The sequence below is a fragment of the Anomaloglossus baeobatrachus genome, unplaced genomic scaffold (genome assembly GCF_048569485.1).
Source record: "Anomaloglossus baeobatrachus isolate aAnoBae1 unplaced genomic scaffold, aAnoBae1.hap1 Scaffold_539, whole genome shotgun sequence".
In the NCBI taxonomy this organism is placed as follows: domain Eukaryota; kingdom Metazoa; phylum Chordata; class Amphibia; order Anura; family Aromobatidae; genus Anomaloglossus; species Anomaloglossus baeobatrachus.
In genome coordinates this window covers 66,030-205,510 of record NW_027444765.1, presented here as the reverse complement: position 1 = coordinate 205,510, position 139,481 = coordinate 66,030, and the positions used below count along the sequence as shown (strand labels likewise).

Genomic DNA, 139,481 nt, shown 5'->3' with positions numbered 1-139,481 from the left:
CACACACAGGCAGGGCCATCGGACCCTGACTAGGCTTGGAGTCGCCGTCAACAGTCAAATCCGAGTGTGACAGGAACCCAAGGGGTTTCCTAACAGCCAAAGACCCGTTAGAAGGCAACCGCCCACACCGTGAGGGTATACAGCTACCGCCTAAGGCTAGAGACCCAAGGGCCAGCGCCTAAGGGCAAACGGGCTCCTCCACCACACATACAGCGGGGAGCGGACTACCGTTGGGGATCCGTCGTAGTCAAACAAGTACACAAAGGTGCAGGGAAAGACAGCCGCCATCACTTGTCCGGGGAGAGACACTGCAGCCTGCTGCGGGACCCGTCCATCCAGCCGTTTGGCTTACCGAGGACTTTGTGCATCTCTTGCTGAATGAGTATGCCCGTGCCATTCAGCACTGCGCCACGCTGCCCCTGCAACCCTGCACCTCACCGACCCTGCCTCCCCGTCTCACCATCGGGCCCCGGGACCACCGACCCCTACCCACGGAGGGGGAACACAACATCCCAGCTGCTCCCCGCCATCGCTCCCGGGATCCCCGTCACCAGCAGCGGTGGTGCCCACCTTCACCACAACCCGTGGGTGGCGTCACGGACTAAACCCCCCAAACCAACCACCCCCTTTCACTCACGGGAGAGGAGCGCCGCTCGAGTCCCCGGCCCACCGCTCGAGCCACCAAGCAGCAGCCGCAGCAGCGCCGGACCCGAGCGTTAGCGAGTGAGCAGCAGCGGCGTCCTCCCCGCCCGCGACAACTTGCCTTCTGCGAACAGGATTTGGACCCATCTACTTACCAGTAGAAGTGCGGCTTGTAGTCCCCGCCAGCAGTGTCCGGCCGAAAATTTTGAAGCGCCGCCATCTTTGGCGCGAAAATCTCCCGCTCGAGTGTCTTCTCCGAGCAGGGAAGGCGCGAAAGCAAAGCCCCGCCCCCAACAAGCGGAAGTGCTGAAGAGAACCAAGGGGGGGCGGGTGTGTGTCTGCCTGATGTAGCTGAGGGCATAAAAAGCGGGGACGCCAGGACTCTGCAACATTTGGTTCCTGGAATACTGCTGCGCACGATGTCCCGTCCGTCCGGCACCGCTGAAATTCCAGAGCCCACGCTAGGAACAGCGGCTTGGGTGGAAGCCCGGACCGCACAAATGTGCTGCCGCCTTCAAACCCAAGTTCGGTTCTTGATGGAGTGCTGGGTGGCCGAGATGGAGGAAGTGGCGGCGGCCGAGCAGAGACGCGAGGTGGAGGCAGTGTTGGAGGAGCGACCCACGCCCCTGTGACGGGGAAGGACCGGCCGCTGCGGCAGAGGGGCCCGGCCTGCGCCCGCTCACGCTCCTGCCTCCCCCGCCATCCGTACCGGTTGCTGTTACCCCTCCGCTCGGACCGCTTCCCCCAACTATATGTATATTTCCCATATTTGTTCTGTATTGTATATTATCATAAATACTATTAGTGCAATTGTACTGGTGTGTATGTTATGTTTTGATGATATGTACATTATTATATGCCATGTACTATGATGCTATATCTTGATGACATATACACCTATTGCTCTTAGGAATCTAACCACTCCACATGTAGCTTCTTATATATTCTTATATATTTTCATTATATATTCTTGCATAATTGATCTACCAGACCAGTATATGGCAGGATGACGGCGCCTATGTTGAGGCGACTGCTGTACGCTCGCGCCTTCATGCCACGTTACTCAGCTAATTATCAGGTATGATAATCATCATGTGTTTACCCCTGCCATATGTTTGACTGCTGTGGCTTGTTTATTTACATGCGTTTATTCAGCTGGTTATCTGATATGGCGATTATTTTTAGGGTACCTTCACACTTAGCGATGCAGCAGCGATCCGACCAGCGATCTGACCTGGTCAGGATCGCTGCTGCATCGCTACATGGTCGCTGGTGAGCTGTCAAACAGGCAGATCTCACCAGCGACCAGTGAACAGCCCCCAGCCAGCAGCGACGTGCAAGCGACGCTGCGCTTGCACGGAGCTGCCGTCTGGAAGCTGCGGAGACTGGTAACTAAGGTAAACATCGGGTATGGTTACCCGATGTTTACATTAGTTACCAGCGCACAGCTGTGTGTGCAGGGAGCAGGGAGCCGCGCACACTGAGCGCTGGCTCCTTGCTCTCCTACCATAGCTACAGTACACATCGGGTTAATTAACCCGATGTGTAATGCAGCTACATGTTCAGAGAGCAGGGAGCCGCGCACACTGCTTAGCGCTGGCTCCTTGCTCTCCTAGCTGCTGTACACATCGGGTTAATTAACCCGATGTGTACAGCAGCTACATGTGCAGAGAGCCGGAGCCGGCAGCACAGGCAGCGTGAGAGCTGCAGAGGCTCGTAACTAAGGTAAATATCGGGTAACCACCTTGGTTACCCGATGTTTATCTTGGATACAGCTTACCTCAGCTGTGAGATGCCGGCTCCTGCTCGCTTCATTTGTCGCTCTCTCGCTGTCACACACAGCGATCTGTGTGTCACAGCGGGAGAGCGGCTTTGAAGAAAACGAACCAGGGCTGTGTGTAACGAGCAGCGATCTCGCAGCAGGGGCCAGATCGCTGCTCATTGTCACACACAGCGAGATCGCTAATGAGGTCACTGCTGCGTCACAAAAAGCGTGACTCAGCAGCGATCTCGGCAGCGAGCTCGCTGTGTGTGAAGCACCCCTTAGTCTGAGTGTATATAACAATAGGATCTATGGGATTAAGTGATCTAATACCCCTTAGTCTTTTAAGTCCCTTAGTACATAGCTTTTCTTGGCTTACAAATTGGTTACAGTTGGGGATTACCTACTAATGCAACTTAGCTACTGTAGCTGTGATCAACCTTGGGTGGCTGTCCTTATTGGCTAATACACCAGGTGGGGTAGGTGACTATCAGGTCTGATTTATTCATTGAATTACATTAATTGTGAGATATATATACCCCATATTGGTGGCTATGGGATTTTCCCTATACCTATGTGACCCTATGTCATCATTTGCATATTGAAGATGAGTTATATATGAGGTTTCTAGAATTGTTATGCCGCTGTGGCCTTAATAGTTTGTTTATCAGATTAATTAAACTACTTTGATCACATAAAATTGTGAGATATATGTATATATATTCCATCGTCTGTGATCATGGGAACCTCTGATGTATCCATGTAACCCCCTCTTCTCTTGCAACTATTGATATACTGAAGGTGAGCCATATGATGTTTTTGTGACTGTGATACCACTGGGCCAGTATTTTTGTAAATTGAGGATGTAATTTAACTTTGGTCTTTTTACATGCAAATTATGTACCTCTATCTTGTGCCAGGTATTACGTGCAGTGTTCAGCTGGATATATTTATTATTCACCGCTATTTTTTCTATACTATGTGTATCCATTCACTGTTCCGTTTGAAATCTATTTCGGACATATAAAATATTACTTAATAAATTATTCTTTGATGGTTGGACGTTGTTCGCCTCTTCTTTCTTCTTTTTACTTCTTGCTTTAGCGAATGTCCTTAATAAAATAATATATCCATGAATATCCTAATTAGGTATTAACTAATATGTATTTTTCACACTTTTCATTGCTATCTCTTTCCCTGTCTATCTATCTCTTTCCCTGTCTATCTATCTCGTTCCCTGTCTATCTCTTTCCAGGTCTATCTCTTTCCCTGCCTATCTATCTCTTTCCCTGTCTGTCTGTCACTTTCCCGGTCTGTCACTTTCCCTCTTTCCCTGTCTCTGTGTCTGTCTCTTTGTCTGTGTCTGTCTCTTTGTCTGTCTCTTTGTCTGTCTGTCTCTTTTTCTGTGTCTTTCCCTGGCTGCATTGTGACACGCCAACATTCCATATAAGGGCGTGGCTGCGCATTCTTCTGAAGTTCTGGCTGCACTGTAGCTCCCAGCTCCATTTGCTTTAATGGAGGCAGGTTTTTTGGCGAATAACTGTAAAGAGCGGGGTTAAAATTTCCCCTCGAAACATAGCCTATGACGCTCTTGGGGTCCAGAAGTGTGAGTGTCCAAATTTTGTGGCTGTAGCTGCGACAGTGCGGATGCCAATCCCGGACATACACACACACATACACACACACACATACACACACACATTCAGCTTTATATATTAGATTAATTTGACCATTAAATATGACAATGGATCCAACTAGGAATAATGCAAGTGATAAATGAGCCAAGAAGGGGGAAGAAAAACAAAAAAAACTGAAAAAGCAATGACTTTACAGATGCAGCGACAGCGGTTTAACTTCAGGTAAATGTTCCCCTTGGAAATGAAATGACAGGATAATACCACGGGGGAAGAAAGGGCGTCATAGGGATCAATAGAAGGCGGACATGACAACCCGAGGGACCCAATCAATAATCTATCCTGACAGAGTGGATACCAATTATTTTCAGGTTTTAAGGCTTAACATGGCAGTAACTAAGAATTACCGGTCATCACCCAGGAAAATCTGAGCAGGGGAGACTACTTATGCCAAATGGTAAAAAAAAATAAATTATATATTAGAATATATATATATATATATATATATATATATATATATATATAAAAAATAATATAAATATAGATATATCATAGATAAAATAATATATATAAAATTATATATATATATATATATATATATTATAGATAAAATTGTATATATATATATATATATATATATATATATATATATATATACACATATATATATATATATATATATTTTAATGGGATTGAATGGCAACTGTTGAAACAGCCCCTTCAGAATACGAGAAGTCTGTATTAGGATCCGATGACTCCATATCGGTGGATAAGAAACTAACTGTTGTTGTTGAATTTTCTTTGATTGTTCTTAAGCATGGTTTTTATTATGTAGAACCTGCAAGTTTTTAAGAATTTTTCAATAAACAGGAACTTTTAATATAATTTTGGCCTTGGATTATATTTGATAGAAATGTACTGTCACTCACCATAGCTGGGAAAAAAACATCCCTGGGTTGTCCCACATTGTGACTGCGATAGGGGATACATATCACAGCACAACAAATAAACACTTTTTGTCTGCTACTTGGCAAAAACCATGTGCGCTATACTAAATCGAATGCGCTGAATCCAAATCTGAAGTTAGTTTTTTTGTAGCACGTCAGGATATTAAGTTATTCCAATTTTTGTGAAAATTAAAATAAGCAATTAATAAAGATACAGAATCGTTATGTCCCACAGTTTCACAACATGTATTATCATTTTTATTGAAAAAGAAGTATAGGTAAATAAACCAAAAAACTTAAAAATCACTTATAGTAGCTTAAGAAATCGCCTTGAACTCAGCAGAGTACTTTTAAAAGTGCTTCAGGCACTTGCTTTTGCGCTTGTGAGTGGTCCTAGTGGCCCGTTGCAAAAACCAGCAGTAATCGCCCATCATGTTGGGGTTAAAGCGACCTGGGTATCTTTTTTCCATAGTAGAAATGTCCTGGTGGAATCTCTCACCATGTTCGTCACTGACATTACCCATATTTGGAGGAAAGAAGTCAAGATGTGAATGTAGGAAATGCATTTTCAATGACATTCGGGCACCATGCATTTCGTATGCTTGAAGCATATTGTCTATTAGTTCAGCATAGTTTTCTGCTCTTTCGTTTCCAAGGAAGTTTTGAACTACTAATATAAATGCATCCCATGCAGTTAGTTCAAGTGGGGTGAGTTCTTTCTTGAAGATTTCATCATGGATTAGTTGGTGGATTTCAGGACCAATAAAGATTCCTGCTTTGAGTTTGGCCTCAGTTTTCAATGCACTAAACTTTTCCTTCAGATACATTAAATCCATTCCCTTGACGATCCATTGCTACTACAAAATCTTTCATTAGTCCTAGTTTAATGTGAATAGGTGGAAGATAAACTTTAAGTGGATCGACAAGTGATTCGTGTTGAACATTGTGCTTACCAATCTTATGTTCATCTCTATTGGGCCACCGTTTAATTTTATAATGGTTGTTGTCATCTCGACTGTTCCATAGGCACAGAAAGCACATATGCTTAGTGTAACCTAACTGCAACAACTTTGAGGTCAGCACAAATGTTCCATTGATGTTCTGAATATTTAATCAATTTCAGAATGATCTGCATAGAAGCATAGGTCTCTTTCATTCCAACCGCATGTGCAATGGGGACAGATGGCTTTTCATTGCCATTGTGCAACAGAACAGCTTTCAAGCTTGCTTTACTAGAGTCTATGAACAGTCTCCATTGATCTGAAAATGTCTACAACCCAACTCTAGCATAAGCCCATTCACATCAGTACAGAAGCAGACACCATTTTGCCTGAATAGGCGTATGGCCTTTTCTAAGTATAACTCAAAATCTGGACGTGCTGTGCAAATTCTGAGTTCATATTTGGAATCAGCATGTTCAAATTAGTAAAGAACACATGTTTTACCCTCAGTAGCAAAAACATTGTTGTGCTGTGATTCGATACCAATTTACAATGACTGTTGATGAACCACTGATGGCCCTCTGAAAACTTGAATTGAGGGCTACAACTACGACAGTAGTCCTACGTAGATGTTTGTCATGGGAGGCCTTTGTCATGATGTCTTCCTGCAGCTATGACAGCCCCCCCAGAGAAATTTTTAGAAATCAAATGCACATTCTGCACTGGACCAAGTACTAGAGTATCAACCAATCTTCTCTTCCTCTATAATCTGGAGAATATTGCCAATAAATATCTCTGACCCATTTGAAGGAGCTTCTCCAACCCAACTGGAAGTGGGGCACCATATATCCTTTGTTTATTCACTTGCACAATTGATATATTTGAGCTAATCATCCAGTTGACTAGTGCAGCTTTATTTTTTCTGTTGGCAGAGTTCAGGCAAACCTGAGGCTCGCAAGCTGCAGTCACTGCTCCCTTTGTTGCTTCCCCTTCTTCTCTGTAGTCTATGTCCTTAAATGATTCAAATGAGCGAGTGAAGGCCCTATGATATGAATAAGCGAGGACACTCTCAAATGTACAGAAGAGGGCCCTGCAAAATTTATAGAGGAGGACCCTTCCAAACATATGTTGGAGGGCCAGCTGAGGGCTCTTACCAGCCAGGTTTCTTGACACCTGCAAGCCCTCTGAAACTTGAATTGAAGGCTGCAGAATGACATGGAGGAGGAGGAGGGTAAAGCCCAACGCTACAATGGGCACATTGTAAACTGCTATGCAATATGTATTTCACTATCTGGGTCTCAATGAGGGAGGGACCGCCCAAATGTACAAGTAACAGCAGTCTCTCCAATACATATGTTACAGGACCACTTGAGGCCCCTCTGGTCAAAGATCAACATACCAACAGGCACATTCTAGCTGGCCTTGTAAAGTGCTGGGGAATAGCTAACTATACTCTATATTTATATTTAAAAAAGTACAGTTTGGAATTTTTAGTGCAATGCACATCTTATAATACATGCCATTTTTGAGTTGAGCTGGCTGTTTTGTTTTTCTTCACTGAATTGGTTGGTGGCTGACCTCCACCTTACCGTGCACCTCAATTTGGTTTGTTTTTCCACCTGACGACAACCAGGGAGGAGGGGTCAGTCAGTAAGTGGAGTTGAAAGGGGACGGACACACGGTACTGACCGAGGGGGTGTAGCAGTGACCTGTCAGCTCAGGCGTAGGGTTGCCGAGGGAGTAGGGAGGAGTACTGGTGGAACCATAGAACCGGCGGGGTGCAGAGCCCTAAGTCAGGGAAACGCTCCAGGCAGACCTGATAAAATCTGCACGTTGAGGGGACTATCCAGGACCTCACCAACCATAGAGTCCAGGACACAGTAGCGACGGGAGAACCGGGGAATGGACACAGAGAACCGACCCAACAGGGTTCAAGCTACCTGTCGTACAGACTAAGACTGAAAGACAACCAAGAGGGGACCCCCAGACGCTCCAAGCCACGGTGACCCACCATCCAGAGACAGGTGCAGGGGAAGTAAGCCACCAGGTCACTATTCTGCCACTGGAACTAAGGGGACCAGTGGTGAGGACCACCCTCCTTCGGGTTGCAACCAACATATTCGTGAGTAAAGAACCAGTTGCACTGGATACCCCTGTGTGACCTGTTTTCTTTCCACACCCCAGTGTTACCAACGGACATAAACAACAACCACCATCATCCATCCCTGGGGCCTAGCCCTACTTGCGGAGGGCCGCAATATCCAAGCTGCCATTAACAGCGGCCCCAGCCTTGAAGGACTGTGCCGTGGCAGGTGCATCCATATAGCCGCTGCCCGCAAGTGGCGTCACGAGAAAAACCTTATTATTATCCCTGTAAAAATCCCTTTTTTAAAACAGTACCCCCAGAGTCACGGAACCGGGCACCGTCCATTACACCCGTGACACTTCCCACTGAAACCAGGCCTGGGAACAGGTACCTAATAGCCCTGGGGTGCGACATAAGCAGTTCTACTTTTTCATGTGAGGCCGTATGGCACATTTTAAATAAAAATATTTTAGAGTAGGACTGCCCCAAAGAGATTTGCCGTGACGTGGTGGGTAGCTCAAGAACTTGCAATTTTTTGCCAAAAATCTCAATTTTTTTTTTAAAATACTACAGTTTGGAATTTTTAGTGTAGTGCACATCTTCTAATACATGCCATTTTTTAGTTGAGCTGGCTGTTTTGTTTTTTCTACCTAGAAATTATGTATGACAGAGGGGTATATAAATAAGAGGTATTATACCACTTTGATCCTTGAAGGTGATACATCTAAGGAAGCCATTGTGCTGTTTGACAAAAATCTCCTGATGAACTCCATCCATAATCAGGGCGGAGAGAAACGCGTCGAGATAGAATAAGAATTAATGCCGACATGAAATTGACATGTTCCCAGAGCAAATTCTAGAATGACAGATAAGTGATTTGGAACTATTTATTCCATATTTTGATATTACTATCCCAGATGAATTGAGAGGGAGTTTTAGGGTACAGAAGGGATAGCCGCCGAGGAATGGGGGCACCAAAAAACTGAGGGTGTGCTCCATTGCCAGGTAGAGGAAAGCTTATTGGGGATATTTATTATACCCCCTGTACTATACAAGATATGGTTTATTATCACCATTGGAGTATCTGTCTCTAGGTTGGGAGAGAAAAATTTGTTAATACGATTTTTTGATCTGATTCATTTACTTAGTGCTTCCTATAACAGCAGCAAATCAGAAAGGGATCTTTATCAATGTATGCAGTTCCTTCTCTATGAGACATGATTTATGTGTTTATACAAATGTCTGCTATTTAGATTAGGAGGTTTCTAAGTATATCAAATTGATAAGTGGTGGTGGTTATATATTGTTGTCTATGAACCCTAAGTGATAATTTTTATGTGTGACCCCGGTGACATAACACGTATTTAGTGAGGGTCAGAGAAGGGAGAGTCGCCGAGGAATGGGGGCATCGCTCACATTAGGATGTACTCCATTGACAGGCAGTGATATATTGAAGTAGGGTGAGAGGAAAGGGAATATACTAAACCCCGCCCCTTCCATCTATACCTCCTAGTCTGACGAGACATCTGTTTTGACTTGGGTCTCAGGAATTATTATAAAAAGAGGTTCATGGTACTGTTTATGCTACTTTAAGATTTTTAGTCCACATTGGGTTTATGTTTTTGTTTTGGTTTTTAAATGCATATGAATAAAAAGAATTTTTTAATAAGTAGGTAATTTCTGTCACAATATTTGCTAATCCTTACCTATTGCTTATACATATTTTCTGAAAAAAATGTATGACAGAGGGACCTACAAAATGTATGTCAGGGCCCTCCCAATTGTAAAATAAAAAAAAAACAAAACACTACGTGTGAACAAACGCTAAATGGGATAATTATTTTTTTCTGGTTTATTTAGCCTTATATACAAGTAATAATGCAGGAAAAACTGTTTCTTAACCTTTTTGGCCTGTAAAATGCTATTTAGGTTAGGTGTGGAAGGTGTTCTTGTACATCTGTACTGATACTGTGATATCCTTATTCCCAGAAACCATATGTGAGTCAGAAATGCATGCAGTCGTATTCTCCAGGCTCTCCCCATTAAGTTTCATCACTTTCCAATCCATTTCAGCCTTTTTCTAAGGTCTCTTGGATCAAGCAGAAAATTACCTGCATTTTCCATTGACTTGTATTGTATTCGCTATATATGTGAGTCTTACAAAGTACTCGTTACAAGTATAGCGACTGCGTATATTTTGGTACTCGCTCATCTCTAATCATTAGTTCACCGATATCTTAGTTGATCCAGAAGAGAGCCTTACGAATAGCTGCAGATATTTGGACAACTCAGGCCACCTTAAGTAATGGGAAGAAAAAAAAGAGATTTTTTGACACCCTAGCTTTTTGGTGATTCCAAATAAACTAGTCAGGAGCGATTGGAGTTTTTTACATTTTTGTGTAGGTAGAGGAATGGGCAGGATACCAATGTAATATAATATTTTGGGAAGGAGCATTATATTGGCTACAGATATATGATCTATTCATGAGATGGGGAATTTGATATACAGTCATGGCCAAAAGTTTTGAGAATGCTACAAATATTAATTTTTACAAAGTCTACTGCTTCAGTTTTTCTAATGGCAATTTGCATATACTCCAGAATGTCATAAAGAGTGATCAGCTTAACAGCAATTACTTGCAAAGTCAATATTGGCTAAGAAAATGAACTTTAACCCCCAAAACACATTTCAACATCATTGCATTCCAGCCTAAAAAGGAGCAGCTAACATTGTTTTAGTGATTTTTCCATTAACACAGGTGTGGGTGTTGATGAGGACAGGGCTGGCGATCAATCAGTCATGATTAAGTAAGAATGACACCACTGGACACTTTAAAAGGAGGCTGGTGCTTGGTATCATTGTTTCTCTTCAGTTAACCATGGTTATCTCTAAAGAAACACGTGCAACCATCATTGCTCTGCACAAAAAATGGCCTAACAGGGAAGAGTATCGCAACTACAAAGATTGCACCTCAGTCAACAATCTATCGCATCATCAAGAACTTCAAGGAGAGAGCTTCCATTATTGCCAAAAAGGCTCCAGGGCGCCCAAGAAGGACCAGCAAACGCCAGGACCGTATCTTAAAACTGTTTCAGCTGCGGGATCGGACTGCCAGCAGTGCCGAGCTAGCTCAGCAATGGTAGCAGGCTGGTGTGAGTGCTTCTGCACGCACTGTGAGGTGGAGACTCTTTGAGCAAGGCTTGGTTTCAAGGAGGGCAGCAAAGAAGCCACTTCTCTCCAGAAAAAACATCAGGGACCGACTGATATTCTGCAAAAGGTACAGGAAGTGGACTGCTGAGGACTGGGGTCAAGTCATTTTCTCAGATGAATCCCCTTTTCGATTGTTTGGGACATCTGGAAAACAGCTTATTAGGAGAAGAAGAGGTGAGCGCTACCACCAGTCTTGTCTCATGCCAACTGTTAAGCATCCTGAAACGATTCATGTGTGGGGTTGCTTCTCAGCCAAGGGAAATCGGCTCACTCACAGTCTTGCCTAAAAACACAGCCATGAAAAAGAATGGTACCTGAATGTCCTCCAAGAGCAACTTCTCCCAACCATCCAAGAGCAGTTTGGCGCCCAACAATGCCTTTTCCAGCATGATGGAGCACCTTGCCATAAAGCAAAGGTGATCACTAAATGGCTCATGGAACAAAACAGAGATTTTGGGTCCATGGCCTGGAAACTCCCCAGATCTTAATCCCATTGAGAATTTGTGGGCAATCATCAAGAGACGGGTGGACAAACAAAAACCAACAAATTCTGGCAAAATGCAAGCATTGCATATGCAAGAATGGACAGCTAGCAGTCAGGATTTGGTCCAGAAGTTGATTGAGAGCATGCCAGGGAGAATTGCTGAGGTCTTGAAGAAGAAGGGTCAACACTGCAAATATTGACTTACTGCATTAACTCATTCTAACTGTCAATATAACCTTTTGGTACTCATAATATGATTGCAATTATATTTCTGTATGTGATGTAAACATCACACAAACACAAATAAAAACCAGAGGGCAACAGATCATGTGAAAATATAATTTTGGTGTCATTCTCAAAACTTTTGGCCATGACTGTACTGTATTTCTGAATATCATTGAGAGTAGTACAGTCGAAAAAATGAATTGCTTCTAAGTTCTTAATGGGAAAGGTTAACGATATACTGAAATATGGAATTGCTTTATATTCACTAAGTAAAGGGAGAATCCCTTTGTATCAAGAATTGGATATTAAGAGAAATAGCAATATTTAGAATTATTGATTTGGACGTATGTACGTTATAGTAACTAGAAGAGACAAAAGTAGTAATAACTTGAGAGATTTGGGTTACGGACTCATGAGGATTGGTAACACATAGAATTACATTATCCGCAAGTAGGCCAATACGCTGATCAGTAAACACAAAACCTTGTAAATAGGGTACATAGCCTGTCAAACTAGATAAATATGGCAACACATGAGAACACCAAAGTATTAGGCTAAAAAATAGTTTTATTAAATACAGTTTAAAAGACAAAAAGCAAAAAAGTAATTAATTATAAATAACACTGCATAAAATCCAGACCTAGTGCAAAACAGATATATATATCAAAATTGATCACAAATAACTTGATAGAGGATGGATCCAGATGGCAACAAAATACGCCCTAAAAACAGGCAAAAAAGGTCAAACATGCAAAAAAAGCTAAAAAAGACCTTAGTAAAGTGCCCAATGCTGAAAATATTGCACTATTTTAAGCCAAAAAGATTTGGTATCTTGTATATAGATCAAAAAACGAGAGTCCCACTCAGTACATAGTGTGAACAGGTGGGTCCCGATAGGGAAAAAAGGCCAGTGCCAATAAATGCAAGCAGTATATACAGAGAAAGGGCAGGATTAATCAAAAAGGATCCATTACCTCAGAGAGTGGAGCACCAGGACTGGCAACCTCAACATATGTTTCCAAATGGGTCTTCGTCAGGAGGTGTGGCTTATTAGTGTAACACAGGTTTATTTATACAATTGAGTAACCAATCCAAAATTCAAAGGGCCATCATGTGACCCAAATCATTAGAAACCATCTGGGGCAAACAAAGGGTGTTAGGAAAAAACCCAATCGCAGCAACTAATAAAGCCTGCGTTTCATTAACGGCGGGGGTGAGCCGCACACGTCATGTAGAAAAGGGAATCCCATTTGATCCGAAAACGTCACTGGCGCATGCGCACTGGACCGCAAACCATAAAACAGGAAGTGCCGTGCTTCGGGTAGTGCAGCCTCTGCGTCCCATGTCGCTAGGCGACCGGTGGGCGTGCACCTGTATAGAGCCGAAGCACAGACGATTCCATGGAAGGCAGGCCAGCTAGACGCGCTCTGTGATCGGACAAAAGGCATAGCCCAGTGGTAAAGACCAGGGAAACCCACATGGCTGTCCAAAGCACACAGTATTATATTGTGTGCACACCGGATCGCAGACAACTACATGTTAGAAAAATGCACCCAGAATATTCATGGATCATAAACATAGATGAAAAAAGGACAAGCATGTTATCCAAACAAAACGGCCCTGAGAGATATATTTAGTAAAATACAGCCACATATAAAGTATATAGAGAAAGAAGAAAGCAGAAGGACGAATAATTATGAACCGCTGGCAGAAAAGATTTTTTCTCTTTTTCTTCTTCTTTTTCTCTTTCTTTCTCACAACGAAAAGAGGCAAAGTACAATACAGAATATTCCTGCACGAGCCATAAGATGACATCATATGATCCAAAGGTCACAGATCAAGCACATTCAGTGATGGAAATGGTACTAGGAAAATAAACATAAAAAAATTAAAAATAATACAAAACAACATTAAAACCTGCAAAAAGAAAAGCAACCTAGCAGATCCCATGGAACCCAAAAATATAAACTACAAAAAGGACGCGAACCCAAAGTTTTCGTTAAGACCTTTCGGAGAAACTGTATCCAGCCTATAAATCCAACGACTTTCTACCTGGGATAGAGACCTAAACAAATCCCCACCCCTACATCTATGTTTATCATCTATGTTTATGATCCATGAATATTCTGGGTGCATTTTTCTAACATGTAGTTGTCTGCGATCCGGTGTGCACACAATATAATACTGTGTGCTTTGGACAGCCATGTGGGTTTCCCTGGTCTTTACCACTGGGCTATGCCTTTTGTCCGATCACAGAGCGCGTCTAGCTGGCCTGCCTTCCATGGAATCGTCTGTGCTTCGGCTCTATACAGGTGCACGCCCACCGGTCGCCTAGCGACATGGGACGCAGAGGCTGCACTACCCGAAGCACGGCACTTCCTGTTTTATGGTTTGCGGTCCAGTGCGCATGCGCCAGTGACGTTTTCGGATCAAATGGGATTCCCTTTTCTACATGACGTGTGCGGCTCACCCCCGCCGTTAATGAAACGCAGGCTTTATTAGTTGCTGCGATTGGGTTTTTTCCTAACACCCTTTGTTTGCCCCAGATGGTTTCTAATGATTTGGGTCACATGATGGCCCTTTGAATTTTGGATTGGTTACTCAATTGTATAAATAAACCTGTGTTACACTAATAAGCCACACCTCCTGACGAAGACCCATTTGGAAACATATGTTGAGGTTGCCAGTCCTGGTGCTCCACTCTCTGAGGTAATGGATCCTTTTTGATTAATCCTGCCCTTTCTCTGTATATACTGCTTGCATTTATTGGCACTGGCCTTTTTTCCCTATCGGGACCCACCTGTTCACACTATGTACTGAGTGGGACTCTCGTTTTTTGATCTATATACAAGATACCAAATCTTTTTGGCTTAAAATAGTGCAATATTTTCAGCATTGGGCACTTTACTAAGGTCTTTTTTAGCTTTTTTTGCATGTTTGACCTTTTTTGCCTGTTTTTAGGGCGTATTTTGTTGCCATCTGGATCCATCCTCTATCAAGTTATTTGTGATCAATTTTGATATATATATCTGTTTTGCACTAGGTCTGGATTTTATGCAGTGTTATTTATAATTAATTACTTTTTTGCTTTTTGTCTTTTAAACTGTATTTAATAAAACTATTTTTTAGCCTAATACTTTGGTGTTCTCATGTGTTGCAATACGCTGATCAGTCTGTTGGCAATGAATACAAATGATATTAATGTCAAACTTACTTACAGATGTGATTCGTTGAAGGTTGACTTTTTAGAAGTCAACCTTGAGATTGATACTTCTCGGGCATTAGGGTACCTTCACACTTAGCGATGCAGCAGCGATCCGACCAGCGATCTGACCTGGTCAGGATCGCTGCTGCATCGCTACATGGTCGCTGGTGAGCTGTCAAACAGGCAGATCTCACCAGCGACCAGTGAACAGCCCCCAGCCAGCAGCGACGTGCAAGCGACGCTGCGCTTGCACGGAGCCGCCGTCTGGAAGCTGCGGAGACTGGTAACTAAGGTAAACATCGGGTATGGTTACCCGATGTTTACATTAGTTACCAGCGCACAGCTGTGTGTGCAGGGAGCAGGGAGCCGCGCACACTGAGCGCTGGCTCCTTGCTCTCCTAGCTACAGTACACATCGGGTTAATTAACCCGATGTGTAATGCAGCTACATGTGCAGAGAGCAGGGAGCCGCGCACACTGCTTAGCGCTGGCTCTAAGCTCTCCTAGCTGCTGTACACATCGGGTTAATTAACCCGATTTGTACAGCAGCTACATGTGCAGAGAGCCGGAGCCGGCAGCACAGGCAGCGTGAGAGCTGCGGAGGCTGGTAACTAAGGTAAATATCGGGTAACCACCTTGGTTACCCGATGTTTATCTTAGATACCAGCCTCCGCAGCTGCCAGACGCCGGCTCCTGCTCCCTGCTTGCTTCATTTGTCGCTCTCTCGCTGTCACACTCAGCGATCTGTGTGTCACAGCGGGAGAGCGCCTTTGAAGAAAACGAACCAGGGCTGTGTGTAACGAGCAGCGATCTCGCAGCAGGGGCCAGATCGCTGCTCAGTGTCACACACAGCGAGATCGCTAATGAGGTCACTGCTGCGTCACAAAAAGCGTGACTCAGCAGCGATCTCGGCAGCGAGCTCGCTGTGTGTGAAGCACCCCTTAGAGACTGACGTCTGCAGGAAGTCAACAGCAGATAACTCCTTGTTACATTTCACGTCAGCGCATAATCATTCTACTCTTCAAGTGATCCCGATTGGCCAATTCCTCCGGATGAGGAGGATTTGCTCTACTGAAGACAAGTTTACAAAGCAGGCTGATGATTTAAAGAATAGATTCAAAGAAACGGAATACAGCAGGAGGTCCATTAAGAGGGGCTTTAATAGGGCTAAAAATACTAAATGTGATCAATTATTACAACCTTTACTTCCCAAGGTGAATTAATCCACCAAAATCAGGTTAATCTCTACCCATAACCAGCAATGGGGTCAAATGTGGTCAATATTAGGGAGACATTGGCCAATTTTGATCTCTAAAGGCCACTTCACACACAGAGATAAATCTTTGGCAGATCTGTGGTTGCAGTGAAATCATGGACATATTGTTCCATTTGTACACAGCCACAAACCTGGCACTGATTGTCCACAATTTCACTGCAACCACAGATCTGCCAAAGATTTATCTCTGTGTGTAAAGTGGCCTTAAAACTTCACTTAGGAATTGCCTCACTAATGCCTCATCTATGACCTTGAGGCGTTCCAGGAACTTGAGGGACCTATTGGTTTTTAGTCACTATATCCCTGCGACTCCCAATTTGTTTGGATCCATTAATCCATGTAAAGGCTGTTACATATGCGGATACTGTGTGGCTTGCAATAACATCGACAGAGGTACTACTTTTTCCTTGGCAGATGGCAGGCGACACTAACATCAGGGAGTATATCACATGCGGTACAACACATGTGATATACCATGCGACGTATGGGTGTCCGCAGGTGTATATCGTAATATCTTGGGAGTTACGGATCAGAACAAGGGACCACACGTCAGGGACATAGTTGCGACAAAAATGGTGTAAGATGTCTCGACACAAAACTTTGCAGCGACATTTTAGGACAACTCATAACTTCAACCCTAGTTCCCTCAGACCTGTTATACATGGAGTCTTCAGAGGGGGCAATCTCAAGAAACGCCTGGCCCAACGCTTACCAGGTGGATTGTTACCCTGGGGACTATGTCTCCGGATGGACTAAACAAATCCTTTAGTTTCTCCTCATTTTTATGATTGACCATCTGAGTTAAATATCTGAAATATCCTCTTCACGTGTGTTCTTTTCATTATATGTTTTTCTTACCTCCTTTTTATTACCCTATATTGGGGTGTCTTGCCTGTATTGATGTGCACCTTCCTTTCTATTAAGACCTCATGAAATCATTCCTCCTGGTCCTTTAATGTGCGTCTTTTTGGTCCAAACGATGAATGGTTTTTAGGAATTTCGACAACCTATCAGCACAATGGATGTATTTTTAGTATGATGCTGTTTTACATACATGCACATACTGCCTATACTGTAATTATGACATACATATTTATAGTATTATTACTATTACTTATCTTTACATTTTGAGGAATATGTGCATCTATTTAGATTGATTCTTATATTGTATATGTGTGTGCTGATTTGGCTGTGGCAATGTATTAAGCACATTTAGTCCCCGCGACACCACTATGAGCACTTTCCTTCTTGAGGTTGCCCCTGTGTGCGGAGGTGACGCGTTCCTCCTGTTATCAGGAGCAATCTCGATGATGTGCGATCACAGTGGTAATAAACCATGTGACCATGTGATTCTCATGTGACCTACACTGCTATGACGCCAACGCTGTGAAGCCAGGCCTCTACAACAGCATCCTCTGATATTATTAGAGTGGTGAGCGCATGCTCGGTGACGTGTGTTACGTAATTGATCACGTGGTCACTCACAGGTCCTTTTATAAGGTCTTGCAAGGCTATGGAGACTATCACAAACCTCTGAGAAGAAGCGGACAATCCGCCTGAGAAACGGCTGTCAGGCTCTTCCCTTCAGTCCACATGCCCTGCTTATACCCCTGAGACTACTGGGTAAGACAACTTTGCTGCAAACACATTATAATTAAGAGTGCAAGTTACCATGATATTCTCTACATGAGCACAATCTTTATATTCATTACTAACGCTGTGATTAGATGTTGCTACACAGGCGACCTCTTGTGGGAATTAAATGTATTTTCCCTTTACCACTGTACTTTATGTCTTTACCAATTTGAGCAGATGATTGAATCTATTATATATAATATTCTGTAGGTTTAGCTTGGGCACTGTGTCCAATTCCTGTCTTGTATTAAATCTTGTATTGTTTTAATAAATATTTTTGTAATTGTTTAATAAAGATTCATTAATTATACATGTAAAATCTCCATTGTTTTTTAGTTTGCAGCTGATCAGCCTTGCCTATTTTCATGCCAGAAATATTTGGAGAAACAAATTGACTTGGCAAAGGGCTCCATTAATAAAGCGAAAATTAAAGGGGATAATGGGCAACCTGGCGTGACCTATTTGTAGTAGGGACGGGTTAGAAAGTACAATTGATGAGTAAATTTGTGCAGTGGTCAATGTGTTAAGTACCATAATTGAGGACGAGATAGGACCAGAGATGCCAAATTTTATGAGCACTTCTTGGAGGTAACCCCAGTGTAATCGATTGAATGCTTTCACCGCATCCAAGGACAGAAGCAAATAAGGCATTCCACGAAACCCCACCTTAGAAATAATGTTGGTAACGTGACCTGTACCTTCAGCAGTTTGACTTTTTACAAAACCCACCTGATCCTGTTCTGTAAGTGATAAAATATTAAGATTAAGAGATATGGCTTTAGTGTATAGTTTAGATCTGAATTTTAAAGGGTTATTGTCTTTAACGTTGGCTGGCTTAGGTAGTGTAATAATGAAAGCCACAAGCATTTTTTTAGGATACAATTTAGTCTTAGCGGCTTTATTAAAGTCTCACTAAATAAGGAGCTTGCAGCAATTAATATTTCTTATCATATTCGTTTGTGACACCATCCAGTCCTGGGGCTTTGTTAAGCTTTAATAACTCTACAGCTTTTATTTCTTGAAAGGTAAATGGTTGGGAGACAGTTTGTATGTTCAGGATTCAATTGAGTTACCTTTATTTTATTCAGAAAGGAAGCTCTTGTAATCCGGATGGAGAGTTTTGGTATCTGTTTCCAAGATGTATAATTTGTGATAATTAGGAAACTCATTGGTAATGTTCTGAGGATCTATTAATTTACATTTGTCAGATGAGTAGAAGAAAGATATACGGGATGGAGCGGTTTAAGATTTTGTTTGCTAAAAAGGGAGCTTCTTACTGTGCCAATAATGACAGTACTTTTTTAGCGTTTGTTCATGTTGGTGAACTTTCCTCCCACCTCTCCTCTAACTCTCTCTTCGACAACCTCCAGTCCGCCTTCCGTCCACATCATTCCACTGAAACTGCCCTGACTAAAATTACAAATGACTTACTTACTGCCAAAGCTAACAACCACTTCTCTATACTCCTACTTCTAGACCTATCCTCAGCCTTTGACACTGTCGACTACTCCCTGCTACTACAGATCCTCTCTTCCCTTGGTGTCAGAGACCTCGCCCTATCCTGGATCTCTTCATACCTTTCCAACCGCACTTTTAGTGTCTCCCACTCCCACACAACCTCTTCATCCCGCCATCTCTCTGTTGGTGTCCCTCAAGGCTCTGTCCTGGGACCCTTACTCTTTTCCATCTATACGTTTGGACTGGGACAACTCATAAAGTCCCATGGCTTCCAGTACCACCTATATGCCGACGACACTCAAATCTACCTCTCTGGTCCAGATGTCACTTCTCTGCTGTCCAGAATCCCAGAGTGCCTATCGGCTATATCTTCCTTCTTTTCCTCTCGCTTCCTAAAGCTCAATGTGGCCAAAACTGAACTGATCATCTTTCCTCCGTCTCACCTACACTCCCTACCTGATCTAGCTATTACAATAAATAACATCACGCCTTTCCCAGCACCCAAAGTTCGGTGCCTCGGAGTGACCTTGGACTCTGCCTTGTCCTTCATACCACACATCCAATCCCTCACCGCCTCCTGCCGTCTTCAACTCAAAAATATTTCCAGAATCCGTCCTTTCCTCAATTCTTAATCTACAAAAATGCTAGTGCATGCTCTCAATCTCCCGCCTCGACTACTGCAACATCCTCCTGTGGTCTCCCTGCTTACACGCTCGCCCCTCTCCAGTCCATCCTTAATTCTGCTGCCCGAATGATCCACCTCTTTCCTCAATACCACCCCGCTTCTCATCTCTGCAAATCCCTCCATTGGCTCTTAATCTTCCATCGCATCCAATTCAAACTACTAACACTGACCTACAAAGCCATCAATAATCTGTCTCCTCCGTATATCTCTGAACTAATCTCTCGCTACACTCCAAAACGTAATCTTCGGTCCTCCCAAGATCTCCGTCTCTCATTCGCTCCTCATGCAACCGACTCCAAGACTTCTCCCGAGCATCCCCAGTCTCCTGGAACTCGCTGCCTCAACACGTCAGACTATATACTACACTTGCAAACTTTAAACGGAACCTGAAAACTCATCTGTTCAGAAATGCCTATAACCTTCAATGACCCCACTGCCCCACTACCGTGCGGAGCTGCCGGACCACCCCCGTGCGGGGCTGCCGCCACACCACCATGCGGAGCTGCCGGACCACCCCCATGCGGAGCTGCCGCCCAACCTACACCCCGCCTACTGTCTCCTCCCCAAAACCCTTTAGAATGTAAGCCCGAAAGGGCAGGGCCCTCTTCCCTCTGTACTAGTCTGTTTATTGAAACTTGTATATGTTTTCTGTATGTAACCCCCCTTCTCATGTACAGCACCATGGAATCAATGGTGCTCTATAAATAATAATAATAATAATAATAATAATGTTGGTAAAAATGTGCATGCAGTTGGTTTTAAAGCTGGGATATCTCTAATGCTCGATCATTGGAAAATTATAATTTATTGAGATTATGGAGGGTACAAAGTTTATTTTGTATATCTGTATAAAGTAACTGCTTATCATTATTGTGGAATGATTGTTTGATAAATTGACCTCTTAAGTATCTTTGTGCGCACACAAGAGAGTCGTATCCAAGACTTCACTATTATCATTTAGTTCAAAATAATCCAGGATGGATTGTTGAAAGTATGGGGAAGAGAACGGATGATTTAAAATGTAGTTGTTTGAACACCAAATTGGGTTGGGAAAAGGTTTGAATAGCTCTTTTATAGATAAATACAGGCACGATCTGACCACGTTATAGCAGCAAAACACGTTTGATTCAGTTGAAGTAATGCTGCTGTAACATTTAAAAGCTAAATAATCAGTAAAACCTAATCTCATGTTTCTTAAATTTCTACATGATACAGATTATCGGAATTTATACTTCTTAGCTCAAATGGGTTTATTATAATCACCTCACATTTTCAAGGAAACAAAACTTTCCTTTACTAAAGAGGCAGTCGCTTAGATAGCAAAGGAACTGCTCCTCTTTGGTGAAGTGTCAGAATACGGTTGCCAATTTCAAGAGAAGGTTCCACAATTGGGGCCACTTTAGGGAATTCATTCAATCAGGATTTAAATAAACACGCACTAAGATTGGATCCTTACACCTAAACCAACATCTGAACCTATCACACGGCTAAAAGGTACTTATGATGACCAAACTGATTGCATTACAAGTATCCTCAGAAAATATTGGGGGATTCTCAGGGCAGATCCCGATACTTCTGGTTTCATATTTGTATCCCCCTGTCATCTTAAGGAAGGGGAGATCTATCAAGGTCATGTGGTACACAACCATCTCTCTATATAAAAAATAAAAAAGCCGTTACCTGGTTGGACAACATATCACTGGGTGCCTTCAGGTTTGATAACTTTAGTTTTGCCAACATGTCACTCCTAATACTTTTAGAAGTGTTGTTACAAATTGGGTCTATAAAAACGACTTTGCCAATTGTAAAACCACTGGTGTAGTGTAGCTGTGCACCTACACTTGCCCCAAAGATTATGTAGGAAAAACGACACGACAACTTCAGGTTCATATTAGCGAAAACCTTGGGGATTTTAGACATGGCAGGGAGACCCCTTTGGCACATCATGTTAATGCCGTAGATGGTAGCGATATACTGTTTCATTTCAAAGTAAACTATCCCACAAAGTGATTGGGATGAAAGGATATTGCTAAGGGAAAGCAGGTGGATTTTTTGGCTTGAGTTAAGGCCCTGTCACACACAGAGATAAATCTGCGAAAGATCTGTGGTTGCAGTGAAATTGTGGACAATCAGTGCCAGGTTTGTGGCTGTGTACAAATGGAACAATATGTCCATGATTTCACTGCAACCACAGATCTGCCAAAGATTTATCTCTGTGTGTGTGACGGGGCCTTTATACTCAGCCCCAAGGACCTTAACCAGCAATTAAGCTTTGTTAGATTTATTAAGTCTGTCCAGCTCTAGTGGTATTTACACTTTAGCATACCTTTTACATACAACCTCCATTTCTGGTATAGGCCCTAGTGACCACTGGTATTTTTTATAAATTGATGATCATTTGGTCTTGTATATATTTTTTTTAAATTGTTCGTGCACTTATTGGGATCAAGATTGTATTATTGTCCTGTACATTTTTTGATAATATCCCCAACTAATGAAGAGTATAATCATGTCTGTCCCTTATTATTGCGCTATCTATAGTCCAGATCTACAGTGCTTCTTGTCCACATCAAATATCATGCTGCCTATTTGTGCCCATAACTCATAGGGGTATTTCTACATCTGCTATATCTGTAGTATTATGCGTTTACATACGGTTTTTCCATACAGCGTGCATGCGCAGCTAGCAGGCAGTTGTTGAAACGCATTTGCATCCCACCACTCTCTAGGGTGCGTGATTTCTCATCCCTACTATATGATAGACGTTTAATTCGGCTTCTGTTATTACGTCACATCCGGCGTGCTGCACTAAGTGGAATCCCACGATGCATTCCATTGCCCATCAGGTCACATCAGGTACGCTGTACTCAGTGAAGCCCAAGATGTGATCCACCGCCTATAACGTCACTTTCTACACTCCAGAAGCGATATTAATCCTGGCCATATATGGCGCAGTTTCCTCTAATGCCTGCATATGTTACGGCACAGCGGTGTCACATGCTGTATTTTCTGCATCCTGGTCTTCTTCTCCAATGCACCACACAAGTGGAACCCATTAACTCCAAAACCCTATCTCTCCTATGGATAATGACAAAACAAAGAAAAAATAGTGTCTTTTAGTCCCTAAAATAAAAGTATTTTAATATAAAGATCCAGAGTTCTGTGATCAGTAACCTGTAATGATCAATCTCAGCAGCAGGCGGAGGATGATAGAACTGACATCCTGATATCATTCAGAACTTGTGTTATATATTCTGGATTTTACTGTACTTTTGCATTCTTGGCCATCCATTAAAAAAAAAATGAAAATACCGAATATAAAAGTATCAAACACAGCAATAAATATATGAAGATGACCAAATGTGTAAAGTGAAAAAAAAATGCTAAAAAGGCTGTTACACTAGTGATGTGTCGGTCGGGAACAATCCGATCCAAAGATCCGGCTCCTTGCTGTGACTGACAGGAGCTGGATCCTCAGTGAGAGCCACTAAATTCTCTAAACGGCTCTCAGTGGGCGTAAAAAAAATGGGTGTTTGGTGGGCAAAACCCCGCCCACTTAGCAAAGTAATTGGTCAGTTGGGAGTGGGCAGGGTTTAGCAGCGGGTAGGCGGGGTTTCAGCATCGTCAACAAAAGATTAAATGTGTGTTTACCTGTGGTGAACACATAATTAATAGGGAGCCAGGAACGAGCCAAAAGAGTCGGCTCTTTTTGGTAAACGAGGCCATGGGAACCGGATCACCAAAAAGAGTTGGACTGCCCATGACTATGATACACCAATGAAGTGACAAAATTATTCATGAAAAAAATTCTACTAGAAATGAATGTGAAAAACTTGCAAAAATGTGAAGCGCTGAATAAATATATGGCCAGAATATACTGTATATACAGTATATCCATCACTGCCCACACTGTGGGTTGGGACTATCAATATACGGACAATTTGAATTTAGCAATTATAAGGCTCCTGTCAGGTCTGATAACGCTCTTAACCTGCATCTATCGGGTTAATCAGCAGTTTAATACTGTTTGAAAGGTCCTGGCCGATGTACTGGAAATGCGGCTTCGAGGAAAACGTTTACGTTACTTCTCTCAGTAGCCCCCGGTGCTAACACCGCTCACAACACGTGGACAGCCTGCTCTGCACTAATACACTGCACCGCAAGAAGTGAAGGTGCCAGAGCGGTGGCAACAATTTCTCCGGACACGCCTGTATGACTAAAAGCCTACTGGGGGAAAAGTTTATTTTCATTTTCAGTACTGCAGCTGGCATCATCCAAAAGGCCCCGTCACACACACAGATAAATCTTTGGCAGATCTGTGGTTGCAGTGAAATCATGGACATATTGTTCCATTTGTACAAAGCCACAAACCTGGCACTGATTGTCCACAATTTCACTGCAACCACAGATCTGCCGCAGATTTAGCTCTGTGTGTGACAGGGCCTAAACCATATTAACCTGCAGATATCCGCAGGGTCACTTGAAATATTTTTACCAGGCCTTTGTGGTTGTAAATTAAAAAGTGAGAAAAAAAAATACTTAAATATCTTAACAAGTAAAGTTAAAGAGCACATGTAGTATAAAACCCCAAAATAGCCTTAGTGAAAAAATAGTGGTATATGCTCTAGTCAGGAACTGGTAGAAATGGGGGTATATGTTCTAGTCATGAACTGGTTAATGGTGACTTGTTTTTGTAAAGATGGAGTCAGTACATTTCTAACGGCTCAGCCCTGGTGTCAGCCTCATTCAGACTTCAGCGATTTTTTTAACAAAAAAATTGGTCTGAGTTTCAGCAGTGGGTTTTTTTTGTCAGTTTGTTCAGTCAGATTTTATAATCAAAGTTTGTCCGATTTTTTTCATTTTTTTCTTGGATGAAAAAGCAAAAAAGAAGGGAATTTTGTTTACTTACCGTAAATTCCTTTTCTTCTAGCTCCAATTGGGAGACCCAGACAATTGGGTGTATAGGCTATGCCTCCGGAGGCCGCACAAAGTATTACACTAAAAGTGTAAAGCCCCTCCCCTTCTGCCTATACACCCCCCGTGGTCACACGGGCTGCTCAGTTTTGGTGCAAAAGCAAGAAGGAGGAAAAAACAATTATAAACTGGTTAAAGTATGCTCAATCCGAAGGAATAACGGAGAACTGAAACCATTCAACATGAACAACATGTGTACACAAAAAAACAGGGGCGGGTGCTGGGTCTCCCAATTGGAGCTAGAAGAAAAGGAATTTACGGTAAGTAAACAAAATTCCCTTCTTCTTTGTCGCTCCATTGGGAGACCCAGACAATTGGGACGTCTAAAAGCAGTCCCTGGGTGGGTAAATAATACCTCATAATAGAGCCGTAACGGCTCTGGCCTACAGGTGGCTAACCGCCGCCTGAAGGACTCGCCTACCTAGGCTGGCATCTGCCGAAGCATAGGTATGCACCTGATAGTGTTTTGTGAAAGTGTGCAGGCTCGACCAGGTAGCAGCCTGACACACCTGCTGAGCCGTAGCCTGGTGCCTCAAAGCCCAGGATGCACCCACGGCTCTGGTAGAATGGGCTTTCAGCCGTGAAGGAACCGGAAGCCCTGCAAAACGGTAAGCTTCGAGAATTGGTTCCTTGATCCACCTAGCTAGGGTTGATTTGGAAGCCTGTGACCCTTTACGCTGGCCAGCGATAAGGACAAAGAGTGCATCCGAGCGGCGCAGCGGCGCCGTACGAGAAATGTAGTACCTGAGTGCTCTCACTAGATCTAACAAGTGCAAATCCTTTTCACATTGGTGAACTGGATGAGGATAAAAAGAAGGTAAGGAGATATCCTGATTCAGATGAAAGGGGGATACTACTTTAGGGAGAAATTCCGGAACCGGACGCAGAACCACCTTATCTTGGTGAAACACCAGGAAGGGGGCTTTGCATGACAGAGCTGCGAGCTCCGACACTCTCCGAAGTGAAGTGATTGCTACTAGGAAAACCACTTTCTGTGAAAGGCGTGCGAGAGAAATATCTTTCATTGGCTCAAACGGTGGTTTCTGAAGAACCAGCAGTACCCTGTTCAGATCCCAGGGTTCCAACGGACGTTTGTAAGGAGGCACGATGTGACAAACCCCCTGCAGGAACGTCCGTACTTGAGGAAGCTTGGCTAGGCGCTTCTGAAAAAACACAGAGAGCGCAGAGACTTGTCCCTTAAGGGAGCCGAGTGACAAACCCTTTTCTAATCCGGACTGAAGAAAAGACAGGAAAATGGGCAAGGCAAATGGCCAGGGAGAAAAACTCCCAGCAGAGCACCATGACAGGAATATTTTCCACGTCCTGTGGTAGATCCTGGCGGACGTTGGTTTCCTAGCCTGTCTCATAGTGGCAATGACCTCCTGAGACAATCCTGAGGACGCTAAGATCCAGGACTCAATGGCCACACAGTCAGGTTCAGGGCCGCAGAATTCTGATGGAAAAACGGCCCTTGAGACAGTAAGTCTGGACGGTCTGGTAGTGCCCACGGTTGGCCGACCGTGAGATGCCACAGATCCGGGTACCACGACCTCCTCGGCCAGTCTGGAGCGACGAGGATGGCGCGGCGGCAGTCGGCCCTGATCTTGCGTAACACTCTGGGCAACAGTGCCAGAGGAGGAAACACATAAGGGAGTTGAAACTGCGACCAATCCTGAACTAAGGCGTCTGCCGCCAGAGCTCTGTGATCGTGAGATCGCGCCATGAATGCCGTGACTTTGTTGTTGTGCCGGGATGCCATTAGGTCGACGTCCGGCATCCCCCAGCGGCAACAGATCTCCTGAAACACGTCCGGGTGAAGAGACCATTCTCCTGCGTCCATGCCCTGGCGACTGAGAAAGTCTGCTTCCCAGTTTTCCACGCCTGGGATGTGAACTGCGGAGATGGTGGAGGCCGTGGCTTCCACCCACATCAAAATCCGTCGGACTTCCTGGAAGGCTTGCCGACTGCGTGTCCCGCCTTGGTGGTTGATGTAAGCCACCGCTGTGGAGTTGTCCGATTGAATTCGGATCTGCTTGCCTTCCAGCCACTGCTGGAAAGCCTTCAGGGCAAGATACACTGCTCTGATTTCCAGGACATTGATCTGGAGTGAGGACTCTTGCTGAGTCCACGTACCCTGGGCCCTGTGGTGGAGAAAAACTGCTCCCCACCCTGACAGACTCGCGTCCGTCGTGACCACTGCCCAGGATGGAGGTAGAAAAGATTTCCCCTTCGATAGTGAAGTGGGAAGAAGCCACCACCGAAGAGAAGCTTTGGTTGCTTGAGAAAGAGAGACGTTTCTGTCGAGAGACGTCGGATTCCTGTCCCATTTGCGTAGGATGTCCCATTGAAGAGGACGCAGATGAAACTGCGCAAAAGGAACTGCCTCCATCGCCGCTACCATCTTCCCTAGGAAGTGCATGAGGCGTCTCAGGGAGTGCGACTGGCCCTGCAGGAGAGATTGCACTCCTGTCTGTAGTGAACGCTGTTTGGTCAGCGGGAGTTTCACTATCGCTGCTAGAGTATGAAACTCCATGCCAAGATATGTTATCGATTGGGCCGGTGTCAGATTTGACTTTGGAAACTTGATAATCCACCCGAAACTCTGGAGAGTTTCTAGAGTAGCGTTGAGGCTGTGTTGGCATGCCTCTTGAGAGGGTGCCTTGACCAGCAGATCGTCCAAGTAAGGAATCACTGAGTGTCCCTGAGAGTGGAGTACCGCTACTACTGAAGCCATGACCTTGGTGAAGACCCGTGGGGCTGTCGCCAGGCCGAACGGCAGTGCCACGAACTGCAGGTGCTCGTGTCCTACGGCAAAGCGTAGGAAGCGCTGATGCTCTGCAGCAATCGGTACGTGGAGATAAGCATCTTTGATATCGATCGATGCGAGGAAATCTCCTTGGGACATTGAGGCGATGACGGAGCGGAGGGATTCCATCCGGAACCGCCTGGTCTTCACGTGTTTGTTGAGTAGTTTCAGGTCCAGGACAGGACGGAAAGACCCGTCCTTCTTTGGAACCACAAACAGGTTGGAGTAAAAACCGTGACCCTGTTGCTGAAGCGGCACAGGGACCACCACTCCTTCCGCCTTTAGAGTGCCTACCGCCTGCAAAAGAGCATCGGCTCGCTCGGGAGGCGGAGAAGTTTTGAAGAATCGAGCCGGAGGACGAGAGCTGAACTCTATCCTGTAACCGTAAGACAGAATGTCTCTCACCCACCGGTCTTGTACCTGTGGCAGCCAGATGTCGCAAAAGCGGGAGAGCCTGCCACCGACCGAGGATGCGGTGTGAAGTGGCTGCAAGTCATGAGGAAGCCGCCTTGGTAGCGGCACCTCCGGCGGTCTGTTTAGGACGTGAGTTAGACCGCCATGAGTCGGAGTTCCTCTGATTTTTCTGAGGCCTTTTGGACGAGGAGAATTGAGACTTGTCCGCGCCCCGAAAGGACCGAAACCTCGACTGTCCTTTCCTCTGTGGGGGTCTGTTCGGTTTGGGCTGGGGCAAGGATGTATCCTTTCCCTTGGATTGTTTGATGATTTCATCCAAACGCTCGCCAAACAATCTGTCGCCAGAAATTGGCAAACTGGTTAATCGCTTTTTGGAAGCAGAATCTGCCTTCCATTCCCGTAGCCACAAGGCCCTGCGGAGTACCACCGAATTGTCGGCTGCAACCGCCGTCCGGCTCGCAGAGTCCAGGACAGCATTAATAGCGTAAGACGCAAATGCCGAGGTCTGAGTGGTAATGGACGCCACTTGTGGTGCGGACGTGCGTGTGGCTGCTTCAATTTGCGCTTGACCTGCTGAGATAGCTTGCAGCGCCCAAACAGCTGCGAATGCTGGGGCAAAAGAAAGCGCCTATAGCTTCATAGATGGATTTCAACCAGAGCTCCATCTGCCTGTCAGTGGCATCTTTGAGTGAAGCCCCATCTTCCACTGCAAGTATGGATCTAGCCGCCAGTCTGGAGATTGGAGGATCCACTTTGGGACATTGAGTCCAACTTTTAACCACGTCAGGGGGAAAAGGATAACGTGTATCCTTAAGACGCTTAGAAAAACGCTTATCTGGACAAGCATGGTGATTCTGGACTGCCTCTCTGAAATCAGAGTGGTCCAGAAACATGCTCGGTGTACGCTTGGGGAACCTGAAACGGAATTTCTCCTGTTGAGAAGCCGCCTCCTCTGCCGGAGGAGCTGAGGGAGAAATATCCAGCATTTGATTGATGGACGCAATAAGATCATTCACTATGGCGTCCCCGTCTGCAGTATTAAGATTGAGAGCGCCCTCAGGATCAGAATCCTGATCAACTGTTTCCGCTTCATCAATCCGAGATTCCCCTCGCTGAGACCCTGAACAATATGATGATGTTGAGGGAAAATCTAAGCGAGCTCGCTTAGTCGGTCTGGGGCTGGGGTCTGTGTCAGAACCCTCAGCCCGGGATCTATGAGATACCCCGGGAGGACATTGTTGGTCCAACTGAGGGGGCCCAGGGAACACAGATTCAACAGAGTCCCTGTGCTGAGATATCGGCCTGGACTGCAAGGCTTCTAGTATCTTAGCCATAGTGTCAGAGAGTTTTGCAAACTCTGTCCCTGTCACCTGGACATTGTCAGCAGGTGGCTCCCCCTGGGCCCCTCTTAGCAGAGGCTCTGGCTGAGCAAGTGTCACAGGGCCCGAGCACTGTACACAATGAGGGTCAGTGGAACCTGCCGGTAGCGGGGTCGTACATGCGGCGCAGGCAGCATAATAAGCCTGTGTTTTGGCACCCCTGCCTTTTGTGGGCGCCATGCTATTATCTTCCCTAAGCAACACAATAGGGTATATAGCCAGAATGAACTGTGCACCATACAGTGTAAATTGTATAGTTACACTACTGCACAATGGGGCTGGCACCACAGGTGCTGCTTACCACCCGCTTAAAAGCGGTTGTGAGGCCACCGAAGTCCCTGCCTGGGTCCCCCAGACCTTGTCCCCCTCTGCTGCGTCCGAGGAGCTGACAGGAATGGCTGCCGGCGTCCTGAGGAGAGAGGGGAGTCGTGGGCGTGGCCTAGAAAGTGCGGGAACTGGTGCCTGCACTGTGCACAGTGAGAGGGATGGAGTATGCAAAGCATGCTCCAGCCCTCCGTGCTGCTCGTGCTGTGCAGCGTCCCGCCTTTCTCCTGCCTGTCAGGGGTGAGGGCGGGAGGAAAAGGAGACCAGGCCGCAAGTCAAGCCGGGGACTATAGTAATAAGCGCTGCCGCCGTATAAGCGCGGCCAGCGCGGAAGTCCCCGGCGCACTACAAGTCCCAGCCGCGCCACAGTGTTCTGTGGCAGCGGCGGTTAGCGCGGCGGTCCCTAAACATAAACACACTCAGTAACGCTGAGTGTGTAATGGCACATTAAACCCTGTCAGCGCCGCGGTCCCCGGCGTACTAGCACACCCAGCAAAGCTGCAGTGTTGCTGTGCGCGGACCCCACAGGGATACAGAGTACCTTACAGAAGCAGGGCCATATCCCTGAACGGTACCCGGCTCATATCCAGCAGGCTCCACAGGAGATGTGGATGAAGCACGGTCTCCTGTGCCTGGAGACCGATAGGATCCCACTTCACCCAGAGCCCTGAGGGGGATGGGGAAGGAAAACAGCATGTGGGCTCCAGCCTCCGTACCCGCAATGGATACCTCAACCTTAACAACACCGCCGACAAAAGTGGGGTGAGAAGGGAGCATGCTGGGGGCTCTATATGAGCCCACTTTTCTTCCATCCGACATAGTCAGCAGCTGCTGCTGACTAATCTGTGGAGCTGTGCGTGCATGTCTGCCTCCTTCGCACAAAGCAAAAAACTAACTGAGCAGCCCGTGTGACCACGGGGGGTGTATAGGCAGAAGGGGAGGGGCTTTACACTTTTAGTGTAATACTTTGTGCGGCCTCCGGAGGCATAGCCTATACACCCAATTGTCTGGGTCTCCCAATGGAGCGACAAAGAAAACAAGTTTGACTATGTTTCCCATTAGTGAAACAGATGTTACAGATGGTGGCAGAGTGCCGAGAGATTGTTCCTGGACCCATAGACCTGCACTGCTGATATAGGTCTGACGCATGGATCATTATCGGACGGCTCTACGTTTCTGTGCAATCAGTCCACGAAAAACCATGGACTTGTGAAAAGCCATATTCACTATCGCAGCTCTGAGAGTGATCCGTGAGAAACATGGATCTCACTCATCCGAGAAAAAATGAGGAATGAATGAGGCCGAAGGATTTAGGATCAGCACAGAGCTGCCAGATTGCCTGATATCCAGTACATACACCCGGGACGTGTGCGTGTGTGTGCGTGTGTGTGTAAATATATATATATATATATATATATATATATATATATATATATACACATATATATCTAGTATCAAGTGCCAATGATACACGATTGGCTGCGGTTTCTGGAGGATCATCTTCATGATATCAGTGGAGGTCAAAAAGATTTTATTATGTTCAGTTTCTCTCAGTTTTCTATTCTGCAATTTTTTTAAGTCAATCGGAGAAGGCAAAAATACCTATAAGAATTTTTGTTTTCTTTTTCCATCTTAACCCCTTTTCCCCTGGGGCAATCTTCTGGGTTTTTTCCGCCCCTTCTTCCAAAAGCCATAACTTTGTTACTTTTCCATATGAAGACTTGATTTTTGCAGGAAGAGTTGCACTTTTTAATGACACTATTCATTTTGCCACATATTCAACTGGAAAATGGGAAAAAAATTAAAGTGCGATGAAATTGCGAAAAAAAAGTGCAATTCACGATTGTTTTGGGGGCTTCTTTCTTTACCATGCTCACGCTATGCTAAATCTGACCTGGCAGTATCAGTCTCCAAATCAATACGAGTTTGTAGACACCAAACCCATATAGATTTACTGTTATCTAAGGGGTGAAAAATATTCAGAAGTTGGTAAAACATAAATATAAAACTGTTCTTTTGTCGCCAGGTTCCGTCACCCGCTCCGTTCTCATTTCTCGGATCTGGGGCTCAGTGACATCTTATTTTCTTACGTCTTGAGCTGGTGTTTTTAATGATACAATTTTTGGGTAGATATGATGTTTTGATCGCCCGCTATTACATTTTTATGCAATGTTGCAGTGACCAATAAAACGTAATTCTGGCGTTTTGCTTTTTTTTCTAGCTGCATCGTGTGCCAATCAGATTAATTGATTTTATGTTTTGATAGATTGGGCATTTCTGAACACGGCGATAACAAATGTGTAATTTTTTTTTACGTATTTTCAATGGAGCAAAATGGAGATGATTTTAACTTGTAGGTTTTTTCATTTTTTTATTTATATTTTTTAATGATTTTACTAGTCCCCTTAAAAGACTTTTTTTGCCTGCAGTGTTCGATCACTTCTGATGAGAGCGAAGCTTCAGCCTCATTAGCACCGCTCTGTACAGCAGAAACGCTGATCTCCTGAGTGCCGGCGTTTTATGTCACAGGAGAGTAAATGGAGGCGGCAAAAGGGAGCCTGCATTAAAGGGACAGACCTGGCCAAGGACGTATATATTGTGGCCATGAGGGGGTTAAAATGTGAATTTTTCGCACTATTTCCTATTATCACTATTACGCTTTTTTCTGGGTTTTGATGCTGTAAAATGATTTTCTCGTCTTTTGACCTCATTTATACGGATTCTGATGATTTTCGGACCCTCTTTTGCGCTCTGTGCGGTATTTTTCTCTCATCCCTATTATTGCTGTTATGTATAATTATTGCTGTATTTTTCGAGTTCGGTTTCGTCACTTTTGCGCTTCCGTTCCATCAGATTTTCCCCCTTTGATGTAATTACACAGGATTTGCTGATTTTTGGATTATTTTGCACATTTTCCTCAGTATTTTCTCTCTGATGATTTCTCTATTTCTGAGGTTCGGTCACTTTTTTCCTGCATTTTCCGATTTTGGGTTTATTTTCGGAATTTTTTTGCCCTCTGTGCGGCATTTTCTCTTTTTTACCTTCCTATTTATAATGGCACATGTAATATTTAGGGATTGTGTAACATTAATGGTGATTCTGAGCATTGCCGCCATGCTCGTCGTAATCTACCAATACTGCCAACATTACTATCTATAGAGGCCTCATCCGCTTCTCTGAGTGATCGTCTCTGCAGGAACCATCTTTTGTGAGGTGATTTTACCTCATGAAATCACTAAACCCTGCCCCATATTCACACTGGCGCCTTTACACTGAGCTGCGCCGTCTGCCCTATATCTATATCTAGCCTCTTTTCCCTGTATAATTGCTCCATAGACTGGTTGTGGCCGCACTATAGAGACAGCACAGCTCATTGTCACAGCTCTCCCCTGCACTGTGCGATAATAATGGCGCCGTCTGCCCTATAACTAGCCTCTTTTCCTGTGTAATTTCCCCATAGACTGGTTGTGGCAGCGCTATAGACACCGCACAGATCATTGTCAGTGCTTTCTGCGTTACTCGTGTGATCATAATGGCGCCGTCTTCCTCGCCGCGCTCCTTTTATAACATCGGTGGACAGAGCGCCGACACTGCGATCACTAGCGACACCTAGTGGTGGGAGGATGTAGATGCTAGAGTGTACTAGCTTCTGCCTGGTATGACGTCACTTGTCATGTGATGGGGCGTGTTCAAACTGCCGTCTGGTGTTTCTAGCGAGACGTTTCCAGAGGGAAAAAACATTCTTTCTCTAAGTCACGTGGGCATAGAGGTGATTATCATAGAAGCGGGGGGACGGGTGAGATGGGGGGTGTAGGAATATAGTGGACAGGAAGAAACATTGCCACGCCAACCATACAGCCGCCTACTACCCGGACAGGAGCCCGTACATTCTAGCTCAACAGTGGACTAGCGGGTAAATGATCTGGGTAGATGCTAGAGAATACAGGCTGCTTGCAGGTTATGACGTCACTTCCGGGGCGTATCCATCTACTGTTAGGGGCGTGTCCTTTATTCAGCGCGCCAGAGAAGCAGCCACGCACCATTGGCACGCAAAGCACTGTGGCGCATGGTCAACCGAAACCTAGGCACCGGAGACCCAAGCTCCATGGACACAGAACCAGGCACAGGACACCCAGGCCCCATAGACAGCAGACACCAGTGATTTAGGCACCGGAGACCTAAGCACCGGAGACACAGGCCTCATTGATACAGATACAGGTTAGTGAGGTTAGCAGGTTGCAGGCATGCAGTTGTGTGATGAGGATGATGATGATGTGAAGCTGCACGCTAGAGGGTTTGGGAGGCTCGGATGATGATGATAAAGATGGGAGGCTGCACAGTGGAGGCTAGGATGATGGGAGGCTGCACAGTGGAGGCTGGGATGATGGGAGGCTGCACAGTGGAGGCTGGGATGATGGGAGGCTGCACAGGGAAGGCTGGGATGATGGGAGGCTGCACAGTGGAGGCTGGGATGATGGGAGGCTGCACAGTGGAGGCTAGGATGATGGGAGGCTGCACAGTGGAGGCTGGGATGATGGGAGGCTGCACAGTGGAGGCTGGGATGATGGGAGACTGCACAGTGGAGGCTGGGATAATGGGAGGCTGCACAATGGAGGCTGGGATGATGGGAGGCTGCACAGTGGAGGCTGGTATGATGGGAAGCTGCACAGGGAAGGCTGGGATGATGGGAGGCTGCACAGTGGAGGCTGGGATGATGGGAGGCTGCACAGTGGAGACTGGGATGATGATGATAGGCTGCACAGTGGAGGCTGGGATGATGATAGGCTGCACAGTGGAGGCTGGGATGATGATGATGATAGGCTGCACAGTGGAGGCTGGGATGATGATGATGATAGGCTGCACAGTGGAGGCTGGGATGATGATGATAGGTTGCACAGTGGAGGCTGGGATGATGATGATGATGATAGGCTACACAGTGGAGGCTGGGATGATGATGATGATAGGCTGCACAGTGGAGGCTGGGATGATGATGATGATAGGCTGCACAGTGGAGGCTGGGATGATGATGATGATAGGCTACACAGTGGAGGCGGGGATGACGATGATGATGATAGGCTGCACACTGGAGGCTGGGATGATAATGATGATAGGCTGCACAGTTGAGGCTAAGATGATGATGATAGGCTTCAAAGTGGAGGCTGGGATGATGATGATGATAGGCTGCACAGTGGAGGCTGGGATGATGATGATGATAGGCTGCACAGTGGAGGCTGGGATGATGATGATGATAGGCTGCACAGTTGAGGCTAAGATGATGATGATGATAGGCTTCACAGTGGAGGCTGGGATGATGATGATGATGATAGGCTGCACAGTGGAGGCTGGGATGATGATGATAGGCTTCACACTGGAGGCTGGGATGATGATGATGATAGGCTGCACAGTGGAGGCTGGGATGATGATGATGATAGGCTACACAGTGGAGGCTGGGATGATGATGATGATAGGCTGCACAGTGGAGGCTGGGATGATGATGATGATAGGCTGCACAGTGGAGGCTGGGATGATGATGATGATGATAGGCTGCACAGTGGAGGCTGGGATGATGATGATGATAATAGGCTGCACAGTGGAGGCTGGGATGATGATGATGATAGGCTACACAGTGGAGGCGGGGATGATGATGATGATGATAGGCTGCACACTGGAGGCTGGGATGATAATGATGATAGGCTGCACAGTTGAGGCTAAGATGATGATGATAGGCTTCAAAGTGGAGGCTGGGATGATGATGATGATGATGATAGGCTGCACAGTGGAGGCTGGGATGATGATGATGATAGGCTGCACAGTGGAGGCTGGGATGATGATGATGATAGGCTGCACAGTTGAGGCTAAGATGATGATGATGATAGGCTTCACAGTGGAGGCTGGGATGATGATGATGATGATAGGCTGCACAGTGGAGGCTGGGATGATGATGATAGGCTTCACACTGGAGGCTGGGATGATGATGATGATAGGCTGCACAGTGGAGGCTGGGATGATGATGATGATAGGCTACACAGTGGAGGCTGGGATGATGATGATGATAGGCTGCACAGTGGAGGCTGGGATGATGATGATGATAGGCTGCACAGTGGAGGCTGGGATGATGATGATGATGATAGGCTGCACAGTGGAGGCTGGGATGATGATGATGATAATAGGCTGCACAGTGGAGGCTGGGATGATGATGATGATAGGCTGCACAGTGGAGGCTGGGATGATGATGATGATAGGCTGAACAGTGGAGGCTGGAATGATGCTGATGGTAGGCTGCACAGTAGAGGCTGGGATTATGATGATGATAGGCTGCAAAGTGGAGGCTGGAATGATGATGATAGGCTGCACAGTGGAGGCTGGGATGATGATGATGAAAGGCTGCACAGTGGAGGCTGGGATGATGATAGGTTGCACAGTGGAGGCTGGGATGATGATGATAGGCAGCACAGTAGAGGCTGGGATGATGATGATGATAGGCTGCACTGTAGAGGCTGGGAGGATGATGATGATGATAGGCTGCACAGTGGAGGCTGGGATGATGATAGGCTGCACAGTGGAGGCTGGGATGATGATGATGATAGGCTGCACAGTGGAGGCTGGGATGATGATGATGATAGGCTGCACAGTGGAGGCTGAGATGATGATGATGATAGGCTGCACAGTGGAGGCTGGTAAGATGATAGGCTGCACAGTGGAGGCTGAGATGATGATGATGATAGGCTGCACAGTGGAGGCTGGGATGATGATGATAGGCTGCACAGTGGAGGCTGGGATGATGATGATGATAGGCTACACAGTGGAGGCGGGGATGATGATGATGATGATAGGCTGCACACTGGAGGCTGGGATGATAATGATGATAGGCTGCACAGTTGAGGCTAAGATGATGATGATAGGCTTCAAAGTGGAGGCTGGGATGATGATGATGATGATGATAGGCTGCACATTGGAGGCTGGGATGATGATGATGATAGGCTGCACAGTGGAGGCTGGGATGATGATGATGATAGGCTGCACAGTTGAGGCTAAGATGATGATGATGATAGGCTTCACAGTGGAGGCTGGGATGATGATGATGATGATAGGCTGCACAGTGGAGGCTGGGATGATGATGATAGGCTTCACACTGGAGGCTGGGATGATGATGATGATAGGCTGCACAGTGGAGGCTGGGATGATGATGATGATAGGCTACACAGTGGAGGCTGGGATGATGATGATGATAGGCTGCACAGTGGAGGCTGGGATGATGATGATGATAGGCTGCACAGTGGAGGCTGGGATGATGATGATGATAGGCTGCACAGTGGAGGCTGGGATGATGATGATGATAGGCTGCACAGTGGAGGCTGGGATGATGATGATGATGATAGGCTGCACAGTGGAGGCTGGGATGATGATGATGATAATAGGCTGCACAGTGGAGGCTGGGATGATGATGATGATAGGCTGCACAGTGGAGGCTGGGATGATGATGATGATGATAGGCTGCACAGTGGAGGCTGGGATGATGATGATGATAATAGGCTGCACAGTGGAGGCTGGGATGATGATGATGATAGGCTGCACAGTGGAGGCTGGGATGATGATGATGATAGGCTGAACAGTGGAGGCTGGAATGATGCTGATGGTAGGCTGCACAGTAGAGGCTGGGATTATGATGATGATAGGCTGCACAGTGGAGGCTGGGATGATGATGATGATAGGCTGCACAGTGGAGGCTGGGATGATGATGATGATAGGCTGCACAGTGGAGGCTGGGATGATGATGATGATAGGCTGCACAGTGGAGGCTGGGATGATGATGATAGGCTGCACAGTGGAGGCTGGGATGATGATGATGATAGGCTGCACAGTGGAGGCTGGGATGATGATGATGATAGGCTGCACAGTGGAGGCTGGGATGATGATGATGATGATAGGCTGCACAGTGGAGGCTGGTATGATGATGATGATGATAGGCTGCAAAGTGGAGGCTGGAATGATGATGATAGGCTGCACAGTGGAGGCTGGGATGATGATGATGATGATGATGATGATGATGATGATGAAAGGCTGCACAGTGGAGGCTGGGATGATGATGATGATAGGTTGCACAGTGGAGGCTGGGATGATGATGATAGGCAGCACAGTAGAGGCTGGGATGATGATGATGATAGGCTGCACTGTAGAGGCTGGGATGATGATGATAGGCTGCACAGTGGAGGCTGGGATGATGATGATGATGATGATGATAGGCTGCACAGTGGAGGCTGGGATGATGATAGGCTGCACAGTGGAGGCTGGGATGATGATGATGATAGGCTGCACAGTGGAGGCTGGGATGATGATGATGATAGGCTGCACAGTGGAGGCTGAGATGATGATGATGATAGGCTGCACAGTGGAGGCTGGTAAGATGATAGGCTGCACAGTGGAGGCTGAGATGATGATGATGATAGGCTGCACAGTGGAGGCTGGGATGATGATGATAGGCTGCACAGTGGATGGGATGATAATGATAAGCTGCACAGTGGAGGCTGGGATGATGATGAGGACAGGCTGCACAGTGGAGGCTGGAATGATGATGATGATAGGCTGCACAGTGGAGGCTGGGATGATGATGATAGGCTGCACAGTGGAGGTTGGAATGATGATGATGATAGGCTGCACAGTGGAGGCTGGGATGATGATGATGATAGGCTACACAGTGGAGGCTGGGATGATGATGATGATAGGCTGCACAGTGGAGGCTGGGATGATGCTGATAATGATAGGCTGCACAGTGGAGGCTGGGATGATGATGATGATAGGCTGCACAGTGGAGGCTGGGATGATGATGATGATGATAATAGGCTGCACAGTGGAGGCTGGGATGATGATGATGATAGGCTGCACAGTGGAGGCTGGGATGATGATGATGATAGGCTGCTAGGCTGCACAGTGGAGGCTGGGATGATGATGATGATGATGATGGGCTGCACAGTGGAGGCTGGGATGATGATAGGCTACACAGTGGAGGCTGGGATGATGATGATGATGATGATAGGCTGCACAGTGGAGGCTGGGATGATGATGATGACAGGCTGCACAGTGGAGGCTGGGATGATGATGATGATGATAGGCTGCACAGTGGAGGCTGGGATGATGATGATGATAGGCTACACAGTGGAGGCTGGGATGATGATGATGATAGGCTGCACAGTGGAGGCTGGGATGATGATGATGATAGGCTGCACAGTGGAGGCTGGGATGATGATGATGATGATAATAGGCTGCACAGTGGAGGCTGGGATGATGATGATGATAGGCTGCACAGTGGAGGCTGGGATGATGATGATGATAGGCTGAACAGTGGAGGCTGGAATGATGCTGATGGTAGGCTGCACAGTAGAGGCTGGGATTATGATGATGATAGGCTGCACAGTGGAGGCTGGGATGATGATGATGATAGGCTGCACAGTGGAGGCTGGGATGATGATGATGATAGGTTGCACAGTGGAGGCTGGGATGATGATGATAGGCAGCACAGTAGAGGCTGGGATGATGATGATGATAGGCTGCACTGTAGAGGCTGGGATGATGATGATGATGATGATAGGCTGCACAGTGGAGGCTGGGATGATGATGATAGGCTGCACAGTGGAGGCTGGGATGATGATAGGCTGCACAGTGGAGGCTGGGATGATGATGATGATAGGCTGCACAGTGGAGGCTGGGATGATGATGATGATAGGCTGCACAGTGGAGGCTGAGATGATGATGATAGGCTGCACAGTGGAGGCTGGTAAGATGATAGGCTGCACAGTGGAGGCTGAGATGATGATGATGATAGGCTGCACAGTGGAGGCTGGGATGATGATGATAGGCTGCACAGTGGATGGGATGATAATGATAAGCTGCACAGTGGAGGCTGGGATGATGATGAGGACAGGCTGCACAGTGGAGGCTGGAATGATGATGATGATAGGCTGCACAGTGGAGGCTGGGATGATGATGATAGGCTGCACAGTGGAGGCTGGAATGATGATGATGATAGGCTGCACAGTGGAGGCTGGGATGATGATGATGATAGGCTACACAGTGGAGGCTGGGATGATGATGATGATAGGCTGCACAGTGGAGGCTGGGATGATGCTGATGATGATAGGCTGCACAGTGGAGGCTGGGATGATGATGATAGGCTGCACAGTGGAGGCTGGGATGATGATGATGATAGGCTGCTAGGCTGCACAGTGGAGGCTGGGATGATGATGATGGGCTGCACAGTGGAGGCTGGGATGATGATAGGCTACACAGTGGAGGCTGGGATGATGATGATGATGATAGGCTGCACAGTGGAGGCTGGGATGATGATGATGATAGGCTGCACAGTGGAGGCTGGGATGATGATGATGATAGGCTGCACAGTGGAGGCTGGGATGATGATAATGATAGGCTGCACAGTGGAGGCTGGGTTGATGATGATAGGCTGCACAGTGGAGGCTGGATTGATGATAATAGGCTGCAAAGTGGAGGCTGGGATGACGATGAAAGGCTGCACAGTGGAGGCTGGGATGATGATGATAGGCTGCACAGTGGAGGCTGGGATGATGATGATGACAGGCTGCACAGTGGAGGCTGGGATGATGATGATGATGATAGGCTGCACAGTGGAGGCTGGGATGATGATGATGATAGGCTGCACAGTGGAGGCTGGGATGATGATGATGATAGGCTGCACAGTGGAGGTTGGGATGATGATAATGATAGGCTGCACAGTGGAGGCTGGGTTGATGATGATAGGCTGCACAGTGGAGGCTGGATTGATGATACTAGGCTGCAAAGTGGAGGCTGGGATGACGATGAAAGGCTGCACAGTGGAGGCTGGGATGATGATGATAGGCTGCACAGTGGAGGCTGGGATGATGATGATAGGCTGCACAGTGGAGGCTGGGATGATGATAGGCTGCACAGTGGAGGCTGGGATGATGATAGGCTGCACAGTGGAGGCTGGAATGATGATGATGATGATAGGCTGCACAGTGGAGGCTGGGATGATGATAGGCTGCACAGTGGAGGCTGGAATGATGATGATGATGATGATGATGATAGGCTGCACAGTGGAGGCTGGGATGATGATGATAGGCTGCACAGTGGAGGCTGGGATGATGATGATGATAGGCTGCACACTGGAGGCTGGGATGATGATGATAGGCTGCACAGTGGAGCCTGGGATGATGATGATGATGATAGGCTGCACAGTGGAGGCTGGGATGATGATAGGCTACACAGTGGAGGCTGGGATGATGATGATGATGATGATGATAGGCTGCACAGTGGAGGCTGGGATGATGACGATGACAGGCTGCACAGTGGAGGCTGGGATGATGATGATGATGATAGGCTGCACAGTGGAGGCTGGGATGATGCTGATGATAGGCTGCACAGTGGAGGCTGGGATGATGATGATGATAGGCTGCACAGTGGAGGCTGGGATGATGATAATGATAGGCTGCACAGTGGAGGCTGGGTTGATGATGATAGGCTGCACAGTGGAGGCTGGATTGATGATAATAGGCTGCAAAGTGGAGGCTGGGATGACGATGAAAGGCTGCACAGTGGAGGCTGGGATGATGATGATAGGCTGCACAGTGGAGGCTGGGATGATGATGATAGGCTGCACAGTGGAGGCTGGGATGATGATAGGCTGCACAGTGGAGGCTGGAATGATGATGATGATGATAGGCTGCACAGTGGAGGCTGGGATGATGATAGGCTGCACAGTGGAGGCTGGAATGATGATGATGATGATAGGCTGCACAGTGGAGGCTGGGATGATGATGATAGGCTGCACAGTGGAGGCTGGGATGATGATGATAGGCTGCACAGTGGAGGCTGGGATGATGATGATGATAGGCTGCACAGTGGAGGCTGGGATGATGCTGATGATGATAGGCTGCACAGTGGAGGCTGGGATGATGATGATAGGCTGCACAGTGGAGGCTGGGATGATGATGATGATAGGCTGCTAGGCTGCACAGTGGAGGCTTGGATGATGATGATGATGATGGGCTGCACAGTGGAGGCTGGGATGATGATAGGCTACACAGTGGAGGCTGGGATGATGATGATGATGATGATAGGCTGCACAGTGGAGGCTGGGATGATGATGATGACAGGCTGCACAGTGGAGGCTGGGATGATGATGATGATGATAGGCTGCACAGTGGAGGCTGGGATAATGATGATGATAGGCTGCACAGTGGAGGCTGGGATGATGATGATGATAGGCTGCACAGTGGAGGCTGGGTTGATGATGATGACAGGCTGCACAGTGGAGGCTGGGATGATGATGATGATGATAGGCTGCACAGTGGAGGCTGTGATGATGATGATGATGATGATAGGCTGCACAGTGGAGGCTGGGATGATGATAATGATAGGCTGCACAGTGGAGGCTGGGATGATGATAATGATAGGCTGCACAGTGGAGGCTGGGTTGATGATGATAGGCTGCACAGTGGAGGCTGGATTGATGATAATAGGCTGCAAAGTGGAGGCTGGGATGATGATGAAAGGCTGCATAGTGGAGGCTGGGATGATGATGATGATGATAGGCTGCACAGTGGAGGCTGAGATGATGATGATAGGCTGCACAGTGGAGGCTGGGATGATGATAGGCTGCACAGTGGAGGCTGGGATGATGATAGGCTGCACAGTGGAGGCTGGAATGATGATGATGATGATGATAGGCTGCACAGTGGAGGCTGGGATGATGATAGGCTGCACAGTGGAGGCTGGAATGATGATGATGATGATAGGCTGCACAGTGGAGGCTGGGATGATGATGATAGGCTGCACAGTGGAGGCTGGGATGATGATGATGATAGGCTCCACAGTGGAGGCTGGGATGATGATAGGCTGCACAGTGGAGGCTGGGATGATGATGATAGGCTGCACAGTGGAGGCTGGGATGATGATGATGATAGGCTGCACACTGGAGGCTGGGATGATGATGATAGGCTGCACAGTGGAGCCTGGGATGATGATGATGATGATAGGCTGCACAGTGGAGGCTGGGATGATGATGATGATAGGCTCCACAGTGGAGGCTGGGATGATGATGATGATAGGCTCCACAGTGGAGGCTGGGATGATGATAGGCTGCACAGTGGAGGCTGGGATGATGATGATGATGATAGGCTGCACAGTGGAGGCTGGGATGATGATGATGATAGGCTGCACACTGGAGGCTGGGATGATGATGATAGGCTGCACAGTGGAGCCTGGGATGATGATGATGATGATAGGCTGCACAGTGGAGGCTGGGATGATGATGATAGGCTGCACAGTGGAGGTTGGGATGATGATGATGATGATACGCTGCACAGTGGAGGCTGGGATGATGATAGGCTGCACAGTGGAGGTTTCGCCTGTGTTATACTGTCTGTCTGAGCTGTGTATCTAATCCTATCCTGTGTGATACTTTCTGATGAGCTGTGTATCTAATCCTAACCTGTGTGATACTGTCTGATGAGCTGTGTATCTAATCCTATCCTGTGTGATACTGTCTGCTGAGCGGTGTAGCAAATCTTATCCTGTGCAATACTGTCTGCTGAGCTGTGTATCTAATCCTCTCCTGTGTGATCCTGTCTGCTGAGCCGTGTATCTAATCCTATCCTGTATGATACTGTCTGCTGAGCTGTGTATCTAATCCTCTCCTGGGTGATACTGTCTGCTGAGCTGTGTATCTAATCCTGTCCTGTGTGATACTGTCTGCTGAGCTGTGTATCTAATCCTCTCCTGGGTAATACTGTCTGCTGAGCTGTGTATCTAATCTTTTCCTGGGTGATACTGTCTGCTGAGCTTGTGTGATCCTGTCTGCTGATCCGTGTATCTATTCTTCTTCTGTGTGATACTATCTGCTGAGCTGTGTATCTAATCTTCTCCTGTGTGATACTTTCTGCTGAGCCGTGTATCTAATCCTGTCCTGTGTGATACTGTCTGCTGAGCTGTGTATCTAATCCTCTCCTGTGTGATACTGTCTGCTGAGCTACGTATCTAATCCTGTCCTGTGTGATACTGTCTGCTGAGCCGTGTATCTAATCCTGTCCTGTGTTGATACTGTCTGCTGAGCCGTGTATCTAATCCTGTCCTGTGTGATACTGTCTGCTGAGCTGTGTATCTAATCCTGTCCTGTGTGATACTGTCTGCTGAGCCGTGTATCTAATCCTGTCCTGTGTGATACTGTCTGCTGTGTTTCTAATCCTGTCCTGTGTGTTGCTGTCTGCTGAGCTGTGTATCTAATCCTGTCCTGTTTGATGCTGTCTGCTGAGCTATGTATCTAATCCTGTCCTGTGTGATACTGTCTGCTGAGCCGTGTATCTAATCCTGTCCTGTGTGATACTGTCTGCTGAGCTATGTATCTAATCCTGTCCTGTGTGATGCTGTCTGCTGAGCCGTGTATCTAATCCTGTCCTGTGTGATGCTGTCTGCTGAGCCGTGTATCTAATCCTGTCCTGTGTGATACTGTCTGCTGAGCCGTGTATCTAATCCTGTCCTGTGTGATACTGTCTGCTAAGCCGTGTATCTAATCCTGTCCTGTGTGATACTGTCTGCTGAGCTGTGTATCTAATCCTGTCCTGTGTGATACTGTCTGCTGAGCTGTGTATCTAATCCTGTCCTGTGTGATGCTGTCTGCTGAGATATGTATCTAATCCTGTCCTGTGTGATGCTGTCTGCTGAGCGGTGTATCTAATCCTGTCCTATGTGATACTATCTGCTGAGCCGTGTATCTAATCCTATTCTGTGTGATACTGTCTGCTGAGCTGTGTATCTAATCCTCTCCTGTGTGATACTGTCTTATGAGCTGAGTATCTAATCCTCTCCTGTGTGATACTGTCTGCTGAGCTGTGTATCTAATCCTATCCTTTGTAATACTGTCTACTGAGCGGTGTAGCAAATCTTATCCTGTGTAATACTGTCTGCTGAGCTGTGTACCTAATCCTCTCCTGTGTGATACTGTCTGCTGAGCCGTGTATCTAATCCTCTCCTCTGTGATACTGTCGGCTGAGCTGTGTATCTATTCCTATCCTGTGTGATGCTGTCTGCTGAGCCGTGTATCTAATCCTATTCTGTGTGACACTGTCTGCTGAGCCATGTATCTAATCCTATTCTGTGTGACACTGTCTGCTGAGCCGTGTATCTAATCCTATTCTGTGTGACACTGTCTGCTGAGCTGTGTATCTAATCCTATCCTGTCATATTGTCTGCTGAGCTGTATATCTAATCCTATCCTGTCATACTGTCTGCTGAGCTGTGTATCTAATCCTGTCCTGTATGATACTGTCTGCTGAGCAGTGTATCTAATCCTCTCCTGTGTGATACTGTCTGCTGAGCTGTGTATCTAATCTTATCCTGTGTGATACTGTCTGCTGAGCTGTGTATCTAATCCTATCCTGTGTGATACTGTCTGCTGAGCGGTGTATCTAATCCTATCCCTTTGCAGACTGAGTGCACCAATGACACGGGACTTAGAAAAAAAAGACTAATTTTTCAGACTTCCGAGATCTGACCGGCGTCGGCAGCCCCCGGCATCCAAAAAGGGCTCCAGGCAATCTGGCCCCGGGCACTCTCGCCTGACTGCCCTCGGCGCTTGGATAAAGACTGAAAATTTTCGGACCTCCGTAGCCTTGGAGAGGTGCCGGGGGCCCGAGCGGGGCCCCGAGCACTCTCGCCTGACTGCCCTCGGCGCTTGGATAAAGACTGAGAATTTTCGGACCTCCGTGGCCTCGGAGCGGTGGCGGGACCCCCGGTGGCCCAAGCGGGGCTCCAGACAATCTTGCCCAATCTTCCCCGGCAGTTGGGAAAAAATGGGAGAAAAAAAAAGATCCGTTCAGAATTTTCATACTTCCATTGCTTTCAAGGGGTGTCCGGGCCCTCGGGGGCCCGAGCGGGGCTCCAGACAATCTTGCCCAATCTTCCCCGGCAGTTGGGAAAAAATGGGAGAAAAAAAAGATTTGTTCAGAATTGTCATACTTACATGACTTTCAAGGGGTGTCCGGGTCCTCGGGGACCCGAGCAGGGCTCCAGACAATTTCGCCCAATCTTCCTCGGCAGTTGGGAAAAAATGGGAGAAAAAAAAAATACTATTATACTTCCGTCATCCGGGGGGGAGTTGGACAGCCTCGGAAGCCGAAAAGGGCTCCAGAGAATCACACGGGAGAGTCATTGGGACTTTGAAAATGTTTCTGAATTTTCAGACTTCCATGGTTTACACCTCTTAACTCGAATTCGACGGGCAGTTCCATGCGTTTTGGCAGATACTCGGTTGCAGTACCCCAAAGCGGCCAGAGAGGGAGCCAAAGGAGCAAAAAAATCAGTAGAACCGGGATGAGGTTGAATTTTCCTGCCGCGTACGCCTGGCAGTTCAAGGTGGGCGGGTAGTTTGCGGTACCGACCCGGATTATGCGGGGGCGTCTCCCAACCACCCGAAGACACCTCGTCCCATGCCTCCAGGAGATATATGTGAGAGAAGAGCGCCTCTCCAGACTTTGAACGGTCTGGTCGGAGAACCGGTACTCCGATTAATTTGCGAAGTGCGGTTCGGGGACCCCTTCCGGTAGCAGGTTTGCGCTCTGGCCTCTCTTGCAGCTCCTGGAGGGGAATTTGCCAGACGTGGGGCCTGGAGTCAGAGCGCCTCCGATGTACGCAGACATCCAGCGGGTCCGGGTGAAGGTTCCGGTCCGAGAGACCCCTTCTCTCTTCCACCCCTGGGTTGTCCTCTTCTGATCGATTTGACGAAGCGCACCCGGGTGGGGAGGTGGCGCTGCTTGCTCGGCCCGGGCTCTGGAGCCCACGCCGGTCACAGGCAAGCGGCCGCTTCCTCCTCCACCCCTGTGGTTTCCCCTTCCTTACGGTGGCGCGAATGCGCTGGCTGCCCCCATCTTGAGGCAGGTGGCCTCGCGGTGGTGAGTTTGAAATGACCAGAGCCTCGAAAGCGGTCTGATGACCTGCACAGGCGAACGGCGGGGACCTACCCTGCGACTTCCCGGCCAGCTTCCGGCGGAGGTTGCGCGAGGGGGCCCATCGTTCGAACGCTCCCCGTGCTGGTTAGCACAGGGATCTTCTCCAAGGGCGGCCTTTTGCGAGCTCCCAGCGGCGGCGGTTAGCGTTTCCACTCTGCTGCCGGGCTATCCTTTTTCTTACCCCCGGTCTGTCCCGAGCCCCTTACCCCTATGGGGAGGAGATGACAGAGGTGCGGAGGCTCATCCTCTTCCGATCGATTTGGTGAAGCGCTCCCGGGCGAGGAGGTGGCACTGCTCGCTCGGCCCGGGCTCTGGAGCCAGCGCCGGTCACAGGCGAGCGGCCCCTTCCTCCTCCACCCCTGGGATTTCACCTTCCTTACGGTGGCGTGAATGCGCTGGCCGCCCCCTCCTGCGGAGGTGGGCGGCCTCGCAGTGGCAAGTTTGAAATGACCTGAGCCTCGAAAGCGGTCCGAAGACCCGCATGGGCGAACGGCGGGGACCTACCCCGTGACTTTCCGGCCAGCTTCCGGCGGAGGTCGCGCGAGGGGGCCCGTCGTCCAAATCGCTCCCCGTGCCGGGAAGCACAACAATCTTCTCCAAGGGCGGCCTTTTGCGACCTCCCAGCGGGAAAGTGGTGGCGGCGGTTGGCGTTTCCACTCTGCCGCCGGGCTATCCTTTTTCTTACCCCTGATCTATCCTAAGCCCCTACCCATATGGGGAGGAGACGACGGAGGTGCGGAGAGTGCGGTGCGGGTCCCTCGTGAAGCAGGGTGTGGGGAAGCGTCCCCACCGGGCCTGCGTACACCTTCCACGCTACCTGAACGTCCTCCCCGAGGCGGCTCGGAAAAGGGGCAGAAGCGAGAGTCGGAACGAGAAGGGAACCGAGGGTCCGACAGAGAAAGCTGGTTTAAAAATAAAAGGGAGAGATGGCGCGAGAAACCCATGACGGAGGAAAAAGGGGAGGCCCCCTCGCGCTCTGCGCCCCTTTCCCCATCCCGTCGGCAGCTGGGCCCACCGCTGCAAAAGCCACGGGAGGCGAAAAGAAAAGCAGAAAAAAAGTCCGTTGAGGTATGGGCGCGAGGGCGGGGGGAGGACTACGCTGGTAGGGCGACGCCGACACGGCCAGGCCAAGCATCTGGGAGACCTCTGAGTCGCCTGGTCGCGGTGGACCCTGAAAGCCAGCCCCCTCTCCCGTCAACCCCGCGCCCTTCCGCCGGTCGGGTTGAGGACCCCCGCGGCGGAGGCGGGACTAAGCCAGATGGAAGAGCCGCATCAGGCGACCCCGGTGGCCAGTCTCCTCGCTTCTGCGTCTCGCCGGGTGGCTTCTGGATGCCCTTCCGCTCCGGGCCTGCCTGTGGACCGACGACCCCTTGCGCGTGTGGAGGTGGGACTAAGCCAGATGGAGGAGCCGCACCAGGTCGTCATTGCCTCAGCCCCGCCCGTTCCCCAAGCGGCCCATCGCGGGTCGCCCCGGGAGCGGCGGGCTTTTGGTGGGGTGTTGCCCGTGGCGTCCCCCTGAGGCCAGTCTCCTCGCCTTCGCGTTCCGCCCGGGGAGCTTCTGGTCGTCCGTGCGGCTTTTCCGTATGGGCTCCCTTCTGCGGTGCCCTCCCTTCTGCTGAGCGGGTCGGCCTTCCGCCGACCTCGCGTCCTCCTTGCCACCTCCCCGAACACACCGCGCATTCTCTGGGTGCTCCCCCGCGTCTCCCTCTCTCTGTCACGGTCTCTCTGCCGTCTCCCCGACCTCGACGCGTCCACCTCTTCGCCTCTCTGGAGCGTCGCTCAGGCGCCGACGGGCTACCTGGTTGATACTGCCAGTAGCATATGCTTGTCTCAAAGATTAAGCCATGCATGTGTAAGTACACACGGACGGTACAGTGAAACTGCGAATGGCTCATTAAATCAGTTATGGTTCCTTTGATCGCTCCAAGCCATTGACTCGGACAACTGTGGTAATTCTATAGCTAATACGTATAAACGAGCACTGACCGCCAGAGATGCGTGCATTTATCAGACCAAAACCAAGCCGGGGTCCCGGGCGTGGCGTCGGGACGGTCCTCCGTAAAAGTCGTAACAAGGTTTCCGTAGGTGAACCTGCGGAACGATCATTAACGAGAGAGCGAGGAGCGGCCCGCGCCGTCTCGCCCAGCGACCCCCCACTCCAAGGAGGTGTGGGGCCGGAAGCTCACGGTTCTCCTCTCGTCCCCTGATGCGGGAGCGGAGGGAACCCGACTTCCGCCCCGCTGGCGCTCCCTGCGCGGCAGGGGACGGCACGCGGAGGGGGTCCCTTCCCTCCCGTCGCCCACCCGCCGCAGGAAACGAAACAACCTGCGCGTCGAAGGCCGTCCCGGGTACCGCTCGCCCGCGTGAGCCCGCACCCCGCTCCGGGGTCGGGACCGGGCGGTAGGTCGAGAAGCCACGAGCCCTTCTCTGTTACCCTCCCCGTCAGAGGTAGGGGCGGCGGAGGCCGAGCGCCCGGGACAACAGAGCCCCCTTCCTGAGCGGAACACCCCCCGTCCCACGTCTGTTTTTTTACGCCTTTGCGGCCGACCAACGTTATCCAGAGAAAAAAAAAACGAGCGAGACTCTTAACGGTGGATCACTCGGCTCGTGCGTCGATGAAGAACGCAGCTAGCTGCGAGAATTAGTGTGAATTGCAGGACACATTGATCATCGACACTTCGAACGCACCTTGCGGCCCTGGGTTGCTCCCGGGGCTACGCCTGTCTGAGGGTCGCCCCTCCGTCGATCGCCTCCACGGCGCTGCTGGGATTCAGAAGGAAGAGGAAGGGGGGTCCCAGACCTCTCCCCCGTCTCCTTGCGTCCCGCTAAAGCCAGACCTGCCCCCGCCCCGGGAATCGGGAGAGCGCGGCGAGGCTGTCTGTGGCAACACAGGGCTACCTCCGGTCACTCCCCCCCGTAAGACGGCGAGGGCGGAATGGCGTGGTCCGTGGAGAAAAGAGGCTGAAGGGATAGAAAACGACCGCCCGACGTGACGCGTCGTTTCTCTTTCCCGCCCGGCCTCCGCCCTCTCCGGGACTCTGACTCGACTAAAGACCTCAGATCAGACGTGGCGACCCGCTGAATTTAAGCATATTACTAAGCGGAGGAAAATAAACTAACCAGGATTCCCTCAGTAACGGCGAGTGAAGAGGGAAGAGCCCAGCGCCGAATCCCCGTCTGCCCGGCGGGAAATGTGGCGTACGGGAGACCGGACCACCCCGGCGTCGCTCAAGAGCCCGAGTCCTTCTAATACTGGCCCCAGCCCGCGGACGGTGGTAGGCCGGTAGCGGCCCCTGGCACGGCGGGACCAGGTTTCCCCGGAGTCGGGTTGTTTATGAATGCAGCCCAAAGCGGGTGGTAAACTTCATCTAAGGCTAAATACCGGCGCGAGACCGATAGCGGACAAGTACCGTGAGGGAAAGTTGAAAAGAACATTGAAGAGAGAGTTCAAGAGGGCGTGAAACCACTAAGACGTAAACGGGTGGGGTCCGTGCGTTCCGCCCGGAGGATTCAGCCAGGCGGGCTCTGGTCGGCCGCCCCGGGTTCCCGCGCTACTTCCCACCCCGGCTCGCCTGGCGGGCCGCCTTCACCCGTCCCCTCTTGGGGGGGCGGGGTGGGCGCCGCCGGCCACAGGCGAAGGGGGCGGACTAGGCCCGGGCGGCTCCGGTCCCCGCAGAGTGCATTTCCTCCGCGACGGTGCACCGCGACCGGCTCCGGGCCGGCTGTGAAGGCCTCAGGGGCGGAAGGAGGCCGAAAGGTTGCGCTTGCGCTCTCGGGCACGGGGCTCACGCCCTCCCGGCGTTACATCCCCCTCTCGGCAGAAGCAGTCGCCCGGGGCTGAGGGAGACGACCGCCTCGGCGACCTCTTCTGGAACCGCTCTGCCCTCCCCATCCCCCCGTCGCCCGGACGGCGCGTCTCCCTCTCTGGGGGGAGGCTGTCGGTCGGAGGCAGTGGTTCCGCGGGGGGGAAGTGGGTCTCGGCGACGGAGGAAGGGGGCCCCCCGCTTCCGGCGCAGTGCCGCCGCTGCGGGAGGGCTTGCCGACTCCCCCCCTTAGGGGGGGAGGCGGTCGCCAGGGGTCCGCGGCGATGTCGGCGACCCACCCGGCCTGTCTTGAAACACGGACCAAGGAGATTAACACACGCGCGAGTCCGAGGGCTCGACACGAAACCCCGTGGCGCAATGAAAGTGAAGGCCGGGACGCCTAGGCCGAGGTGGGATCCCGCTGCCCGCTCCGGGGGGTTTACAAAGGCGGGCGCACCACCAGCCCACTTCGCCCGCTCCGTCGCAGGCACGCCCGGGCAGGACGAAGCCAGAGGAAACTCTGGTGGAGTTCCGCAGCGGCCCTGACGTGCAAATCGGTCATCTAACCTGGGTATAGGGGCGAAAGACTAATCGAACCATCTAGTAGCTGGTTCCTTCCGAAGTTTCCCTCAGGATAGCTGGCACGCTCCAGAGACCCAGTTTTATCCGGTAAAGCGAATGATTAGAGGTCTTGGGGCCGAAACGATCTCAACCTATTCTCAAACTTTAAATGGATAAGAAGCCCGGCTCGCTGGCCTGGAGCCGGGCGTGGAATGCGCGCGCCCAGTGGGCCACTTTTGGTAAGCAGAACTGGCGCTGCGGGATGAACCGAACGCCGGGTTAAGGCGCCCGATGCCGACGCTCATCAGACCCCAGAAAAGGTGTTGGTTGATATAGACAGTAGGACGGTGGCCATGGAAGTCGGAATCCGCTAAGGAGTGTGTAACAGCTCACCTGCCGAATCAACTAGCCCTGAAAATGGATGGGGCTGGAGCGTCGGGCCCATACCCGGCCGTCGCCGGCAGTCGACGCCCGAGGAGGCTAGGCTGCGACGAGTAGGAGGGCCAGCGTGGTGAGCGCTGAAGTCCCGGGCGAGGGCCCGGATGGAGCCGCCGCGGGTGCAGATCTTGGTGGTAGTAGCAAATATTCAAATGAGAACTTTGAAGGCCGAAGTGGAGAAGGGTTCCATGTGAACTGCAGTTGAACATGGGTCAGTCGGTCCTAAGCGATCGGCGAGCGCCGTTCCGAAGGGACGGGCGATGGCCTCCGTCGCCCTCGGCCGATCGAAAGGGAGTCTGGTTCAGATCCCTGAACCCAGAGCGGCGGAGACGGGCGCCCCGCCGCCTTCCCCCTCCCCACTAAACAAAGGGGGAGGGGGTAGCATGGGCGCCCAGAGCGGCAACACAAACGATCCCGGAGAAGCCGGCGGGAGCCCCGGGGAGAGTTCTCTTTCCTTTGTGAGAGGCAGGGCGCCCTGGAACGGGTTCGCCCCGAGAGAGGGGTCTGAGCCTTGGAAAGCGTCGCGGTTCCGGCGGCGTCTGGTGAGCTCTCGCTGGCCCTTGAAAATCCGGGGGAGTTGGTGTAAATCTCGCCCTGGGCCGTACCCATATCCGCAGCAGGTCTTCAAGGTGAAATACCTCTCGATGTTGGAACAATGTAGGTAAGGGAAGTCGGCAAGTCAGATCCGTAACTTCGGGATAAGGATTGGCTCTAAGGGCTGGGCCGGTCGGGCCCGTCCGCGCGACCTCCGGCCTGCCCTCAGCCGCCCGCTCCCCGTCCTCCGTGCTGGGCCTGCGAGGGCCCACGCGTGGGGCGTCGAGCGGGGACGGGCGGCCGGCTAGGCACAGTCGGGCGGGGGGGTCCAGGCGGGCGGCGGTGATGACTCTGACCCCGCCGACACATTGTAAGATATATTGTAGCGTGTAAAGCAGGCTTTACTGGTTGCTATGGGAATCTGAGTGGTATCTAGGGTCCATTGGTCGTCTTGTAAACAAACCAGCGCAGATGGTCAGTGAACACGTTATCCTCAGCGACCAATCACCTCACTGCTTTCACTTTCTCACCAGCCCTGTAGTTAAGGCAGTTGAAATCTGATCGGTTGCCATGGTACCTTCCTCCATATTCTCTATTATAGATGGAAAGAGGAGAGACCTGCTCCACCATGATATCGTAAGGGTGCACACAGAGTCGGGACCTACCCCAGAGACCACTGCACCCCAAATTCAGGACTATCCCGCTGGAGCTGGGCCCTTCCAAACCCCCTCTCTTGTTTACCTTATATCTTATGAACATCAAACACACAGGCCTCCGACCCGTCACAGTTGCCATAGCCATCGCTTCTTCTAGAAGTCGTCACCTCACCCCGCCGTCCACTGGAGTCGGGCACGCTCATTTTGTAACCCTCTTTTGCTCCTGTAGCAGAAGCTCTTAAGGGTCACCCATACTGGCGAAATAAAATCAAAAATTGCAAAAACGTGTTCCAAATTGGGCAAAAACATCCCGCCTCTTGTTATGTGGTGATATCGGTGATGACTGAGACAGTCCCCGACATATTACCTTACTGATGTGAGGGATACAGTGGCACAGAAATATCGGTGACCCACAGGTGCCGCCAAAATGGCTCCCATCCATCAAGGTCCTATTCAGATGCCAGTGCGCTTTCTCTGGCAGTTGATGCTCATTTTGGATGTAACCAATGCCACAAAAGTAGTAAATTGTCAAAAAATCTCTCAAAAAATGCAAAAAAGATGCAAATTACAAAATAAGTATGGTAATTTGCAGAAGACCGCACATTTGGCAAAACCTAGGACCTCCAATTATATGGTGACATTGGTGATGGCTGAGAGTCCCTGACATAACGCTTGCCATTAGTTTGGCAGGAGATGCAGATTTGGTGCTGAAATTTATACACCAAATTACTGCACAAAATCTGCACAGAAAAACATGTTTTGGCAGGAAAAAAGTAGCTGAAAAAAAACACTCTTTTTATTGCATTTGCACGTTTTTTCACATGCTTTTTTCCATGCGTTATTTAGTCATAGCGACTGCAGTGGTTCAGGCACTCGTGATCGCCGCCAGGTCTCCGAGTGAGTTTACAGCTGGGACCCGACTCTCGCTGCCAGGAGCAATGCCTGCGCCGCTCACAGCAGTATGATCGCAGCATTCAGGAGGCAGGGGGAGGAATTGCTTAACTCTCCCTGGCGATCAGGTCCCTGTAATGCGATCACAGGAACCCAATCGCTGCCATGGTAACCCTGGGTTGTCACCATGATGACCCCGGGTTACTGAGGTATGGATCGCCTCACAGACCAGGCTACCTATGTCACCGGAGTTCCCTGAAGCAAAGTCCCGCCGTAAAGACCGCAAGATGAGAAAATGTCTGCTAACACTGGCTCTGTGGACTAGATGCAGGGACCCTGGTGACATCACATGGTGACCCAAGTTCATGCCATTGGATTTGCAGGAAATCCCAGTGATACGCTGGCATGAACTCGATTCACCTTGTGACCTTACCGGACTTCCTTGGAACAAGGTCCTACAGTAAAGACCGGGAGATGAGGAAATGGCTGTAGGGAACCGCAGTGGCGTCAAAAAAGCACACAAAAACGCACAAAAAAGCATGCGTTTTTTCCTACATTTTTCACTGACTCCATTGAAGTCAATTGGTGATAAAAAGTAGGAAAAAACGCAGAAACAATTGACATGCTGCTTCTTTTTTCAACATCAAAAACGGCAAGGAAATAAAAAGCAACATGTGCACAGCAAGTCAGGATTCTCATAGACTTTGCTGGGATGATTTTATTTGCTTTTATTAATTAAAACAAGCAAGGAAAAAGCATGAAAAATGCAACGTAGGGTAGTTTCTCATATCCAGATGATGGATATCACAACCGTAACATGTGTATCCAGCACCAATCTCTACAGTACATTCATAGGCACCAGGACCCGGCTGCAGAAACGGATCTTCTCCCTTTACTTCACAGCACCAACTCACTGACCAAACGTGTGGCTTATTGTCCTCCCTCTCCTGGGTTCAGACCAATTGATGGGCAGAAGTGCTTATACCTGCCCCCTTAGACATTTGTTTTTCCTGTACCTTCAAGTATGAAGGAGGACAGTCTCTGGCCAGTTTGCAGGATTGTGTATTAGGGAGGCCCCTTGCAAAGGAACAATAGACACGCAAGCCCCCCAGACAATGAATCCTACTTCAAGCCTGATTACATTAAGGTCCATGGAGGCCAACTAGGAAAAACACATTTATTTACAACCCCTTCCCCCTTCAAATTGTGTACCTTGAACTGACGAGCAAGCAATCTCAAATAAAAATTCTATAACAACAAGAGTGATGTAACCGGCTCATCTGATTTCCTTTGTGTCTTTCAGACCAGCATCAGTATGCAAAAGCGGAATTTCAGAGTGAGGGGCTTAATAAGGTAATGTCCCCCACTATAATGTATGGGGTGTATGAATCTTCTGGGTATTCCCATATGTAAACATTGACTTTTTACATTTTAATAGTAACGGATTGTTAAACCCTGAATAGTCCAATCCTGTAGTGATTGTAGGGAGACGACGGAGGTGCGGAGGGTGCGGTGCGGGTCCCTCGTGAAGCAGGGTGTGGGGAAGCGTCCCCACCGGGCCTGCGTACACCTTCCACGGTACCTGAACGTCCTCCCCGAGGCGGCTCGGAAAAGGGGCAGAAGCGAGAGTCGGAACGAGAAGGGAACCGAGGGTCCGACAGAGAAAGCTGGTTAAAAATAAAAGGGAGAGATGGCGCGAGAAACCCATGACGGAGGAAAAAGGGGAGGCCCCCTCGCGCTCCGCGCCCCCTTCCCCATCCCGTCGGCAGCTGGGCCCACCGCTGGAAAAGCCACGGGAGGCGAAAAGAAAAGTAGAAAAAAAAAGGCCGTTGAGGTATGGGCGCGAGGGTGGGGGGAGGACTACGCTGGTAGGGCGACGCCGACACGGCCAGGCCAAGCATCTGGGAGACCTCTGAGTCGCCTGGTCGCGGTGGACCCTGAAAGCCAGCCCCCTCTCCCGTCAACCCCGCGCCCTTCCGCCGGTCGGGTTGAGGACCCCCGCGGCGGAGGCGGGACTAAGCCAGATGGAGGAGCCGCATCAGGTGACCCCGGTGGCCAGTCTCCTCGCTTCTGCGTCTCGCCGGGTGGCTTCCGGATGCCCTTCCGCTCCGGGCCTGCCTGTGGACCGACGACCCCTTGCGCGTGTGGAGGTGGGACTAAGCCAGATGGAGGAGCCGCACCAGGTCGTCATTGCCTCAGCCCCGCCCGTTCCCCAAGCGGCCCCTCGCGGGTCGCCCCGGGCTTTTGGTGGGGTGTTGCCCGTGGCGTCCCCCTGAGGCCAGTCTCCTCGCCATCGCGTTCCGCCCGGGGGGCTTCTGGTCGTCCGTGCGGCTTTTCCGTATGGGCTCCCTTCTGCGGTGTCCTCCCTCTGCTGAGAGGGTCGGCCTTCCGCCGACCTCGCGTCCTCCTTGCCACCTCCCCGAACCCACCGCGCATTCTCTGGGTGCACCCCCGCGTCTCCCTCTCTCTGTCTCTCTGCCGTCTCCCCGACCTCGACGCGTCCACCTCTTCGCCTCTCTGGAGCGTCGCTCGGTCGCCGACGGGCTACCTGGTTGATACTGCCAGTAGCATATGCTTGTCTCAAAGATTAAGCCATGCATGTGTAAGTACACACGGACGGTACAGTGAAACTGCGAATGGCTCATTAAATCAGTTATGGTTCCTTTGATCGCTCCAAACCATTGACTCGGACAACTGTGGTAATTCTATAGCTAATACGTATAAACGAGCACTGACCGCCAGAGATGCGTGCATTTATCAGACCAAAACCAAGCCGGGGTCCCGGGCGTGGCGTCGGGACGGTCCTCCGTAAAAGTCGTAACAAGGTTTCCGTAGGTGAACCTGCGGAAGGATCATTAACGAGAGAGCGAGGAGCGGCCCGCGCCGTCTCGCCCAGCGACCCCCCACTCCAAGGAGGTGTAGGGCCGGAAGCTCACGGTTTTCCTCTCGTCCCCTGATGCGGGAGCGGAGGGACCCCGACTTCCGCCCCGCTGGCGCTCCCTGCGCGGCAGGGGACGGCACGCGGAGGGGGTCCCTTCCCTCCCGTCGCCCACCCGCCGCAGGAAACGAAACAACCTGCGCGTCGAAGGCCGTCCCGGGTACCGCTCGCCCGCGTGAGCCCGCACCCCGCTCCGGGGTCGGGACCGGGCGGTAGGTCGAGAAGCCTCGAGCCCTTCTCTGTTACCCTCCCCGTCAGAGGTAGGGACGGCAGAGGCCGAGCGCCCGGGACAACAGAGCCCCCTTCCTGAGCGGAACACCCCCCGTCCCACGTGTTTTTTTACGCCTTTGCGGCCGACCAACGTTATCCAGAGAAAAAAAAAACGAGCGAGACTCTTAACGGTGGATCACTCGGCTCGTGCGTCGATGAAGAACGCAGCTAGCTGCGAGAATTAGTGTGAATTGCAGGACACATTGATCATCGACACTTCGAACGCACCTTGCGGCCCCGGGTTGCTCCCGGGGCTACGCCTGTCTGAGGGTCGCCCCTCCGTCGATTGCCTCCGCGGCGCTGCTGGGATTCAGAAGGAAGAGGAAGGGAGTTCCCAGACCTCTCCCCCGTCTCCTTGCGTCCCGCTAAAGCCAGACCTGCCCCCGCCCCGGGAATCGGGAGAGCGCGGCGAGGCTGTCTGTGGCAACACAGGGCTGCCTCCGGTCACTCCCCCCCGTAAGACGGCGAGGGCGGAACGGCGTGGTCCGTGGAGAAAAGAGGCTGAAGGGATAGAAAACGACCGCCCGACGTGACGCGTCGTTTCTCTTTCCCGCCCGGCCGCCGCCCTCTCCGGGACTCTGACTCGACCTCAGATCAGACGTGGCGACCCGCTGAATTTAAGCATATTACTAAGCGGAGGAAAAGAAACTAACCAGGATTCCCTCAGTAACGGCGAGTGAAGAGGGAAGAGCCCAGCGCCGAATCCCCGTCTGCCCGGCGGGAAATGTGGCGTACGGGAGACCGGACCACCCCGGCGTCGCTAAAGAGCCCGAGTCCTTCTAATACTGGCCCCAGCCCGCGGACGGTGGTAGGCCGGTAGCGGCCCCTGGCACGGCGGGACCAGGTTTCCCCGGAGTCGGGTTGTTTATGAATGCAGCCCAAAGCGGGTGGTAAACTCCATCTAAGGCTAAATACCGGCGCGAGACCGATAGCGGACAAGTACCGTGAGGGAAAGTTGAAAAGAACATTGAAGAGAGAGTTCAAGAGGGCGTGAAACCACTAAGACGTAAACGGGTGGGGTCCGTGCGGTCCGCCCGGGGGATTCAGCCAGGCGGGCTCTGGTCGGCCGTCACGGGTTCCCGCGCTAATTCCCACCCCGGCTCGCCTGGCGGGCTGCCTTCACCCGTCCCCTCTCGGGGGGCGGGGTGGGCGCCGCCGGCCACAGGCGAAGGGGGTGGACTAGGCCCGGGCGGCTCCGGTCCCCGCAGAGTGCATTTCCTCCGCGACGGTGCACCGCGACCGGCTCCGGGCTGGCTGTGAAGGCCTCAGGGGCAGAAGGTGGCCGAGCGGTTGCGCTTGCGCTCTCGGGCACGGGGCTCACGCCCTCCCGGTGTTATATACCCCTCTCGGCAGAAGCAGTCGCCCGGGGCCGAGGGAGACGACCTCCTCGGCGACCTCTTTCGGAACCGCCCTGCCCTCCCCATCCCCCCGTCGCCCGGACGGCGCATCTCCCTCTCTGGGGGGAGGCTGTCGGTCGGAGGCAGTGGTTCCGCGGGGGAGAAGCGGGGCTCGGCGACGGAGGAAGGAGGCCCCCGCCGCCGTGCCGCCGCTGCGGGAGGGCTTGCCAACTCCCCCCCTTAGGAGGGGAGGCGGTCGCCAGGGGTCCGCGGCGATGTCGGTGACCCACCCGGCCTGTCTTGAAACACGGACCAAGGAGTCTAACGCACGCGCGAGTCCGAGGGCTCGACGCGAAACCCCGTGGCGCAATGAAGGTGAAGGCCGGGGCGCCCCGGCCGAGGTGGGATCCCGCCGCCCGCTCCGGGGGGTTTACTAAGGCGGGCGCACCACCAGCCCGCTTCGCCCTCTCCGTCGGGGAGGTGGAGCACGAGCGCGCGCGATAGGACCCGAAAGATGGTGAACTATGCCCGGGCAGGACGAAGCCAGAGGAAACTGGTGGAGTTCCACAGTGGTCCTGACGTGCAAATCGGTCGTCTAACCTGGGTATAGGGGCGAAAGACTAATCGAACCATCTAGTAGCTGGTTCCCTCCGAAGTTTCCCTCAGGATAGCTGGCACGCTCCAGAGACCCAGTTTTATCCGGTAATGCGAATGATTAGAGGTCTTGGGGCCGAAACGATCTCAACCTATTCTCAAACTTTAAATGGTTAAGAAGCCCGGCTCGCTGGCCTGGAGCCAGGCGTGGAATGCGCGCGCCCAGTGGGCCACTTTTGGTAAGCAGAACTGGCACTGCGGGATGAACCGAACGCCGGGTTAAGGCGCCCGATGCCGACGCTCATCAGACCCCAGAAAAGGTGTTGGTTGATATAGACAGTAGGACGGTGGCCATGGAAGTCGGAATCCGCTAAGGAGTGTGTAACAGCTCACCTGCCGAATCAACTAGCCCTGAAAATGGATGGCGCTGGAGCGTCGGGCCCATACCCTCCCGTCGCCGGCAGTCGACGCCCGAGGAGGCTAGGCTGCGATGAGTAGGAGGGCCGTCGCGGTGAGCGCTGAAGTCCCGGGCGAGGGCCCGGACGGAGCCACCGCGGGTGCAGATCTTGGTGGTAGTAGCAAATATTCAAATGAGAACTTTGAAGGCCGAAGTGGAGAAGGGTTCCATGTGAACTGCAGTTGAACATGGGTCAGTCGGTCCTAAGCGATCGGCGAGCGCCGTTCCGAAGGGACGGGTGATGGCCTCCGTCGCCCTCGGCCGATCGAAAGGGAGTCTGGTTCAGATCCCTGAACCCAGAGCGGCGGAGACGGGCGCCCCGCCGCCTTCCCCCTCCCCCCTAAACAAAGGGGGAGGGGGTGGCATGGGCGCCCAGAGCGGCAACACAAACGATCCCGGAGAAGCCGGCGGGAGCCCCGGGGAGAGTTCTCTTTCCTTTGTGAGAGGCAGGGCGCCCTGGAACGGGTTCGCCCCGAGAGAGGGGTCCGAGCCTTGGAAAGCGTCGCGGGTCCGGCGGCGTCTGGTGAGCTCTCGCTGGCCCTTGAAAATCCGGGGGAGTTGGTGTAAATCTCGCCCTGGGCCGTACCCATATCCGCAGCAGGTCTCCAAGGTGAACAACCTCTGGCATGTTGGAACAATGTAGGTAAGGGAAGTCGGCAAGTCAGATCTGTAACTTCGGGATAAGGATTAGCTCTAAGGGCTGGGCCGGTCGGGCCCGTCCGCTCCCTCCGCGCGACCTCCGGCCTGCCCTCAGCCGCCCGCTCCCCGTCCTCCGCGCTGGGCCTGCGAGGGTCCACGCGTGGGGCGTCGAGCGGGGACGGGCGGCCGGCTAGGCACAGTCGGGCGGGGGGGTCCAGGCGGGCGGCGGTGACGACTCTGACCCCGCCGACACATTGTAAGATATATTGTAGCGTGTAAAGCAGGCTTTACTGGTTGCTATGGGAATCTGAGTGGTATCTAGGGTCCATTGGTCGTCTTGTAAACAAACCAGCGCAGATGGTCAGTGAACACGTTATCCTCAGCGACCAATCACCTCACTGCTTTCACTTTCTCACCAGCCCTGTAGTTAAGGCAGTTGAAATCTGATCGGTTGCCATGGTACCTTCCTCCATATTCTCTATTATAGATGGAAAGAGGAGAGACCTGCTCCACCATGATATCGTAAGGGTGCACACAGAGTCGGGACCTACCCCAGAGACCACTGCACCCCAAATTCAGGACTATCCCGCTGGAGCTGGGCCCCTCCAAACCCCCTCTCTTGTTTACCTTATATCTTATGAACGTCACACACACAGGCCTCCGACCCGTCACAGCTGCCATAGCCATCGCTTCTTCTAGAAGTCGTCACCTCACCCCGCCGTCCATTGGAGTCGGGCACGCTCATTTTGTAACCCTCTTTTGCTCCTGTAGCAGAAGCTCTTAAGGGTCACCCATACTGGCGAAAACAAATCAAAAATTGCAAAAATGTGTTCCAAATTGGGCAAAAACATCCCGCCTCTTGTTATGTGGTGATATCGGTGATGACTGAGACAGTCCCCGACATATTACCTTACTGATGTGAGGGATACAGCGGCACAGAAATATCGGTGACCCACAGGTGCCGCCAAAATGGCTCCCATCCATCAAGGTCCTATTCAGATGCCAATGCGCTTTCTCTGGCAGTTGATGCTCATTTTGGATGTAACCAATGCCACAAAAGTAGTAAATTGTCAAAAAATCTCTCAAAGCATGCAAAAAAGATGCAAATTACAAAATAAGTATGGTAATTTGCAGAAGACCGCACATTGGGCAAAACCTAGGACCTCCAATTATATGGTGACATTGGTGATGGCTGAGAGTCCCTGACATAACGCTTGCCATTAGTTTGGCAGGAGATGCAGATTTGGTGCTGAAATTTATACACCAAATTACTGCACAAAATCTGCACAGAAAAACACATGTTTTGGCAGGAAAAAAGTAGCTGAAAAAAACCACTCTTTTTATTGTATTTGCACGTTTTTTCACATGCTTTTTTCCATGCGTTATTTAGTCATAGAGATTGCAGGGGTTCAGGCACTCGCGATCGCCGCCAGGTCTCCGAGTGATTTTACAGCTGGGACCCGACTCTCGCTGCCAGGAGCAATGCTTGCGCCGCTCACAGCAGTATGATCGCAGCATTCAGGAGGCAGGGGGCGGAATCGCTTAACTCTCCCTGGCGATCAGGTCCCTGTAATGCGATCACAGGAACCCAATTGCTGCCATGGTAACCCTGGGTTGTCACCATGATGACCCCGGGTTACTGAGGCATGGATCGCCTCACAGACCAGGCTACCTATGTCACCGGAGTTCCCTGAAGCAAAGTCCCGCCGTAAAGACCGCAAGATGAGAAAATGTCTGCTAACACTGGCTCTGTGGACTAGATGCAGGGACCCTGGTGACATAACATGGTGACCCAAGTTCATGCCATTGGATTTGCAGGAAATCCCAGTGATACGCTGGCATGAACTCGATTCACCTTGTGACCTTACCGGACTTCCCTGGAACAAGGTCCTACAGTAAAGACCGGGAGATGAGGAAATGGCTGTAGGGAACCGCAGTGGCGTCAAAAAAGCACACAAAAACGCACAAAAAAGCATGCGTTTTTTCCTACATTTTTCACTGACTCCATTGAACTCAATTGGTGATAAAAAGTAGGAAAAAACGCAGAAACAATTGACATGCTGCTTCTTTTTTCAGCATCAAAAACGGCAAGGAAATAAGAAGCAACATGTGCACAGCAAGTCAGGATTCTCATAGACTTTGCTGGGATGATTTTATTTGCTTTTATTAATTAAAACAAGCAAGGAAAAAGCATGAAAAATGCAATGTAGGGTAGTTTCTCAAATCCAGATGATGGATATCACAACCGTAACATGTGTATCCAGCACCAATCTCTACAATCCATTCATAGGCACCAGGACCCGGCTGCAGAAACGGAACTACTCCCTTTACTTCACAGCACCAACTCACTGACCAAACGTGTGGCTTATTGTCCTCCCTCTCCTGGGTTCAGACCAATTGATGGGCAGAAGTGCTCATACCTGCCCCCTTAGACATTTGTTTTTCCTGTACCTTCAAGTATGAAGGAGGACAGTCTCTGGCCAGTTTGCAGGATTGTGTATTAGGGAGGCCCCTTGCAAAGGAACAATAGACACGCAAGCCCCCCAGACAATGAATCCTTCTTCAAGCCTGATTACATTAAGGTCCATGGAGGCCAACTAGGAAAAACACATTTATTTACAACCCCTTCCCCCTTCAAATTGTGTACCTTGAACTGACGAGCAAGCAATCTCAAATAAAAATTCTATAACAACAAGAGTGATGTAACCGGCTCATCTGATTTCCTTTGTGTCTTTCAGACCAGCATCAGTATGCAAAAGCGGAATTTCAGAGTGAGGGGCTTAATAAGGTAATGTCCCCCACTATGATGTATGGGGTGTATGAATCTTCTGGGTATTCCCATATGTAAACATTGACTTTTTACATTTTAATAGTAACGGATTGTTAAACCCTGAATAGTCCAATCCTGTAGTGATTGTAGGGAGACGACGGAGGTGCGGAGGGTGCGGTGCGGGTCCCTCGTGAAGCAGGGTGTGGGGAAGCGTCCCCACCGGGCCTGCGTCTGTGTCGCCCTGGGCAAGCCAGGGGACACAGGTCACGCACCACCACACCCCCCATCCCAGGTAGGCACACCTAAGCTGAACCACAAATCCTTGTTGCCTTCCTCCAGAGGCTGATGATTCACACCAGGGGGTGGGCCAGGCGGTTGGCTCCGCCCACCAAGGAGATCACAGCTCTGGAGGCAGGAAGTACCAGGCAGTTGAGCTCAGGGCGAGCTTGTGTAAACAAGATTAGCCCAGGGAGGGCAAGTGTAAACAACGAAGTGAAAGTAAAGAAAGGAAAGTGGCAAAGGAGGAAAGCAAGTGTGTGACAGAGAGAGAAGCCTGAGGTCCAGCTTTGTGTAGGGCCAGAACAGCAAGGTCAGCAACGGCGGTGACTGTCTGGAGAGGGACAGTTCGGAAGTTCCTGGAAGGACCCCGTTGGCTGTGTGCCCGGTGGTCTGGAGCAGTGTTCCGAAGGACAGTCAGCACCAGGGCAGGGGCCTCTCGGACCCCGGCAAGGCTAGGAGTCGCCAAATTTGCCGAATCCGTCAGTGACGGGGACGTAGCTCTCCCAACAACCAAGACCCGACAGAAGGCAACAGCCCAACCCGTACAACGGAGACACCGCCACCGCCAGGGCACCAGTCTCCGAGGGCCAGCGCCTGCGGGCAAAGTGTAGTGCTCCTCCGGCCCAGCTTGAAGCCGGGGAGCGGGTTACCGGTGGGGACCCATCGCAACCAACCGTACATACAGGTGCAAGGAAAAGGGACATCACCGTCACCTATCTGGGAAGCAAAGCAGCCGTCTGTGGGACCGTCCTACCAGCCGTTTGGTTTACCGTACAAACTGTGTCCGTGTCTCAGGCTGAGTGAGTACCACCGTGCCGCAAGGCACAGCGCTGCCCCCGCGTCCCTGCGCCCACCAGGCCCTGCACCTCACAAGCCATCACCGGGCCCCGGGATCACCAACCCCTACCCACGGAGGGGCAACACAACACCTGGCTGCTCCACATCACCATCCCCGGGATCCCCGTATTAAGCAGCGGTGGTGCTACCAATCACCACAACCGTGGGTGGCGTCACGGACATTATCCCAACACCCCAAACCCCCCTTTAACTCACGGGCGAGGAGCGCCGCTCGAGAAACCCCCGGGATCCGGTCCACGGCTCGAGCCACCACTGAGCAGCCGGACCCGAGCAGAAGGGGTGAGCGCGGTGTGCTGACACCCTCCTCCCCGCCCGCGACAACTTGGCGTCACGAACAGGATCTTACCGCTCTGCCGTCTGGTAGAGGTGCGCCTTGTTACCGCCGGAGGTATCCGGCAGGAACATTTCAGAAGCCGCCATCTTTGGCGCGAAAAGTTCCCGCTCGAGCGTCTTCTCGAGCAGTAGAGGCGCGAAGGCCAAAACCCCGCCCCGAGAGAGGAGGGGCCGGAAAGAGCTAAGGGGGACGGAAACAAGATGTCTGCGCCCGACGGAGCCGCTGGAGGAGCGGTGGCCGCAGCCGCAGCGGCACCCGTGGATGGGAATGGACCTGCCCAGGTCCCGGCCGTACCGGCGGGAGGTGCCGCGGCCCCCACGCTCGCTCAGGTCATGCCGTTTTCCTTGCCCTATGCGCCCGGAGCTGCCTGGCTACCGCAGTATGACGGGAAACCGGATGCCCTACAGGCCTTCCGGAAAAAGCTTAACCCGTTGCTAGAGCTGTACCCCCTGACTGATAAGCAACGTGCAGCGATAGTGCTAGGCCAGTTAACCGGAGCGGCGGAGCAGGAAGCGGAGACCTGGGCTCTCTGTAGCCACCATCTTTGAGAAGCTACAGACTGCCTTCGAGACCCGGACTGAAGCTGAGCTGAGGATGCAGTTTTACCAGTGCCGGCAACGAGCTGGGGATAGCATTCGGGACTATGCTCTACGTCTGCAGACCGCCCTCCGCACGCTGAAGCGGGCGAATCCTATTAATGAGGCGGATAGCAACAAGATGTTAGTGGAGCAATTTGCACAGGGGATGAGGTCCCCTGAGGACCGTAAGCAACTCCGGCTGTGGGCCCTGGAACACCCTGATGTGGACTTTGCTGTGTTAAAGGAGCGGGCCATTAAAGCACTACAGCCCCCAGCAACCGAAGGTCTGGAACCCGCCCCGTGGCCCGTTGAGACGGCTCCCGTTGTGGCGGCCTCAGCCAAATCAACCGCTCCAACATCTGCAGCCCCGAGCAGCACAGTGGAAGAACTGGCAGCCCAGGTCCGTCGCATGGACGGAGACCTTGCCAAAATCCTGGCTGCACTGCAACCTCTGACCAGACCTCAGCCTCCAGCACAGATCCAGCTTGTTGACAGTCCCGAGGATGTTCCCTGGATGCAGCGGAAAAGTGCTAACAACCCGCGGAGCAGACCCCCAATCTGCTACAAGTGCCGTAAGCCGGGACATTACTACCGACAGTGCCCGTTAAACGAGCAACCCCTGGGGCCCCGGGCCAATCCTCAGGAGTAGAACATCGTGGCCCCCCGGACTGGCGGGACCGATATATCGGGGCCCGCCCTATCATCCCCGTGGCTGTGGACGGCATACCAGTGATGGCTCTCTTGGACACTGGATCACAGGTAACTACCATACCGTACACGTTGTACCAGCGGTATTGGGCCGTAGATGAACTGGCGCCCCCAGACAATAGTATAACATTGATTGCTGCTAATGGACTTCCATTGACCCAGGTGGGGTATAAACAAGTAGCTATGACAGTGGGGCAAGCCGAACTGCAACACCAGGGTATGATTGTGATCATGAATGAACCCAGTGATCATAACCCGAAAATAGTGCTGGGAACCAATGTGATGGAGCACTGCATGGATGATGTGTTAACCCTATTACAACAGTTGGCCGCCACGGCGGCAGGGAGCCGGCAGAGGGCTGTGCAGCGTGAGATCCGGGCCCTGATGTACCGCCAGCATGTAAGCTCAACAGGAGGGGAGATTGGTGGAGTGAGAGTGATGGATGTTGCTCTATTGACTGTGCCCCCTGGGAGCGAGATGATGATCTGGTGTAGGGCAGCAGTAGGGTCTCAGGGGCGTGACTACCCTGCAATGATGGAGCCCCTGCCTTCCGAGCACTGGCCCACTGTAATGGCCGCCCGAGGGGTGGTGGATGTGAAGAAAGGGAGAGTGCCTGTGAGAGTGCTGAACTGTGGAGAGGAAGAAGTCAGGCTTTCCCGGTATGCCACCATTGCCAAGCTGCTCACCTTGGACCCTCACACTATCCAGGAAACCAGTCCATCTACACCCCCACCTACCACCAGCACTTCCCCACACCAGGGGGAGACAAAGGAGTGGCATCAACAGCTACATGTAGGCACTGATGACACCCCCACACATCACAGGGCAGGGGTATACAGGGTGGTGCAGGAGTATGAACAGGTTTTTAGTAAGCACCCCCTAGACTTTGGGCAGATTAAGGGGGTCCAACATCACATCCCCACCGGTGAACATCCCCCTATCAAAGAGAGGTATAGACCTATTCCCCCTGCATATTACCAGTGTGCCAAGGATATGTTGAGGAATATGAAGGAGGCAGGGGTTATTCGGGACAGCTGTAGTCCCTGGGCCGCTCCGTTGGTGCTGGTCAAGAAGGATGGTACCATGCGGATGTGTGTGTACTACCGGAAGATCAACCAGATAACCCATAAAGATGCCTATCCATTACCTCGGATTGAAGAGTCTTTGGCTGCGCTGAGAACTGCAAACTACTTCTCGACCCTTGACCTCACCAGCGGATACTGGCAAGTGGCTGTGGCCCCAGAAGATCGGGAGAAAACCGCTTTCACCACCCCGATGGGGCTATGCGAATTCAATAGTATGCCGTTCGGGCTGTGTAACGCCCCAGGAACCTTCCAACGGCTGATGGAGTGCTGTCTGGGACATCTAAACTTCGAGACCGTCCTGTTGTACTTGGATGATGTGATTGTTTATTCCCAGACGTACGAAGCCCATCTGGAGCACCTGGCCGAGGTTTTCGCGTCCTTTGCCAAGTATGGGATGAAATTGAAGCCCTCTAAGTGTCACCTGCTGAAACCCAGAGTGCAGTACCTGGGGCACGTGGTGAGTGCAGATGGTGTTGCCCCTGACCCTGAGAAGATTACTGCCATCCAGAGCTGGCCGAGGCCAACTACGGTGAGGGAAGTAAGGCAGTTCCTGGGCCTGGTGGGGTACTACCGGCGCTTTATCAAGGGATACACGAAGATGGCGGCCCCCATGCAAGACCTCCTCGTGGGACAGACCAAAGGTGGTAGACCCGTTGGAGCCCCACTGTCGTGGGAGGACAAGCATGAGGAGTCCTTTTGCCAGCTGAAGGCGGCCTTGACCGGAGAAGAGGTCCTGGCATACCCTGATTATGGGCGCCCGTTCATCCTCCACACGGATGCCAGTAACGTGGGGCTAGGAGCGGTCCTATCCCAGGTCCAGGATGGAAAGGAGAAGGTGATCGCCTATGCTAGCCGAAAACTCCGGCCGACCGAAAGGAACCCTGAGAACTATAGCTCCTTCAAGCTCGAGCTATTGGCATTGGTGTGGGCTATCACGGAGCGGTTCCGCCACTACCTGGCGGCAGCAACATTCACCGCGTTTACGGACAACAATCCGCTGACGCACCTGAACACGGCCAAGTTGGGCGCGCTGGAGCAGCGGTGGGTAGCCCGGCTAGCCAATTATGATTTCACCATTAAGTACCGGGCCGGGCGCGTCAACATCAATGCGGATGCACTCTCCCGGATGCCCCATCTGTCAGAAGAGGGGTGCGAGGATGACGACCTCGAGGAGATTGAGTTGCCTGCGTTTCACCAGCCGCCTACCGAGAGGGTACAAGTACATCAGCAACGAGTGGATCTGGACCCACGGCCCAATCAAGAGTGGCAAGAAGCTCAGGATCAAGCGCCGGCTGTTCGCCTTGTCAAGACTCTGGTGGAACAAGGTGCTACGGGAATAGACCCTGCCGCCCCAGCCGAAGCCCAACGCTTGTGGAAGGAACGTAAACGGCTTTACCTACACCAGGGGAAGCTGTACCGTGAGCTGATCAACCCGAAGACCCATGAGAAAATATGCCAGTTGGTCATTCCTCAAGCTGACGTTGCCACTGTCCTGCGGGCATACCATGATGGTGCTGGCCACTTCGGGTGGAAGAAGCTGGAGATGCTGTTGAGGGAGCGGTTCTATTGGAGTGGGATGCGTGAATCGGTGGAAGCCTGGTGCCGGGAGTGCGGTCCTTGTACGCTAAGGAGAAAGGACGAGACTAGCCAGAGGGCACCCTTACATCCAATAGTCACCCATCAGCCGCTGGAATTGGTCGCCGTAGACCATGTCAAGCTCACCCCTAGCCGAAGTGGGTACACCTATGCATTGACCATGGTAGACCACTACTCAAGATTTATGGTGGTAGTCCCCGTTAAGGACCTAACTGGTCGAACTGCTGCTCGGGCGTTCCAGGCTTATTTCTGCCGGCCCCATGGATACCCAGAAAAGGTGCTGACTGACCAAGGCCCGGCCTTTGAAGCAGAGGTGTTCCACGAATTCTGCCAGTTGTATGGCTGCAAGAAGATCCGGACCACTCCTTACCACGCCCAGACCAACGGCATGTGCGAGAAAATGAACCACCTGGTCCTGGGGCTTCTCAAGACGCTACCACTGGAAGAACGGAACCTGTGGCCGGAAAAGCTACCCAACCTGGTCGATATGTACAATAATATCCCCTCTAGCTCGACGAAGTGCACCCCAGCGTATCTGATGAGGGCTCGGCCCGGCCGCCTGCCGGTGGATCTGGAGATGGGATTGGAGGCCCCCGAAGCACTCCCTTCGACGGTGGAGTGGGAAAGCCGGAGGAGAGCACAATACCGGCAAATCCAGGAGTATGTGGAGAAAAACCTCAGTCGAAGTCGAGAACAGCAGGAGCACCGGTTCAATCAGAAGGCGTCCGCGGATCCTTTCCAGCCAGGGGATGTAGTGCTGAAACGGAAGAGGAAAACACACAAGCTGGATGATCAGTGGGAGCAAGTCCCTTATGTCATACAACCCACAGAATGGGAAGATGGGAAGGCCTACCAGATCAGTCGTGACCAAGGGGGCACCCTGGCCACAGTTTCCCGGGACCATCTCAAAAGGTGCCCTCCAGCGTTGAGGGCAGAGGCTGAAGTACCGGTTCCTCCACCAGCGGAGAAGGCAGCAGAGGTAATCCACACGGTAATGGGTGACTTCCCAGCAAACTGGCCTACACAGAACGGCGCGGTGATTCTTCCAGTGATACTGTTCCCACAACCCGTGGATGAAGGAGTAGTGGAAGTGGTTAACCGTGAGCCAGAACCAGTGCCAGTGCCCAGGGATGAACCTGTACCCAGCTCTCCTACGCCCCCGCCTGCTCCACACTATAGCCGGGAGGAGGAATCGATTGTTCCCTCTACCCCACTGTCTAGCACCACTGACACCGGGCCCCGAAGGTCCACCCGTTCCAACCTAGGTAGACCTCCACTTAGGTACAGGGAGACCGTTCTGTAAGAAAAAGGGGTCAGGGAATGTAAAGAGTGCTTGTTTGAGTGGAAAAGTTTGAAAAGTTTAAAAGTTGAATGATAAGAAGAAAAATGATTACCGAACAGTAACCTGATTTGCTTTTGTGATTAGCAACCGGCTGGAGCCGGCACCGTTGTCCCCGTGGGGACCGTTTAAAAAGTTGTTTTGCATGGAGGACTATCCATGGACAAGCCCGTGAACTTGCAGGGCAACCACAGACGTTAGTGGCTTGTAAATATGTTGGTTACCGTTACCGTTTTCCGCAGGCCGCCTCCGGAGAGGCAGGTTGGAGGGAGGGCCCTGAGCAGAGCAGGCCAGGGCCCAGCCACCAAAGGAACCGGTGGCTACCCTCTGGAGGGCAAGGACAGATCCCGCTCGGGTACCGTGTGCTGGACTGTGGGTCAAGGGGTGCTGCCTGGGCTTTAGGGGCAGCATCAGGGCCAGGTTACTTGGGTGGGAGAGAGCGGAAACCGTAACCGTAAACCGTTGAAACGTTAAAGTAAAATGTGCCTCCCGTAAGGGAAGATTGTTGAAAATGTTATGTTTAACCCTGTTACCCCTTTTACAGAAAAATAAAACCGGTGTAGGACGGCAGCCCACGGACGGTCTGCGTTTTGCTAAGGGGGAATGTGTCGCCCTGGGCAAGCCAGGGGACACAGGTCACGCACCACCACACCCCACATCCCAGGTAGGCACACCTAAGCTGAACCACAAATCCTTGTTGCCTTCCTCCAGAGGCTGATGATTCACACCAGGGGGTGGGCCAGGCGGTTGGCTCCGCCCACCAAGGAGATCACAGCTCTGGAGGCAGGAAGTACCAGGCAGTTGAGCTCAGGGCGAGCTTGTGCAAACAAGATTAGCCCAGGGAGGGCAAGTGTAAACAACGAAGTGAAAGTAAAGAAAGGAAAGTGGCAAAGGAGGAAAGCAAGTGTGTGACAGAGAGAGAAGCCTGAGGTCCAGCTTTGTGTAGGGCCAGAACAGCAAGGTCAGCAACGGCGGTGACTGTCTGGAGAGGGACAGTTCGGAAGTTCCTGGAAGGACCCCGTTGGCTGTGTGCCCGGTGGTCTGGAGCAGTGTTCCGAAGGACACTCAGCACCAGGGCAGGGGCCTCTCGGACCCCGGCAAGGCTAGGAGTCGCCAAATTTGCCGAATCCGTCAGTGACGGGGACGTAGCTCTCCCAACAACCAAGACCCGACAGAAGGCAACAGCCCAACCCGTACAACGGAGACACCGCCACCGCCAGGGCACCAGTCTCCGAGGGCCAGCGCCTGCGGGCAAAGTGTAGTGCTCTTCCGGCCCAGCTTGAAGCCGGGGAGCGGGTTACCGGTGGGGACCCATCGCAACCAACCGTACATACAGGTGCAAGGAAAAGGGACATCACCGTCACCTATCTGGGAAGCAAAGCAGCCGTCTGTGGGACCGTCCTACCAGCCGTTTGGTTTACCGTACAAACTGTGTCCGTGTCTCAGGCTGAGTGAGTACCACCGTGCCGCAAGGCACAGCGCTGCCCCCGCGTCCCTGCGCCCACCAGGCCCTGCACCTCACAAGCCATCACCGGGCCCCGGGATCACCAACCCCTACCCACGGAGGGGCAACACAACACCTGGCTGCTCCACATCACCATCCCCGGGATCCCCGTATTAAGCAGCGGTGGTGCTACCAATCACCACAACCGTGGGTGGCGTCACGGACATTATCCCAACACCCCAAACCCCCGTTTCACTCACGGGCGAGGAGCGCCGCTCGAGAAACCCCCGGGATCCGGCCCACGGCTCGAGCCACCACTGAGCAGCCGGACCCGAGCAGAAGGGGTGAGCGCGGTGTGCTGACACCCTCCTCCCCGCCCGCGACACGTACACCTTCCACGCTACCTGAACGTCCTCCCCGAGGCGGCTCGGAAAAGGGGCAGAAGCGAGAGTCGGAACGAGAAGGGAACCGAGGGTCCGACAGAGAAAGCTGGTTTAAAAATAAAAGGGAGAGATGGCGCGAGAAACCCATGACGGAGGAAAAAGGGGAGGCCCCCTCGCGCTCCGCGCCCCCTTCCCCATCCCGTCGGCAGCTGGTAGGGCGACGCCGACACGGCCAGGCCAAGCATCTGGGAGACCTCTGAGTCGCCTGGTCGCGGTGGACCCTGAAAGCCAGCCCCCTCTCCCGTCAACCCCGCGCCCTTACGCAGGTCGGGTTGAGGACCCCCGCGGCAGAGACGGGACTAAGCCAGATGGAGGAGCCGCATCAGGCGACCCCGGTGGCCAGTCTCCTCGCTTCTGCGTCTCGCCGGGTGGCTTCCGGATGCCCTTCCGCTCCGGGCCTGCCTGTGGACCGACGACCCCTTGCGCGTGTGGAGGTGGGACTAAGCCAGATGGAGGAGCCGCACCAGGTCGTCATTGCCTCAGCCCCGCCCGTTCCCCAAGCGGCACCCTCGCGGGTCGCCCCGGGAGCGGCGGGCTTTTGGTGGGGTGTTGCCCGTGGCGTCCCCCTGAGGACAGTCTCCTCGCCTTCACGTTCCGCCCCGGGGGCTTCTGGTCGTCCGTGCGGCTTTTCCGTATGGGCTCCCTTCTGCGGTGCCCTCCCTCTGCTGAGCGGGTCGGCCTTCCGCCGACCTCGCGTCCTCCTTGCCACCTCCCCGAACCCACCGCGCATTTTCTGGGTGCTCCCCCGCGTCTCCCTCTCTCTGTCGTCTCCCCGACCTCGACGCGTCCACCTCTTCGCCTCTCTGGAGCATCGCTCGGTCGCCGACGGGCTACCTGGTTGATACTGCCAGTAGCATATGCTTGTCTCAAAGATTAAGCATGTGTAAAGTACACACGGACGGTACAGTGAAACTGCGAATGGCTCATTAAAATCAGTTATGGTTCCTTTGATCGCTCCAAACCATTGACTCGGACAACTGTGGTAATTCTATAGCTAATACGTATAAACGAGCACTGACCGCCAGAGATGCGTGCATTTATCAGACCAAAACCAAGCCGGGGTCCCGGGCGTGGCGTCGGGACGGTCCTCCGTAAAAGTCGTAACAAGGTTTCCATAGGTGAACCTGCAGAAGGATCATTAACGAGAGAGCGAGGAGCGGCCCGCACCGTCTCGCCCAGCGACCCCCCACTCCAAGGAGGTGTGGGGCCGGAAGCTCACGGTTCTCCTCTCGTCCCCTGATGCGGGAGCGGAGGGAACCCGACTTCCGCCCCGCTGGCGCTCCCTGCGCGGCAGGGGACGGCACGCGGAGGGGGTCCCTTCCCTCCCGTCGCCCACCCGCCGCAGGAAACGAAACAACCTGCGCGTTGAAGTCCGTCCCGGGTACCGCTCGCCCGCGTGAGCCCGCACCCCGCTCCGGGGTCGGGACCGGGCGGTAGGTCGAGAAGCCTCGAGCCCTTCTCTGTTACCCTCCCCGTCAGAGGTAGGGACGGCGGAGGCCGAGCGCCCGGGACAACAGAGCCCCCTTCCTGAGCGGAACACCCCCCGTCCCATGTCTGTTTTTTTACGCCTTTGCGGCCGACCAACGTTATCCAGAGAAAAAAAAAACAAGCGAGACTCTTAACGGTGGATCACTCGGCTCGTGTGTCGATGAAGAACGCAGCTAGCTGCGAGAATTAGTGTGAATTGCAGGACACATTGATCATCGACACTTCGAACGCACCTTGCGGCCCCGGGTTGCTCCCGGGGCTACGCCTGTATGAGGGTCGCCCCTCCGTCGATCGCCTCCGCGGCGCTGCTGGGATTCAGAAGGAAGAGGAAGGGGGGTCCCAGACCTCTCCCCCGTCTCCTTGCGTCCCGCTAAAGCCAGACCTGCCCCCGCCCCGGGAATCGGGAGAGCGCGGCGAGGCTGTCTGTGGCAACACAGGGCTGCCTCCGGTCACTCCCCCCCGTAAGACGGCGAGGGCGGAACGGCGTGATCCGTGGAGAAAAGAGGCTGAAGGGATAGAAAACGACCGCCCGACGTGACGCGTCGTTTCTCTTTCCCGCCCGGCCTCCGCCATCTCCGGGACTCTGACTCGACTAAAGACCTCAGATCAGACGTGGCGACCCGCTGAATTTAAGCATATTACTAAGCGGAGGAAAAGAAACTAACCAGGATTCCCTCAGTAACGGCGAGTGAAGAGGGAAGAGCCCAGCGCCGAATCCCCGTCTGCCCGGCGGGAAATGTGGCGTACGGGAGACCGGACCACGCCGGCGTCGCTCAAGAGCCCGAGTCCTTCTAATACTGGCCCTAGCCCGCGGACGGTGGTAGGCCGGTAGCGGCCCCTGGCACGGCGGGACCAGGTTTCCCCGGAGTCGGGTTATGAATGCAGCCCAAAGCGGGTGGTAAACTCCATCTAAGGCTAAATACCGGCGCGAGACCGATAGCGGACAAGTACCGTGAGGGAAAGTTGAAAAGAACATTGAAGAGAGAGTTCAAGAGGGCGTGAAACCACTAAGACGTAAACGGGTGGGGTCCGTGCGGTCCGCCCGGAGGATTCAGCCAGGCGGGCTCTGGTCGGCTGTCCCGGGTTCCCGCGCTACTTCCCACCCCGGCTCGCCTGGCGGGCCACCTTCACCCGTCCCCTCTCGGGGGGGCGGGGTGGGTGCCGCCGGCCACAGGCGAAGGGGGCGGACTAGGCCCGGGCGGCTCCGGTCCCCGCAGAGTGCATTTCCTCCGCGACGGTGCACCGCGACCGGCTCCGGGTCGGCTGTGAAGGCCTCAGGGGCGGAAGGTGGCCGAGCGGTTGCGCTTGTGCTCTCGGGCACGGGGCTCACGCCCTCCCGGCGTTACATCCCCCTCTCGGCAGAAGTAGTCGCCCGGGGCTGAGGGAGACGACCGCCTCGGCGACCTCTTCCGGAACCGCTCTGCCCTCCCCATCCCCCCGTCGCCCGGACGGCGCGTCTCCCTCTCTGGGGGGAGGCTGTCGGTCGGAGGCAGTGGTTCCGCGGGGGGGAAGCGGGGCTCGGCGACGGAGGAAGGGGGCCCCCCGCTCCCGGCGCCGTGCCGTCGCTGCAGGAGGGCTTGCCGACTCCCCCCCTTAGGGGGGGAGGCGGTCGCCAGGTGTCCGCGGCGATGTCGGCGACCCACCCGGCCTGTCTTGAAACACGGACCAAGGAGTCTAACGCACTCGCGAGTCCGAGGGCTCGACGCGAAACCCCGTGGCGCAATGAAGGTGAAGGCCGGGGCGCCCCGGCCGAGGTGGGATCCCGCCGCTCGCTCCGGGGGTTTACTAAGGCGGGCGCACCACCAGCCCGCTTCGCCCGCTCCGTCGGGGAGGTGGAGCACGAGCGCGCGCGATAGGACCCGAAAGATGGTGAACTATGCCCGGGCAGGACGAAGCCAGAGGAAACTCTGGTGGAGTTCCGCAGCGGTCCTGACGTGCAAATCGGTCGTCTAACCTGGGTATAGGGGCAAAAGACTAATCGAACCATCTAGTAGCTGGTTCCCTCCGAAGTTTCCCTCAGGATAGCTGGCACACTCCAGAGACCCAGTTTTATCCGGTAAAGCGAATGATTAGAGGTCTTGGGGCCGAAACGATCTCAACCTATTCTCAAACTTTAAATGGATAAGAAGCCCGGCTCACTGGCCTGGAGCCGGGCGTGGAATGCGCGCGCCCAGTGGGCCACTTTTGGTAAGCAGAACTGGCGATTCAGGATGAACCGAACGCCGGGTTAAGGCGCCCGATGCCGACGCTCATCAGACTCCAGAAAAGGTGTTGGTTGATATAGACAGTAGGACGGTGGCCATGGAAGTCGGAATCCGCTAAGGAGTGTGTAACAGCTCACCTGCCGAATCAACTAGCCCTGAAAATGGATGGCGCTGGAGCGTCGGGCCCATACCCGGCCGTCGCCGGCAGTCGACGCCCGAGGAGGCTAGGCTGCGACGAGTAGGAGGGCCGTTGCGGTGAGCACTGAAGTCCCGGGCGAGGGCCCGGACGGAGCCGCCGCGGGTGCAGATCTTGGTGGTAGTAGCAAATATTCAAATGAGAACTTTGAAGGCCGAAGTGGAGAAGGGTTCCATGTGAACTGCAGTTGAACATGGGTCAGTCGGTCCTAAGCGATCGGCGAGCGCCGTTCCGAAGGGACGGGCGATGGCCTCCGTCGCCCTCGGCCGATCGAAAGGGAGTCTGGTTCAGATCCCTCAACCCAGAGCGGCGGAGACGGGCGCCCCGCCGCCTTCCCCCTCCCCCCGAAACAAAGGGGGAGGGGGTGGCATGGGCGCCCAGAGCAGCAACACAAACGATCCCGGAGAAGCCGGCGGGAGCCCCGGGAAGAGTTCTCTTTCCTTTGTGAGAGGCAGGGCGCCCTGGAACGGGTTCGCCCCGAGAGAGGGGTCCAAGCCTTGGAAAGCGTCGCGGTTCCGGCGGCGTCTGGTGAGCTCTCGCTGGCCCTTGAAAATCCGGGGGAGTTGGTGTAAATCTCGCCCTGGGCCGTACCCATATCCGCAGCAGGTCTCCAAGGTGAAGAACCTCTGGCATGTTGGAACAATGTAGGTAAGGGAAGTCGGCAAGTCAGATCTGTAACTTCGGGATAAGGATTGGCTCTAAGGGCTGGGCCGGTCGGGCCCGTCCGCTCCCTCCACGCGACCTCCGGCCTGCCCTCAGCCGCCCGCTCCCCGTCCTCCGTGCTGGGCCTGCGAGGGCCCACGCGTGGGGCGTCGAGCGGGGACGGGCGGCCGGCTAGGCACAGTCGGGCGGGGGGGTCCAGGCGGGCGGCGGTGACGACTCTGACCCTGCCGACACATTGTAAGATATATTGTAGCGTGTAAAGCAGGCTTTACTGGTTGCTATGGGAATCTGAGTGGTATCTAGGGTCCATTGGTCGTCTTGTAAACAAACCAGCGCAGATGGTCAGTGAACACGTTATCCTCAGCGACCAATCACCTCACTGCTTTCACTTTCTCACCAGCCCTGTAGTTAAGGCAGTTGAAATCTGATCGGTTGCCATGGTACCTTCCTCCATATTCTCTATTATAGATGGAAAGAGGAGAGACCTGCTCCACCATGATATCGTAAGGGCGCACACAGAGTCGGGACCAACCCCAGAGACCACTGCACCCCAAATTCAGAACTATCCCGCTGGAGCTGGGCCCCTCCAAACCCCCTCTCTTGTTTACCTTATATCTTATGAACGTCACACACACAGGCCTCCGACCCGTCACAGCTGCCATAGCCATCGCTTCTTCTAGAAGTCGTCACCTCACCCCGCCGTCCATTGGAGTCGGGCACACTCATTTTGTAACCCTCTTTTGCTCCTGTAGCAGAAGCTCTTAAGGGTCACCCATACTGGCGAAAAAAAATCAAAAATTGCAAAAACGTGTTCCAAATTGGGCAAAAACATCCCGCCTCTTGTTATGTGGTGATATCGGTGATGACTGAGACAGTCCCCGACATATTACCTTACTGATGTGAGGGATACAGCGGCACAGAAATATCGGTGACCCACAGGTGCCGCCAAAATGGCTCCCATCCATCAAGGTCCTATTCAGATGCCAGTGCGCTTTCTCTGGCAGTTGATGCTCATTTTGGATGTGACCAATGCCACAAAAGTAGTAAATTGTCAACAAATCTCTCAAAAAATGCAAAAAAGATGCAAATTACAAAATAAGTATGGTAATTTGCAGAAGACCGCACATTGGGCAAAACCTAGGACCTCCAATTATATGGTGACATTGGTGATGGCTGAGAGTCCCTGACATAACGCTTGCCATTAGTTTGGCAGGAGATGCAGATTTGGTGCTGAAATTTATACACCAAATTACTGCACAAAATCTGCACAGAAAAACACATGTTTTGGCAGGAAAAAAGTAGCTGAAAAAAAACACTCTTTTTATTGCATTTGCACGTTTTTTCACATGCTTTTTTCCATGCGTTATTTAGTCATAGCGACTGCAGGGGTTCAGGCACTCGCGATCGCCGCCAGGTCTCCGAGTGATTTTACAGCTGGGACCCGACTCTCGCTGCCAGGAGCAATGCCTGCGCTGCTCACAGCAGTATGATCGCAGCATTCAGGAGGCAGGGAGAGGAATCGCTTAACTCTCCCTGGCGATCAGGTCCCTGTAATGCGATCACAGGAACCCAATCGCTGCCATGGTAACCCTGGGTTGTCACCATGATGACCCCGGGTTACCGAGGTATGGATCGCCTCACAGACCAGGCTACCTATGTCAACGGAGTTCCCTGAAGCAAAGTCCCGCCGTAAAGACCGCAAGATGAGAAAATGTCTGCTAACACTGGCTCTGTGGACTAGATGCAGGGACCCTGGTGACATCACATGGTGACCCAAGTTCATGCCATTGGATTTGCAGGAAATCCCAGTGATACGCTGGCATGAACTCGATTCACCTTGTGACTTTACCGGACTTCCCTGGAACAAGGTCCTACAGTAAAGACCGGGAGAAGAGGAAATGGCTGTAGGGAACCGCAGTGGCGTCAAAAAAGCACACAAAAACGCACAAAAAAGCATGCGTTTTTTCCTACATTTTTCACTGACTCCATTGAAGTCAATTGGTGATAAAAAGTAGGAAAAAACGCAGAAACAATTGACATGCTGCTTCTTTTTTCAGCATCAAAAACGGCAAGGAAATAAGAAGCAACATGTGCACAGCAAGTCAGGATTCTCATAGACTTTGCTGGGATGATTTTATTTGCTTTTATTAATTAAAACAAGCAAGGAAAAAGCATGAAAAATGCAACGTAGGGTAGTTTCTCAAATCCAGATGATGGATATCACAACCGTAACATGTGTATCCAGCACCAATCTCTACAGTCCATTCATAGGCACCAGGACCCGGCTGCAGAAACGGATCTTCTCCCTTTACTTCACAGCACCAACTCACTGACCAAACGTGTGGCTTATTGTCCTCCCTCTCCTGGGTTCAGACCAATTGATGGGCAGAAGTGCTCATACCTGCCCCCTTAGACATTTGTTTTTCCTGTACCTTCAAGTATGAAGGAGGACAGTCTCTGGCCAGTTTGCAGGATTGTGTATTAGGGAGGCCCCTTGCAAGGGAACAATAGACACGCAAGCCCCCCAGACAATGAATCCTACTTCAAGCCTGATTACATTAAGGTCCATGGAGGCCAACTAGGAAAAACACATTTATTTACAACCCCTTCCCCCTTCAAATTGTGTACCTTGAACTGACGAGCAAGCAATCTCAAATAAAAATTCTATAACAACAAGAGTGATGTAACCGGCTCATCTGATTTCCTTTGTGTCTTTCAGACCAGCATCAGTATGCAAAAGCGGAATTTTCAGAGTGAGGGGCTTAATAAGGTAATGTCCCCCACTATGATGTATGGGGTGTATGAATCTTCTGGGTATTCCCATATGTAAACATTGACTTTTTACATTTTAATAGTAACGGATTGTTAAACCCTGAATAGTCCAATCCTGTAGTGATGATAATAAACAGTCAATGATAGAAATAAGTCTGTGGGGTCAGACTGCTCAGGGTCTAATTGTGGTCTGTTACCATGGTGACACAGTTTTGCCTAGGATCTGTAGTTAAAAAAAACGGTAAACTTTTTCTTTTTTCATTTTCGTGTCATAGGGAAAGTAAAAAAAAAAAAAAAAATCTGTTGTGTGGGTGTACGTGGCCTCATGAGAAAACTAAATATTTGGGGTCTTTATGATTTTTTGGGAGTTTCCATCGATTGTTTGCATCTCCAGTGAGCTGGGACTTCTCGTCAAGGTTTGGTCATGGTTATCCTGGCTTACTTCATCTCACAACTCACCATGAGTAAAAGAGATCTCATACTTGAACGATCAGAGGAACAAAGCAATGGCCCAGTGTCACGAGTGGCAGACAGTCCTGTGGTGTCCGTCAATAGAAGGTTAGAGCGTTTGGCTGTGCAAAATGCTCTCCGATTTGCTATTATGCTGTCTGTCCGTATTCAGTGTACTAGGCATCCCCTTTGCTGGGTTTTTATCCTTTTCCCTTTAGGACCCTGCGGATCTCCTCTTCCCTTCAGCTGCTAATCATCTGTATTTCCCCTTGGATTTACATACTCAAATTTTCCCTGGACTTGTGCTGGTGATATTCAGTTCCTTCACAAGCTCTGGATGCAAGCAGGCGGCTGGCAGTGATCTGTAGGATCATTGCTGCTCTTTACTGAATGTCTTACTGAGTCGTCTACAGATAAGTAGTTTGTGGTTTTTACCTTATTTGGTATTCCTGTGTTTTCTTTAGCGCCTAGTGGGGTTGAAAGACCTCATCCCACCCGCTCCCTACCTAGGGCCCAGATACAGGGTCAGCCTAGAGTCAGGTATCCTGCTCAGCGCATAGGTGCGGATCCTATCTAGGGTGGTGAGGGAACTTGGAGACCAGTGGTAGGCTTGGTCAGGGGTCACCATCTCCTCCCTCCCTAGACACAGGGTTTCCCTTCCCTTTCACCATTCGCTTGGTACTTCCCGTACCTAGTGTGACACCCGGGCCCATGAGCCTGGGATCTGATCAAACTTTGAGGTGAACCCATCACTGTGGAGCCATTCACTTATCATCAGGGTCTATTACGTATTTGATACCAAGATAAAATATTTGATTATGAGCATTTCAGTGTAAGGCTAGGACCCCTAGAGTGATGGTAAAACCCCACTTTTAGTAGGACTTTCCCAAAAGTGAAAATACTATGATTTGTCATCTTTACTTCAGTTTATCTTCACTTCGCTGCAAGCTAAGAACTAACACTACTTTAAATTGAACTTGTCACTTTTCATTTATATGTAATTTTTTTCTACATGGTGTAAATGCCGCTGTTCTCCTGAATCCAGCATTATTTTTCTTTAGTTCCTGCTCCTCTATGTTCCTAAGATATGGTCTCCTCTTCTAGTCTTTTGATCCTCATGGCGTGGTCCTCTGCTCTTCTGTGGGCGTCTCCTCGATCACCACACCCACTTGTATGAAAAAGACTAGAAGTACATATAGCAATGAAGAGGCCATATCTCCGGAACGGAGAGGGCTGGGAACAAGGGAAAAACATCGCCGGATTCAGGAGAACGGCGGCTTTAACAGCAGGTAAAGAAGTTGCATATTTACATCAAGTGACAGGTGTGTTATATATAACTGTTCAGGATCTGGCAGAATTTTGAATTCAGCTCTGGAGCTTAAGTCATGACTTTAAAGAAAGAGATTTATAATTTTCCAAACTAATATATTGAAATAAGAAACTCCAGCACTCCGCTATTACAGCAGTCCAGAAATCAGCACACACCTGATCCTGCACGGAATGTCCAAGGCAATGGTTTCAATTGTAGAAAGAAGAAAAAAAATCCAGCGGATCACAGGCTTTTTAGTACAAGGAACTTACGTCTTTATTGCTTCATTTAAAAAAAATTTCCACAGCGCAGGTAGGATCCACAGACAAGGTATCTATATCATCAGTTTATCCAACATGTTTCGACCCAGAGAGTGGTCATATAGTCTTATTCATGGATGTTTTAGAGTAGGTACTGATACCTCTATATAGCTTACTAGAACTCCCATCATGCAAGTGGTTTCTAATTAGGATAATCATCCCACACATTTAACAAAGACTTGTGCACAGATAGGAAATTCTAGTGCTATAATTCACAGATACATAAAACACAAACAATATTATTCATATTGTCATAAACATTAAAACCATTTTTACATGAATAATTTAATTATAATGGACAATCATGTCCTACCTTATATTCATACCATGTGGAATGCGAATATTTAACTTAAATATCCAAAAGGATTCTCTATTTAGAACTTTACGTTGGAAGTCTCCCCCTCTGGCCATTTGTTGAACTTTTTTTATCGCTCTAAATTTAAGACCAGTGGTATTACCGCCATGACACAAAGTAAAATGCCTAGAGACCGCTGAAAAATATAACCCGTATACCATTCAAATTAACGAGTTCTTGTTTCTATCTATAAAATATTTACTAACGCATAACTATTTTCTTTTTGATGATAAATTTTGTATACAGAAACTGGGCGTTAGCATGGGGGGGAAATTGTCCCCCTCATTAGCAAATATAGTGGCTGCTATTTGGGAAGAGCAGAACATCATTAATATTGATAATCCTTTTAAAAATAATATAATCCTTTATGGACGCTATATAGATGATATAGTTATTATTTGGGATGGAGATTCCTGTTCTTGTAACCAGTTTATAGAATACATCAATAAAAATCAATTTAATCTAAAATTTAGATATAATCTACAAAAAAAGAAATATGTTTTTTGGATGTTATTTTCACTGGACACATAGAAAATGGGTCTATTGAAATAAGTCCGTATAGAAAACCTTCCAATAATAATGATATTCTGCATGCAAGCTCATGTCATCCTCACCATATAAAAAATAATATTCCAATAGGAGAGATGATACGAACCAAACGTAACTGTAGCAATCTGTATAAATTTGAAAAAGAAAAAAATATGGTATGGAAATGGCTATATGAAAGTGGATATCCAGATTGGACACTCATTAGAGCTATAGACAGAGTGGATAAAATAGCTACAGGAATTATTGAAAAATAAAAATAAAAGGAATCAAAAGTATACAGGCAGTCAGTTTAATAATGTAGCAGTGACCTTCTCAACTAGATATAGTCCGCAATTTTTTAGAATCACTCAGATAATAAAATAGTATTTGCCAATTCTTCATCAGAATTCTACTTTTTCTAAATTAATAAATACACAGTCAATTAGGTTTGTATCTAAAAGAGCAGTAACTTTGGCTAATATTTTATCTCCAAGTTTTTTTTCACGAAAAACAATAAATAATGAATGCACATGGCTATTATATAAAGGTTTTTACAAATGTGGCCATATTCTTTGTAAAGTTTGCAATTTTGTGGATAGGGGAGATACATTTACCTCTTTTTCAACAGGAATACAATATAAAATTCAGAGACATTTAAATTGTACAACCGAAGGTGTAATATATTTAATTGACTGCACAATATGCCTTAAACAGTATGTAGGCTGTACGGTCGGACCGCTGAAGAACCGCATCAGACGCCATATCTCAGATATAGGTAAAACACACTTATGCGGTTCTTCAGCGGTCTCTAGGCATTTTACTTTGTGGCATGGCGGTAATACCTCTGGTCTTAAATTTAGAGCGATAGAAAAAGTTCAACAAATGGCCAGAGGGGGAGACTTCCAACGTAAAGTTCTAAATAGAGAATCCTTTTGGATATTTAAGTTAAATACTCGCATTCCACATGGTATGAATATAAGGCAGGACATGATTGTCCATTATAATTAAATTATTCATGTAAAAATGGTTTTAATGTTTATGACAATATGAATAATATTGTTTTTTTATGTGTTTTATGTATCTGTGAATTATAGCACTAGAATTTCCTATCTGTGCACAAGTCTTTGTTACATGTGTAGGATAATTATCCTAATTAGAAACCACTTGCATGATGGGAGTTCTAGTAAGCTATATAGAGGTATCAGTACCTACTCTAAAACATCCATGAATAAGACTATATGACCACTCTCTGGGTCGAAACATGTTGGATAAACTGATGATATAGATACCTTGTCTGTGGATCCCACCTGCGTTGTGGAAACTTTTTAAATGAAGCAATAAAGACGTAAGTTCATTTTATATAAAAAAGCCTGTGATCCGCTGGATTTTTTTCTTCTTTCTACAATTGAAACCATTGCATTAGATGTTCCGTGCAGGATCAGGTGTGTGCTGATTTCTGGACTGCTATAATAGCGGAGTGCTGGAGTTTCTTGCTTCAATATATATGCTAAAGGCTTTTTTCCGTGCACCCACCACAGATATTTTTTTCTTCTATCTATTATTGATGTTGTGCTCCACGGTGTGTTACACATAGCCCCCCTGCGGAATCAGAATTTTTTTTTAACTCCTTGGCATGTTATGCACTGTTGCAAATCCTTCCAATTTAAAAAAAAAAAATAATAGCTGTTGGGAGTACCTTCTGATGCTGTGCTCCATAGTGTCTGAACCTTTCCCCCCTGGGGAAACTGAATTATTTTAAATCCTCGGTGTTAGCTAGTGGAATAAAGCCTGAGTTCCAGAGTGAAGAACTGTCACTTCCACAGTGCTGCATGCTTTACAAACTGCGGTCTAGGAAGCAGGCGATGATGCCTCCTTCTGCCAACCTGATTTTGGCCAGATGCAATCATCATCATTGACATCAGCTTCGATGTCCCAGCGTGGCGTTTATTTGTCCATAAAACAGACATTACTGAAAAATGTTAATAGAATTTGAATAGAGGGCCGCTGGAGCCAGTGGTGTTGGTGGAGGGGGTGGGTCAGGCCAACACTCAAATAGCCACATTGGCAATAGTACTGTAAAGTGTTATGGAGTACGCATTCCAACTTTCACACTAATGACATAGGGGACGAAGAAAGCTATAAATGACTGCCATCCCTCCCCACTGCATGTTACAGGGCCCACCTGAGAGCCCTAAGAAGTCTGAGATTTTGATTTTGGAGCAAGCATATGATAAGGGCATAATACCGAAAAAATTCCTGGATACTATAAAGGGACTTCATCCACGACTCCTAGCACTTTACCTGATCCCAAAAATACACAAGGACCCAGCAAACCCCCCTGGCAGACCCATTATATCGGGCAATGGTAGCCTGATAGAATTGGTCTGTCAGGTTATTGATTTTTATTTGAAACCGTTGGTCTGTGAATTACCATCTTATATTCAGGATACCACTGCCGCCCTGAGACGATTAGATGGTATTCACCTTGAAGATAACATGCTGTTGGTGTCGGCAGATATAGAGTCTCTATATACTTCCATTAGACACCAGGATGGTCTCAGGGCGGTTTCATGGTACCTGAAGGCTAGTAACATCTCGCGACCAACGGTTGATTTAATACTCATTTTGTTAGAATTTATTTTGACGCATAATATTTTTACGTTTAACGGTATGATTTTTTTACAGACGCAGGGAACTGCCATGGGGGCTTGCTGTGCGCCCTCCTATGCCAATCTTTTCTTGGGGGCATGGGAGCGGCAAATTTTTGTGGATGACAACAACTTATGTACACATCAGGTCCAAAATTGGGTCAGGTATATTGATGACGTTCTGTTCATCTGGGAGGGTCATCTCAGTGGTCTCCAGGAATTTATGCAATGTTTAAATCAGAACGATTTGAACATTAAACTTACCTTTGAATATGGGCGCACCATAAATTTTTTAGATCTAAGGATTGTTGCATCGTCTAATGGCTTGTTGTCTACACAAGTGTATCGTAAGACTACGGCTACCAATTCATTGTTGTTGGCATCCTCTGCTCACCCTAAAAGTACCATCCAGGGGATTCCCAGTAGCCAGTTCCTTAGAATAAGGAGGATTTGTTCGGATGATGCCAGCTTCATGACTCATTCGGAGGAACTGGCACATAGATTTGAGACTAGAGGTTATAGTCGGAGAGTCATCAGACATGGGTTTAAAAGGGCAATGAAATCGACCAGAAACTCCCTTCTCTTTTCTAATGTTGTAAAGGACAGCAACAAGAATGAACCAACGGTGCGTCTCATTACAACTTATAACAGTAGATGGGATGAGTTGAAAAAGATTGTTCATAAACATTGGAATATCCTTATGACGGATCCAAGTTTAAGATCAATTCTCCCATCGCGGCCGTCTTTGGTGGCTAAGCGTGCTAAAAATCTGAGAGACATGTTGGTTCACAGCCACTATGAACCATCTCGGGTAAGCACGCTTGGTCAACCGCTGTTTGGTTTCTTCCCTTGTGGCCTATGCAAGGTGTGTGCCAACCTTGTGAAGGCAAAAAGATTCCATAACTTTGATGGATCTCGTGAGTTCGAGATCAGACAAAGAATCACGTGTTCATCAAGGGGGGTCATTTACAGGGCTGAATGTCCTTGCAAAAAAGTATACATTGGTCTGACCACGAGGGAGTTAAAGATTAGGGTTCGCGAGCATTGTCTAGACATAGAGAAGGCTAAAGGCATTGATGATGTAAGTCTTTTGAAAACTATCCCTAGGCATTTTAAGAACTTTCATTCTTGCAATCCTACCATGTTGAAAGTCAAGGGTATAGATATGATCTCTATGGGAACAAGAGGGGGGGACCTGGGCAGGCTTCTTGCCCAGGTCGAAAGCAAATGGATTTATAGATTGGGAACCCTGGCCCCCAATGGTTTGAACGAGAATATGGGATTCTCAGCGTTCCTGTAAGGTGATTAGGTGGCCTTTCAATGCATTTGGGTCTGCTTTTGGTTTTGTCATTATGACCTTTTGATGCGTATCAATGGCTATACCTGGTTTTAGTTAGGTGTATGTGGTGGGTGTTTTATGTAATTTTAATTGTCTGTTTTTTTAGTTCATTAGGTTACCTATGTCTGGCTTCTGTCTATTTTTGGAGCATATTCTTCTACATCAGCGCCTTGGAGTTCAATGGGCTATGGCGTCCATCTAAAGAAATGAAGAGGATCCTGTTTTTATGGACTATAACTACTGATTTGGGCTCTTATGTCTCATAGGACGTAATGGTGTTACTATATATCTGAGTATGCACCAAAAAGTGGTGGAGGTGGTCGAATGCTTTTTGTGGGCAAACGGGGAGAGTCCTTTGTAATCTGTACTGTATATAGCAATAAATGTCTTTTGATATAAATTCTGTCAATTTTCTGATAAGGATGTTATAACATGGCGAGGATGGTTGAACACTGCCTATAAAATTTATATACCTACATATCTATGTATGCACTACAAAGTGGCGGAGGTAGCCGAGTGCCCTCCGTGGGTATCCATGGATATAGTGATGTTATGACATGATGAGGATGGTTGGACGCTGCCTATAAAATTTATATCTTCCTAAAATTGCATTATGTTTTTTAGAACATGCTTACTGATGCAGTGTTTGCTCTTATTCCTTGCCATGACTGTGTGCTATTCATAATGTTGTAATATATACGGACCCCGTGTAACATAAGGTGGTTTGTTGAAAGCCCATTTAGATTTAGAACACTTCCTGTTTGTTTCTATGTGTGTGAATCCACCTAGTGCGCATGCCTGCTGAACTGCTCGCTCGCTTCCAAAACCGCGTCTGAAAGCGTCCCGTGGTTTCCATGGTTCCATTATCACATGGGCCGTGACGTCACGGGGCACGTGATCGCGGTATATGGGAAGCGTATTCCATTAGCGGTGGTGGTAACAGTTGTCATGCGCCACATCCTTAGGTGGTTTCATTTACGTTTAGCTGATCACATGATCTTAAAGCTCATCTCCATTGGCTGTTCCAGCCTTTTTAACCAACCTGCCCCTCACCTCTGGCACGCTCCTTGAGAAAGCAACTGCGAAACACGTGTCGGAGTGTGAGGGCCGCGGCAGGATATTTTCAGGTGATGTAATCGTTATTTGCACTTTTAATGTACCTGTCATTTACCGTCTTGCCTGTTTAAGTCTACCTGCATTTCCACTCCCCCTCCCCCTCTTGGTATCTACTCAGTTGCATGTGCCTGGCATGTATTATGCTTCATTAAGCTGTACTTTTGTTCACCTTACTTGTTTTGGTGAACGCTATATCGCATAGATAGTTCCAACTTGGAAGGTTGCCCCACTTAGGGGTGTGACTGATATTAGCATGATTCATGTATATGCCATGCGCGGACAATGTGTGGATCTGGATGGGTGAGGGGCAGTAAGTGGATTTTCACTGCAGGTGGAATACTTCATTGCTACACTCTGTGTTCTGCACATGGTTGTTGATTAACATTCACACACATGCTCTGCAGGTTGGTGGAATTCCATCTGCACAGCAATTTAGTAGTCATTTACTATAACCAATGAGCAGCGCAGGATATCGCAATTTTCAACATTTAGTCTAACAGGTATGCCGGTGTAGGTGTATAATTTTGGTCACCTGAAAAACCATTAATCTTTGGTAACTTTTCCTGACTGTGTCCCTCTCTGTTCACGGTACCTTTTGTCTGTTTTAAACTTTTTTAATCAATATTAATAAAGGTGTCTTTTTTTACTGTCTTTCGTGTCACTCGTATATGTGGGTGTCCATTGACATTCATGGTTGTGTGTAACACCAGTGACTATGTAAGGGGAATACATGAAATAGCAGAAACTGCTGTGTGAATACTGACTTGAAAAATTCAATAGCTACATGCAAGAGTGAATATGTGAAAAATGGAATCTGCATTACTGCCATGAACATATGAATCAAGAGAAATTTAGCTACTGAATTGATCAATGCAATAGAGCCCCAACACTACGCCAAAGTATTTCTCTACGTTGGGGTCCCTAGCTTGTGTGTGTCCTCTCATGCAGTTAAAAAACCTACCGTGTATGGGAAGCTGAGACCCAGGCTATATGCGTATGATATGGATTGGCAATAGGTGTGGTTGGGGAGGGTTCACAAACGAAAAAATACTAACAATTAGGAATAACGTTTGGAACACCATTCTAAGTCCGAACTGGGTGCAAAAACCTAAAAAAACATCACTATGAGGAGATAAGGTATGCATACCAGTGACTATGTAAGGGGAATACATGAAATAGCAGAAACTGCTGTGTGAATACTGACTTGAAAAATCCAATAGCTATATGCAAGAGTATCCATATCATACGCATATAGCCTGGGTCTCAGCTTCCCATACACGGTAGGTTTTTTAACTGCATGAGAGGACACACACAAGCTAGGGACCCCAACGTAGAGAAATACTTTGGCGTAGTGTTGGGGCTCTATTGCATTGATCAATTCAGTAGCTAAATTTCTCTTGATTCATATGTTCATGGCAGTAATGCAGATTCCATTTTTCACATATTCACTCTTGCATGTAGCTATTGGATTTTTCAAGTCAGTATTCACACAGCAGTTTCTGCTATTTCATGTATTCCCCTTACATAGTCACTGGTGTGCATACCTTGTGTCCCGCCAGTGGACAGGAAAATAGCATTTATGCACAAGAAGTGCTCCAATCCAATATTAAAGCTGGCACTCGCCCCAGCCTACAGTCAGCAGCAGAGACCAGAGCTGAGCAGCGGAGACCGAAACCCATACAGCGTCACAGCAAAAGGTGCAGCAACATGGGAGAGGCGGGGCTAAGCAGAGGGGGTGGAGCCAGATAGACAGTCCCCCAGACACATTCCCGGGGACCGCTGTGCTCTGGCGGCAGCCGCGCTTTTCCCGGCTGCTGGCCCTTTAAATCCACTGGCTGATGACCTGATTGTAGATGCTAGAATGTATGGTCTCTATCCAGATTCTGACTTCCAGGACCTGACTGCAGCCCATACATTCTAGGCTTAACCCCGACGTGTGCTCGTGTGCTCTGGTCGGCGGGGTAAGCAGCACGCTGCGATAAAGTCACAGAAGAGCTGCAGCAGATTTACTGGCCTCCCGGACCTGTGCTGTGTGTCTGACTCCTCCCCCACCCCAGTACTGTGAGTGCTCAACCCATCGCTGCAGAACACCCCCCCACCCGCTCAGTGCAGTGTGTGCCCCGCTCAGTGCAGTGTGTGCCCACCTAGTGCAGGGCTATGCTGCCACCAGTGCTGTCTGTGTCTCCCTAGTGATGCCTCCGAGTGTTGTCCTTGTCCCCAGTCATGTCTGTGCCACCGTCAGGGCTGTCCATGCCCCCTAGTGATGTATACGCCCCCAGCGTCTCCTGTGATGTGTGCTCCCAGCGTCTCCTGCGATGTATATGCGCCGCAGCGTCTCCTGCGATGTGTGCTCCCAGCATCTCCTGTGATGTATATGCGCCCCAGCGTCTCCTGTGATGTGTGGCCCCAGCGTCTCCTGTGATGTGTGGCCCCAGCTTCTCCTGTGATGTGTGGCCCCAGAGTCTCCTGCGATGTGTGCCCCCAGAGTCTCCTGCGATGTGTGCCCCCAGCGTCTCCTGCGATGTGTGCCCCCAGCGTCTCCTGCCATGTGTGCCCCCAGCGTCTCCTGCGATGTGTGCCCCCAGCGTCTCCTGCGATGTATATGCGCCCCAGCGTCTCCTGCGATGTATATGCGCCCTAGCGTCTCCTGCGATGTATATGCGCCCCAGCGTCTCCTGCGATGTATATGCGCCGCAGCGTCTCCTGCGATGTGTGCTCCCAGCATCTCCTGTGATGTATATGCGCCCCAGCGTCTCCTGTGATGTGTGGCCCCAGCGTCTCCTGTGATGTGTGGCCCCAGCTTCTCCTGTGATGTGTGGCCCCAGAGTCTCCTGCGATGTGTGCCCCCAGAGTCTCCTGCGATGTGTGCCCCCAGCGTCTCCTGCGATGTGTGCTCCCAGCGTCTCCTGCCATGTGTGCCCCCAGCGTCTCCTGCGATGTGTGCCCCCAGCGTCTCCTGCGATGTATATGCGCCCCAGCGTCTCCTGCGATGTATATGCGCCCCAGCGTCTCCTGCGATGTATATGCGCCCCAGCGTCTCCGGCAATTTATGCGCCCCAACGTCTCCTGCAATTTATGTGCCCCAGCGTCTCCTGCGATGTATATGCCCCCAGTATCTCCATACGAGGCAAACTTGGAAATGCAGCTGTGAGAAACAAGATGATCAATATCACCGAACATCACAGCTGCACCAAAGAGAAGCAGCTCCAGCCACCACAACGAGATAATGAAAATGAACGACGTGTCAACGAGCAACGATAAGGTGAGTTTTTTGCACGATCACAGTCACTCGTAGCTGTCACATGCTACGATATGTCAAACGATGCCGGATGTGCGTCACTATCGACGTGACCCAGACGACATATCGTTAGATATATCATAGCGTGTAACGTGCCCATTACGGGTCATAATGGGTGTATTTTGGAGAATTTCCTGATGTATTACAGACATGGAACACCTAAAATATAAGAAAAAAATATATAAAATGAATGCATTTGTTTTATAGTTGGAAATAATTAGCAATTGTAAAGTGCTGCGGAATACGTTAGCGCTATCTAAATAAAAATTTTTATTAGATTTGATTGGTGGACATTGAACCAAGCTAGGGGATTCTAGTGTAAGTGCACTCAAAGGAAACATTTTTTTTCCTGCATATTATTTGGGCACTGTATGGTGAGATTATGTTTACTTTATATGGATGTTATCAGTCTGAATGTACAAGATCTGTCTAAAATGGCTACTTATGGAATGCTACCTTTTTCATTGCCCAGGGACCCAGTTTTATAGCATTTCCTCTAAATAGGTGATCAAAATAAGAGTCATCGCATACTGCCCACCTTATATTAATTTAAAACGCCAATGGAATATTTGATTACACCTTTTCTGGGTTGGTTTACTTAAAAACTATGATTTTTTGGTCAAAATTTTGGAACACATTGGTGTTTCTGATTGGGCATATTGGTGCTGCTTTCTAGCAAAATTTTTCCTATGTTGACCTCTCACAATAGATGGCTATGGGCAGAAAGAAGCTTTGGCTGACAACCATCTCCCCGACTCTCCCATACTCAGGAGTGCTCCTTTTACCCACCCAATTCACCAGACTCTCCCATACACAAGAGTGCTCATTTGGCCGAAAACCATCTGCCCCGTCTCTCTCATACATAGGAGCACTTATTTGGCCGACAGCCATCTCACCCAACTCTCCTTTATACAGGAGTGTTCATTTGGCCAACAGCCATCTCACCCGACTCTCCCATACACAGGAGCACTTGTTTGGCCGACAGCCATCTCGCCCAACTCTCCCATATACAAGAGTGTTCATTTGACCAACAGGCATCTCACCCGACTCTCCCATACACAGGAATGCTCATTTGGCCAACCCATAACACCCGACTCTCCCATACACTGGAGTTCTTGTTTGGCCAATAGCTATCTCACCTGACTCTCCCATACAAATGAGTGCTCGTTTGACCAAAAGCCATCTCCCCCAACTCTCTCATACACAAGAGTGCTTGTTTGGCTGACAGCCATCTTACCTGACTCTCCCATACACAGGAGCACTTATTTGACCGACAGCCATCTCACCCAACTCTCCTATATACAGGAGTGTTCATTTGGCCAACAGCCATCTCACCCGACTCTCCCATACACAGGAGCACTTGTTTGTCCGACAGCCATCTCGCCCAACTCTCCCATATATGGGAGTGTTCATTTGACCAACAGGCATCTCACCCGACTCTCCCATACACAGGAGTGCTCGTTTGGCCAACCCATCACACCCGACTCTCCCATACACTGGAGTTCTCGTTTGGCCAATAGCCATCTCACCTGACTCTCCCATACAAATTAGTGCTCGTTTGACCAAAAGCCATCTCCCCCAACTCTCTCATACACAGGAGTGCTTGTTTGGCTGACAGCCATCTCCCCCAACTCTCTCATATACAGGAGTGCTTGTTTGGCCGACATTCATTTCACCCAATTCTCCTTTACACAGGAGGAGAGCTCATTTGGCCGACCGCTCTCGTGTTCTTTCTGAGAAAGCTGACGATTGACACATCGGCCAGAGGCCTAACTCTGGGAGAATAATGTGATTGTCAGTCTGAAATCAAGCATACACGATCAACATCTCTCTTGACCATCAGGTGGCCGGAACCCTTATACACATTAGACTAAAGGCCGCTTTACACACTACGATGTATCTGACGATATGTCGTCGGGGTCACGGTTTTCGTGACGCACTTCCGTCATCGTTAGCGACGTCGTTGCGTGTGACACCTACGTGCGACTCGCAAATAGGGTGAAAATCGTTACTCGTTGACACATCGTTCAGTTTCAAAATATTGTTAGTCGTTTGGAACGCAGCAGACATATTGCTACGTTTGACACTTTGCCAACGACGAACAACATCCACACGACTACCTTGGTGAAACAATATATCGCTGAACGATGTAGTGTCGTTTGTGAGATGTGTACGTGTGCCCTCTACAAAACGACGTGTGAGCGATCTCGGCAAATCGTAACAACGATCTGGGCATGTCACATCGCTAACGAGATCGCTAGCGATATCATTGTGTGTAAAGCAGCCTTAAGAGTTAATATCGGCGGGTTCAGCCAACATTAGTCTAATGTGTACAGAGACTATATTCACATTACTTTTCTGCCAAATGTTTGTTTTCAGGATGGAGAAGAAATGGTTAAAACCTGCGCTGCCGTGAAAGCACCAACCAGTCGTGTTGATTTGAACGGTGATTTATTTCTACGCGTTTCTTAGACAAAATTCTCCTTCTTCAGGAAAAATCACAGACAGAGTTTTGGTTTCCCCAGTCTCTCTCTTTGTGTGGGATTAATCACTCCAAGGATGGAGGAGAGAGGGTATTAGAGCAGGACTAGGCTGGGAGCCCAGACGTCTTCACCATCAAAAGTATCTCTGGATTAAGGGAAAGCAAGAGCCCCTAAACCTGAAGGCCAATCTAGGAGCCCCGATCCCCGGACACCTTATTATAACGCATGACAAAAATAAAAGTTTGGCTATGAAGAAATTGTCAAGGAAGCCATGTTGGAGATTTTACATTGGGGCCCACGAGTTTCAAGTTACGCCACTGGGATTTCACCTGCACTATATTTTTTTTCTAAAGTGCATTGCCAGTAAGGGTATGTGCATACAGTTTTTTAAGGACTTTTTTTTTTTTTACAGTTTGTTCGCTCAAATAAATGCTTGAAAAATTGTTAAAAAATGTCTTCCTATGGATTCCACTCCAGCAGTGTGCAGCTATTTTTACTTTGTGGTAAACTCTGCTTTTCTGCTTTGTTCCTACGCATTTCTAGGAAAAAACACTTGCTGTTTATTTGAGGTTTGGTTATACACAGTGATCAGAACCCGGCCTGTAGGAAGTAAATCATTAATAATACATTCCAGTTTAATAATATCTGTTCTCCATTTTTCTGGGAAGTTTGGAAGTTTCTTTTTGTGATGAAGAGCCTCTTATTCTGACATAATACGTTACGTTCTGATTGTTTGTTATATATTAAAACAGCCACATTCAATAATTTATGTGAAGAGGAACTCCCGCAGCTTTATTACATGCGCGTGTGGATGAGTCATTTTTTGCCCTTTAAATTATCATTTTTTTTTTTTAATTATGATTAATAGGCCGTGAGCTCAGATGTCAACCAGATAGTTTTTTAGTACTGGTGGAGTCTTTTACAAGTTATTGTTAACCATCTTAAAACGCACCAATCACCAGGATTTTCCTATATAACCTAAGGCCAGTGCTATCAGGCTGATTCTATACATACATACCTTTGGATGTCAGCTCGGATGTATAGGTTTTGAAATACAAGCAAATAAAGTTTGTAAAATCAGCAGATTTTTGAATGGCAGCAGCTGCCGATCAGCTGATAGCAGGGGTGGGTATTTAGAGATATCCCCTCCCCCTACCTGTCCATCCTCCCCCTGTTATTTATCCTAATTCTATTATAGAATCGTTTTACTAACTGACTAGAAGGTACTGTGCTGATGTCATACCCATGTGACCAGAAGGGGCGGGGCCTCAGCAAAAAGAAAAAAATGTTGCTTCCCGGTATCAGCTATGTTGGCTGAGGCCCCGCCCCTTCTGGTCACCTGGGTTTGACATCAGCACTGGTCCTTCTAGTCAGTTAGTAAAATGATTCTATAAAAGAATTAGCATAAATAACAGATAGGGGAAGGACGGACAGGCAGGGTGGCGGAAATCACTATGAATACCCCCCAGCTATCAGCCTGTCTGTGTAGCTCAGAAACCCCAGAGAAACGGTTGGAGTGTCAGAATCTGTAGTGTGAACATGGTCTGATGCCGCCATACCAATCGGCGAGTTTTGACAGTGACACTGCAAACTCAAACTTAACACTTTTCAACACAGCCATAGACTATAGTGATTAGCCATCTATACACATGGAGACCCTCCATAGACCCATTCACTTGTATCTATGTGTGTCACACCTGGACCGTCACAGGGTATTGTACAATCTGCCCTCCCGTGCAATATTCACATCCTTCTTGGTTATGGGTCCCGTGACTCCCTTTCAAGATTTCTAATGCTGGAGAGCTCACTACCTCCCGTGGTAGCCTGTTCCACTCCCTGACTGCCCTCACCACCTCCCGTGGTAGCCTGTTCCACTCCCTGACTGCCCTCACCACCTCCCGTGGTCGCCTATTCCACTCCCTGACTGCCCTCACTACCTCCCGTGGTCGCCTCTTCCACTCCCTGACTGCCCTCACTGTCAAAGTTATTCCTAATGTCTAATCTGAATCTTCTTCCTTTAAGTTTCATCCCATTACTTCTTGTACTTCTTTGAGCTAATGAGAATAGGGTAGTTCCCTCTGCACTGTGACTTCCTTTCAGATATTTGTAGACCGCTATTAAGTCTCCTCTCAGCTTTCTCTTTTTCAAACTAAACATTCCTAGTTCTTTTAGCCGTTCTTCATATCACACAATTTGCAGACCATCTACCATCTTGGTTGCTCTTCACTGGACTTGCTCCAATATATCGAGGTCTTTCTTAAATTGGGGAGGCCAGAACTGTACCCAGTATTCCAGCTGGGAATACTGCCTTCCGCAACACTCAGTTTCTCACATGGCCCCGTAGGAAAATTAACCCACCCCTGATCTAGTGATTTATGTAATGAGACATTTAAAGGCGATGAGTTAATCCAGAACGTTACACAGAACGTTGTGTTTAGCTTTTCCCAGTTTTAGCACAAATAATATAGATCTACCTCTGACACAATTCTTCTCAACTCCAGAAGACCCCGAAATAATGAAGGGGGGACATAGGTGTTGTGAATGTTAGTTATGTTTTGGCTGCTGGGAGGCTCCCTCTGGTGGCCAGGAATGGTTTGGACTTGGACCAGGTGTGTTGTGCAGTGGGTGTTTCCTTTGCTAACTCTCTGCTTATTTAAATCCTGGTCTGATTGCAGGCTGTTGCCGGATATCAGTTGTTCTTTGTATCTCCAGCCTGCTTAATCCTGCTCTACACCACATCTTCACCAGATAAGTGCTTGCTCTTTATTTATTGTCTGGTTCTTTTGTTTATCTGGGTTTGTCATTTGCTGTGGTTGGTTTGTTTATTTGCTTGCAGGGATTTTCCCCCTCAGTGGATTGTTGGGGAACTCCCTGCAGTTCTGTGTGGAGTATACCTCCTTTGGGTCCATGTGTTTGTGGCTTGTTGACTTTGTTATGATTCTTGTTTTCTGTTCATTGGTATGACAAGGGCACCTGGTATAGGATGTTTTTCAGATACTTAAGCCCTATGCCATTTTCTCTCGGAAGTTTGCTCCTTCTGAACGGAATTATGATGTGGGGAACCGGGAATTATTGGCTATGAAGTGGGCATTTGAAGAGTGGAGGCATTGGTTGGAGGGGGCTAGGCATCAAGTTGTGGTGCTTACGGACCACAAGAATCTCATCTATCTGGAATCGGCCAAGAGGTTGAATCCTCGGCAGGCCAGGTGGGCTTTGTTTTTTACCCGGTTTAATTTTGTGGTCTCTTTTTTGCCGGGCACTAAGAATGTTAAGGCCGATGCCCTTTCCAGGAGTTTCTGCGCGGACTCTTTGGAGGTTGTCGAACCGTCTACTATCCTGAATGATGGTGTAGTTTTCTCGGCTATTTTGCCTGATCTGCGGTTGGCACTGGCGGAATTACAGGGGGATAAACCTGAGAGATGTCCTACAGGGGAACTGTTTGTCCCAGACCAATGGAGAGACCGAGTTGTCTCTGAGGTTCATTGCTCTGTTTTGGCGGGTCATCCTGGCATTTTTGGTACTCGGGATCTTGTGAGACGCTCTTTTTGGTGGCCTTCCCTGTCCCGAGATGTCCGTCGTTTTGTGCAGTCGTGTGGAGTTTGTTCTATGTCCAAGTCCTGTTGTTCACGTTCTAGTGGGCTATTATTGCCTTTGCTTGTACCTAAGAAACCTTGGACGCACATCTCTATGGATTTTATTTCAGAGCTTCCCGTCTCTCAGAAAATGACTGTGATTTGGGTGATCTGTGACAGATTCTCCAAGATGGTCCACTTGCTTCCCTTATCTAAGTTGCCGTCTTCATCAGAGTTGGTGCCTTTGTTTTTCCAACATGTTGTTCGTTTGCATGGTATTCCCGAAAACATTGTTTCTGACAGAGGGGTGCAGTTTGTATCCAGGTTTTGGAGGATTTTTTGCTCCAAATTGGGTGTTCAGCTGTCTTTCTCCTCGGCGTTTCATCCTCAGACCAACGGTCAGACTGAAAGGGCTAACCAGACCCTGGAGACCTATTTACGGTGTTTTGTTTCTGCGGATCAGGATGACTGGGTGTCGTTTTTGCCTTTGGCTGAATTTGCCCTTAACAATAGAGCTAGCTTTACCACGTTGGTGTCCCCCTTTTTCTGCAATTTTGGGTATCACTCCAGGTTCCTCTCAGGGCAGCTTGAGGCATCTGACTGTCCGGGGGTGGATTCGGTGGTCAACAGAATGCAGCAGATTTGGGGGCAGGTAGTGGATAAATTGTTTCAGTCCCAAGAAACTGCCCAAAAGTTCGCAAACCGGCGTTAGACTGTTGGTCCCCGGTTTAAAGTAGGGGACATGGTGTGGTTGTCCTCTAAAAATATTCCTATGAGAGTTCCATCTCCTAAATTTAAGCCCAGATTTATTGGACCTTATAAGATTTCGGAGATTATTAACCCTGTATCTTTCTGTTTGACTCTGCCTGTGTCATTTAAGATTCACAATGTCTTCCATAAGTCCTTGTTGAAGAAACATATGGAGCCAGCAGTTCCTGCAGCAGCGCCTCCTGACCCTGTTTTGGTACAAGGGGATCTGGAGTATGAGGTTGAAAAAAATTCTGGATTCCCGTCGCAGTAGGCGTCCGCTTCAGTACCTTGTGAAATGGAAGGGTTATGGGCAGGAGGATAACTCTTGGGTTGTGGCTTCTGATTCATTCATGACAGATTCATGCGGACAGGTTGGTTCGCGCCTTCCATCATGCTCATCCCGAGCGACCCGGTGGCGTGGGTGAGGGTTCGGTGACCCCTCCTCAAGGGGGGGGGGGTACTGTTGTGAATGTTAGTTATGTTTTGGCTGCTGGGAGGCTCCCTCTGGTGGCCAGGAATGGTTTGGACTTGGACCAGGTGTGTTGTGCAGTGGGTGTTTCCTTTGCTAAATCTCTCCTTATTTAAATCCTGGTCTGATTGCAGGCTGTTGCCGGATATCAGTTGTTCTTTGTATCTCCAGCCTGCTTAATCCTGCTCTACACCACATCTTCCCCAGATAAGTGCTTGCTCTTTATTTATTGTCTGGTTCTTTTGTTTATCTGGGTTTGTCATTTGCTGTGGTTGGTTTCAGTTTATTTGCTTGCAGGGATTTTCCCCCTCAGTGGATTGTTGGGGAACTCCCTGCAGTTCTGTGTGGAGTATAGCTCCTTTGGGTCCATGTGTTTGTGGCTTGTTGACTTTGTTATGATTCTTGTTTTCTGTTCATTGGTATGACAAGGGCACCTGGTATAGGAAGGAGTTCAGATCGTGCGATCTGAGGGCCTTTTTGTACTATCAGGAAGTTGGTATTTTGCAGGGTTTTTCTCTGGCCACCATCAGTCCCTTTCCTGTCCTTTCCTATTTTAGTCAGTGGGGGCCTCACCTTTTGCTAATCCTGTCATCTATCTGTGTATTGTGTTCTTCCTATATCACCGCAGTCTTTGAATGTGGGGGGCTAGCTATTCTTATCTATTTTCTGAGGCAGAGAGTTATTCATCTTTCCTACCTTTTAGGATAGTTAGTTCTCTGGCTGGGTTCGCGGTGCACAGGATGTTAGTTCACCCCTCGGCTACTTCTAGTTGTGATGGTTAGTAAGGGGATGGCGGCCAGATTAGTTGCCAATGCTCTTGTCACCTTTTGCCAATGATTTGTGGTGGTCTTCCATGGTTCCGGATCATAGCACATAGGGCAATGAGAGAAAAATATAGTTATGTTTGAAGTGTTCTATGTTATGTCTGTAATAGTGAGGAAGAGGAAGAGGTAGAAGAGATTAAGGCGGAGGAGATTCAGATGGAGTGGATTAAGGTGGAGGAGGAGATCAAGGTGGAGAAGGCAGAAGAAAAGATAGAGAAAAAAAAGAACGGAAAAAAAGAAAATCGTGGTGATGTATGTAGAGAGAGAATGTGGTGATTATGTCGCGGGCAGAGGGGTGGGAAGGCCGCTCGGTGAGATCGCTGGCGTTCGGGTCCGGTGCTTCTGCTCCTCGGTGGCTCAAGCACGGGGCCGGACCCGGGACTCGAGCAGCGCTCCTCGCCCACGATTGAAAAGGGGGAGGTTTTTGGGATGTCGGTCGTGACGCCACCCACAGGTTGTGGTGATGGTGGGCACCACCGCTGCTGGTGACGGGGGATCCCGGGAGCGATGGCGGAGAGCAGCTAAGGTGTTGACCCCTCCGTGGGTAGGGGCGGTTGGTCCCGGGGCCCGGTTGGGAGTAGGGAGGAGGTATAGGTGCAGGTGCAGAGGCAGGGAGGCAGCGTGGTCGCGGGTGCAGCGGTGAGGTGCGGTGCCGGATGGCACTGTTGTACTCACTCAGACACAGAAGGACAGAGTCTCTGGTAAACCAAACGGCTGGATGGACGGGGCCCACAGCCGGCTGCGGTGTTCTCACTCTCCCCGGACGGGTTGATGGTGGCTGTCGTTTTCCTGCACCTGTGTAAGTGTATTTGACTCCTATGGATTCCCACGGGTAGTCCACTCCCCAGCGTGTACGTGTCTGGAGAGCCCGTTTTGCCCGCAGGCGCTGGCCCTTGGATCTCTGGCCTATGGCGGTGGCTCTTATCCGGACGGGTTGGGCTGTTGCCTTCTGACGGGACTTGGTTGGGGATGAACCGCTGAGGTCCAGACTGCAATCAGATAATTTGACCTTTACGGCGGCTCCTAGCCTAGTCGGGGTCTGAGTACCCTGCCTTGGTGCTTGGCTTCAATCTGCTCCCCGGTTCGGTACCGGTGGGCCACCGCCCGACCCTGGTCTTACGGTTCCGCTGACCTATGCCAACTCCTGCAGACGGCCACCACCGTCTGCCGACCTTGCTGAACGTGCCTGGGCTCCAACCCAGACACCAACAGTTTTGCTCCTCTCACTTTCACTGTCAGAACTGTTCTGCTTACTTTTCCCGCCTCCAGACCTGTGAACTCCTCGGTGGGCGGGGTCAACTGCCTGGCTCCACCCAACCTGGTGTGGACATCAAGCCTGGAGGGTGGCAACAAGGGTTTGATTGACTGGTGTCACCTCCCCAGGGAAGGGGGTGTGTGTGTGGTGTTAGTATTCTGTGACCCCTGGGGGTCCAGGGCGTCACACTCCCCCTTGGTTAAATTCAGACCGTCCGCGGGCCGCCCATCACTGATTTTTATTTTTTTTCTGAAAAATATAAATTAACATGGGAAAAACATATAACATTAAGCATACTTTAATTGTTCCCTTACGGGAGGCTCTTCACTTCAAACGTTGCTAACGGTAATAAAAAACATTTTTAATAACAACGGACGGGTCCCAGTTCTTCCGCTTTCCCACCCAAACAACCTAAACCTTGATGCTGCCCCTAAGAAACGGGCAGCACCCCTTTTCCCCAGTCCAGAAACAGGAACACGGTTCAGGTCGCCCAAGCGGGAACGGGTACGGTGTCTCGCACCCGGTTGTCATTCAGGGGGCCCCACGCCCAGGGGGACCCCTGACCCCGGAGGATGGTCACTGGTCCTGGTGGTGACCGGACCCCAGCCTGCTCTGCTGCAGGCCCTTCCTCCAACCTGCCTCTCCGGAGGCGGTTAACGGAACTCCAGCCCGGAATTATTTACAAACCCACCAGTTTGTGGGTGGCCTGCAAGTTCTCGGCCATGTTCATGATTACTCATGTGGAAAGGGCTTTTGGGGTATCGGTGCCAAAAAGGGCAAAAACAGCGCTTCACTGCTCAGCGCTTCCTGAAGAAAACATAAAAGCATGGAGTAGGTCCCAATGGGGGACAACAGTTCTGCCGCAACGGAGATCCGCTGCCTTTAGTTGAGGTCGCCTTCCTCATACGCCTCCTCCAGCTCTACATCCGGACTGTAGAGGAAGCTCTGCTACACTGGTATATAGGTGCTCAGAGGTAAATAATAGACAATAGTAGAGGATAACCTCGGCACACTAAACCTCCCACACTGAGTCAGAAACTCACAATGAATAGTAATGCAAAAACACTCTTTATTGGTCTGTTTTTTGAGGAATTTTTTTAAGGCATATATGCTTCTGTCCAAAATAAGTAGCTAATTTGACGTTTCGGCCTGAGCCTTCGTCAGATTGGACTTATCTGTGTGTAAAAGTATAACAATAATCAATATCATACAAGAGTGAGGGACAATAGTACAGAATTTAAGCAACATAGGGATACAATCTGGGTGTAACAATGGCACAAAGTGGAACACAAAATGCTGTAATACAGAAAAAAGAAATTACAGTAATGTCTCATATTGGGGGTCAGAGTAAATTAGACAACACTGGTGCGAAAGATTGTCATACATAAAAATCATGTGTAGTAGGTGAAAATGGCACTATGCATGGTAGAGCTGATGGGAGACCGACCATAGAGAACAGGGAAGAAGGAGAAAAAGTGGAGAAAAAGAAGAAAAAGGAGGGGGTGGAAGAGGGGGGGAGAGGAAGAAGGAGAAGCGGCTATGAGAATTGCGTAAGTAGTACATGACTCACCGGGAACACACATAGTCGTGACAGTTACGTCAAACAAGAGGACCGGACAATGTAAGGGACTTTATACTGTTGTGTGTATCACTATAAAGAAAGGCATATACGTTAAAGTAAGGATCATATGGAACTAATATACAGGTAATTAATGATGGTGAGTAAATAATTGTGTTGTACAATGTATAATACCTGTTGCTTAGAAACCGTTATAGGGTAACATATACCGTATTTTTCGGACCATAAGACGCACTTTTTTCCCCCCAAATGTTGGGGGAAAGTGGGGGGTGCGTCTTATGGTCTGACTATAAGGCTGCGGGGAATGAGGGTGCCGCGGTGCAGCGGGTCATCGGCGGCACGAGCAGGCTGTAACAGCCTGCCGTGACCACGTGGGCCCGCTCATTACATATGCACGCCCATCCTCCCGCCCATCATCTCTCAGCGAAACCGGCACTGACAGGTGGGCGGGGTGATGGGCGGGGGGGGGGAATGCGTGCATAATTAGCAGCCGGCCGTGATCACCCCTGGCAACTACAGCCTGGAGTGATCATGTGCGGCTGTATTCACTGCCCCCCGTGCATCATTATCAGCGCGGGGTGCAGTGAATCAGTACACTCACCCGTCACCGTGTGTGGAGCCGCCCCCCTGCAGCATCGCGTCTTCCTGTCTGTGCCGGCGGTCAGCTGATCTGGACACTAGCTGCGCGCACCGCGATGACGTCATCGCCGTGCGCGACGCTAGTATCCACCAGAATCGATCAGCTTACCGCCGGCACAGACAGGAAGACGCGATGCTGCAGACACCGGTGACGGCTCCACACAGCGGCGCTGCAGCTGAGACAGAGATCGGTGCTTCAGCGAGTGAGGAAGGGTAAGTATAAACGTTTATTTTTTTTTTCCTGTGCCACAGGATACACGCCATTTACCAGGATGGGGGCATTTCATGAGCAGGATGGATGGGGTCATTTCATGAGCAGGATGGATGGGGGCATTTCATGAGCAGGATGGATGGGGGCATTTCATGAGCAGGATGGATGGGGGCATTTCATGAGCAGGATGGATGGGGGCATTTCATGAGCAGGATGGATGGGGGCATTTCATGAGCAGGATGGATGGGGGCATTTCATGAGCAGGATGGATGGGGGCTTATCTTGAGCATGATGGATGGGGGCATATCATGAGCAGGATGGATGGGGGCATTTCATGAGCAGGATGGATGGGGGTATATCATGAGCAGGATGGATGGGGGCATTTCATGAGCAGGATGGATGGGGGCATTTCATGAGCAGGATGGATGGGGGCATTTCATGAGCAGGATGGATGGGGGCAGATCTTGAGCATGATGGATGGGGGCATATCATGAGCAGGATGGATGGGGGCATATCATGAGCAGGATGGATGGGGGCATATCATGAGCAGGATGGATGGGGCATATCATGAGCAGGATGGATGGGGCATATCATGAGCAGGATGGATGGGGCATATCATGAGCAGGATGGATGGGGGCATATCATAAGCAGGATGGATGGGGCATATCATAAGCAGGATGGATGGGGCATATCATGAGCAGGATGGATGGGGCATATCATGAGCAGGATGGATGGGGGCATATCATGAGCAGGATGGATGGGGGCATATCATGAGCAGGATGGATGGGGGCATATCATGAGCAGGATGGATGGGGGGCATATCATGAGCAGGATGGATGGGGGCATATCATGAGCAGGATGGATGGGGGCATATCATGAGCAGGATGGATGGGGGCATATCATGAGCAGGATGGATGGGGGGCATATCATGAGCAGGATGGATGGGGCATATCATAAGCAGGATGGATGGGGGCATATCATGAGCAGGATGGATGGGGGGCATATCATGAGCAGGATGGATGGGGGCATATCATGAGCAGGATGGATGGGGGCATATCATGAGCAGGATGGATGGGGGCATATCATGAGCAGGATGGATGGGGCATATCATAAGCAGGATGGATGGGGGCATATCATGAGCAGGATGGATGGGGGCATATCATGAGCAGGATGGATGGGGGCATATCATGAGCAGGATGGATGGGGCATATCATAAGCAGGATGGATGGGGGCATATCATGAGCAGGATGGATGGGGGTATATCATGAGCAGGATGGATGGGGGTATATCATGAGCAGGATGGATGGGGGGTATATTATTAGCAGGATGGGGGGTATATGAGCAGGATCATATACAAGGCAGGAGGATCCTTATCAGAATGGGGTACCTTAGTAGAGAATTTGGGGACATTACCCCCATAACAGTGTCAGCAGCAGATCCTCGCCCCATAACAGTGTGTCATGACCATATTTTTTGGTTGAAATTTTATTTTCCTATTTTCCTCCTCAAAAACCAGGGTGCGTCTTATGGTCAGGTGCGTCTTATAGTCCGAAAAATACGGTACCAAGAGGCACCTGTCAGGTGCTATAGCTACTCAGCCTAGGAGTGCTGGGGAAGACACAGTAGTAGCGTCTAATACGGATCAAGCTATAATGAAACAAACATGTGATAGACAAGTGAACATCAGACGTCTTTAAGTAAATCTCTGCTGATAGGTAAGGTGTATATAACGCCCTTATGTACCTGTATGTCAGCCTTGCTAGTATAGCACTGTCACAGGAGCTGTATAGGATTGCTGGGATGTTATCCACAGATTATGCCTTATGGAAAGCTTGCTATGAGATATAGGTACCTCTAGGGAAGTACAAAAAAGTCATAAAAGGCCCATGATCATATTAACGAAGTGCACTAAAATATGGTTGGGAGCAAGGTATTTACCTAAGTGGAAGGCCAAGTGTTAATGCTGCCGGTAGCACCGGAAGGGTCTCTGGCCAAGGTCCTAATATGGTGAGAGAAAAAAGAGGAGTGTAGATAACAAACAGAGGATAAGGGTTAAAGCCATGTGACAAAGAGAGAGACAGAAGGTCGATTGCCATTACTCACCTCGCCGCTGGTGGACGTGCGTTCAGTACTAGCGCGCTCCTGTGCAGTGAACTATGTCCGGCGTGCGAGGGTTCTTGAAGGAGGTGTGGGTGGGACTATACAGATCACTTCCTGCGTGTGGAACGCAGGAAGTAAGGAGGTGGAACGCACACCGCACATGCGCAGTGTGCGCTACACCTCCAGACCAGATCTGGGTGTGACTAGAGTTGCGTCCTAAGGGTATGTGCGCACTAGGCGTTTTTTTCACGCTGCGTTTTTATGTGCGTTTTTGTCTAAAAAACGCACCCGCGGCTAAAAAACCGCGGCAAAAACGCATGCGTTTTTGCCGCGATTTGGTGCGTTTTTTGCTGCGTTTTTGCTCACTGCGTTTTTATTCAGTGAACAATGCCATTAAAGATTGTTGATGAAAAAAAAAAAAAAAAAAAGGTCTGATGTCATTTCCTTCTTCAAAATGTTCATTGTATGCAGGAGAGCAGACAGCTGCAGAACTAGTGTATGCAGGAGAGCAGACAGCAGCTGCAGAACTACAAGTCTCAGCATCCTCCATTCACTAGTGTATGCAGGAGAGCAGACAGCAGCTGCAGAACTACAAGTCTCAGCATCCTCCATTCACTAGTGTATGCAGGAGAGCAGACAGCAGCTGCAGAACTACAAGTCTCAGCATCCTCCATTCACTAGTGTATGCAGGAGAGCAGACAGCAGCTGCAGAACTACAAGTCTCAGCATCCTCCATTCACTAGTGTATGCAGGAGAGCAGACAGCAGCTGCAGAACTACAAGTCTCAGCATCCTCCATTCACTAGTGTATGCAGGAGAGCAGACAGAAGCTGCAGAACTACAAGGCTCAGCATCCTCCATCCAGGACTGTATGCAGTTTTTTGCCCAAAAAGAAAAAAAAAATGACATGGGCTTCGCCATATTTTTGTATGCTAGCCGGGTACAGCAGGCAGGTACGGGCTGCCCCCAACCCCCAGCTGCCTATTTGTACCCGGCTGGGAACCAAAAATATAGAGAAGCCCTTTTTTTTAATTATTTCATGAAATAATTAAAAAAAAAAAAATGACGTGGGCTTCGCCTAATTTTTGAGTCCAGCCGGGTACAACTAGGCAGCTGGGGATTGGAATCCACAGTGCAGGGTGCCCATGCTTTCTGGGCACCCCCACTGCGAATTGCAGTCCGCAGCCACCCCAGAAAATGGCGCTTTCATAGAAGCGCCATCTTCTGGCGCTGTATCCAACTCTTCCAGCTGCCCTGAAGCCGGGTGGCTAGCCGGGTAATAATGGAGTTAGGGCTAGCTGTATATTATCAGCTGGCCCTAAGCCCGAAATTCATGGTGTCACGCCAATATTAGACATGGCCACCATGAATTTCTAGTACAGATAAAAAAAAACCACAACACACAGAAAAATATTTTTATTAGAAATAAAACACAACACAATTAGTGACTCCATCTTTATTGAAATAAAGAACCCCCCTCCACAGTAATCCTGGGTTAGGGTCACGCGCCGTCCAATCCGGATCCAATATCATCTGATCGGTTTGCTGGAAGGCATACCGATCAGATGATCTGTCAGGTTCAAGGATGTGAATCACATCACACATCAGCTGATTGTATAAAAGCCGATTATACAATCAGCTGATGCATCAGTAGAAAAAAAAAAAAAAAAATAATACTCACTTATGTGCTGTGCTGATGACCGGCAGCTCCTGGAGCGATCGATTGGACAGGAGTCTGATCCTATACGATCGCTGCAAGAGCTGCCGGTAATCAGCTGATGAAGTCCCCTGACGGCAGGATCAGCTGATAGCCGGCCGGGCGCCCGCGTCACCGCGATCAGCTGATGCGTCAGGTGACTGCATCAGGTGATCCTCCGCCAGGTCCTGCAAGCAAGGTCCTGCCCCGGGGAGACTGCACACAGCCAGAGCGGCGGGACCGGGAGGAGCTGGGAGCGGGCATGGCACCGGGACCCTGCGGACAGGTGAGTATATATGACATTTTTTTTTTTTCTACTGTTCACTTTGATTTTCGCCGCTGCCTCCACCTCCCGCCCAGACATGGCGCCGCACGGAGCTGACATGCACAGGACGGGAGGTGGAAGCAGCGGTGACGGTACCGGGAGGATTCACGCTTCTGTGTTTACCAACAGAAGGAATCCTCTTCCTGTACACGTCACTGTAGTACCCACCCCTTGCGTTTATAGCTGCGTTTTTAGTCATAGAAACGCGGCTATATGCATTTTTCATTGCGTTTTTAACATCTCATTGAATTCAATGGGTGAAAAACGCAGTGAAAAACGCAGAAATAATTGACATGCTGCGTTTTTGTGGTCACCACAAAAACGCAGCTAAAAAAAAACGCTGTGTGCGGACAGCACTTATGAAAACCCATTGACATTGCTGGGGAAGCAATGTCACTGCGTTTTCAGCACAAAAACGCGGTAAAAAACGCCGCTAAAAACGCCGCTAAAAACGCGGCAAAAACGCCTAGTGCGCACAAGGCCTAAAGCGGCGTTCGGGGGCAGACAACTTCTACTGGGTCGTGCTACTGCCAAACAGCATTCTCTGCTGCATATACCATGGCCCCCGGCCACCCCTTTAACATGCGCGCTTATCATGCTGCACAGAATAGAGCTGCCGTCATGTGACAGCATTGCCGTCCTGTCCTTCATTCTCTGATTATAGTGATCGGCTGAGGGAGGAAGGAACAGAATGGCTGTAAGTACATAGTCTCTCCCCAACATCACGCATTATTATTGGCCCCTGTTATAGATGATATAAATCTGCATTTTTCGACATTATTTTCTATTATCTCAATAAATTGATAATTATAATTTAACGGCTTCTATTTCCCTACAGGCACCAAGAGGAAGAGGTTCGCCTATCAAGGTAAATACAAGTTCGATCCTGAGGAGTGACCGGCAAAATATACAGTACAGACCAAAGGTTTTGGACACACCTGTTTTGCACACTCTTGGCATTCTCTTGATCCTTAAGAGGTAGTCACTGGAATTAGTTTTCACTTCACAGGTGTGCCCTGTCAGGTTTAATAAGTGGGATTTCTTGCCTTATAAATGGGGTTGGGACCATCAGTTGTGTTGTGCAGAAGTCTGGTGGATACACAGCTGATAGTCCTACTGAATAGACTGTTAGAGACTTTTTACAAATTCTAAGTAAAGAAAAACGAGTGGCCATCATTACTTTAACCCCTTCACGACCATGGACGGATATATCCGTCATGGAGTGTGTCCCGTTAAGCCCCGCCCCCTGCCGCGGGCAGGCGGCGGGGATCAGCGCACATATCAGCTGTTTTCAACAGCTGACATGTGTGCCTGCATGTTCCGAGTGGAATCGCATTCCACCCGGAATATTGACCCCTTACATCTCGCTGCCAAAGTCTGGCAGCGAGATGTATATGCGCGCGGCCATGTTTTTTACTTACCGCCGCCCCCACCGGAAGTCACGTGAGTGATCACGTGACTTTCGGTGGTTGCCATCGTAGCACAGAGTCATGTGATGACGCCTGCAGCTATGACGTTTCACTTTCGTTTTCACCCGGCCGGGAGCAGGGTGAAACAGAAAGTGACTGTATCTGCTGGTTACAGCTGTATAGCTGTGATCAGCAGATAGATAAGAGCGATCGGATTGCTGATCACTATAGCCCCGTAGGGGGACTAGTAAAATAAAAAAAAAAAGTAAAAAAAAAGTTTAAAAAAAAAAAAGTTAAAATCACCTTCCTTTCCCCCCATTGAAAATTAAAGGGTTAAAAAAAAATAAATATACACATATTTGGTATCGCCGCGTTCAGAAATGCCCGATCTATCAAAATATAAAATCAATTAATCTGATTGGTAAACGGCGTAGTGGCAAAAAAATTCCAAACGCCAAAATTACGTTTTTTTGTCAGCGCAAGTTTTACGCAAAATGAAATACCAGGCAATCAAAACGTAGCATCTGCACAAAAATGGTACCATTAGAAACGTCAGCTCGAGACGCAAAATATAAGCCATCACTGAGCCATAGATCCCAAAAAGTGAGAACTCTACGGGTTTCGGAAAATGGCGCAAAACGTACGCCATTTTTATTGGACAAACTTCAGAATTTTTTTTAACCCCTTAGATACAAGTAAACCTATACTTGTTTGGTGTCTACAAACTCGCGCCGACCTGAGGCATCATACCCACACACGCAAAAAACAAGCCCTCATATGGCAAGATTGCCGGAAAAATAAAAAAGTTATGGCTCTCGGAAGAAGGGGAGCAAAAAACAAAAACGGAAAGTACCCCAGGGCTGCAGGGGTTAAGAAATGAAGGTCAGTCAGAAAAATTAGGAAACCTTTGAAAGTGTCCCCAAGTGCAGTGGCAAAAACCATCAAACGCTACAAAGAAACTAGCTCACATGAGGACCGCCTTAGGAAAGGAAGACCAAGAGTCACCTCTGCTGCGGAGGATAAGTTTATCCGAGTGACCAGCCTCAGAAATCGCAGGTTAACAGTGTGGCGCCCTGGACAAGCCATGTCGTCACAGGTACTACAACAACACACCCCACACCCCGAGATAGGCACACCAGTCACACACAAATCCTTGTTGCCTCCCTCCAGGGGCTGATGTCCACACCAGGTGGGGTGGAGCCAGGCGGTTGGCCCCACCCATCAAGGAGTTCACAGTCCTGGAGGCGGGAAAAGGAGTTCAGTTGAGTTTGGAGTCTAGTTTGGAAAGGAGGAAAGTGGTAGTAGAGGAGCAGACTGACCGTGTCCGGGTATGTGGCCCGGGCACATACAGCAAGATTGGCAGACGGTGGTGGCCGTCTGCAGGAGAGGCCGATCAACGCAGAACCGTAGGACCGGGGCTGGGCGGTGGCCCACCGGTACCGAACCGGGGAGCGAAGAGAAGCCAGCACCAACCGGCAGGGCCTTCGGACCCCGACCAGGCTTGGAGTCGCCGTTAAACTGGTCAAATCCGTTAGTGACCGGAACCCCAGGGGTTTCCTAACAACTAAGACCCGAGTGAAGGCAACCGTCCGAACCGACAAGGGAGATACAGCTACCGCCAGAGCTAGAGCTCTTAGGGCCAGAGCCTGCGGGCAAAGGGGCTCCTCCGGCACTCATACGCCGGGGAGCGGGCTACCGGTGGGAAGCCATTGGAGCCGAACACACAGAAGGTGCAGGGAAAGACAGCCATCACCACCCGTCCGGGGAAGACAGCAGCAGCCGGCTGCGGGACCCGTCCATCCAGCCGTTTGTTTTACCAGAGACTGTGTACCGGTATTGGCTGAGTGAGTACCATCGTGCCATCCGGCACCGCGCTGCCCCCGCGACCCTGCACCTCGTCGACCCCTGTGCCTGGCCCAACTCACCTCACTGGGCCTCGGGACCACAAGCCCCTACCCACGGAGGGGGAAAACATCCCAGCTGCTCCATAACAACGCTCCCGGGATCCCCGTCACCAGCAGCGATGGTGCCCCAACCATACCACAAACCGTGGGTGGCGTCACGAACCAAATCACCAAACCAACCCTTTTCACTCACGGGCGAGGAGCGCCGCTCGAGGCCCGGATCCGGCCCACCGCTCGAGCCACCGAGCAGCGGCAGCAGCCGGACCCGAGCAGCGAGCGCTGCCCCCGCGACCCTGCACCTCGTCGACCCCTGTGCCTGGCCCAACTCACCTCACTGGGCCTCGGGACCACAAGCCCCTACCCACGGAGGGGGAAAACATCCCAGCTGCTCCATAACAACGCTCCCGGGATCCCCGTCACCAGCAGCGATGGTGCCCCAACCTCACCACAAACCGTGGGTGGCGTCACGAACCAAATCACCAAACCAACCCTTTTCACTCACGGGCGAGGAGCGCCGCTCGAGGCCCGGATCCGGCCCACCGCTCGAGCCACCGAGCAGCGGCAGCAGCCGGACCCGAGCAGCGAGCGCAGTTGAGCAGCGCACCCCCCGATCGCGACAACTTGGCGTCACGAACAGGATCTTACCGTTCTACCGGCTGGTAGAGGTGCGCCTTGTGTTCCACGCTGGCGGTGTCCGGCCGAAAAATTTCAGATTCCGCCATCTTGGGCGCGAAGATTGTACCCGCTCAAGCGTCTTCCCGAGCAGTGGAGGCGCGAAAGCCGAAACTCCGCCCCTGAAGAGGAGGTGCTAAGAAGAAACCAAGGGGGGACGGATGGCGGCCGGCCACGTGTGGCCGAGACTGTAGAGAAGCGGATGGAGAGAAGGCGGCGTCCTCAGGGTGGAGCGCAGGAGCGCCCGTCACCGGAGCGTCTAAGCTCTGGGGGAACCGAGGAGGCATAGCCTTTGAAGATTGCGGCCCGGGTGAGCTCCCCGCCGGGACCGCTGCTTGGCTGGAGCGGGAGCTGGCCGGTTCTGCTTGAAGATGAGGGCGCAGAGCTTGCAGCAGCTGCTGGATTGGAAGGCGGAGATGCGCAGAATGGTTGCCATGGTGTGGGTCGTGAACGAGGGGCCGCTGCGGCCGTGCCACGTCACGATCAGGCCACCCAAACTCCTGAACCAGCCTTGATTGAGTGGGAGCCGGGGCCCAGCACCGCCGCGGGAGGTCCGGAGAGGGTGCAGCCGATGGAAGAGGGGATCTCGAGCACGCTGCCCCCGCCACCGTTCCCAACGGCGATCAGCGGTTCTGGGCTGCACTGCCTATGGAAGGAGAACCCGATGTACTGTCCGGTCCCCGAGTGGGCCGACCCGCTGCGGTGGTAGCCGCCCCAAAGTCAGCGGTCCCCCGTTGCACCGTTGTTTCCCGTTGGGACCATCAGCACCGTTACTGTTACAAGTAAATGAAAATAATCAACCGAGATGTTACCTGATTGTCAACCGTGATTGAACCGGCCGTTGCCGGCAAGTTGTCCCCGAAGGGACCCTTTGCACCGTGCGTAAGGAACTGCTTACGGACATGCCCGAGAACTTGCAGGGCACCCACAAATTAGTGGCATGTAAATAATTGGCTTAAATCCATTACCGCCTCCGGAGAGGCTGATTTGGAGAATGGGCCTGGAGGAAAGAGTTGGCCCAGGCCCGCCACTACCGTAACCGGTGGCGATCCTCCGGGGGTCAGGGGTTCCCCATGGACGTGGGTTCCCCTGAAGGGACCGTAGGGTGCAAAATACCGTACCCGTACCCGCTGGGGCAGCTTGGATCTGGACTGGGGTCAAGGGGTGCTGCCCATTTTCTTAGGGGCAGCATCAGGGCCAGGTTGCTTGGGTGGGAGAGAGCGGAAGCCGTTGTTAATAAAATGTCGAAATATGTGTACCGTTAGAAACGTTTAAGAAAGTGCCTCCCGTTAAGGGAAGATCCGTACAAATGCTTTTGTTGACCGTGTTTTACCTGTTAAATTATCTTTTTCAGTTTTTCAAAAAAAAATAAAACCGGTGATGGACGGGCAGCCTGCGGACGGTCTGCATTTAACCAAGGGGGAATGTGGCGCCCTGGACAAGCCAGGTCGTCACAGGTACTACAACAATACACCCCACACCCCGAGATAGGCACACCAGTCACACACAAATCCTTGTTGCCTCCCTCCAGGGGCTGATGTCCACACTAGGTGGGGTGGAGCCAGGCGGTTGGCCCCACCCATCGAGGAGTTCACAGTCCTGGAGGCGGGAAAAGGAGTTCAGTTGAGTTTGGAGTCTAGTTTGGAAAGGAGGAAAGTGGTAGTAGAGGAGCAGACTGACCGTGTCCGGGTACGTGGCCCGGGCACATGCAGTAAGGTTGGCAGATGGTGGTGGCCGTCTGCAGGAGAGGCCGATCAACGCGGAACCGTAGGACCGGGGCTGGGCGGTGGCCCACCGGTACCGAACCGGGGAGCGAAGAGAAGCCAGCACCAACCGGCAGGGCCTGCGGACCCCGACCAGGCTTGGAGTCGCCATTAAACTGGTCAAATCCGTTAGTGACCAGAACCCCAGGGGTTTCCTAACAACTAAGACCCGAGTGAAGGCAACCGTCCGAACCGACAAGGGAGATACAGCTACCGCCAGAGCTAGAGCTCTTAGGGCCAGAGCCTGCAGGCAAAGGGGCTCCTCCGGCACTTATACGTCGGGGAGCGGGCTACCGGTGGGAAGCCATTGGAGCCGAACACACAGAAGGTGCAGGGAAAGACAGCCGTCACCACCCATCCGGGGAAGACAGCAGCAGCCGGCTGCGGGACCCATCCATCCAGCCGTTTGTTTTACCAGAGACTGTGTATCCGTTATTGGCTGAGTGAGTACCATCGTGCCATCCAGCACCGCTCTGCCCCCGCGACCCTGCACCTCGCCGACCCCTGCCTGGCCCAACTCACCTCACCGGGCCCCGGGACCACCAGCCCCTACCCACGGAAGGGGAAAACATCCCAGCTGCTCCATAACAACGCTCTCGGGATCCCCGTCACCAGCAGCGGTTGTGCCCCAACCTCACCACAAACCGTGGGTGGCGTCACGAACCAAATCCCCAAACCAAACCAACCCCTTTCACTCACGGGCGAGGAGCGCTGCTCGAGTCCCCGGATCCGGCCCACCGCTCGAGCCACCAAGCAGCAGCCGGACCCGAGCAGCGAGCGCAGTTGAGCAGCGCACCCCCTGCCCACGACAACAGCAGCTCAGATTAGAGACCAAGTCAATGCCGCACAGAGTTCTAGCAGCAGACACATCTCTAGAACATCTGTTAGGGAGGAGACTTTAGCAGGCTTTACACGCTACGACATCGCTAAAGCGATGTCGTTGGGGTCATGGAATTTGTGACGCACATCCGGCCGCGTTAGCGATGTCGTTACGTGTGACACCTATGAGCGATTTTGAATCGTCGCAAAAACGTGCAAAATCGCAATTCGGTGACATGCCTCCCTATTCCCAATTATCGTTGCTTTTTCAGGACGCAGATTGTTCCTTGTTTCTGCGGCAGCACACATCGCTATGTGTGACACCGCAGGAACGAGGAACCTCACCTTACCTGCGGCCGCCGGCAATGATAAAGGAAGGAGGTGGGCGAGATGTTCGTCCTGCTCATATCCGCCCCTCCGCTTTGATTGGGTGGCCGCTTAGTGACGTTGCTGTGACGCCGAACGAACTGCCTCCTTAGAAAACTAGGCAGGTAAGTAGTGTGACGGGTCCGCGCGATTTTGTGCGCCATGGGCAGCGATTTGCCCGTGACGCACAAACGATGGGGGATCATAGAGATCAGACCCCACCAATCATAAAGGGGAGTCTTGTCTTATTAATATGCAGTCACCTTACAGTATGGGAATATGCCTTTATAGGGAATGTGTCAGTAAGAATTTTACTAAGAAACCAAACGTAGTGCAGGATAGAACAGGGGAAACATCTCCTATGATGCCTATTCCATCGTCCCCCAGAGCCGTGTGGCAATGAAATTAATCTTTAATCATATGGAGATTAGCTTTGCTGGTGCATTGTGGGGGCGTATCAGTCACTTGTGGGCGAATCCAGTCACTTATGGATGAAAATTCATGGGTATTGATGTCATCCATTTGGGTGTGCGGGGGGTTGATTATAAGAAATCGCTCACTAAACGCGAGTGCGAATGGATTGTTAGGGGTACTTTGCACGCTACGACATCGCACCTGCGATATCGTCGTGGTCAAATCGAAAGTGCCGCACATCCGGCGCCGGTAACAACGTCTCAGTGTGTAAAGCCTAGATGCGCCGATAAACGATCTCAAAAGTGTCGTAAATCGGTGATCTGTGTAGCGTCGGTCATTTTCATAATGTCGGTACAATGATGTTCCTGCGGCAGCACACATCGCTGTGTGGGAAGCCGCAGGAGCGAGGAACATCTTACCTGCCTCCACCGGCTATGCGGAAGGAAGGAGGTGGGCGGGATGTTTACGTCACGCTCCTCTCTGCCCCTCCGCTGCCCCTCCGCGCACGACCCGCCCGCTTAGGAAGGAGGCGGGTCGCCGGCCAGAGCGACGTCGCAGGGCAGGCAAGTGCGTGTGAAGCTGCCGTAGCGATAATGTTCGCTATGGCAGCTATCACAAGATATCGCATGTGTGACGGGGGCGGGTACTATCGCGCTCTGCATCGCTAGCATCGGCTAACGATGTCGCAATGTGCAAAGTACCCCTTAGACTGGACACGGTTAAGCCATTTGGCTTAAATGAGAAGCTCAGTGTCTCACCATTCCTGTAAAAAATCTCATTAACATATATGTAGACTCTGTCACCAGTCCTCTAGTGATTATTGTGTATTGATTTTTGTTTTTCTTGTTTAAATATACAGTACATACGAAAACATAGGACCAAGGCTGTGAAGTCCGAGTCGGAATTGCCGTCGGTGCCCCTTTTGGCTCAGTAAGAAATGTAATAAAATTAATAATATCCTATAATACATAATAAATTGACGATAGTATGTATACAGAATGTATACAGAATGTGCTGAATATTTTTTCATAGGAATTTGGGAAAGTTATGAAATGTCCTACAAATGGCTATTCTATTCTTGATGTAAGGCTACATTCACACACAGCGTTTTTGCTGCGTTTCTTGAGGATACGTGTTTCAGCTGCAAAAGCAGATCAGCTTTTTAAAAAACCGCATCACCTGAAAGGTTTTGAGCTCATAGATAATGTTTTCAATAGCAAAAGCAGATTAGAAAAACGCCACAAACTGACATGCTAATTCTTTGTGAGGATCTGTTTTAGAGCCCAAAATCAGATCCTCACGAAACGATGTGTCTGTCATATGTTGAAAGCCATTACCTTTGCTGGATGCCCAGAGTCACTGCATTTCACTGAATTATTTTGCCATCAATGTTTGATATGTTTGTGACAAGAAAGGAATTGTTAGCAAGACACTGGCAGTAAAAGATACTAAAGCTCATCACAGCAGCCAGTTTCTCCAGGCCTTAGTGGAAAAGGTTCTGCAAGATTACGAACTAAAAAAAAAAACGTTCTTGCTATTGTAACAGACAATGCTTCAAACATGATAAGTACAATTAAACTGAAGAATGAGAGTAATGAACAACAGCTAGAAGAAAATTTAGGATTCAGTATTTTTGAGGTGAAAGGCCACACTGCTGTTCATGTAACTGAGGAACAAACCGATATTACAACAGAAGAACAGCATAATGATACTTTAGGATTAGATGATCTTGTTGAAGCTGCTTCAAAACTTTCATATTCTTCACATGCTCTGTGTTGTGCACACGCTGCAGCTGCCAATAAGAGATAGTCTGCAAGAGGGACATGCTGGAAATCTGATTGGAAAAGTGAGGAAATTGGTTCATGCCGCCAGGAACCCCTAAAATTGATTCCATCTTAAAGAGACGTGCTGGGAAAGGGGCAATTGTTGATCAAGCCACTCGGTGGGGCAGCATGTATTTAATGATTGAGCAATTGCTTCACGGTAAGAGCAGTAAGGGGTACTTTGCACGTTGCGATATCGCAAGCCAATGCCGCGATAGTCCCCGCCCCCGTCGCAGCTGCGATATCGTGTGATAGCTGTCGTAATGAATATTATCGCTACAGCAGCTTCACATGCACTCACCAGCCGTGCGTCATCGCTCCGGCTGGCGACCCGCCTCCTTGTTAAGGGGGCGGGTCGTGTGGAGTCACTGTGACGGCAGGCGGCGAATCAAAGCAGAGGGGTGGAGATGAGCAGGATGTAAACATCCCGCTCACCTTCTTCCTTCCGCATAGCCGCCGGCGGGAGGTAAGGTAATGTTCCTCGCTCCTGCGGCTTTATACACAGCGATGTGTGCTGCCGCAGGAACGAGGAACAACATCGTACCTGTCGCAGCAGCGTAATTTTGAAAAAAGTCGGACACTGCACAGATGATATGATAACAACGCTTTTGCGCTCGTTAATCGTATCATCTAGGATTTACACACTACGATGTCGAAAGTGACGCCGGATGTGCGTCACTTTCGATTTGACCCCACCGACATCGCACGTGCGATGTTGCAACGTGCACCCTAAGACTCTGGAACTCTCTTCCTGGGGAAGTGGTGATGGCCAACTCACTGAATGAATTTAAGAGGGGAATGGATGCTTTTCTTGAAAGCAACAGAATAGAAGGTTATGAATAACATAATATTACAGGTAGATAGTTGACCCAGATTAGGAGTCGGGAAAAAACATTTTTCCCTATGAAGAAAATTGGCTCCTACTCTATGGGTTTTTACCTTCCCCCTGGTTCAACACTGCAGAACAGATGCACTAAAAATAGGCTGAACTAGATGGACATAATGTCTTCCTTCCGCCTTACAAACTATGTTACTAAAATCATTTCTTATAGATATGGTGAACCCTCAGGTAACCCTAAATGAAGGTCAATGGACACAGGTGGCTGAATTGAAGGAATTGCTTAATCACCCATTTACCGTGACTAAAAAATTACAAGCTGAGGATTTAACTCCTGGCAAAGGGAGTGGAAGAACTTACTATTTTTCCTGTCCCAAAGATGAGGTTTAATCGCAGATGGCATTTCTGCTTCAATGAAACGGAGAGAGACACAGCTATTGGAAAAGAAAATTCTTCTGGCAGCTGTTTATGTGTACCCAAGTCATCGTATACTGCTTGATGATCATCAGCTTACTAAAGGAATAATTATATTAAGAAATTACTAGCACAAAGGGAAACTAAGTGGATAGTGGCTCTGGACACTGTTACTCCACGTGGCCTTAATGAAGCCCTGAGTTTTGCGTCCTTCTTATAAATGTGATTTTTATTATTTTTATGATCATTTGACATGCGTAATTCAATATGGTGTAATATCCGAAATTATGTTGCCTGATGTGTCTAGCCTTGGGAATTGTTTTTAATTATTTTTTATTCACTTATCTTTTTTAGTGTTCACCAATTTATGTCTGCACCCTTCCTCTTGCATTAATGAAATGAACTGCAAAACCTTTGGAATATTTGCTGAGGACTTCCTATCTCTTCTTTTGAACCTTCGGTGGCTCTTTGACTTCTGCATAAGGAACTTTGCTGTTTCCAGTGAAGCTATAATGCTATATTTACGATACTCTATTCCTATTGCCTTTTAGGTTGCTCAAAATACATGTTCCTTTGCACTGTTGTATTTGCCTGCTGCCGTAGGTTCTCATCACTTGGATGCTCTGGTTGTGCGCGTGCGCGTCCCCCGCCCCCGTGCGTCGCCGTGGCGTCTCCGGTGCGTCTTGGCCTCCGCGCGTGCGCGTTGGTGCATTGACTGCTACGGTGGCATCATCGGGGTCGGCTGTAAATATTGTATTATATATTTACAATTTATTACAGTTTTTCGTGTTCTAAAGTTGTATTCCAATAAATATATTTTATGTTCTATCTAAATATCTTGATTGTTGTATCATAACAATGATTAAATGTAAAAATAGGTAATATCAGCTCACCAAGCCTGCTGCAGTCCCATAATCGTCCTGTGGTGGATGATCAGCGCACGGATGGTCAGAAGTCACCAAATAGATATAGAATATAAATCCAGCGCAATCACACGGAATATTAAAAAGTTGTCTTCTTTATTGATAGTTTTTTAATAAAATCCAAAAGGTACATGCAGCATAAAAATAAAGGATGCCCAGGTCAGAGCTCTGACCTGGGCATCCTTTATTTTTATGCTGCATGTACCTTTTGGATTTTATTAAAAACTATCAATAAAGAAGACAACTTTTTAATATTCCGTGTGATTGCGCTGGATTTATATTCTATAATGATTAAATGTCTGATGTTCACATTGCACTACAATAAATTTTTCACTTAAATATAAGCAATATATGTGGGAGTCGGAGTCGAAGGTTTGGATTACCGACTCCATAGCGCTGGTTTGGACACACCTTCTCAATCAAAGAGTTTTCTTTATTTTCATGACTCTGAAAATTGTAGATTCACATTGAAGGCATCAAAACTATGAATTAACACATGTGGAATGAAATACTTAACAAAAAAGTGTGAAACAACTGAAAATATGTCTTATATTCTAGGTTCTTCAAAGTAGCCACCTTTTGCTTTGATTATTTTCAAAAAACTGACTCTGTTCAAAGCATTTATAAGGCATTGATGAAGGCTAAATAGACCATAGATTTATGAATATATGAAGATATTTATATGCCCAACACAAACAAGACTTACACAGACAGCAGTGATTTAAAATCAACACAGCAAACACCGGGCAGTGTGGATGGATACAGGGCTTTTTATATTGCCAAGTGCAGATAGAATTACATGGGAGCTCTGGAGAAAGAGTGTAGTAAGAAAACCTAATATTATTGGCAATTAGATGGTTACACAATCTATATAGCAGGAGTTGACAGAGGAAATGACCTGCAGCAATAATAGACAACCAGGTGAATTAATACAGCATGACATGGTATTAAGCAAAACTAAATATTAGTGAATCAAAAAAGACATCACACAGTGATAATTAGAGTTGAGCGCGGTTCGCGGTTCGTGGTTCTCCAGTTCTAGGCTCGAGTGATTTTTGGGCTGTTCGAGATCGAACTAGAACTCGAGCTTTTTGCTAAAAGCTCGATAGTTCTAGAAACGTTCGAGAACGGTTCTAGCAGCAAAAAGCAGGGCTTTTTACAGCTACAGTGTGCAGGAGCCATCGCTGGCAGCCTGCCACAAGCTGGTAACCAAGATAAACATCGGGTATCCAAGCAAAGCGCTTGGTTAGTAACCCGATGTTTATCTTAGTTACGTGCAGGAAGCCCACACTTCCCCGCTCAGCTCACTCCGCCCCCTCCTGCCCGCGGCATGTATACATACATATCCACACACACACACACTCTCACTCACGCACACACCCCCCCCCCCCCCAGCTACAGTGTGCAGGAGCCATCGCTGGCAGCCTGCCACAAGCTGGTAACCAAGATAAACATCGGGTATCCAAGCAAAGCGCTTGGTTAGTAACCCGATGTTTATCTTAGTTACGTGCAGGAAGCCCACACTTCCCCGCTCAGCTCACTCCGCCCCCTCCTGCCCGCAGCATATACACACACACACACTCTCACACACGCACCCCCCCTACCCCCCCCCGCTCGGCTTACCTGCGGTGATGAAGTCCCGCCATCCCGACCTCAGCGCTGTCACTGTCCTCCATGGCCGCCGCTTGTCACATCACCTCTCGCTTCCCACCCGAGACGTCACGGACCTCTCGCGATGCTTGATGTGAAGGCGCCGGTCATTGACCTCAGTGACAGGTGCTGTCAGTGTGCTGGAGATCAGCGCAGGTAATGTACCTCGCTGACAGCAGCACTTGTCATCCCCTGCAGTGACCTGGGCTGACCCATTGATGTTAGCTCAGGTCACTGCATTGCTCTCCCAGCCAATGGGGAACATTCTGCTCTTCATTGACTGGGACAGTGTGGATCGTCATGGCAACCCCTTGGATTACACCAGACCTGGATTTGTTTTTCATTCTAATAAATTGGTTAAAGAGGGAATGTTTTGGGGAGTGTTTTTTCAAATAAAAATGTGTTTGTCGTCTATTTTTTTTTATTACTGACTGGGTTGGTGATGTCGGGTATCTGATAGACGCCTGACCTCACCAACCCCAGGGCTTGATGCCAGGTGACATTACACATCTGGTATTAACCCCATATATTACCCCGTTTGCCACCGCACCAGGGCGCGGGATGAGCTGGGGCGAAGCACCAGGATTGGCGCATCTAATGGATGCGCCACTTCTGGGGCGGCTGCGGCCTGCTATTTTTAGGCTGGGGAGATTCCAATAACCATGGACCTCCCTAGTCTGAGAATATCAGGCCCCAGCTGTCTGCTTTACCTTGGCTGGTGATCCAATTTTGGGGGACCCCTACGTGTTTTTTTTTTAATTATTTATTTAATTTAAAATAACAGCGTGGGGTGCCCTCAGTTTTGGATTACCAGCCAAGGTGAGGTTGCCAGCTGTGTTCTGCAGGCTGCAGCCGTCTGCTTTACCCTAGCTGGCTACAAAACTAGGGGGAACCCTACGTCATTTTTTTTTTTCATTTTTTTGGCTAAATACAAAGCTAAGCACCCCTTAGTGCCACATGAAAGGTACCAAAGGGTGTTCCACTTTTTCTCCATTTTTTTCTCCACTTTTTCTCCATTTTTTTCTCCACTTATTCTCCACTTTTTCTCCTCTTATTCTCCACTTTTTCTCCTCTTATTCTCCACTTTTTCTCCACTTTTTCTCCATTTTTTTCTCCACTTTTTCTCCACTTTTTCTCCACTTTTTCTCCTCTTATGCTCCACTTTTTCTCCACTTTTTCTCCTCTTAATCTCCACTTTTTCTCCACTTTTTCTCCACTTTTTCTCCTCTTATGCTCCACTTTTTCTCCACTTTTTCTCCTCTTAATCTCCACTTTTTCTCCACTTTTTCTCCTCTTAATCTCCACTTTTTCTCCACTTTTTGTCCACTTTTTCTCCACTTTTTTCTCCACTTTTTCTCCACTTTTTTCTCCACTTTTTCTCCTCTTATGCTCCACTTTTTCTCCCCTTTTTCTCCACTTTTTCTCCACTTTTTCTCCTCTTATGCTCCACTTTTTCTCCTCTTAATCTCCACTTTTTCTCCTCTTATGCTCCACTTTTTCTCCACTTTTTCTCCACTTTTTCTCCTCTTATGCTCCACTTTTTCTCCACTTTTTCTCCACTTTTTTCTCCACTTTTTCTCCTCTTATGCTCCACTTTTTCTCCACTTTTTCTCCACTTTTTCTCCTCTTATGCTCCACTTTTTCTCCACTTTTTCTCCTCTTATGCTCCACTTTTTCTCCACTTTTTCCTCCACTTTTTCTCCTCTTATGCTCCACTTTTTCTCCACTTTTTCTCCACTTTTTCTCCACTTTTTTCTCCACTTTTTCTCCTCTTATGCTCCACTTTTTCTCCACTTTTTTCTCCACTTTTTTCTCCACTTTTTCTCCACTTTTTCTCCTCTTATGCTCCACTTTTTCTCCACTTTTTCTCCTCTTATGCTCCACTTTTTCTCCACTTTTTCTCCTCTTATGCTCCACTTTTTCTCCACTTTTTCTCCTCTTAATCTCCACTTTTTCTCCTCTTATGCTCCACTTTTTCTCCACTTTTTCTCCACTTTTTCTCCACTTTTTTCTCCACTTTTTCTCCTCTTATGCTCCACTTTTTCTCCACTTTTTTCTCCACTTTTTCTCCACTTTTTCTCCTCTTATGCTCCACTTTTTCTCCACTTTTTTCTCCACTTTTTCTCCTCTTATGCTCCACTTTTTCTCCACTTTTTCTCCACTTTTTTCTCCACTTTTTCTCCTCTTATGCTCCACTTTTTCTCCACTTTTTCTCCACTTTTTCTCCACTTTTTTCTCCACTTTTTTCTCCACTTTTTCTCCTCTTATGCTCCACTTTTTCTCCACTTTTTCTCCACTTTTTCTCCGTTCTTTTTCTATGGTCAGTCTACCCATTAGCTCTGCCATGCATACTGTAGCTCTACACCTACTGCACATGTTACTTTATGATTGACATCTCTTTCGTACCAGAGCTGTCTAAGCCTACTCTGACCCCATATTTGTCATTACTATATTGTCCTTGTACTGTATTATGACATTTGTATCATGTGTTTCATTTCTTGCTGTGTTGCAATTTTTTTGCTGCATCCCAATTGTACCTCTACATTGTTCGAGTTTATGTTATTGTTCTCTCACTCTTATGTGATACTGATTATTGTCATTTTTCATGATTACATGCAGATAAGTCCAATCTGACGAAGGCTCAGGCCGAAACGTCATTTGTAACTTGTTTTGGACAAAAACATATATGCTTATGAAAAAAAAATGTTCTTAATACGGACCAATAAAGAGTGATTTTGCATTACTATCCATTGGGACTTACTGACTTAGTCTGGGAGATTTAGAGTGCCGAGGTTACTCACTAATTTTATCTATTATTACCTCTGAGCACCTATATACCAGTGAGCAGAGCTTCCTCTACAGTAGTTCTCCTGATTAGGCATGCCCTTACCTCATGAGCAGGGCATTGCAGCTTTGGTAGCAACCATTACGACATGGACTCTGCTGCTGTGGACCCGGGGAGAGTGAGTGCAGATTCATTGCACCCACACTCCTCACATGAAGGGTCCGCACTCCTAGAAAATGGGGGATACGTTCCCTGAGTGTCTCCCCCCCATATTCTAGACGGTCCAGAGTCGTCGTGGGACCCCTTTATTTTTTTTCTTACAATAAATTGGTGAAAGAGGAAATGTTTTGGGGACTGTTTTTTCAAATAAATTTCTTTTGTCGATTTTTTGTTTTTGTTAGTACTGACAGTTTATGATGTTGGGTATCTAATAGACGCCATGACATCACAAACTGCTGGGCTTGATCTCAGGTGACTTTACAGCTAGTATCAACCCGATTTATTACCCCGTTTGCCACTGCACCAGGGCACGGGATGAGCTGGGGTGAAGCGCCAGGATTGGCGCATCTAGTGGATGCGCCACGTCTGGGGTGCCTGCGGCCTGCTATTTTTAGGCTGTGAAGGCCCAATAACTATGGACCTTCCCACCCTGAGAATACCAGACCACAGCTGTCCGCTTTACCTTGGCTGGTGATCCAATTTGGGGGGGACCCTACTTTTATTGTGTAATTATTAATATTTATAAAATAATTATAAAAAAGAGCCTGAGGGGACCTCCACATTGGATCCCCAACCACGGTAAAGCTGCCAGCTGTGGTTTTCAGGCTACAGCCGTCTGCTTTACCCTAGCTGGCTATCAAAAATGGGGGGACCCAACGTAATTTTTTTTTTAACTATTTTTTAAATAGAAAAAATTAATGGGCTTCCCTGTATTTTGATTGACAACCAAGGTAACGGCAGGCAGATGGGGGTGGCAACCCATAGCTGTCTGCTTTATCTGCGCTGAGAATCAAAAATACCGCGGAGCGCTACGTCATTTTTTTAAAGATTTATTTTTACAGCACTGTGATGTCCAGCAATCAAAATACAGGGAAGCCCATTTTATTTTTAGTTATTTAAATAAATAATTAAAAAAAATACATATGGGCTCCCGCTGCATTTTTTGTATTGCTAGCTAAGGGTAATCCAAGCAGCTACTGGCTGCTAACCCCCACTGCTTGGTGTTACCTTCACTGGCAATGGAAAATCCAGGGAAGCATTTTTTATTTTTTTTGCCAAAAAACTACAAAAAAAGGACGTGAGCTTCGCCATATTTTTGTATGCTAGCCAGGTATAGCAGGCAGGTGCTGGAAGAGTTGGATACAGCGCCAGAAGATGGCGCTTCTATGAAAATGCCATTTTCTGAGGTGGCTGCAGACTGCAATTCGCAGCAGTGGGGCCCAGAAAGCTCAGGCCAACCGGTGGTGCGGATTCCAATCCCCAGCTGCCTAGTTGTACCTGGCTGGACACAAAAATGGGGCAAAGCCTACGTCATTTGTTTTCTAATTATTTCATGAAATTCATGAAATAATAAAAAAAGGGCTTCCCTTTATTTTTGGTTCCCAGACGGGTACAAATAGGCAACTGGGGGTTGGGGGCAGCCGTACCTGCCTGCTGTACCTGGCTAGCATACAAAAATATGGCGAAGCCCACATAATTTTTTCAGGGGGCAAAAAAAATCTGCATACAGTCCTGGATGGAGTATGCTGAGCCTTGTAGTTCTGCAGCTGCTGTCTGTCTGTATGGAGAAGAGCAGACAGCAGCTGCAGAACTACAAGGCTCAGCATACTCCATCCAGGACTGTATGCAGAAGTTTTTTGCCCACCAAAAAAATGACGTGGGCTTCGCCATATTTTTGTATGCTAGCCAGGTACAGCTGGCAGCCACGGGCTGCCTCCAACCCCCAGTTGCCTATTTGTACCCGGCTGGGAACCAAAAATATAGGGAAGCCCGTTTTTTTTAATTATTTCACTTATTTCATGAAATAATTAAAAAACAAATGACGTGGGCTTCGCCCTATTTTTGTGTCCAGCCGGGTACAACTAGGCAGCTGGGGATTGGAATCCGCAGCACAGGTTAGCCCGAGGTTTGTGGGCGCCTCTGCTGCGGATTTCAGTCCGCAGCCGTCCCAGAAAATGGCGCTCTCATAGAAGCGCCATCATCTCGCGCTGTATCCAACTCTTCCAACAGCCCTGGAGCCGGGTGGCTTGTTGGGTAATCATGAGTTAATACTGGCTTTGTTTTACTAGCCAGTATTAAGCCAGAGATTCTTAATGTCAGGCACGTTTGACCCGGCCATTAAGAATCTCCAATAAAGGGTTAAAAAAAAGACACCACACAGAGGAAAAATACTTTAATAGAAATAAATACACAGACACATTAGAGACTCCATCTTTATTACCCCCTGTCAGCCCTCCACGATCCTGCTCTTCTGTCTTCTTTCTTTCTAGTGTAGTAGTAGTGACGATTGTAGTGAGGAAGGATGAGATTCACCAGCTCATCACTTGGGGCTGGGGAACCTCCATCCTCACTACAATGCTCACTACAATCGTGCAGCAGCGTGCAGCCTTCACTCCGTGAGTGATCACTGCTGGCTGCTAGCGGTAACGCTGACAGACGCGTTACCATAGCAACGGTGCTCTCGGAGCCGCGGTTAGCGGTGACGTCACCGCTAACTGCGTTGCTATGGCAACGGTGATCTCCGTTAATGACCGGCTGTGTCAGCCGGTCCCTAACGGAACGGGGAGTCGACCGTGTGCTAGAGCATGTCGCCGGTACACGGCGATACACATATGTGCACCGTGTACCGGAGAGATGCACTCGCAGGTCCTATATGATGTGTCATAGTCATGTGACCAGTCTGTAGCCAATGAGATAATAGCCACATGACTGGTCACATGGCTATTTTGACGTCACGATAGGTCCTGCATCTCTGCTGGCAGTGCAGGTCACCGGGAGGATTCAGCGATCATCGGATGGAATAGCGGCAGGAGACAGAGTGCAGAAGGGATCGCGAGGACCGGTAAGTGTTATGGCAATGTTTATTAACTGTTTGTGTACATTTATAATGCATTTTTATGTGTTTGTGATTGCCTCCCATTATAGCCTATACGTTCGAGTTCGGTTCGTCGAACGTTCGACGAACTGAACTCGAACGAGACCTCTGTTCGGCGAACCACCTCGAGCCGAACCGCGACCGGTTCGCTCATCTCTAGTGATAATAACATGGGTTGATGAACATTAAATGTAATGCCTCCAATACTGAGCTAATATATCAGTTAATTGCTATCCATACCTAGTCTGCTATAGAAAAGCTATATGCATTGGAGTAAATACTGCCTAAGGCTAGGTTCACATTTCCGTTGTTTTGCATCAGTCACATGCGCTGCTTGACGCATGTGACTGATGCGTTGTACAGTGGATGATAAAGAATACATTTCATTGTCGGACTCCGTTGTGTGCGGGGGGCGGAGTGCGGGGTGGGTGGAGCCGAACGGGGCCATGGCGCTGAGGACGTCAGTGCCGCGGTCTGCATGGCTGGGGACAGGTGAGTGAGTGTGTGTGTGTGTGAGGGGAGTGCGGAGTTCAGGAGGGGGCAGAGCCGAGCGGGGAAGTGTCGGCCTCCCTGCACATGTAGCCAGGGTAAATATCGGGTAACCAAGCAAAGCACTTTTGCTTGGTTACTCGATATTTACCTTGGTTACCAGCATACAACGCTTAGCGCTGGCTCCTTGCACACGTAACCAGGGTAAATATCGGGTAACTAAGCAAAGCTGGTTACGTGTGCAGGGAGCCAGAGCATGCGCAGCGAAAGCCTACGGACTGCACTGCTCAAAAAACGTTACAGGCTGCGTTCCTTCCGCCCGGTGGTCAGTCATCCACAACTGATCAGTCGGGTGGAGGATGCAACGCAGCATCATCAGTCACAATCCGCCGCTCATACAAGTCTATGGGAACAATGGAATCTGCTAAACGGATTCCGTTGTTTACCAGACCAGCGGATTGTGACTGATACAATTTAATGGAAGTGTGAACCTAGCCTAATAAACTCTGTCCATCAAATATTGCAGGAAAGCCATCAATTGCAAAGAGGAGAACCAGTGCTCTCATGGGGGAGATACCCACCGATTAATGCCCAGACCAAGACACACCGCTCGCACCTCGACGCGCGTTTCGCAACTCCTTCGTCAGGAGGTGTAGGGACTGTGTGTCTGGTTGTTTAAATCCCTCCCGTATACTGCTCACCGGCCTACGGCGGCATGCGCCGGCTCATCGACGCCCATTCTCCACTGCATGTTGGCATCCTGGAAATCATAGTGCGCAGCTGCAGCACACAGACACCTAATTGGATGCCAGGCAGAGGAAGAAGTGTCAGGGAGCCGGCGCACGCACAGGCAGGAAGCCGAGGACACCATCTTAAGGTCAGGCACAGTAAGGGCAACAGAAGCATTATAAAGCACATAAATACCCGCAGGTATAGATAAATTATATTTAGCTCTATATGGACCCTATATGTGAAGACTTATAAGCCCATGACCTCAATATGTACAAAACATAGACAGAAAAGAAAGAAGTGTCCGTGATAACACTTGGCATGCTGAGATGTTGCTAGATGTTAAACATTCTTTATATTCTTTATATATTGCCACATATAGGCTCCTCAGCAGCAGTCAACAAAGAGGGACCAGCCAGATCTATAAAAAAGACATACAGTTAAAATCATGATTTCAGCTGGGACACCTGACAAAGACCACACTTCCCCTTATATAGTATAAATATATACCTACTGTGTATATACATAGGAATCCCTCTCCCCCACAGCGGCAGCGACCACTGTATAGTATTCAAGGAAATATTGGAATATTTAATGAGGCCAGGCATTATGAGAGAAATGGCTTAAAACTGACAGCGTCATTTCAGCCTTTTGGCTTTATGGTGTCCAGGACTGTTATCTATTTATGTTATCTTCTTTTCTATGTAAGTTGTTTTTTGTGTCACCTCCTCTTGCCCCCAGATTGACTTTTTGTCTATTCCCCGAAATTTCAAATGTCGCCAATTGCAGCCATTTTTTCTTTGAAATGTTTGGGTATATTTTTAAGCACGGCCATTTCCTCAGGTTTTTGAATTTTTGCAGCGTTTTTAATGTCGCGAACATGTTCTAAAATTCGCACCGTGAGCTCACAATCAAGAACCTATAAAATCTTGCAATTTATAAATTGTCGCTCCTCCAATGTCGTTTATTGGGCAACATGTCCCTGTGGGCTTATTTTTATAGACCTCACTACTCGTAAGTGTGTCGCCCTGGGCAAGCCAGGGGTCACAGGTCACAACAACACACACACCCCACATTCCCTGCAGGTACACCAGCTAACCAGAAATCCTTGTTGCCTTCCTCCAGGGGCTGGTGTCCACACCAGGGGGTGGAGCCAGGCGGTTGGTGTCCACCCACCAAGGAGTTCACAGCCCTGGAGGCAGGAAGAAGCAGGCAGATAGAGTGTGGAGTTTGAAGAGAATGGAGGTCTAGCTGAGGGCTAGAGAGGAGTTCAGCCAGGGAGGAGGAAGTGGAAGGAAGGGAAGTGTAGTGGAGCTGAAGCTGAAGAAGAAAGCTGAAGTGACAGAGAAGTGAAAGTAGAGAAAGTGCAAAGTGGCAGTTTAGTACAGCCTGAAGTGGTCTGAGGCTGTGTGCCTGGACAGAGACAGCAAGGTCAGCAGACGGCGGAGATTGTCTGGAGTGGGACTGTTTGGAGGTTCCTGGAAGGACCGCGGACGGGTGGTGACCCGGCGGTCTGGAGCAGCGTGCAAAGGACAGTCAGCACCAGGGCAGGGGCCTCTCGGACCCCGGCAAGGCTAGGAGTCGCCATAATTTGCCGAATCCGTCAGTGAAGGGGACGTAGATCCCCCAACAACCAAGTCCCGATTGAAGGCAACAGCTCAACCATTACAGGGGAGACACCGCCACCGCCAGGGCACCAGTTTCCCCAGGGCCAGCGCCTGCGGGCAAAGTGTGGAGCTCCTCCGGCCCAGATTGTAGTCGGGGAGCGGGTAACCGGTGGGAACCCATCGCTACCAATAGATGTAACATAGGTGCAGGGAAGAGTGACCATCACCGCCAACTGCAGGGAACCGCAGCACCGTGAACCGTCCGAGGGACCCGTCCAACCAGCCGTTTGTTTACCAAAAACTGTGTCAACGTCTCAGGCTGAGTGAGTACCACAGTGCCGCAAGGCACAGCGCTGCCCCCGCGTCCCTGCGCCCACCAGGCCCTGCACCTCACAAGCCATCACCGGGCCCCGGGATCACCAACCCCTACCCACGGAGGGGCAACACAACACCTGGCTGCTCCGCATCACCATCCCCGGGATCCCCGTATTGAGCAGCGGTGGTGAAATCACCACAACCGTGGGTGGCGTCACGGACTATAAACAATCCCCACACCCAACAAACCCCTTTCACTCACGGGCGAGGAGTGCCGCTCGAGAAACCCCCGGGATCCGGCCCACTGCTCGAGCCACCGCTGAGCAGCAGCCGCCGGACCCGAGCAGAAGGGGTGAGCGTAGTGTGCTGACACCCTCCTCCCCGCCCGCGACAACTTGGCGTCACGAACAGGATCTTACCGCTCTGCCGTTTGGTAGAGGTGCGCCTTGTTACCGCCGGAGATATACGGCAGGAAAATTTCAGAAGCCGCCATCTTTGGCGCGAAAAGTTCCCGCTCGAGCGTCTTCTCGAGCAGCAGAGGCGCGAAGGCCAGAACTCCGCCCCGATAGGGGAGTGGCCGAAAAGAGCTAAGGGGGACGCAGATGGAGAAATGGCAGCGTCCTCGAATTGGAGTGCGGGAATACCCGCCACCGGAGTACCGAAGCTCTGGGGGAAACGAGGCGGAGTAGCTTTTGAGGACTGTGGCCCGGGTGAACTCCCCGCCGGGACCGCTGCATGGCTGGAGCGGGAGTTGGGCCGATTCTGCGTGAAGGTGAGGGCGCAGAGCCTGCAGCAGTTGATGGATTGGAAGGCAGAGATGCGAAGGATGGTTGCCGTAGTGGGGGCCCGTGAGCAAGGGGCCGCTGCAGCCGTGCCGCGTCGCGATCAGTCCACCCAAACCCCAGAACCGGCCCTGATTGAGTGGGAGACGGACATCAGCACCGCGGCTGGGGGTCCGGAGAGAATGTCGTTGATGGAGGAAGAGGTCCCAAGCATGCCGCCTCCGCCGCCATTCCTAACGGCTGTTAGCGGTTCGGGGTTGAACTGCCAGTGGGAAGAAAACCCCATGTACCGCTCGGTCCCGGAGAGGGCCGACCCCCTGCGGTGGTAGCCGCCTCAAGGGCAGCGGATGCCCGCTGCAGCAGTCCCCGTTGGGACCACCTTTGTGTTTGTTTGAAAAGTTTACAGTGAATGATGAAAAATGATTAACCGAAGTTTAACCTGATTCTTTGTGATTTGCAACCGGCCGGAGCCGGCACCGTTGTCCCCGTGGGGACCGTTTAAAAAGTGTTTTGCATGGGAACTATCCATGGACAAGCCCGTGAACTTGCAGGGCACCCACAAACGTTAAGTGGCTTGTAAATATGTTGTTTGCCGTTACCGTTTTCCGCAATGCCGCCTCCGGAGAGGCAGGTTGGAGGGAGGGCCCTGAGCAGAGCAGGCTGGGGCCCAGCCACCAAAGGAACCGGTGGCTACCCTCTGGAGGGAAGGACAGATCCCGCTCGGGTACCGTGTGCTGGACTGTGGGTCAAGGGGTGCTGCCTGGGCTTTAGGGGCAGCATCAGGGCCAGGTTGCTTGGGTGGGAGAGAGCGGAAACCGTAACCGTAAACCGTTATGCAACATTAAAGAAATGTGCCTCCCGTTTTGGAAAGAGTTATTAAAAATGTAAATATGTTATTTTATTATATGTTATCTTTTACAGAAAAATAAAACCGGTGTTGGACGGCAGCCCGCGGACGGTCTGCATTTTGCTAAGGGGGAATGTGTCGCCCTGGGCAAGCCAGGGGTCACAGGTCACAACAACACACACACCCCACATTCCCTGCAGGTACACCAGCTAACCAGAAATCCTTGTTGCCTTCCTCCAGGGGCTGGTGTCCACACCAGGGGGTGGAGCCAGGCGGTTGGTGTCCACCCACCAAGGAGTTCACAGCCCTGGAGGCAGGAAGAAGCAGGCAGATAGAGTGTGGAGTTTGAAGAGAATGGAGGCCTAGCTGAGGGCTAGAGAGGAGTTCAGCCAGGGAGGAGGAAGTGGAAGGAAGTGAAGTGTAGTGGAGCTGAAGCTGAAGAAGAAAGCTGAAGTGACAGAGAAGTGAAAGTAGAGAAAGTGCAAAGTGGCAGTTTAGTACAGCCTGAAGTGGTCTGAGGCTGTGTGCCTGGACAGAGACAGCAAGGTCAGCAGACGGCGGAGATTGTCTGGAGTGGGACTGTTTGGAGGTTCCTGGAAGGACCGCGGACGGGTGGTGACCCGGCGGTCTGGAGCAGCGTGCAAAGGACAGTCAGCACCAGGGCAGGGGCCTCTCGGACCCCGGCAAGGCTAGGAGTCGCCATAATTTGCCGAATCCGTCAGTGAAGGGGACGTAGATCCCCCAACAACCAAGTCCCGATTGAAGGCAACAGCTCAACCATTACAGGGGAGACACCGCCACCGCCAGGGCACCAGTTTCCCCAGGGCCAGCGCCTGCGGGCAAAGTGTGGAGCTCCTCCGGCCCAGATTGTAGTCGGGGAGCGGGTAACCGGTGGGAACCCATCGCTACCAATAGATGTAACATAGGTGCAGGGAATAGTGACCATCACCGCCAACTGCAGGGAACCGCAGCACCGTGAACCGTCCGAGGGACCCGTCCAACCAGCCGTTTGTTTACCAAAAACTGTGTCAACGTCTCAGGCTGAGTGAGTACCACAGTGCCGCAAGGCACAGCGCTGCCCCCGCGTCCCTGCGCCCACCAGGCCCTGCACCTCACAAGCCATCACCGGGCCCCGGGATCACCAACCCCTACCCACGGAGGGGCAACACAATACCTGGCTGCTCCGCATCACCATCCCCGGGATCCCCGTATTGAGCAGCGGTGGTGAAATCACCACAACCGTGGGTGGCGTCACGGACTATAAACAATCCCCACACCCAACAAACCCCTTTCACTCACGGGCGAGGAGTGCCGCTCGAGAAACCCCCGGGATCCGGCCCACCGCTCGAGCCACCGCTGAGCAGCAGCCGCCGGACCCGAGCAGAAGGGGTGAGCGTAGTGTGCTGACACCCTCCTCCCCGCCCGCGACATAAGCTCAGGGTGCAAATTTTAAAACATGTTCGCAACATTAAAAACGCTGTAAAAATTCAAAAAAACTGATTCCTTATTCTCTTATTCCAGTGATACGTCACTTAGTGGGTTGGGTTTTTGTTTCAATACAATCAGTGTTTTATCATCAGGAGATTATCACTGCAGGACTAGGTGTCTGGTGTCTTAGTCCAACCCTGCCCCCACCACTGATTTAACAGTTTTCTGTCAAAACACAGTGTACACAGAAAACTGCCAGTCCGTGGTCTGTCAATATACAGTGTACACAGAATGCTGCCAGTCCATGGTCTGTCAGTATACAGTGCACACAGAAAGCTGCCAGTCCATGGTCTGTCAGTATACAGTGTACACAGAAAGCTGCCAGTCCATGGTCTGTCAATATACAGTGTACACAGAAAGCTGCCAGTCCGTGGTCTGTCAATATACAGTGTACACAGAAAGCTACTAGTCCATGGTCTGTCCATATACAGTGTACACAGAAAGCTGCCAGTCCATGGTCTGTCAATATACAGTGTACACAGAAAGCTGCCAGTCCATGGTCTGTCAATATACAGTGTACACAGAAAGCTGCCAGTCCATGGTCTGTCAATATACAGTGTACACAGAAAGTTGCCAGTCCATGGTTTGTCTATATACAGTGCATACAGAAAGCTGTCATTCCATGGTCTTTCAATATGCAGTGCACACATAAAGCGGTCAATCCATTGTCTGTCCATAACAGTGCACACAGAAAGCTTCCATTCCATGGTTTGTTAATATACAATGTACACAGAAAGCTTCCATTCCATGATCTGTCAATATACAGTGTACACAGAAAGCTACTAGTCCATGGTCTGTCAATATACAGTGTACACAGAAAGTTGCCAGTCCATGGTTTGTCTATATACAGTGCTGTCACGCTCCCCGGGTCCTCACCCCCGCTCCCCGGCTCACCTGCCACGCTCCCCGCTCTCCAGCCTCCGGTGCCCGTCCTTCCCAGGCCCCCTGGTCTCCGATCCCGGCGCCCGACGGCTTCCCAGGCCCTGGCCGGCTCCCCTGCGTCCTCCTCGCAGCCTCCTTCCCTGGCTTCTGGCACCCGGGCGGCGCGCATGCGCATTAGGGCGCGCGCGCGGTCACTGACCCTTTCTTAAAGGGCCAGCGTCCATTAACAGGAAATGAGGCTAAACAGGTACAGGGTATATAGGGGGTTATTGTCCAAGGGGGCGGGGCCTGATCTTCGTGTTTCCTAAGCTAGGAGTCAGGTCTCCTGGTGTTTCTGTGCATGTACTTACCTCTCTCTCTCGTAGAGCCGTGCCTGCCTCGCCATCCAGTCCTGCCGTATCCCGAACCCCGAACGCTGTCCATCTGCCATCCTGACAGTCCGCACCATCCCGGATCCCTGCGGTGACTCATCACCTCGCTCCAAAGGTTCCGGACCCCGCCTGACACCATCTCGGCTTCCGAACCAGAGCTGCGTCACCCGGACTACCACCCGTGACTCCGTGGTCCCAGGGACTTCTCCGCTATACTCGTGTGCACGGACTGTTCTGCTGTTTATAGTGCCCCAGCTACCGGACTCTTTACTACCATCTAGGAGTTCGGCCCAGTGGATCCACCTCCTGGGTCTGCCCGTCCACCTGGCCCTGACAGTAAGATCAGGCCATGGATCCCGCTGCAGCACTAGCAGCCGTACAGGAGGAACTCCAACGCCAGCGTGAGACTCAGACCCGCATGCTGCAATTCATGTCTTCTGTGGACGCCCGCCTGAACACGCTACAAGCGGCAGTTACGACTTCGACATCCCGGGCTTCCACTAGTCAAGCCACGGCTCCAGCTCCTGTGGCCACTTCTTCAGATACCACCAGACTTCGGTTGGCTTCACCACCCCGGTACGCCGGAGACCCCAAGACCTGCAGGGGCTTCTTAAACCAATGCTCCCTTCATTTCACGCAGCTGCCGCATTTGTTTGCCTCCGACCAAGCCAAGGTCGCCTTCATCATGTCCCATCTAGAGGGTGAGGCACTGGCGTGGATGAACCCCTTGTGGGAGAAGGGGGATCCTGTGACCACGAACATCCAGGACTTCCTGCAGGCATTCCGTGGTACCTTCGATGAGCCCGGACGCGCCTCCGCGTCTGCTTCGTCTCTTCTCCGCTTACGTCAGGGGACTCTGACGGTGGGTCAATACGCGATCCGGTTTCGCACCCTGGCCTCAGAACTAGGGTGGAACAACGAGGCCCTAACCGCCGCCTTCTGGGAAGGACTCTCAGGGCGAATTAAAAACGAGCTGGCGGGTCGTGACGTACCGACCACCCTAGATGCCCTGATTGCCCTAGCGACTCGAGTGGACATTCGCTTTCAGGAGCGATCCAAGGAAGCTTCCCGTGAGAGACGTCCGGTACGGCATTCCCCTCCTCCGCAGAAACCCTCCGTACTTCAGTCATCGACAGCTGGGGCTCCCGTCCACGAGCCCATGCAGATCGACCAAGTGCGTCAGTCTGAACAACGTCGAGCAGAGCGGCTCGCCAAGGGTCTCTGCTTTTACTGCGGTGAGGACACACACCTGCTACGCTCCTGTCCAGAGAGGCCGGGAAACTCCAAAGCCTAGGGTTGGTAGGAGAGGCCACCCTAGGTGCTGGGACTCTCTCTGACCCGGTTACATGGACAGTGCAAGTGACAACGGGAGAGACGCGGTTCACGGCTGATGCCTACCTCGATTCCGGGGCAGCAGGCAATTTCATCCAGCAGACCACGGTGGACAAGTACCGGGTGCCTGTTACTCCACTCGACAAGCCCCTTGTGATTGCCTCGGTGGATGGGAGACCCCTCTCTGACACCATCTCCTGGATCACCAGGCCGGTCGAACTGCGTATCGGTGCCCTTCACACCGAGAACATCGCTTTCTACGTCCTCCCACACATGTCCCACCAGATCCTGCTGGGACTTCCATGGTTGCGGACACACGAACCATCAGTCAGTTGGGGCACTGGCGAAATCACCCGATGGGGCTCTTCGTGTCATGAGAGGTGCCTAAAGTCCATACAACCCATCCGACGACCTCCGGTTCCAGAGAACCTACCGGGGCTGCCCTCGGCCTATTGGTCCTTTGCAGATGTTTTTGATAAAAAGGAATCCGAGGTACTGCCGCCACATCGTCCATACGATTGTGCCATCGACCTGCTCCCAGGAACAACACCACCACGAGGACGGATATATCCTTTATCTCCAGCCGAAACAAGGGCCATGTCTGCTTACATCTCAGAGAGCCTGGCAAGGGGGTTCATTCGGAGATCCTCCTCTCCTGCTGGAGCAGGTTTCTTCTTTGTCAAGAAGAAAGAGGGCGACTTACGCCCATGCATAGACTACCGGGGTTTGAATCAAATCACCGTAAAAAACAAGTACCCACTGCCGCTCATTCCCGAATTGTTTGACCGGCTTAGAGGAGCACGTGTGTTCACCAAGCTGGATCTTCGGGGTGCTTACAATCTGGTACGCATCCGATCTGGTGACGAATGGAAAACCGCGTTCAATACGCGCGATGGACATTATGAATACTGCGTGATGCCCTTCGGCCTGTGTAACGCTCCTGCCGTCTTTCAAGAACTGGTGAACGACGTGTTCCGGGACCTTCTCTACATCTGTGTGGTAGTGTATCTAGATGACATCCTTGTCTTCTCTCCGGACCTCCAAACCCACAGAGAAAACGTACAGCTGGTGCTACAAAGACTGAGGGAGAATCGTCTGTACGCAAAGTATGAGAAGTGTGTCTTTGAGCAGTCTTCTCTCCCCTTCCTGGGGTACATCATCTCAGATACCGGACTGCAAATGGATCCCAAGAAGGTCTCCGCCATTCTCAACTGGCCTCCTCCTTCTGGACTGAAGGCAATCCAACGCTTCCTGGGATTCGCCAACTACTACCGCCAGTTTATCCCTCACTTCTCTGCCTTGACTGCTCCTCTCTCCGCCCTGACTAAGAAGGAGGCTAATCCTAAGGACTGGTCACCTGCGGCTGACGCCGCGTTTGGCTCTCTGAAGCGGGCATTTGCCTCCTCTCCTGTACTTCACCGTCCGGAGTTAAACCGCCAGTTCACCTTGGAGGTGGATGCCTCCTCCTCAGGAGCCGGAGCAGTGCTCATGCAAAAGTCCTCCTCCGGGAGGATGGTGACTTGCGGATTCTTCTCCAAGGGCTTCTCAGCGCCTGAACGCAACTACACCATCGGTGACCGAGAGCTCTTGGCAGTCAAACTGGCTCTGGAGGAATGGCGCTACCTTCTGGAAGGAGCAGTGTACCCCGTGATTATTTACACGGATCACAAGAACTTGGAATACCTGCGGTCCGCTCAGCGACTGAACCCACGGCAAGCCAGGTGGTCACTATTCTTTGCCAGGTTTGATTTCCAGCTCCACTTCCGACCCGCGGACAAGAATGTACGTGCTGATGCCTTGTCCAGGTCTTTCATGCCCATGGAGCAGGAGGAAGAGACTACCCAACCCATCATCTGTCCTAGCAAAATCATTCCGGTGGCCCCTGTCACCCTGGCCCAGATACCGCCTGGGAAAACCTATGTCTCCGAGGTAGACAGGGAAAAAGTGTTACACTGGGGTCATGCCTCGAAAACAGCCGGTCATGCTGGTCAGAAAAAGACATGGGGTGCGATTGTACGTCATTACTGGTGGCCATCCCTTCGCACGGACGTCGCTGCTTTTGTATCCGCCTGTTCCTCTTGTGCCAGGAACAAGACGCCCAAACACCTCCCATATGGCCGTCTTCTGCCTCTGCCGATACCGTCAGTTCCGTGGCAACACATAGCAATGGACTTTATTACGGACTTGCCATTGTCCTCCGGACACACAGTCATATGGGTCGTGGTGGACCGGTTCTCTAAAATGGCCCATTTCGTCCCTATGGCTGGACTGCCCTCTGCTCAGGAACTCGCGGACGCCTTTATACAACACATCTTCCGCTTGCATGGCTTTCCATTACACATCGTATCCAACAGAGGAACTCAGTTCACCTCCCGCTTCTGGAGGGCTCTCTGTAAACATCTGGGAGTGACTCTGGACTTTTCATCTGCATACCATCCTCAGTCTAATGGCCAGGTAGAGAGGGTCAATCAAATCTTGACCTCTTTCTTACGTCACTATGTTAACGCCCATCACGACGACTGGTCCGCTCTTCTTCCTTGGGCTGAATTCTCCCACAACCACCACGTCAGTGAGTCCTCCTCCAGCTCTCCCTTCCATGTCGTTTACGGACTCCAGCCTTCCATCCCATTGCCTGTATCTCCTTCTTCGGATGTCCCTGCTGCAGATACAGTAGCCCGTGACTTTGCAACCATTTGGGACTCTGTCAAAGCGTCCCTTGGGCGTGCTTCCCTGCGGATGAAAAGACACGCTGACAAGAAACGTCTGGACCCTCCGTGCTTCTCTCCTGGAGATCTCGTCTGGCTTGCTTCCCAGTACGTCCGCCTGAAGATACCATCATACAAGCTGGGTCCTCGCTACATTGGGCCGTTTAAAGTCCTCAACAAGATCAATGAGGTCTCCTACAAGCTACAGCTCCCGGCCACGATGAGGATACCCAACTCATTCCACGTCTCCCTGCTCAAGCCGGTTGTCCTTGGTCCCTTCTCCGCTGCTGCCAGTCCGGCTCCTCCACCTATTGCCGATGACGACATCTATGCGGTAAGGGATATCGTGGCCATGAAGACCGTACGAGGTCGACAGTTCTTCCTGGTGGACTGGGAAGGGTATGGTCCTGAGGATAGGTCCTGGGAGCCCAGGGAGAACGTGGGCACTCCTCTGATCCGTGCCTTCATGTCCCGGTTGCGGGGAGGGGGGCGTGGGGGGGGGGGTACTGTCACGCTCCCCGGGTCCTCACCCCCGCTCCCCGGCTCACCTGCCACGCTCCCCGCTCTCCAGCCTCCGGTGCCCGTCCTTCCCAGGCCCCCTGGTCTCCGATCCCGGCGCCCGACGGCTTCCCAGGCCCTGGCCGGCTCCCCTGCGTCCTCCTCGCAGCCTCCTTCCCTGGCTTCTGGCACCCGGGCGGCGCGCATGCGCATTAGGGCGCGCGCGCGGTCACTGACCCTTTCTTAAAGGGCCAGCGTCCATTAACAGGAAATGAGGCTAAACAGGTACAGGGTATATAGGGGGTTATTGTCCAAGGGGGCGGGGCCTGATCTTCGTGTTTCCTAAGCTAGGAGTCAGGTCTCCTGGTGTTTCTGTGCATGTACTTACCTCTCTCTCTCGTAGAGCCGTGCCTGCCTCGCCATCCAGTCCTGCCGTATCCCGAACCCCGAACGCTGTCCATCTGCCATCCTGACAGTCCGCACCATCCCGGATCCCTGCGGTGACTCATCACCTCGCTCCAAAGGTTCCGGACCCCGCCTGACACCATCTCGGCTTCCGAACCAGAGCTGCGTCACCCGGACTACCACCCGTGACTCCGTGGTCCCAGGGACTTCTCCGCTATACTCGTGTGCACGGACTGTTCTGCTGTTTATAGTGCCCCAGCTACCGGACTCTTTACTACCATCTAGGAGTTCGGCCCAGTGGATCCACCTCCTGGGTCTGCCCGTCCACCTGGCCCTGACAAGTGCACACAGAAAGCTGTCATTCCATGGTCTTTCAATATGCAGTGCACACATAAAGCGGTCAATCCATTGTCTGTCCATAACAGTGCACACAGAAAGCTTCCATTCCATGGTTTGTTAATATACAATGTACACAGAAAGCTTCCATTCCATGATCTGTCAATATACAGTGTACACAGAAAGCTGCCAGTCCATGGTCTGTCAATGTACACTGTATACTGAAAGCTTCCAGTCCATGGTTTGTCAATATACAATGGACACAGAAAGCTGCCAGTCCATGGTCTGTCAATATACAATGTACACAGAAAGCTGCCAGTCCATGGTCTGTCAATATACAATGTACACAGAAAGCTGCCAGTCCTTGGTTTGTCAATATACAATGTACACAGAAAGCTGCCAGTCCATGGTCTGTCAGTATACAGTGTACACAGAAAGCTGCCAGTCCATGGTCTGTCAATATACAATGTACACAGAAAGCTTCCAGTCCATGGTCTGTCAGTATACAGTGTACACAGAAAGCTTCCAGTCCATGGTTTGTCAATATACAATGTACACAGAAAGCTGCCAGTCCATGGTCTGTCAATATACAATGTACACAGAAAGCTGCCAGTCCATGGTCTGTCAATATACAATGTACATAGAGAGCTGACAATCAGTGATGTGGAGAGAGTTATACACAGAGAGCTCCCAATCAGTGGTGTGGCCGGGATTATACACAGATCTGCAGCAGAGAAAACTGTGATTGTATCACAACTGCTGCACCCAGTAAACTAAGTGACACATCGCTAGAATCAGGATCTTTGCCCCTACATCTGCTGCTCTCATATTACACAGAAAACACCTGCTTCCATTTAATAGTTCTTTTGAATAGTCAATATGAAGAGGTTATTCTTAAATCAGAACTTATCTATCGACATATTGGTGATAATTTTCTGATCCTGGGGGGTGACAGCTTAGACCCCCAGTGATGATGAGTGATACCTGAGTACAGCGCTTGACTATCCCTTTGAGGAGGACTGTAGAGAATGAATGAAGCGGGCAGTGGATAGCTGATTTTTTTATATTTTGGGACATCCCCTTTAAATAGAACCTGTCAGCATGTTTGTACATATGGATACACTGGTATTGCTGTGTAGGTGTTTGTCCCCCAATAAAAATGATACCTTCTTTGTAGGATCTGATGTGCCAGTCATGAGAAATCTAGAATATTAACCATATGCAAATCAGGCAGGAAGTGCACTGGGGGCGTGTGCAGAGTACATGGAAGAAGCGGACACGCCCCCAGTGTGATTGCAGCCTAATTTGCATATTTTTACATTCTAGATTTCTCATGATTGGCACACCTGATCTCTATAAAAAAAGAAGCACCTACTCAATCTGCTATGACATAAAAAAACCCATGCTGGAAGGTTCTCTTTCAATTCCGGATGACCCCTTTTACCAGTGCAGGGTTTGGGTATTTTAGTCATTCACAACCAGCCATATTTTACCCATACTGCCCTGCGATTCTCCAGATTTCTACTCTATGGATTGGTGTGACTCCCAGTGACAGGAGTATGTGCGTCTGGTTGTTTCCACATTTCTGCAGTGGTAGCTG

General features: G+C 50.0%; 1 long non-coding RNA gene and 3 other non-coding genes across 4 annotated transcripts; all 4 read left to right on the top strand.

Moving 5' to 3' along the window:
• The first annotated feature begins 17,877 nt into the window (after positions 1-17,877).
• LOC142283449 (uncharacterized) lies at positions 17,878-87,590 on the top strand. The gene is made up of 5 exons (XR_012745094.1): positions 17,878-18,035; positions 55,268-55,317; positions 62,938-62,987; positions 78,904-78,954; positions 86,012-87,590. It is a non-coding gene; the product is annotated as an uncharacterized LOC142283449 (long non-coding RNA).
• Positions 49,662-49,815, top strand: LOC142283454 (5.8S ribosomal RNA). The gene has a single exon (XR_012745097.1). It is a non-coding gene; the product is annotated as a 5.8S ribosomal RNA (ribosomal RNA).
• LOC142283450 (5.8S ribosomal RNA) lies at positions 57,293-57,446 on the top strand. Its single transcript, XR_012745095.1, has one exon. It is a non-coding gene; the product is annotated as a 5.8S ribosomal RNA (ribosomal RNA).
• LOC142283453 (5.8S ribosomal RNA) lies at positions 73,247-73,400 on the top strand. The gene has a single exon (XR_012745096.1). It is a non-coding gene; the product is annotated as a 5.8S ribosomal RNA (ribosomal RNA).
• Positions 87,591-139,481: the final 51,891 nt, after the last annotated feature.